Source organism: Chlamydotis macqueenii, chromosome 3, assembly GCF_036417535.1.
Source record: "Chlamydotis macqueenii isolate bChlMac1 chromosome 3, bChlMac1.mat, whole genome shotgun sequence".
NCBI lineage: Eukaryota > Metazoa > Chordata > Aves > Otidiformes > Otididae > Chlamydotis > Chlamydotis macqueenii.
In genome coordinates, this window is record NC_141558.1 from 116,616,528 (window position 1) to 116,738,423 (window position 121,896).

Genomic DNA, 121,896 nt, shown 5'->3' on the forward strand with positions numbered 1-121,896 from the left:
CGGGGCTCCTCCGGCAAGCGGCAAAAGGACGCCGGGCTCCTCCGGCGAGCGGCAAAAGGACGCGGGGCGCCTTCAGCCAGCGGCAAAAGGACGCGGGGCTCCTCCAGCGAGCGGCAAATGGACGCGGGGCTCCTCAAGGCGAGCGGCAAAAGGAGGCGGGGCTCCTCCGGCGAGGGGAATAAGGACGCGGGGCTCCTCCGGCGAGGGGAATAAGGACGCGGGGCTGCCTCGGAGCAAAAGAAGGCGGGGCTCCCTCGGAGCAAAAGGACGCGGGGCTCCTCCGGCGAGCGGCAAAAGGACGCGGGGCTCCTCCGGCGAGCGGCAAAAGGACGCGGGGCTCCTCCGGCGAGCGGCAAAAGGACGCGGGGCTCCTCCGGCGAGCGGCAAAAGGACGCGGGGCTCCTCCGGCGAGCGGCAAAAGGACGCGGGGCTCCTCCGGCGAGCGGCAAAAGGACGCGGGGCTCCTCCGGCGAGCGGCAAAAGGACGCGGGGCTCCTCCGGCGAGCGGCAAAAGGACGCGGGGCTCCTCCGGCGAGCGGCAAAAGGACGCGGGGCTCCTCCGGCGAGCGGCAAAAGGACGCGGGGCTCCTCCGGCGAGCGGCAAAAGGACGCGGGGCTCCTCCGGCGAGCGGCAAAAGGACGCGGGGCGCCTCCGGCGAGGGGAAAAAGGACGCGGGGCGCCTCCGGCGAGGGGAAAAAGGACGCGGGGCGCCTCCGGCGAGGGGAAAAAGGACGCGGGGCGCCTCCGGCGAGGGGAAAAAGGACGCGGGGCGCCTCCGGCGAGGGGAAAAAGGACGCGGGGCGCCTCCGGCGAGGGGAAAAAGGACGCGGGGCTCCTCCGGCGAGGGGAAAAAGGACGCGGGGCTCCTCCGGCGAGGGGAAAAAGGACGCGGGGCTCCTCCGGCGAGGGGAAAGAGGACGCGGGGCTCCTCCGGCGAGGGGAAAAAGGACGCGGGGCTCCTCCGGCGAGGGGAAAAAGGACGCGGGGCTCCTCCGGCGAGGGGAAAAAGGACGCGGGGCTCCTCCGGCGAGGGGAAAAAGGACGCGGGGCTCCTCCGGCGAGGGGAAAAAGGACGCGGGGCTCCTCCGGCGAGGGGAAAAAGGACGCGGGGCTCCTCCGGCGAGGGGAAAAAGGACGCGGGGCGCCTCCGGCGAGCGGCAAAAGGACGCGGGGCGCCTCCGGCGAGGGGCAAAAGGACGCCGGGCTCCTCCGGCCAGGGGAAAAAGGACGCCGGGCTCCTCCAGCCAGGGGAAAAAGGACACGGGGCTCCTCCGGCGAGCAGCAAAAGGACGCGGGACTCTTCGGCGTGGGGAAAAAGGACGCGGGGCTCCTCCGGCGAGGGGAAAAAGGACGCGGGGCTCCTCCGGCGAGGGGAAAAAGGACGCGGGGCTCCCTCCGGCGAGCGGCAAAAGGACGCGGGGCTCCTCCGGCGAGCGGCAAAAGGACGCGGGGCTCCACCGGCGAGGGGAAAAAGGACGCGGGGCTCCTCCGGCGAGCGATAAAGGACGCGGGGCTCCTCCGGCGACCGGAAAAAGGACACGGGGCGCCTTCAACCAGCGGCAAAAGGACGCGGGGCTCCTCCGGCAAGCGGCAAAAGGACGCCGGGCTCCTCCGGCGAGCGGCAAAAGGACGCGGGGCGCCTTCAGCCAGCGGCAAAAGGACGCGGGGCTCCTTCGGCGAGCGGCAAGTGGACGCGAGGCTCCTCAAGGCGAGCGGCAAAAGGAGGCGGGGCTCCTCCGGCGAGGGGAATAAGGACGCGGGGCTCCTCCGGCGAGGGGAAAAAGGACGCGGGGCTCCTCCGGCGAGGGGAAAAAGGACGCGGGGCTCCTCCGGCGAGGGGAAAAAGGACGCGGGGCTCCTCCGGCGAGGGGAAAAAGGACGCGGGGCTCCCTCGGAGCAAAAGGACGCGGGGCTCCTCCGGCGAGCGGCAAAAGGACGCGGGGCTCCTCCGGCGAGCGGCAAAAGGACGCGGGGCTCCTCCGGCGAGCGGCAAAAGGACGCGGGGCTCCTCCGGCGAGCGGCAAAAGGACGCGGGGCTCCTCCGGCGAGCGGCAAAAGGACGCGGGGCTCCTCCGGCGAGCGGCAAAAGGACGCGGGGCTCCTCCGGCGAGCGGCAAAAGGACGCGGGGCTCCTCCGGCGAGCGGCAAAAGGACGCGGGGCTCCTCCGGCGAGCGGCAAAAGGACGCGGGGCTCCTCCGGCGAGCGGCAAAAGGACGCGGGGCTCCTCCGGCGAGCGGCAAAAGGACGCGGGGCTCCTCCGGCGAGCGGCAAAAGGACGCGGGGCTCCTCCGGCGAGCGGCAAAAGGACGCGGGGCTCCTCCGGCGAGCGGCAAAAGGACGCGGGGCTCCTCCGGCGAGCGGCAAAAGGACGCGGGGCTCCTCCGGCGAGCGGCAAAAGGACGCGGGGCTCCTCCGGCGAGCGGCAAAAGGACGCGGGGCTCCTCCGGCGAGCGGCAAAAGGACGCGGAGCGCCTCCGGCGAGGGGAAAAAGGACGCGGGGCTCCTCCGGCGAGGGGAAAAAGGACGCGGGGCTCCTCGGGCGAGCAGCAAAAGGACGCAGGGCGCCTCCGGCGAGCGGCAAAAGGACGCGGGACACCTCCGGCGAGCGGAAAAAGGACGCGGGACACCTCCGGCGAGGGGAAAAAGGACGCGGGACACCTCCGGCGAGGGGAAAAAGGACGCGGGGCTCCTCCGGCGAGGGGAAAAAGGACGCGGGGCTCCTCCGGCGAGGGGAAAAAGGACGCGGGGCTGCCTCGGAGCAAAAGAAGGCGGGGCTCCCTCGGAGCAAAAGGACGCGGGACTCCCTCGGAGCAAAAGGACGCGGGACTCCTCCAGCGAGCGGCAAAAGGACGCGGGGCGCCTCCAGCCAGCGGCAAAAGGACGCGGGGCGCCTCCAGCCAGCGGCAAAAGGACGCGGGGCTCCTCCGGCGAGCGGCAAAAGGACGCGGGGCTCGTCCGGCGAGCGGCAAAAGGACGCGGGGCTCCTCCGGCGAGCGGCAAAAGGACGCGGGGCTCCTCCGGCGAGCGGCAAAAGGACGCGGGGCGCCTCCGGCGAGCGGCAAAAGGACGCGGAGCGCCTCCGGCGAGGGGAAAAAGGACGCGGGGCTCCTCCGGCGAGCGGCAAAAGGACGCAGGGCGCCTCCGGCGAGGGGAAAAAGGACGCGGGACACCTCCGGCGAGGGGAAAAAGGACGCGGGGCTCCTCCGGCGAGGGGAAAAAGGACGCGGGGCTCCTCCGGCGAGGGGAAAAAGGACGCGGGGCTCCTCCGGCGAGGGAAAAAAGGACGCGGGGCTCCTCCGGCGAGGGAAAAAAGGACGCGGGGCTCCTCCGGCGAGGGGAAAAAGGACGCGGGGCTCCTCCGGCGAGGGGAAAAAGGACGCGGGGCTGCCTCGGAGCAAAAGAAGGCGGGGCTCCCTCGGAGCAAAAGGACGCGGGACTCCCTCGGAGCAAAAGGACGCGGGACTCCCTCGGAGCAAAAGGACGCGGGACTCCCTCGGAGCAAAAGGACGCGGGACTCCTCCAGCGAGCGGCAAAAGGACGCGGGGCGCCTCCAGCCAGCGGCAAAAGGACGCGGGGCTCCTCCGGCGAGGGGAAAAAGGACGCGGGGCGCCTCCGGCGAGCGGCAAAAGGACGCGGGGCGCCTCCGGCGAGCGGCAAAAGGACGCGGGGCGCCTCCGGCGAGCGGCAAAAGGACGCGGGGCGCCTCCGGCGAGCGGCAAAAGGACGCGGGGCTCCTCCGGCGAGGGGAAAAAGGACGCGGGGCTCCTCCGGCGAGGGGAAAAAGGACGCGGGGCTCCTCCGGCGAGGGGAAAAAGGACGCGGGGCTCCTCCGGCGAGGGGAAAAAGGACGCGGGGCTCCTCCGGCGAGGGGAAAAAGGACGCGGGGCTCCTCCGGCGAGGGGAAAAAGGACGCGGGGCTCCTCCGGCGAGGGGAAAAAGGACGCGGGGCTCCTCCGGCGAGGGGAAAAAGGACGCGGGGCTCCTCCGGCGAGGGGAAAAAGGACGCGGGGCTCCTCCGGCGAGGGGAAAAAGGACGCGGGGCTCCTCCGGCGAGGGGAAAAAGGACGCGGGGCTCCTCCGGCGAGGGGAAAAAGGACGCGGGGCTCCTCCGGCGAGGGGAAAAAGGACGCGGGGCTCCTCCGGCGAGGGGAAAAAGGACGCGGGGCTCCTCCGGCGAGGGGAAAAAGGACGCGGGGCTCCTCCGGCGAGGGGAAAAAGGACGCGGGGCGCCTCCGGCGAGGGGCAAAAGGACGCCGGGCTCCTCCGGCGAGGGGAAAAAGGACGCGGGGCTCCTCCGGCGAGGGGAAAAAGGACGCGGGGCTCCTCCGGCGAGGGGAAAAAGGACGCGGGGCTCCTCCGGCGAGGGGAAAAAGGACGCGGGGCTCCTCCGGCGAGGGGAAAAAGGACGCGGGGCTCCTCCGGCGAGGGGAAAAAGGACGCGGGGCTCCTCCGGCGAGGGGAATAAGGACGCGGGGCTCCTCCGGCGAGGGGAAAAAGGACGCGGGGCTCCTCCGGCGAGCGGCAAAAGGACGCGGGGCTCCTCCGGCGAGCGGCAAAAGGACGCGGGGCGCCTCCGGCGAGCGGCAAAAGGACGCGGGGCGCCTCCGGCGAGCGGCAAAAGGACGCGGGGCGCCTCCGGCGAGCGGCAAAAGGACGCGGGGCGCCTCCGGCGAGGGGCAAAAGGACGCGGGGCTCCTCCAGCCAGGGGAAAAAGGACGCGGGTCACTTCCGGCGAGCAGCAAAAGGATGCGGGGCTCCTCCGGCGAGCAGCAAAAGGACGCGGGACTCTTCCGGCGTGGGGAAAAAGGACGCGGGGCTCCTCCGGCGAGGGGAAAAAGGACGCCGGGCTCCCTCCGGCGAGCGGCAAAAGGACGCGGGGCTCCTCCGGCGAGCGGAAAAAGGACGCGGGGCTCCACCGGCGAGGGGAAAAAGGACGCGGGGCTCCTCCGGCGAGGGGAAAAAGGACGCGGGGCTCCTCCGGCGACCGGAAAAAGGACACGGGGCGCCTTCAACCAGCGGCAAAAGGACGCGGGGCTCCTCCGGCGAGCGATAAAGGACGCCGGGCTCCTCCGGCGAGCGGCAAAAGGACGCGGGGCGCCTTCAGCCAGCGGCAAAAGGACGCGGGGCTCCTTCGGCGAGCGGCAAGTGGACGCGGGGCTCCTCAAGGCGAGCGGCAAAAGGAGGCGGGGCTCCTCCGGCGAGGGGAATAAGGACGCGGGGCTCCTCCGGCGAGGGGAATAAGGACGCGGGGCTCCTCCGGCAAGCGGCAAAAGGACGCGGGGCTCCTCCGGCGAGCGGCAAAAGGACGCGGGGCTCCTCCGGCGAGCGGCAAAAGGACGCGGGGCTGCCTCGGAGCAAAAGAAGGCGGGGCTCCCTCGGAGCAAAAGGACGCGGTGCTCCCTCAGAGCAAAAGGACGCGGAGTGCCTCCGGCGAGGGCCAAAAGGACGTGGGGCTCCTTCGGCGAGCGGAAAAAGGACGCGGGCCACCTCCGGCGAGGGGAAAAAGGACGCGGGGCTCCTCTGGCGAGGGGAAAAAGGACGCGGGGCTCCTCTGGCGAGGGGAAAAAGGACGCGGGCTCCTCCGGCGAGGGGAAAAAGGACGCGGGGCTGCCTCGAAGCAAAAGAAGGCGGGGCTCCCTCGGAGCAAAAGGACGCGGGGCTCTCTCAGAGCAAAAGGACGCGGGGCGCCTCCGGCGAGGGCCAAAAGGACGTGGGGCTCCTTCGGCGAGGGCCAAAAGGACGCAGGGCTCCTCCGGCGAGGGCCAAAATGACGCGGTGCGCCTCCGGCGAGGGCCAAAAGGACGCAGGGCTCCTCCGGCGAGGGCCAAAAGGACGCGGGGCTCCTCCGGCAAGCGGCAAAAGGACGCGGGGCTCCTCCGGCAAGCGGCAAAAGGACGCGGGGCGCCTCCGGCAAGCGGCAAAAGGACGCGGGGCGCCTCCGGCAAGCGGCAAAAGGACGCGGGGCTCCTCCGGCGAGGGGAAAAAAGACGCGGGGCTCCTCCGGCGAGGGGAAAAAGGACGCAGGGCTCCTCCGGCGAGGGGAAAAAGGACGCGGGGCTCCCTCGGAGCAAAAGGACGCGCTGCTCCCTCGGAGCAAAAGGACGCGCTGCTCCACCGGCGAGGGGAAAAAGGACGCGGGGCTCCTCCGGCGAGGGGAAAAAGGACGCGGGGCTCCTCCGGCGAGCGGCAAAAGGACGCGGGGCTCCTCCAGCGAGCGGCAAAAGGACGCGGGGCGCCTCCGGCGAGGGCATAAAAGGACGCGGCGCTCCCTCGGAGCAAAAGAAGGCGGGGCTCCCTCGGAGCAAAAGAAGGCGGGGCTCCCTCGGAGCAAAAGAAGGCGGGGCTCCTCCGGCGAGCGGCAAAAGGACGCGGGGCTCCTCCGGCGAGGGGAAAAAGGACGCGGGGCTCCTCCGGCGAGCGGCAAAAGGACGCGGGGCGCCTCCGGCGAGCGGCAAAAGGACGCGGGGCGCCTCCGGCGAGCGGCAAAAGGACGCGGGGCGCCTCCGGCGAGCGGCAAAAGGACGCGGGGCGCCTCCGGCGAGCGGCAAAAGGACGCGGGGCGCCTCCGGCGAGCGGCAAAAGGACGCGGGGCGCCTCCGGCGAGCGGCAAAAGGACGCGGGGCTCCTCCGGCAAGGGGAAAAAGGACGCGCGGCTCCTCCGGCGAGGGGAAAAAGGACGCGGGGCTTCCTCGGAGCAAAAGAAGGCGGGGCTCCCTCGGAGCAAAAGGACGCGCTGCTCCCTCGGAGCAAAAGGACGCGGGGCTCCTTCGGCGAGGGGAAAAAGGACGCGGGGCTCCTCCGGCGAGGGGAAAAAGGACGCGGGGCTCCTCCGGCGAGGGGAAAAAGGACGCGGGGCTCCTCCGGCGAGGGGAAAAAGGACGCGGGGCTCCTCCAGCGAGCGGCAAAAGGACGCGGGGCGCCTCCGGCGAGCGGCAAAATGACGCGGGGCGCCTCCGGCGAGGGGAAAAAGGACGCGGGGCTCCTCCGGCGAGGGGAAAAAGGACGCGGGGCTCCTCCGGCGAGGGGAAAAAGGACGCGGGGCTCCTCCGGCGAGGGGAAAAAGGACGCGGGGCTCCTCCGGCGAGGGGAAAAAGGACGCGGGGCTCCTCCGGCGAGGGGAAAAAGGACGCGGGGCTCCTCCGGCGAGGGGAAAAAGGACGCGGGGCTCCTCCGGCGAGGGGAAAAAGGACGCGGGGCTCCTCCGGCGAGGGGAAAAAGGACGCGGGGCTCCTCCGGCGAGGGGAAAAAGGACGCGGGGCTCCTCCGGCGAGGGGAAAAAGGACGCGGGGCTCCTCCGGCGAGGGGAAAAAGGACGCGGGGCTCCTCCGGCGAGGGGAAAAAGGACGCGGGGCTCCTCCGGCGAGGGGAAAAAGGACGCGGGGCTCCTCCGGCGAGGGGAAAAAGGACGCGGGGCTCCTCCGGCGAGCGGCAAAAGGACGCGGGGCGCCTCCGGCGAGCGGCAAAAGGACGCGGGGCGCCTCCGGCGAGCGGCAAAAGGACGCGGGGCTCCTCCGGCGAGCGGCAAAAGGACGCGGGGCTCCTCCGGCGAGCGGCAAAAGGACGCGGGGCTCCTCCGGCGAGCGGCAAAAGGACGCGGGGCTCCTCCGGCGAGCGGCAAAAGGACGCGGGGCTCCTCCGGCGAGCGGCAAAAGGACGCGGGGCTCCTCCGGCGAGGGGAAAAAGGACGCGGGGCTCCTCCGGCCAGCGGCAAAAGGACGCGGGGCTCCTCCGGCGAGGGGAAAAAGGACGCGGGGCTCCTCCGGCGAGCGGAAATAGGACGCGGGGCGCCTTCAGCCAGCGGCAAAAGGACGCGGGGCTCCTCCGGCGAGCGGCAAAAGGACGCGGGGCTCCTCCGGCGAGGGGAAAAAGGACGCGGGGCTCCTCCGGCGAGGGGAAAAAGGACGCGGGGCTCCTCCGGCGAGGGGAAAAAGGACGCGGGGCTCCTCCGGCGAGGGGAAAAAGGACGCGGGGCTCCTCCGGCGAGGGGAAAAAGGACGCGGGGCTCCTCCGGCGAGGGGAAAAAGGACGCGGGGCTCCTCCGGCGAGGGGAAAAAGGACGCGGGGCTCCTCCGGCGAGGGGAAAAAGGACGCGGGGCTCCTCCGGCGAGGGGAAAAAGGACGCGGGGCTCCTCCGGCGAGGGGAAAAAGGACGCGGGGCTCCTCCGGCGAGGGGAAAAAGGACGCGGGGCTCCCTCCGGCGAGCGGCAAAAGGACGCGGGGCTCCTCCGGCTAGCGGAAAAAGGACGCGGGGCTCCTCCGGCGAGGGGAAAAAGGACGCGGGGCTCCTCCGGCGAGGGGAAAAAGGACGCGGGGCTCCTCCGGCGACCGGAAAAAGGACACGGGGCGCCTTCAACCAGCGGCAAAAGGACACGGGGCTCCTCCGGCAAGCGGCAAAAGGACGCCGGGCTCCTCCGGCGAGCGGCAAAAGGACGCGGGGCGCCTTCAGCCAGCGGCAAAAGGACGCGGGGCTCCTCCAGCGAGCGGCAAATGGACGCGGGGCTCCTCAAGGCGAGGGGCAAAAGGAGGCGGGGCTCCTCCGGCGAGGGGAATAAGGACGCGGGGCTCCTCCGGCGAGGGGAAAAAGGACGCGGGGCTCCTCCGGCGAGGGGAAAAAGGACGCGGGGCTCCTCCGGCGAGGGGAAAAAGGACGCGGGGCTCCTCCGGCGAGGGGAAAAAGGACGCGGGGCTCCTCCGGCGAGGGGAAAAAGGACGCGGGGCTCCTCCGGCGAGCGGAAAAAGGACGCGGGGCTCCTCCGGCGAGGGGAAAAAGGACGCGGGGCTCCTCCGGCGAGGGGAAAAAGGACGCGGGGCTCCTCCGGCGACCGGAAAAAGGACACGGGGCGCCTTCAACCAGCGGCAAAAGGACGCGGGGCTCCTCCGGCAAGCGGCAAAAGGACGCCGGGCTCCTCCGGCGAGCGGCAAAAGGACGCGGGGCGCCTTCAGCCAGCGGCAAAAGGACGCGGGGCTCCTCCAGCGAGCGGCAAATGGACGCGGGGCTCCTCAAGGCGAGCGGCAAAAGGAGGCGGGGCTCCTCCGGCGAGGGGAATAAGGACGCGGGGCTCCTCCGGCGAGGGGAATAAGGACGCGGGGCTGCCTCGGAGCAAAAGAAGGCGGGGCTCCCTCGGAGCAAAAGGACGCGGGGCTCCTCCGGCGAGCGGCAAAAGGACGCGGGGCTCCTCCGGCGAGCGGCAAAAGGACGCGGGGCTCCTCCGGCGAGCGGCAAAAGGACGCGGGGCTCCTCCGGCGAGCGGCAAAAGGACGCGGGGCTCCTCCGGCGAGCGGCAAAAGGACGCGGGGCTCCTCCGGCGAGCGGCAAAAGGACGCGGGGCTCCTCCGGCGAGCGGCAAAAGGACGCGGGGCTCCTCCGGCGAGCGGCAAAAGGACGCGGGGCTCCTCCGGCGAGCGGCAAAAGGACGCGGGGCTCCTCCGGCGAGCGGCAAAAGGACGCGGGGCTCCTCCGGCGAGCGGCAAAAGGACGCGGGGCTCCTCCGGCGAGCGGCAAAAGGACGCGGGGCGCCTCCGGCGAGGGGAAAAAGGACGCGGGGCGCCTCCGGCGAGGGGAAAAAGGACGCGGGGCGCCTCCGGCGAGGGGAAAAAGGACGCGGGGCGCCTCCGGCGAGGGGAAAAAGGACGCGGGGCGCCTCCGGCGAGGGGAAAAAGGACGCGGGGCGCCTCCGGCGAGGGGAAAAAGGACGCGGGGCTCCTCCGGCGAGGGGAAAAAGGACGCGGGGCTCCTCCGGCGAGGGGAAAAAGGACGCGGGGCTCCTCCGGCGAGGGGAAAGAGGACGCGGGGCTCCTCCGGCGAGGGGAAAAAGGACGCGGGGCTCCTCCGGCGAGGGGAAAAAGGACGCGGGGCTCCTCCGGCGAGGGGAAAAAGGACGCGGGGCTCCTCCGGCGAGGGGAAAAAGGACGCGGGGCTCCTCCGGCGAGGGGAAAAAGGACGCGGGGCTCCTCCGGCGAGGGGAAAAAGGACGCGGGGCTCCTCCGGCGAGGGGAAAAAGGACGCGGGGCTCCTCCGGCGAGGGGAAAAAGGACGCGGGGCGCCTCCGGCGAGCGGCAAAAGGACGCGGGGCGCCTCCGGCGAGGGGCAAAAGGACGCCGGGCTCCTCCGGCCAGGGGAAAAAGGACGCCGGGCTCCTCCAGCCAGGGGAAAAAGGACACGGGGCTCCTCCGGCGAGCAGCAAAAGGACGCGGGACTCTTCGGCGTGGGGAAAAAGGACGCGGGGCTCCTCCGGCGAGGGGAAAAAGGACGCGGGGCTCCTCCGGCGAGGGGAAAAAGGACGCGGGGCTCCCTCCGGCGAGCGGCAAAAGGACGCGGGGCTCCTCCGGCGAGCGGCAAAAGGACGCGGGGCTCCACCGGCGAGGGGAAAAAGGACGCGGGGCTCCTCCGGCGAGCGATAAAGGACGCGGGGCTCCTCCGGCGACCGGAAAAAGGACACGGGGCGCCTTCAACCAGCGGCAAAAGGACGCGGGGCTCCTCCGGCAAGCGGCAAAAGGACGCCGGGCTCCTCCGGCGAGCGGCAAAAGGACGCGGGGCGCCTTCAGCCAGCGGCAAAAGGACGCGGGGCTCCTTCGGCGAGCGGCAAGTGGACGCGAGGCTCCTCAAGGCGAGCGGCAAAAGGAGGCGGGGCTCCTCCGGCGAGGGGAATAAGGACGCGGGGCTCCTCCGGCGAGGGGAAAAAGGACGCGGGGCTCCTCCGGCGAGGGGAAAAAGGACGCGGGGCTCCTCCGGCGAGGGGAAAAAGGACGCGGGGCTCCTCCGGCGAGGGGAAAAAGGACGCGGGGCTCCCTCGGAGCAAAAGGACGCGGGGCTCCTCCGGCGAGCGGCAAAAGGACGCGGGGCTCCTCCGGCGAGCGGCAAAAGGACGCGGGGCTCCTCCGGCGAGCGGCAAAAGGACGCGGGGCTCCTCCGGCGAGCGGCAAAAGGACGCGGGGCTCCTCCGGCGAGCGGCAAAAGGACGCGGGGCTCCTCCGGCGAGCGGCAAAAGGACGCGGGGCTCCTCCGGCGAGCGGCAAAAGGACGCGGGGCTCCTCCGGCGAGCGGCAAAAGGACGCGGGGCTCCTCCGGCGAGCGGCAAAAGGACGCGGGGCTCCTCCGGCGAGCGGCAAAAGGACGCGGGGCTCCTCCGGCGAGCGGCAAAAGGACGCGGGGCTCCTCCGGCGAGCGGCAAAAGGACGCGGGGCTCCTCCGGCGAGCGGCAAAAGGACGCGGGGCTCCTCCGGCGAGCGGCAAAAGGACGCGGGGCTCCTCCGGCGAGCGGCAAAAGGACGCGGGGCTCCTCCGGCGAGCGGCAAAAGGACGCGGGGCTCCTCCGGCGAGCGGCAAAAGGACGCGGGGCTCCTCCGGCGAGCGGCAAAAGGACGCGGGGCTCCTCCGGCGAGCGGCAAAAGGACGCGGGGCTCCTCCGGCGAGCGGCAAAAGGACGCGGAGCGCCTCCGGCGAGGGGAAAAAGGACGCGGGGCTCCTCCGGCGAGGGGAAAAAGGACGCGGGGCTCCTCGGGCGAGCAGCAAAAGGACGCAGGGCGCCTCCGGCGAGCGGCAAAAGGACGCGGGACACCTCCGGCGAGCGGAAAAAGGACGCGGGACACCTCCGGCGAGGGGAAAAAGGACGCGGGACACCTCCGGCGAGGGGAAAAAGGACGCGGGGCTCCTCCGGCGAGGGGAAAAAGGACGCGGGGCTCCTCCGGCGAGGGGAAAAAGGACGCGGGGCTGCCTCGGAGCAAAAGAAGGCGGGGCTCCCTCGGAGCAAAAGGACGCGGGACTCCCTCGGAGCAAAAGGACGCGGGACTCCTCCAGCGAGCGGCAAAAGGACGCGGGGCGCCTCCAGCCAGCGGCAAAAGGACGCGGGGCGCCTCCAGCCAGCGGCAAAAGGACGCGGGGCTCCTCCGGCGAGCGGCAAAAGGACGCGGGGCTCGTCCGGCGAGCGGCAAAAGGACGCGGGGCTCCTCCGGCGAGCGGCAAAAGGACGCGGGGCTCCTCCGGCGAGCGGCAAAAGGACGCGGGGCGCCTCCGGCGAGCGGCAAAAGGACGCGGAGCGCCTCCGGCGAGGGGAAAAAGGACGCGGGGCTCCTCCGGCGAGCGGCAAAAGGACGCAGGGCGCCTCCGGCGAGGGGAAAAAGGACGCGGGACACCTCCGGCGAGGGGAAAAAGGACGCGGGGCTCCTCCGGCGAGGGGAAAAAGGACGCGGGGCTCCTCCGGCGAGGGGAAAAAGGACGCGGGGCTCCTCCGGCGAGGGAAAAAAGGACGCGGGGCTCCTCCGGCGAGGGAAAAAAGGACGCGGGGCTCCTCCGGCGAGGGGAAAAAGGACGCGGGGCTCCTCCGGCGAGGGGAAAAAGGACGCGGGGCTGCCTCGGAGCAAAAGAAGGCGGGGCTCCCTCGGAGCAAAAGGACGCGGGACTCCCTCGGAGCAAAAGGACGCGGGACTCCCTCGGAGCAAAAGGACGCGGGACTCCCTCGGAGCAAAAGGACGCGGGACTCCTCCAGCGAGCGGCAAAAGGACGCGGGGCGCCTCCAGCCAGCGGCAAAAGGACGCGGGGCTCCTCCGGCGAGGGGAAAAAGGACGCGGGGCGCCTCCGGCGAGCGGCAAAAGGACGCGGGGCGCCTCCGGCGAGCGGCAAAAGGACGCGGGGCGCCTCCGGCGAGCGGCAAAAGGACGCGGGGCGCCTCCGGCGAGCGGCAAAAGGACGCGGGGCTCCTCCGGCGAGGGGAAAAAGGACGCGGGGCTCCTCCGGCGAGGGGAAAAAGGACGCGGGGCTCCTCCGGCGAGGGGAAAAAGGACGCGGGGCTCCTCCGGCGAGGGGAAAAAGGACGCGGGGCTCCTCCGGCGAGGGGAAAAAGGACGCGGGGCTCCTCCGGCGAGGGGAAAAAGGACGCGGGGCTCCTCCGGCGAGGGGAAAAAGGACGCGGGGCTCCTCCGGCGAGGGGAAAAAGGACGCGGGGCTCCTCCGGCGAGGGGAAAAAGGACGCGGGGCTCCTCCGGCGAGGGGAAAAAGGACGCGGGGCTCCTCCGGCGAGGGGAAAAAGGACGCGGGGCTCCTCCGGCGAGGGGAAAAAGGACGCGGGGCTCCTCCGGCGAGGGGAAAAAGGACGCGGGGCTCCTCCGGCGAGGGGAAAAAGGACGCGGGGCTCCTCCGGCGAGGGGAAAAAGGACGCGGGGCTCCTCCGGCGAGGGGAAAAAGGACGCGGGGCGCCTCCGGCGAGGGGCAAAAGGACGCCGGGCTCCTCCGGCGAGGGGAAAAAGGACGCGGGGCTCCTCCGGCGAGGGGAAAAAGGACGCGGGGCTCCTCCGGCGAGGGGAAAAAGGACGCGGGGCTCCTCCGGCGAGGGGAAAAAGGACGCGGGGCTCCTCCGGCGAGGGGAAAAAGGACGCGGGGCTCCTCCGGCGAGGGGAAAAAGGACGCGGGGCTCCTCCGGCGAGGGGAATAAGGACGCGGGGCTCCTCCGGCGAGGGGAAAAAGGACGCGGGGCTCCTCCGGCGAGCGGCAAAAGGACGCGGGGCTCCTCCGGCGAGCGGCAAAAGGACGCGGGGCGCCTCCGGCGAGCGGCAAAAGGACGCGGGGCGCCTCCGGCGAGCGGCAAAAGGACGCGGGGCGCCTCCGGCGAGCGGCAAAAGGACGCGGGGCGCCTCCGGCGAGGGGCAAAAGGACGCGGGGCTCCTCCAGCCAGGGGAAAAAGGACGCGGGTCACTTCCGGCGAGCAGCAAAAGGATGCGGGGCTCCTCCGGCGAGCAGCAAAAGGACGCGGGACTCTTCCGGCGTGGGGAAAAAGGACGCGGGGCTCCTCCGGCGAGGGGAAAAAGGACGCCGGGCTCCCTCCGGCGAGCGGCAAAAGGACGCGGGGCTCCTCCGGCGAGCGGAAAAAGGACGCGGGGCTCCACCGGCGAGGGGAAAAAGGACGCGGGGCTCCTCCGGCGAGGGGAAAAAGGACGCGGGGCTCCTCCGGCGACCGGAAAAAGGACACGGGGCGCCTTCAACCAGCGGCAAAAGGACGCGGGGCTCCTCCGGCGAGCGATAAAGGACGCCGGGCTCCTCCGGCGAGCGGCAAAAGGACGCGGGGCGCCTTCAGCCAGCGGCAAAAGGACGCGGGGCTCCTTCGGCGAGCGGCAAGTGGACGCGGGGCTCCTCAAGGCGAGCGGCAAAAGGAGGCGGGGCTCCTCCGGCGAGGGGAATAAGGACGCGGGGCTCCTCCGGCGAGGGGAATAAGGACGCGGGGCTCCTCCGGCGAGGGGAATAAGGACGCGGGGCTCCCTCGGAGCAAAAGGACGCGGGGCTCCTCCGGCGAGCGGCAAAAGGACGCGGGGCTCCTCCGGCGAGCGGCAAAAGGACGCGGGGCTCCTCCGGCGAGCGGCAAAAGGACGCGGGGCTCCTCCGGCGAGCGGCAAAAGGACGCGGGGCTCCTCCGGCGAGCGGCAAAAGGACGCGGGGCTCCTCCGGCGAGCGGCAAAAGGACGCGGGGCTCCTCCGGCGAGCGGCAAAAGGACGCGGAGCGCCTCCGGCGAGCGGCAAAAGGACGCGGAGCGCCTCCGGCGAGGGGAAAAAGGACGCGGGGCTCCTCCGGCGAGCGGCAAAAGGACGCGGGGCGCCTCCGGCGAGCGGAAAAAGGACGCGGGGCGCCTCCGGCGAGCGGAAAAAGGACGCGGGGCGCCTCCGGCGAGGGGAAAAAGGACGCGGGGCTCCTCCGGCGAGGGGAAAAAGGACGCGGGGCTCCTCCGGCGAGGGGAAAAAGGACGCGGGGCTGCCTCGGAGCAAAAGAAGGCGGGGCTGCCTCGGAGCAAAAGAAGGCGGGGCTCCCTCGGAGCAAAAGGACGCGGGACTCCCTCGGAGCAAAAGGACGCGGGACTCCTCCGGCGAGCGGCAAAAGGACGCGGGGCGCCTCCAGCCAGCGGCAAAAGGACGCGGGGCTCCTCCGGCGAGCGGCAAAAGGACGCGGGGCTCCTCCGGCGAGCGGCAAAAGGACGCGGGGCTCCTCCGGCGAGCGGCAAAAGGACGCGGGGCGCCTCCGGCGAGCGGCAAAAGGACGCGGGGCGCCTCCGGCGAGCGGCAAAAGGACGCGGGGCGCCTCCGGCGAGCGGCAAAAGGACGCGGGGCGCCTCCGGCGAGCGGCAAAAGGACGCGGGGCGCCTCCGGCGAGGGGAAAAAGGACGCGGGGCTCCTCCGGCGAGGGGAAAAAGGACGCGGGGCTCCTCCGGCGAGGGGAAAAAGGACGCGGGGCTCCTCCGGCGAGGGGAAAAAGGACGCGGGGCTCCTCCGGCGAGGGGAAAAAGGACGCGGGGCTCCTCCGGCGAGGGGAAAAAGGACGCGGGGCTCCTCCGGCGAGGGGAAAAAGGACGCGGGGCTCCTCCGGCGAGGGGAAAAAGGACGCGGGGCTCCTCCGGCGAGGGGAAAAAGGACGCGGGGCTCCTCCGGCGAGGGGAAAAAGGACGCGGGGCTCCTCCGGCGAGCGGCAAAAGGACGCGGGGCTCCTCCGGCGAGCGGCAAAAGGACGCGGGGCGCCTCCGGCGAGCGGCAAAAGGACGCGGGGCGCCTCCGGCGAGGGGCAAAAGGACGCCGGGCTCCTCCGCCCAGGGGAAAAAGGACGCCGGGCTCCTCCGCCCAGGGGAAAAAGGACGCGGGGCTCCCTCGGAGGAAAAGGACGCGGGGCTCCTCCGGCGAGCGGCAAAAGGACGCGGGGCTCCTCCGGCGAGCGGCAAAAGGATGCGGGGCTCCTCCGGCGTGCGGAACAAGGACGCGGGGCGCCTCCGGCGAGCGGAACAAGGACGCGGGGCGCCTCCGGCGAGCGGAACAAGGACGCGGGGCTCCCTCGGAGCAAAAGGACGCGGGCCTCCTCCGGCGAGCGGCAAAAGGACGCAGGCCTCCTCCGGCGAGCGGCAAAAGGACGCGGGGCTCCTCCGGCGAGCGGCATATGGACGCCGGGCTCCTCCGGCGAGCGGCATATGGACGCCGGGCTCCCTCGGAGGAAAAGGACGCGGGGCTCCTCCGGCGAGGGGAAAAAGGACGCGGGGCTTCTCCGGCGAGGGGAAAAAGGACGCGGGGCTCCTCCGGCGAGGGGAAAAAGGACGCGGGGCTCCTCCGGCGAGGGGAAAAAGGACGCGGGGCTCCTCCGGCGAGGGGAAAAAGGACGCGGGGCTCCTCCGGCGAGGGGAAAAAGGACGCGGGGCTCCTCCGGCGAGGGGAAAAAGGACGCGGGGCTCCTCCGGCGAGGGGAAAAAGGACGCGGGGCTCCCACGGCGAGGGGAAAAAGGACGCGGGGCTCCCACGGCGAGCGGCAAAAGGACGCGGGGCTCCCACGGCGAGTGGCAAAAGGACGCGGGGCTTCCTTGGAGCAAAAATACGTGGGGCCCCCCCTGCGAGGAAAAAAGGACGCGGGGCTCCTCCAGCGAGGGGAAAAAGAACGTGGGGCTCCTCCGGCGAGCGGCAAAAGGACGCGGGGCGCCTCCGGCGAGCGGCAAAAGGACGCGGGGCTCGTCTGGCAGAACAAGCCGTGGGGCTTCTGCGGCCAGCTGCAGAAAAGGGTGCAGGGCTACACGTTAAAGGTGCAGCAAGCAGCTACACAATACCTACGGAGAGACACACGCAGCTACGTGTCAACGTACGTCTGTCGAGAATGAATATATATGCACAGCCCGACATATTCTATACACACCCTGTACATGCTCTATCGAGGAAGAGAAGCCTCAGCTGATTTCACCGCACCTCAGCCTCTCAACTGCTGGCACCTCAGGCTCCAAGCACCCGCGGTGACACCCCCGTCCCACGGCCCGGAGCACAGCCGGTGCCGCTGCCAGCGCCGCCACCTCCCGGCGGGGCCGGGCCCAGGCTCCGCACCTCTCGCCAGGCTGCCCGCCGCCCGCTCCCCGCAGGACAGCGGCTCTCTCCCCTCGCCACCACCTCGGGACACGGGCTCCGCTCCTCCCCGAAAACACCGCGCCCCTCCCTCCTGCTCCTCCTCCTCCGGGCCGCGCCGCTCCGGCCGCTGGCAGCTCCACGCGCAGCGCCCCGCTGCCGCCAACGCCCGCCCTCGCCTCGCGCCGCCCGGTACGGCCCGAAGCTTCCCGAAGCCGCGCGTGCACCCGGGGCCGGGGGGGAGCGGAGGGGAGGGAGCCCCGGGGAAAGGGGGCGCCGAGAGCCCCGGCCAGAGCCGAGAGCAGCCCGGCACAGCTTCCCGCCCGCCTGCAGCTCTGGCAGGAGCAGCGACAGAAAGCGGCGCCCAAGGCAGAGCCCGCCCCAGGGCCCGGCCCCGGCTGGAAAGCCCAGCAGAGCCGGGCCGGGCACACGAGCCCAGCGCAGGCAAGCCCAGCCCAGCCCAGCCCTGCCCTGCCCAGCCCAGCCCAGCCCAGCCCAGCCCAGCCCAGCCCAGCCCCGACGGCCCCTCGCCTCGGACCGCGCCCCGGCCCCGGCCCCGGCCAAACCCCGCCTGAAGCCCAACCTGGGCCAAGCCCCAACCCCGTGCCACAGACCTGCTCCGGCCGCTCCTGGGGAGGGCTCGCTGAGGCGGCTCTGCCCTGGCACAGCCCGGCTCCAGCCAGGCCCTGGGCCGGGCCGGGCCGGGCCCCGCAGCGAGGCCGTGGCGACCCCGCCCCGGGGCAGGGCGGGCGGAGGCTCCCCTGTGCCCACCCCAGCCTCTCTCCCCGGCCGCACAGCGCCACCCCATTGGCCGGCGGCTTCGACGCCTCTGGAAGCGGCCAATGGCGAGCGCCCTGCCACCCGTTGCTAGGCGACAGGCCCGGCAGCCCCAGCCGGGCCCTGGGCCTCCTGCCCTTCGGCAGCCCCGGGCCAGGCCGGGCTGAGCCACCCGGCACTGCTCGGCCCGACACAGCCCCGGCACGGGGGGAGCGGGAGGGCTCAGGGCTGCTGGGAGGGCTGAGGCCACGCACAGCTCGGCACAGGAATGGGGAGGCCCACTTGACACCTGCTTTGCTTCCCCCGCACCCCCCGAGAGGAGCTCTTCCATGTCAGTGCCCACAACGTTCACCTTCACTCCCTGCAGCAAAAACATCAAGGTACCTGGATGTGCACTCCAGAAGGCCTCCACACCCTCTCAGCTTGTTTTCCCCGTGAACAACCTGACAGAGTTTGGTCTCCACCACATTATTGACGCCTGATGGAAAACCGCCCCCAGAGTCGTGACTGGGCTGCTGTCCCCTGTTCTATCCCTGCTGCCACAGAGCCCCTTGCTGAGGATCACCGTTCAGTGAAGACACACACCAACCAGAGGCTTCTGGAACATCCGGCTAAGAAGGATCAGGGTTCTGGAAAACATGGTCTCTGAAGAAGGATCAATCGTAGGGTGTTCTTGTTGTTTAAGGTGAGGAAGAGAAGGCAGAAGAGAGCTTGAAAAAGCTAGGATCATGGAAACGTCTTCTGTGTTGGAAACATCTATTTGGTTTAGATGAGTTAAAGCTATTCTTGCATCAGCTTGAGGGGTTCTAATGTTATTTTTTTTTCTTTCAGAGGGAGACATACACGCACACCTTTCCTCTACAGCAAGAATGCCGTGTCCGGGTTCATGCCCGTGTTTTCCTCATAGCTTGCGTCGCAGAGTTGAGCGTGGAGGGGTGTTACCCTGCAAAGGTTTGGTGTGTTGTCACAGTCGGGGCTGTGAGGTCTGGAAGGCAACCAGCGCTTTGAGGTCTGGTGGGTGGCGGTGGGGTGGAAGCGGCTGTTGGGGGATCCGTCATTTGCATAGCCCCGCCCCCTCCTGCATTCTTTGGAATGTTTGGGTCCCCATGGCAGTTTTGGAATGTTTCCTCCCAGTTGGGCCAACGGTATTAGTCTTGTGACCTGTTTGGAGCTTACCTGAGCTCCTAGGCCAGACCTTGTGGTGAGTTATGGGTAAAACCAGACTGTGGTATCTGTCTGTCTGCAGGTCTGTCCGGTTCATTTGTTCTTTCACATTACATGGGCTTTTCTGGGTGCTGGTAGCATTATGTTGTTTGGTTTTTTTTTGCCATCTGCAGGCTTCCGTTGGCAAACAGAGAGTGTATCCAAACAGCAGGACTGCGGTCAAGAGTTGCGTGGGCCATGGCATCTCTGGCTGAAATCAGTGTAAGTGAATGTTCATGGCAAAGATGTAGAGTTCTGAATGAAGGGGAGGTTGCTGCTCAGCAGAGCTGGAAGCTTTGAAGAAGTGTGCTGATATTAATGCCCCATACTCTGATCACAGATAAAGCAAACCGTGTCCACATGTATTAGAGTCCCCTCTCACCTGCTGTTTAGCCAGATATCTGCTCTAGCCCCAGGTCCTTTTCAGCAGGAGAGGAGGAGTGTTATTTCTACTGTGGATATATGTCTAAATGGCAAGATTTCTTCACTGTCCAGGCTTCAAACCTTGTTTGAGGTTGTTCTCCCAAGGGAAAACAGAAGCAAATGTGGTCTTTTCTACAGATGAATTTGGCACCAGTATCCGTCTGCAGTCCACTCGTAATTTTTTCCCCTAAATGTCACCTCAAGGCTACCTGCATTGACGCATTGTCTTTAGTGAAACTCTCAATGCTTTTTACAGTACTGTCACAACAAGTGTTGCCTGGTAAGCCAGTGATTACAGTTACCTACACTGGATTCAGTGGGAGTGTGTAGGTGATCTGCACATCCCTGAGTAACCTTTGTCCTGGGAGAGGAGTCTGTCTTGGTTGGGATGCAATAACCCCTTTATTTTTGTAGGCGGGTGCCTTTGTGCTGGATCCCATGTGTGGGCTAGGAACAATACTGCTGGAAGCTGCCAAGGAGTGACCCACAGTCACAATAGGCAGGACCTTAGCAAGACAGCTTGTAGTTGCATCAAGAAAAGTCTGTACCACAGTTAGACCAAAGTTCATTACTGGAAAGCTGGAACCAAACTGATATTTCTAGAAAGTTTGGTTAAAAGTGTTTTAGTACAAACATTCCTCCACAGGAATGTGAAACTAAGTCCTACATACTTGTGCAGGTGGGTGCTGGCAGCCCTGTGTTCATACCACAGGGTTTGCGTGAGGCAGCCATGGACTTTTAAACCTGCCTGGACTTACCCTGGGATCAGACGTGTCAGTGTGATGGTACAGTCAGTTCTCAGTATTAGAGGCAGCGTGGCTGGCTGTAAGTAGCTGGGGTCTTGCTGTGACGACATAGCCTCAATATTTCTGTGAATTACAAGTGTCTTGAGCAGACCAAAACATGAAAGGAGTAAGGAGAGCACAGGCTTCCCCCATTCTTCTGGGTGCATAGCTGATGAAGTATGTGTATTTTTTGCCTTGCAATATTATTTCTTACTGATAAGAATATGTATAGCCTTATTTCTTACTTCAAAGCTGTGATTGGCCTTGGCTTCTAGGATAGTGGAAGGTACTTTGATGTCAAGATTTTCTAATAGTGAGCAAGTAACTCGTGCCTTTGTCACTGGTCAGAAGCTGTTATTTCTGCATGTTTTGAGAAGGACTGTAGGTAACTTGTCCTTCCTTTTGTAGATAAGATGTTATAAAATTGTTCTGCAACTGTTACTCCAAGGATGGTCCAAAATCATCTCCAGCAGGTTCTGGAAAGGCTGGCATAGAAGTACAGCAGGATTTCGGTGGGAAGGGACTGCTGTCCTGTCATCTGCTTGGAGCAGGGCTAACCCCAAAGCTGGGTCAGGTTGCTCAGGGCCTTGTCCAGTTAAGTTTTGAGCATCCTGAGGGCTGGAGACCCCATAGTGTTGTCCCTTCACATGCTGGCTACGCTCTGGCCAGCACAGCCTGTTGTTTGGCTGGCCGTCATCACCACAAGCGTGCAGTGCTGCCTCGTGGTCAAGAAAACTAGGCTGCAGAAGCTCTGGGGAGATACTTCCAGGACACCAGCTCCAACTGAATCCAAGTGATTGTGGCTGTAACCAGACTCTTGGGAGGAGAGAAAGAGGATGGAGAGAAATTTAACATGTGGTTCCTTGCCATTCATACATGTGCATCTGAACATCTGCAGTAAGTAAAATGTTTGCAGACTTAGCTCTTCTTTTGCATTTTGCTTGTAAAGATGTACTGTGTCTTGAGAAGAGGCAGTTAGTCTGGAACTATGCAGTCCTCTGTTAGGAGAGGCTTGCTCTCGTATCTTGCTCTCATAACAAACATACTGCCAGGAACAGGGAATCTACAAGCTAAACCACACTCTCATGCATTTGTCTCTTCCCAGTCTGTGTGGGGCTGGTGGCTTCATAACGCTTCTGTACTTATGTACAGAAGAAGCTGTTAATCTGGGTGCACGGCCTGCAAAAGAGCTGGCAGACAGTTTTGTAAGGTAAATGAGGGCATAGCTGCTGTTCATTTTTCCGATAGTCAGATAAAATGTTGCCTTTATTCTGCAGCATTGCTGTTGCCTTCAGAAAGCTTTGACGCTGTGATTTCGGATATTCCATTTGGGAAGAAGTTCAAGGTCACAGCAGATGACATACAGCTCCTACTGGATATTCTCCAGGAAATGGATAGGTACGTGTAGCCTTCGACACACTTGGGGTTTGGTGTGAGTGACAGGATGGTTTGCGATCCTAAGTGTTCAGTCAGCTTCACATTTGCTTTGTTCCAGACACTCTCAAGCTCTGTAGTCTGATCCTGTGCAGGCTGTGAAAGTCTGAGTCCTTAACTTGTCCCCTAAAGGGTGTTGTGGCTTGTGTTGTGCAAGCTGTGGAAGTGCTGGTGGCAGCACACACTGCCAAGGAATGAGCTGGTTGTGTGAGCCACACTCACAAATATTCTTTGCAAGGCACGATGGTGAAATATTTGTGAGCCACACTCACAAATGGTCTTTACAAGGCAGAAAGAAGAAAGAGGAGAGGATGACCTAGATAAACTTAAAGCATGGCCAGGCAAATGAAGCAGTCATCCTTTCTTGGTTGAGGTCTGCTTGTATAAAATCATAGGCATTCCTTTTGGGTTCACAATGCAGCTTTTACCTGCCTGCCTTGGCAGGAAGGATCTCACACCAGAAAATGGTGGTACTCATTTTCCTTTCTGTTAGTGTATACTGGAATATCCAGCTAGGCACCTGGTCTGCTTTTAGATGCCTCCTTTCAGCTTTCACCCTGTCATTTTATGGCAGGCTTGAGCCAAGCTGATAGAAGACTGCTTCTAACAGGCAGTTCAAGCCATCTGCCCCTTTATTTCTTTTCTTGGCTGCAAAGAAGCCGTTTTTGTAGCATTGGTCTTCAGTGGGTGTGGATCTCGTTCACTCAGTGCAGGAATGCAGTGCGAAGGTGGTGAAGAAAGTGAGGTAGCTCCACAGAATGACAGGGCAATCTTATGTCAGCTTGCGCTGACCATCCCTCCTTTTGGCCGTGCTTATCTTTTGGTCTGCTTTGCTCTGCTGGGCCATCCTAAGCAAAATATTTGCTTGGGAAGGTGGAGGTGAGGAAGAGACCATTACCATGAGAGCCCCAGTAGGACTGTTTGATCCACTTGCTGTGAACAGAGCCAGGAGAGTCTTTTTTTTCCCCCTTCTTTGAAAGTGTAATGTATGCTTATGTACAAAGGAAAATGGATTACAAATAATGGTTAATTTTCCTGTTTCTGGAGTTTGAAAGCTATTAAGGATCAGTGGAACACAGAAAGGACAGACTCAAAGTTTCCAAAGGGGCAGGGTAGCTTCAGAATTGCTCTTAGTGCCCTGGGAAGCTGTTCTTTGCAGACTGGTTGGAAGACTCACGTGACCCAAAAATGGGGTTTGAAGGTGATACTGCCCTTGATCCTTGGAAGAATGCCAAGAGTGAAAAAGCTGGGTCCATCTTCCCTGCTAACCCAATGGAAAGAACTCCTGAGGTTGGAAATGTCTGGGAGTCAGGACAGGGCCCAGTTCTCCCATTTAGGGAGAGTTTTGAAGGTAAGGAGTTTAAATTCCATTTGGAGATGTAGCTTACTGAGTTGAGCCATGTCCCTTAACGTGCTTAGGTGTTTTATCAAATGCAACTGGCATCTAAAGTGTCAGCAATGTGGGGTTCTGCACAGACAAATGAGTGCCAGGCAGGCTGAACACCTAACCTTTCTTTTTCCTGCAATTGCCAGAGTACTTTGTGTTGGAGGCACTCTTGTATTGCTGCTGAGCCAAGGTGTCCGTAAGCGCCTGGATGGCATTACCAAGTGTGCTGAAGATGAGTCTCTGTTCTGGTTTTGTTTAGTGAGGGGGGGCCTAAGGTGGTAGCCTCTGTAGGAACCTGCTAGAAGTCCAGGGTGAGAGCTGACAGTGTCAGTTATCTGAGCGGCATATGCCAGGCATGCGGGGCCAGGAACAAGGCAGTGCTACCTCCTGCTCCAGACCCTGCACCAAAGCCTTGTGCATGTGAACAGCTGTGGAAGAGCAAGCACCATTGTTCTGGTTTTGTTTAGTGAGCGGGGGCCTAAGGTGGCAGCTTCTGTAGGAAGCTGCTAGAAGTCGCTCCCCTTTGTTCAGTGGAATCTGCCGGGCCTAGGGCGCTGCTGGCCAAGACCGAGCCAATTGGTAGCAGAATGTCCTGTGATAAAGCCTCTGCGATAATGTATTTAAGAAGGGGAAAACAGAAAAAAAAAAAAGGAAGAGAAGATGTGAATAAGATGTAAAAAGGATCCTGAGAGGCGTCTGCCAGCCTGTCGTGAGGAATGGCTGCAGACGCCAAGGTCAGTTAAGAAGGAGGGGGAGGAGAAATGCGGCTCCTGGCCAAGATTCCCCTGCAGCCTGTGGTGAAGACCATGGTGGAGCAGGTTGCCCCCTGCAGCCCATAGAGGTCCATGGAGGGGCAGAGATCCACCTGCAGCCTGTGGAGGACCCCACACCAGAGCAGGTGGAGGCCTGAAGGCAGCTGTGGCCTGTGGAGGGCCCGCTGGGGCAGCTGTTCTGGAGGGACTGCACCCCGTGGAAGAGATGACGCACGCCGGAGCAGTTTCACGAAGGACTGTGGCCCATGGGAGGGGCCCCATGCTGGAGCAGAGGAGGCACGCGAGGCGTTCTTCCCCCGATGACGAAGTAGCGGCGTAAAACAACATGTGATGAACTGACCGTGACCCCCATTCCCTCTCCCCGCTGTGCCGCTCGGCAGGGAGGAGAAGGTAGTAGAGATAATGTTAAGCCTGGTAAGAGGGAGGGGTGGGAGGAGGTTATCTTGTTCCCTGTCTCATTCTCCTGCTAGTTTTAGAAATAAATGAATAGTTTTCCCCAAGTCGAGTCTGTTTTGGCCATGACGGTAACTTTAAGGATTTCTCCCCGTCCTTATCTCAAACCTTGAGCCTTTTTTCTTCTATCATCTCCCCCTATTCTCTCGGAGGGTGGGGGGAGTGAGAGAGGGTAGTCTGGTCCCGATCGGGGCTGAACTACGACAGTCTCCTAATGTGATTTCTGATGGCACAAGTGAAACCGCCACTGCAAAAGCCCTGAATGTCGATGGGAATTCTTCCTCCTTGGTGAATGTTGTTGAAGAATCTTTTCTCAGCCCCAGGCAGACCCATTTTGGGCCTCTGGTGCCAGATGGCATCTACGGAGTTAGTCCTGGGAAGACGGATGCTTTCATCTACAAGTACAAGAAGATCTCTTCTGCAGGGAATCAGCAGCTTTCTTGCACTGTGAACTTGAGTCCTGATACACTTGAAAAGTAGCTTCGCAGTGATCCAGCGGAACCCTGCTGATCTGAACCCTGTGCCATTTGTTGGCTCACCTCACTCTCTTTGGATGTCCTAAGGCGCTGCTTTTCTCTCGTGGTTTTTTAGGACAGGTGGAAGGTGCCTACTAGCGCTTCAGCTGTTTTTACTGTAAAATATTGTTGTGAGACAGAGTGCTCAAATCTTTGTTTAGGCAAAGCTTCTCAGTATTGGAAGGAGTTTCTTTGGGCAAAAGAGACTTCATTTGCGGAACTGTGAAAACAAATGTGGTGGTATTAAATGTAAATGGATTTTCACCTTCAGCAGTGTTTTTTAGGCAGCACATCTTGTCTGAAGAAGTCCCCAGCTCTTTTTGAGGGCTGGATGTGTGCTTTACCATACATGCCTTGCCGTCTGGTATTTTATTTTAAAGCTCATTTCTGATGAGTTTGAAATGTCACTATTGAGATCTCTTGGAGTGGAAAATAAACTATTTTCTGAGTTAATTCTTTGCAGTTGTTGTAGTTTTGTTTAGTGAGGGGGGCCTAAGGTGGTAGCTTCTGTAGGAACCTGCTAGAAGTCGCTCCTCTTTGTTCAGTGGACTCTGCCGGGCCTAGGGCGGACCTGCTGCTGGCCAAGGCCAAGCCGATTGGTAGCAGAATGTTCCGTGATAACGCCTCTGCGACAATGTATTTAAGAAGGGGAAAACAGAAAAAAAAAAAAAAAAAGAAGGAAAAGAAGATGTGAAGAAGCTGAGCGGGGGCAGAGAGGAGGAGGCGCGAACCTTGTGGACCTTGCAGGCCTCACCCTCTGGCCTCCCGCTGGGTGGCCAACTGGGCCCAACTCGGCCCAGCCTGGCTGCAAGAAGTGGAGAGGAGATGTGATGAGAAGAGAACCTGAGGAGCGTCTGCCTGCCTGTTGTGAAGAATTTCTTGTGAGAGGAACGGCTGCAGATGCCAAGGTCAGTTAAGAAGGAGGGGGAGGAGTAATGCAGCTCCTGGCCAGAATCCCCCTGCAGCCCATGGTGCAGCCCATGGTGGAGCAGGTTGTCCCCCTGCAGCCCATGGAGGAGCAGAGATCCACCTGCAGCCCACGGAGGACCCCATGTGGGGGCAGGCAGATACCTGAAGGAGGCTGTGGCCCATGGAGGGCCTGCTGGGACAGCTGTTCTAGAGGGACTGCACCCTGTGGAAGAAATTACCCACGCCGGAGCAGTTCCACAAAGGACTGTGGCCCGTGGGAGGGACCCCACGCTGGAGCAGAGGAGGAATGCGAGGAGTTCTTCCACCAACGACAAAGCAGCGGTGTAAAACATCACGTGATGAGCTGACCATAACCCCCATTCCCTCTTCCCCCCTGTGCCGCTTGGGGAGGGAAGGTGGTAGAGATAATGTTAAGCCTGGTAAGAGGGAGGGGTGGGGGGAGGTTATCTTGTTCTCTGTCTCATCATCCTGCTTTGGTTTTTAGTAATAAATGAATAGTTTTCCCCAAGTTGAGTGTGTTTTGCCTGTAACAATAACTTTAAGGATTTTCTCCCTGTCCTTATCTCAAACCTTGAGTCGTTTTTCTTATATTATCTCTCCCTGTTCTCTTGGAGGGTGGGGGGAGTGAGACAGAGACTGTGTAGTCTGGTCCCAATTGGGGCTGATCTACGACAGCAGCATTTGCATGTGTCTAGCTGGTATGCTTTAGGTTTTTAGGGTGAAGAGACTTATTTCTTTGAAAAGTAGTGCTTTTCCTCAATTGATAATGTTACTCCAAGGACACAGTGTGGAAGATGGAAAAACTTGCCAAGTGGATGAACATCTAGAAGTGACTTGTGCCTGCAAAGAAGCATATGGAAAAATTCTCCTGCGAAGAGTGAGGTCTTGGCAGTTATTTTGGTCTGTGGAAAGGATACCTGGGGCAGAATAGTCTAATTGAAGGCTTTCCCCTGGCTGCTGAGCTGACAGGGAAGTATTTTTATAGAGAATGACTGCAGATTGCTTTCCAATGCTATTTTGGACAAGCATTTACAACTTGGCAAACTGGGATGGACTCGTGCATTGTGTTCCTCTGCCGTGATTGGTATGGAGATAACAATTAATAGTGTGTCTGTGTTTGTTTGGGCTTTATTTACTTATTTCTTTCTCTTTTGTTGAAGTTTGTTGTGTGTAGCCTGTTGGAAGCATTACTTATCAGTGTGCTTTCCATGGCAGAGACTCTATCTACTCTGGAGATTTTGGAATTTGAAGTAAGAGCCTGTGGTGCGGACCAAACTACGGAGACTCGAAGAGAATGAGGATGTGGGCCAGACTGACACAATTCTGCTGCTCTGAGTTCTGCTGTTTAGCTGTTACCTGGAAACGTGCTAGTGCACTGCAAGTATGGATTTTTGGCTTAAGCTAATATTTTTATCATTATCTTCTATCAAGTTCAGCTTTCAAAAAGATAGATAAGATGATAACGAATGCATCACAAGAAAGGCAGCCGGTCACTTGTTCATGCCCTTGGCTCTCTACAAGTTATGCACAGTCAACAGTAATGTGTCTTTTCTGACTAGCACCAGTGCAAGTTTGTTGCAGGAGATGAGGCTTCATCTGGGTTGCTTAGTTCTTAATATATGCTGGGGACATGCACACTGGACATGACACTGTTTTTAGTGAGGGTCTGAAAGAGAGATGATGTCTGGCTTTTGGAAAATTTTTTTCAGCGAAGCTTTGGTGCCACGATAGATAGGTTAAATGTTAATATTACAGAGTTCTCATTAGAAGTTTAAGTAAACAGAGGGCTTAAAATGTGTTCCCTTGTCCAGAGATGTCTCTCTTCTCAAGACTGCTAAAATTAGTGGTGAAATGGAGTTACTACTTTGTCAGGCAGTTGATATATCTGTAACAAAACACAGACAGACGATCTGGTAGTAGTGGTTTTTTGGAGTTGAGTATTCTTGAGTGGTGGGTATCACACTTTCATTTGCATGGTTTTATTTTTTGTGTCTCAGTGAACTTACTTGTCAAGTAATTTAGCTTCATCTAAAGCCTAGTTGAGAGACTGACTGCAAAATTGCTTTTCTGATTGCAGTTATGTGTGAGGAAAACTTGAATCTCCCCTTCTGTTTCTGTCAAATTTTTTTTCATGCAAAATGACACCTGCTAGAAAGGGTGAAAACTCGTTCTACTGTCATACAAGTGATGCCTGTCTTTTGTGTTTCTGTATTTCACTGCTGCAGAGTGTAGAGCGGTGTAGCAAACTTTAATGGTGTAGAGCGGTCAGCAAACTGTAAAAGAATAGAGGTGGTTTTCTTGGTTGTGAAAAAGAGACACTGTCCTGTCCTGCTCAATTTCAGGAACTATTTCTCAAGTTAAATGAGGTGGTTGCTTAATTTTCTTTGCTCTATATTTACTTCATCTCCCATTCAGAAAGACTTCTCTGTGTCTTGGTATGAAATTGCCATTCTAATTGTCCCTGTTCCCAGGCCCTCTGTAATTTATGTTGTTCTTTCAGAGTTTGTGTTACAAGTGCTGCACGTGGTATTCTGGTGGAGACCATATTAATGATTGGTCTTGTTTGCCCTCATCCTCATACCTTTGGTTTTGGTGGTACCTGCACATCGATTTGAAGTATATCCTGAGATGATTGTATATCTATTTATTTTGTTCATAAGATTAGCTTATATCACAGTGTATCTTGGGGGGAAAAATATCATTGCTTTGGTTTAGTAAAGGTTGAACTTCATTTGCCATCTGACAGGTCATTCATGTAGTGTGGGTGCACTCTTCAAAGATTTTCAGCATCTTACAAAGGAAAAGCCCTCATTTACTTTCGTCTTTACTGAAATTGTGCTAGTCAGTGAGATTGTTGTTCCTGCAAAGGTATCTGTTATACCTTGTCTGCCTTATTTCAGTTCTTTTCATCATTTCTGGCTTCAGCCAGTTAACCAATGAAGACACAAAACTCCGTAGGGGCCGCTTTGCTTGAGGTCTCATTTTTAGAAAAGAAAAAGCCTGATTTTCTGCTCCTCAGCCCTTTGGCATGGGCATTGGTTTTGGGGAGGGAAGTCACCAAAAGTGGCCGTGTATCTACCAGATCAGCTGCTTCCTGCTGAAACTCTCAGATTCTGTGGGTATCTGTAGGGAACACCTGGTGACCATCACTGCTTTCAGCTGTCATCTGCATGTGGAAGTCTCTGGTTTCTGCTAGCACTCCTGTGTTTTGCTGGAGGAGAACATATCGAGAACAGATGAATCATAGAATCATAGAATGGTTAGGGTTGGAAGGGACCTTCAAAGGTCATCTAGTCCAACCCCCCTGCAAGGAGCAGGGACATCCCTGACTAGATCAGGTTGCTCAGAGCCTCATCCAGCCTGGCCTTGAACGCTTCCAGAGATGGGGCCTCCACCACCTTTCTGGGCAACCTGTTCCAGTGTTCTAAGGAGCCTGAGGAGTCACCCGTTGTGCAGAGTCCTACACAAAGATCTCTTCTCTCTGCGTGTGTGCCCTTGCTCCTTTTTCCTAGGGTGGTCCAGTAGGGCATCAGTTCTTCTACAGCTTTGTTGCTTCTGAAATACAGAAACTGTATCTTTTAGTTGTGTGCTTTTGAATATACATTTTAGTCTTCCTTTCTTCTTGACTGACCTTACAGCTGTGGAAGCTCCTTTTGACTTTGCTAGGAATAAATGTTTATGTTTTGAAGGATCACTTTTTCAGCTTTAATTGTCTTTTGAAGCTTCTTAGGCAGGCAGAGAGGGGTGGATGTTTTGCCATCCCCTTTTTACTGTACTAAGTAAATACTACAGGGTTTAGTTTCTGTGACTGTGGTTTCCTTAACCAAGAATCCATGCCTTGCGTAGGGATTCTGGTTTGCCTTCATTTCAGATATTTTTGTTTAACATCACTTTGATCCAAGCAGTGCTTTCTAAAGTTGTGGCTGTGTCATGTTTTGGTATCACGCCTCCTACCAGAATGTGGAACCTAATTATTTTTATCATAGTTCAATTCCTGTTAACAACAGCTGTGACTTTGTAGGATGGGCTGAACTGATGTAACAGCTTACTGTTACCTGTGAGGGGCAATTCCCTGCCCTGCTCCTGGCTGTCTTGACGCTTACCACATGTTAGCTCTGGCGCTCAGCATGATGCCTGGGCCGGTGTGATTTGCTAACCTGGCAGAAAACTAGCCCAAAAAAGGGAGACAAGTGTGTTTCTGCTGGCTTGGAGACTGTGTGTTTGAGAGAGGCTGAAGGTGAGGACTGTAGGACTGGAATGAAGGGGGTTGGTAAGCTGCTTGGGTGCATTTTTCCTGAAGAGTGGAGCTGATTTGGGTCAGGAAGCCTTTCTGTGCCCTGGGACCAGAAGTAGCAACTTGTTCAGAGATCACTCGTCTGCATTTTGTTAAACTATCCACATAGGAAGTAGTCAAAATCAGAAGTGCCCTGTTTTTCGTGTCTTAGACTTTGCTTCTTGGCCTAGTTTTTGTGGCAGCATTATACACTTTCTATTACCAGCTTCTGTTTGAGGGACACATATGAACTTTGGAGAGAGATTTACCTCCTTGGACCTTGGATTTTATGTCTAGACTGATTCAGCTGCACAGACCTCTCCTTCTTATGAATCCGCTGTTGTGGCCGATATTAAGGATAGTGCTAAATACTAGCCTTCCTCCTCCTGTTCTTTTCAGACACACAGCATGAACTTCTCTTGCTCAGCTGGTGTTTCCCAACAGAGCCCCTCTGAGTACTGCCCTGTTGGGGGTGATGAATATCAGAAGCCGTGGGACTGAGAAATAAGGGACTTTCTAAAAGAAGGAAAGCAAGATCGAGGACAGCTGGTGATGGGAAAAAGATAAGGGACACCTGGTGGTGGTTAGAGGATCTATGGGTATAAAAGCATGGAAACGGTAAGAATAGTTGGCTCTTTGCCTAGTATATGGTATGGTCTGAGATTATGCTCCAACAACTGGTGCCTGAACAGGTGGAACTGAACCATTCTGTTACTAGACAACTACAGGTTTGAAGCCTGCACAGCTAATTCATTATCTCAATTAAGGGAGGTAAGCAACTGGGAACAAAGGGAAGCATAGCATCAAAGGCTCAAAAGTTATTACCAGTGTGGTATGTAATGTCTGAAGCCTTAGAGAATAATGTGCAGAAGGGGGTTGTGACAGCACCTGTTATCCTGTCTGCTCCTCCATTTGAGACTGATAGTGAGTTGGAAAATTCCTTTGATCCAGGGCTGAAAAAGAAGCTGTGTTTTTTCCCACTCTGCCCTGATAATTTGCAAAAAGGTGGCTCCTCAGTTAATTTAATAGCTCCGGTGATGACCACAGAATTGGTCGATTGGTGGAAAGAGGTTTGGAAGCAAGCTGCTACGGAAGGGGACATAGACTTGTTGAAGGCTCTGGCCATGCCTGTGATACTGCAGCCCAATGGCCCCCCTCAGTGGGAAGAGTTTCAATTTGGGCTAGTGAAAGAAATATGATGTAGTGTAAAGGAGGAGGGACTGAATTTGCTATATACGAGGGGGTTAATTCAATCAATCTTTAATACAACTTTGATGCTACCTGATGATTGTCTTACGTTAGTGGAAATTATCCTTACCTCCACCCGATGAATGCTGTGGCAGCAATTGTGGAAAGACCACTGTGAACGAGCATCACTTGAGAATTTGAACCTGCAGCCGGGTGACCCTTTGTATGGTGTTGGGACTGATGCACTAATGGGAGAGGGTGCATTTGTGCTACATGACACGCAGCTACGAATCATCCGTGAGGCTTTATTACAGAGTCAGAATGCTGCTTTACGGGCCCTTTTAATCCTCCCTGATGGGAGTGGTAGTGTGACAAAATCCTTTGCAACCATAAAGCAAGAGGCTACAGAGCCCTATATGAAGTTCGTAGCTCATTTAAATGAGGCTTTAGAACGCCAGGTAGATCATGCAGAAGCTCGATCTGTATTGTTAAAACACTTAGCAGTTGCTAATGCAAACCAAGATTGTAAAAGGCTATTATGTGCTTTACTGGCAGCAAATCCTGGTGCCTCAATAGCTCAAATGATAGAGGTGTGTAATGTGGTAGGGACGCACAAATGGCAAATGCAGACGATGGCTCAAGCGTTTGCTGCTTGTCAACTGGGGGCATCCCAACCTCGAAGACGTTATAGCTGCGGGCAGCCGGAGCATTTGCAAAGGGACTGCCCTAGAAGTCCCAAAATATACTCCCCATGTAAGAAGGGGAGATATTATGTGGAATACCGTAACTCAAAATTTGATAAGAATGGCAAAGAATTGCCAGGATCCCACAATCAGGGAAACCGCAAGCTGAGTGCCACAGGGAGGTGTGTTCAGACAACAAATGCTCCCCGGAACACTCCTCAGAAGCCGCATGTGTGGATGGGCATAAGCGAGTCACAACCCTTGAGTCAGGCACCCGAGGAAGCGCAGGGCTGGCAGCACAGGTGCGGTGAGGAGGTGCAGGCAGAGCTGCGGCAGGGCTGGGTCGCAGCTGGTAGGGAGGTGGTCGTGGCGGCAGAGCATCACTGAGGAATACTCTCTTCAAAAGTGGAAAGAGCCCATTCTACAATGATGAATGCTGACATGGATGCTGTTGAGGCTGAGAATTGGGTGGAATTAGAAGAGAAAGCATGGCTTATTAATCAAGTTTTGGAACTGCAGCACACACTTGAAGATCTCTCAGCATGAGTAGATGCTGTTAAGGAAGAAAACTAGAAACTCAAATCAGAAAACCAAGCTCTTGGACAGTATATAGAAAATCTGATGTCAGCGTCTAGTGTTTTCCAAACAACTGACACAAAAAGCAAAAGGAAGTAAGGGTTGACTCACAGATTATGTCATTGTATTGCTGCTGCCTTTTTTTGTTTTAATTGACATAGGCTACATGAGCTGAAATACCTTAGTTTCATCTACTGTACATGATGCCATCCGAGGGCGAGCTCCAGTGATGGCTAAGAATCTGGAAAGAGGTAATTGGGAAGGACCATTCCCTCTTATAACGTGGGGAAAAGGATATGCTTGTGTCTCTACAGGAGCAATAAACAAGTGGATCCCTGCATGATGGGTACGACCAGCGCTCCAAGCTGCCTTGCATTCATTGGAGTGTTAACAAGCTGTGTGGCAGCTCCATGGACATCAGTCACAGAAAGAAGATCTATTTTTTAACTAATCAGGAGCTAATGTTACCAGAGGAGTAATGACTGTAACTATATATTGCAATGATACTGTGTGGTGTAATCATGTGAGCACTAACATATCAAAATCCAGCAATACTCCAATGGGCCCCTACTTTACAAAACGGGACCGCTGTTAGCCTGAGCACATACTTGACAGGCCTTGTTGCATGCGCTGGCCACGCGTGCAGCAATGTCTAGTATTATTAACACAAAGTTATGATTGTTAGGATTTTGATGGGTTTTGCTGCATGACTGGAATGGTTACGTTTGTGGAATGGATTCAGTTACTCTTGGAAAGAACTGTTATTGGTCATGGCATGTATTCTCCCTTGTATTTTACGATATCTCTGTACTGTGAAAACAAGAAGGGGGAATTGTTGGGGGTGATGAAGCCATGGGATTGAGAAATAAGGGACTTTCTAAAAGAAGGAAAGCAAGATCGAGGACAGCTGGTGGTGGGGAAAAGGTAAGGGACACTTGGTGGTTAGAGGATCTATGGGTATAAAAGCACAGAAACAGTACCAATAGTTGGCTCTCTGCCTAGCATGTGGTAGGGTCTGAGACTGTGCTCCAACAACTGGACTACACTCCAACACTGATGCACTAACAGTGCCCTACTCCGTTGCTCTTTCCTTCTCTCTTAAAGAGTCATAAAGCCTTTCCAGTTGTGAGGCATTTTGGTTAATGAATTTTTGTATAATGGAATGACAACACAACCTGAATTTTTCTAGCTTTTATTTCTAGTTGGTGGCAGTTTTTTTTATATAACATTTTGATCTGATCCTCTGCTGTTGTTGCAGAGATGCTAGTGATTATTTCCTGTTTAATTAGGTAGTGCTTCTCCAGATTGACTTAGCGGTTGGTGGGGTTTTTTTAAACTACTCCTTAGATACGGCAATCTAGGTTTCTGGAAGAGTATCATTATTCTGGCTGCTGATAGAATGAGGATCCTTGTATAGTTTTTCAGAGCAGACATTGTATAAATGCTGTACACCTATAATAATGTGCCTGCTTGGAGATGCAGGCATTGTAGGCTGATCTTTGCTTCTGGAAGACCTGTGTAATGCCTTCCCATTGTCCTAGTTCACTTGTGTAAATAAGCAGGTGAATTGCACACCGTTTTTGATTTCTAGATAGATCATGTTGCATGGCAGAGCAGGGGCTACATTCTGTGAAGTGGCATGTGAAGGAATTAGTTGCAGGCTCTTGCTCACAGAAACGGGGATGGGAGGAAAAGCTCTTGGCTGTTGCTGTTACCTCATCACCAGAAAGGCTGGGATTTAGAGCACTTAAGGTGCAAGTGGAAGCAAAAAAATGAATGTGTGTTTTCTGACATGAGCCTCTGAAATTTTTGGTTGCATTTGCCAACTCCAAAATTTTGAAACTGTTCTTCAACCAGCTACTCGTTATTAATGCTCCAATCTTAAAACCCATACGTAATTGGCAATTTTAGTGTGACTATACTAAATGAAAGTATAAGGCAGTGTCCTCAACATACAGACATACTGTATGATATATATGCAAGCACCCTCAAATTAAGAGTGGGAGCAGCTCCAAGAAATGTGTTGAAAAGCCTGTGGTACCTCACTCTTTCTCAGTCTCTCATTCCTGTGAGCTTAGGGAAGGAATTGTTTCACAGCTGATGATTTCAAAGGTATTTGATGAGATCTCATAAAACCTGTCAGGGTCACCTAATCCTCATCTGTTGCAAGGAACCCTTGTGTACCTACAGTCAGGATAATATCTTTTTTAATACCCAGATTAACAAAGGCAATTAATATTCTTACTTGTGACAGCACTTTCAATGCTAATAACCCAAATGGAATAGGATGCAAAGATAACTTATTCAGCTTGTCGACTTCAAGTCGTGTTTTCTTAAGTAACAATTCATACCCTTAAGCAGTTGGTAGCCTGCTGTTCCTGAGGGCATTGGTGACCTGCATTAAATCAGATGATGCTCCTCCCTTCTGGCTTTTCATGAGCCCCAGCTCCTACCAGTCCAGAGAATGGCCTGCTGGCCAAAGAGTCCCACTGGTGCTGGTGTTAAAGAAAGGAATCAATGTGTAAGCTGAAGGTGCAAAGACAAAATGTTTGTTCTTTCCTGCCCAGTTTTTCAATGCCCTGTTCTGAAAAGAAGAAATCTCTTTGCGTTGGGAGGGGGCCAAATCACCCACAAGGTGTGGAGAGTGCAGGTCTGGCAGGGCTGCTTGCTTCTCAGAGTCCATTCCTTTTGCTGGGATTTTGCATGTCCTGCTCCAGATATATCTATCGATTTATCTATAGATTTGTCTGTCTGCTATTGATAGGTTGTTTTTGGCATCATCCTCACATAGGACTTTGTGACCAGTATCCTTGTATGTTTTTATCAGATTTGTTCTGAAATTGTCACTAGCGCCTACCTACCTTCTATCTTGCTTTAGCTGCCGTAGCACTCTGCAGAGCATAGTGACCTATGGAGCCATCGTCAGAGGAGAAAATTCCTGACAGTTGGACACAGTATTGTTAAAAATAAGTAAAATTGAAAAAGAATTTACCAAACATTATTTTGCTAGTCTACCAATGTTCCTGAAGCCTCTGAATTTTTTCCAGCATGGCTTGCACATCCCAGCTACATGCAGGGTGCCTGACTTGAGAATCTCCTCACTTCTATTCACTACAGCTGTGTCTCACTGATTACCTTTCTAGTACAAGTTGCCCCAAACAGGTCTTTAAGCAGACTCCCTGGTGAGCTTGGGTCTTTGCTTAAAGCTTCACTAATTTTTCTTCTTAATCTTAGAGGCTGAAAACTGCTGACCTTTGATTCATGAACATCTTGCCTCTGTGTTTGTTTCTTGCTATGAAAAGCATGTGTTAGGAAAAGAGAAAAGGAATAAAAATCCTAGCTCATGCTTTGGTGGTGCCACTTTCTCCTGTGTTGCCTTCATTCTCTGGTACAGATAAAAGGAACTCTTATTTTTGCTGTTCTTAATGTCTTCAGCATCTTTCTTCCACCATACGGTGAGGAGCCAGACCTGTAGGGTGGGCAAACAATGACTTACAGGGAAGGCTGCCAGAGAAAATTTTTTTAATTGTTCTTTCCACAGTCTATCAAGTTTGGACTACTTCTTGACCTCTGTAGGATTCTCTCAGGTCTCAGGATCTGCCTGCAAATTGTTTACAAATGCCAGTACTCCCAGCATTGCAGAAGGGAACAGCGGGTGGTTTGAGGCTGGCTGTGCTGGGAACAACCTGGGTAGATCTCTAGACATAGAAATACAGACTGCATTTATTTCCAGACTTTATTGCCAACTGTTTTTTACAGTCTTAGACCTGTTTTTTCCCCCTCCACTTGTGGTTCCCCAACCAGCTCTCGAGCTGCCCTGTTAAGAATCAATACTGTAAGGTGCGTCTTGTGGCCAGTGAATAAAAGGTGTGAGCCCTTGAGCCCCTAAAGTGACTTAAATGAGACCATTAGCCACTGTAAAGGTGGGCACCTGTCTGCATCGCTAAATTCTGTAATTCTGGCCTTTTTTTATTTGAAAGTGGATGAAGAAAAAAGCAAAAGCAGGACTGGTCTCACCTTCTGTGCCCTGTGTAGGGAGTAGAGCGGGCACAGCATTGAGTGCAGGGGTGGTCCAGCACAGTGCAGTTCCGGGTGCCAAGACTCTTCTAGGGAGAAGAGAGGCTGTAACTGAGCACCCTTCAGGAGCTGCTGCTTTGGTGCTGGGGAGCAGCTTTGCTGCCTTCTCCCCGTAGCTGGGTGCAGGGGCGCGGAAGTATCCTGAAAGCACTGGGCAATGACTTCTCGATTTTCAGTTAGTAGTCAAATCCAGCAGTTCTAGAAAATAAATCATTATTATTCTGTATGTTGCTTCTTAATGGCTTTTAAAAAAACGTACCTTGGTTGCTCGGTAGAACGTAGGCCTTAGCGTGACAGAGCCCAGCACAAAATGTAGTTAAGCTGCTGAGTAATTGCTGCTGAAGTTGGCCAAGGAGCTGCTGTGTGCACGAGGGGAATGCTTTCCAGCTCCATTGCTGGCTTGTTTTTTTCGCGCCCTTGCAGCAAGGGGAGGATGCTGTCACTGGTGGAGAGTAAGGGCCGGGGGCATGTAGTGAAAGGAGCAGGAAGCCCTACATCACTCTGGTGGGAGTCTTGGAAGCAGTTGCGTATGCTGCAGGGTGCTCCCTGGGCCCTGCTTGTCAGCTGTGAGATCTGTGTGGGTTATAACTGCTTTGCAGTCAGTGGCTCAGCGATCGGTTTGTGATGGGTTTTAATATGAAAGTACTGCACCGTCAAGGACTTGCGTAATTTAGGGCTGTTGTGTGTCAGCGCAAGGCTCCTGGAGCATACTTAAAGCTTCAGATCTTGGTACAAATTAGCTGCCTTGTGTGGTTTTCTTGAGGTAGCTTGCTTTGGTGTTAGAAACTAAACAGAGGATGAGAAGTTTTGTTGTTAAAGTGCTTCCTGCAAATGCATACTGGAGAAGAGCGTGCTAGCTAGAGATTTCTTGGTGTTTGTTTCACTGTCGTTAAGCACAGACATGGATTATTTTAAATAAGTGTTTTGGATATAACAGAACTCAATGAGGATGCTTATCTAATGAAAATATATGCTGTAAGCCCAATAAAAAATAAATGCATGGTGTATTTTAAAAAAAAAGAATTCTAACCTTGCATGAAACGTGAATATACAAGGTGTTTTAATGTATTGACTCCTGGAGTAGTTTTTCTTTAACACAAAGAAACCCCAGTGGTGGTTTCACTGTTTTAGAGCCTTGTGTGTCTCTGCTGCTCTTTGACTCAGTGTTGTCAGAGAATGCTGAGTTGAGAATGCAGAGCTGATTGCTGTGTTCTGCTCTCTAAATATTCTTTTGGTTGGTTTGTTTTTGTAGGCTTGAAATATCACCACGGGTGAAGTAGCAGCAATTAAAGTACTAAAACTAGAACCAGGTAAGTGTTTCTTAACTGAAACAGGCCATGGAAATTAAGTATTTTCATGCTTAAGATACAATTGTACAAAACCAGTTGAGTCCACTGATTGAAGGAAGGGATAACTGTTGCCTTTTAGCGAAACAGACTGTTGTAAAAAATAACAAGCATGACAGCAAGGTGTGAGAGGAAGAATGTAACTGGTCAACAGTTAAGGGAAAGCTGATGTAAAATTTCAGTGAGTTGTGTTTTTTTTAAGTACTGTGATTTCAACCCATGTGTTACAAACCCCTGTGTAGAACAAAAGCAATGAGGAAGCCAGCAAGGCAGAAAAGAACTCACCCGGAGAGAGGGTAGGTTCGTGTTTATTGGATTACCTTGTCTAGTTCTGTTGTTTTGGCTTTTTATGTCAGTTCCCATTGCTGGAGAACATGGCTGTACATGATGTGGGTTAACACTCCAGCTAAGACGAGCAGCTGTGCTGTGTCTCTCTGTGGAACCATCAGGAGAAAACCGGGGAGGAGACTTGTGTAGTGGGGAAAGAACTGCAGGACTTTGCAGAGTCAGATGATGCCAGGCTTTAAAATAGGCAGTATTTTAGTATTTCTGTTGACTCCTAAAGCACTCGGCTGATACTGCTGAAAAGCTTTTTGTTGCAGCAGAGAGCCATCATGGAGAATTTCAGCTGGAGCTGCTGCAGTCTGGTATGCGTCTGACTCAAGTTTGGCCTCTTCCTATTACAAATGGGGTCAAGCAACCTTCACCTCAGGTGGAGCTGTCAAGTCCCACCTCTCCTGGCCCCAAGCAGGTAGAAGATGCAAGAATACCCAAAAGGAACGTGAAGCCTCTGCCGCAAAGAGCAGTACAACTTCTCAGAGCCTTTTTTTTTTTTTTAAGGTTTTTATTACATAGCAGGATAGGTGTAAAATTATGACAACAATAGGTTCACAGAATCCAGGATTAAAAAGTCCCATCTTTGAATCTCAAGCAATCTAGGATAAAACACTTGTCAGGATGCCTTAAAAAGAATTACACCTAATATACTATAACACTCATATAGTATAACTAATAATTATAACACTCTAGGGCACTTCACTATGAACCTGTCCTTAAAATTAACACAGCACTACTCCTCCTCAAGCAAGGAAAACCCCCAAAATGGGGGAATGGAGTGCTCCAAACGCTTCAAATCATGGAATGGTTTGTGTTGGAAGGGACCTTTAAAGGTCTCTAGTCCAAACCCCCCTGCAAGGAGCAGGGACATCCCTGACCAGATCAGGTTGCTCAGAGCCTCATCCAACCTGGCCTTGAATGTTCCCGGGGATGGGGCATCCACCACCTCTCTGGGCAACCCGTTCCAGTGTTCCACCACCCTCAGTGTGAAAAATTCCTTCCTTCTCTAGTCTAAATCTACCTCCTTCTAGTTTAAAACCATCACCCCTCACCCTGTCACAACAGGCCCTGATAAAAAGTTTCTCCCCATCTTTCTTAGAAGCCCCCCGTTAGGTCCTGGAAGGCCGCTTAAGTTCTTCCTGGAGCCAGGCTGAGCACCACCAACTCTCAGCCTGTCCTCATAGGAGAGGTGCTCCAGCCCTCTGATTATCTTGGTGGCCTTCCTCCGGACTCACTCCAAGAGATCCATTTTCTTCTTAGATTGGAGGCTCCAGAGCTGGACACAGTACAGTGGGACAGGTGGGGTCTCACCAGGGCAGAGTAGAGGGGGAGAATCACCTCCCTCGACCTGCTGGCCATGCTGCCTTTGATGCAGCCCAGGATGCGGTTGGCCTTCTGGGCGGCAAGGGCGCGTTGCTGGCTCATGTTGAGCTTCTCATTCAACAGCACCCTCAAGTCCCTCTCCACAGGGCTGCTGTCTGATCCATTCTCCACCCAGTTGTATTTGTGCCTGCAATCACTCTGACCCCTGTGCAGGACCTTGCACTTGGCCTGGTTGAACTTCATGAGGTATAAATGGTGAATGGCTCCCCAAAAAAAATCTAACAAGTGAAGGGCTCCCAAAAATCCAAAGGATGAAGTACTTCAAGAAACGCCAGGTATGTGACACTCCAGAAAACAGCAAAACCATAAAGGTGTCTCCCATCAAAAAAAAAAAAAAAAAAAACCAAACCAAAAAAACAAACAAAAAAAAACCCCAAACCCACAACAACACATGCATTTAAAAAAAAAAAAAAAACAAACAAAAAACGCCAAACACCATGGAGCATTCCAAACAAGCCCCAGGGTGCAGAGCTTCAAAAAAAAAAAAGAAGACAGCTTCGAGTGCTCCCATCAGGCCCCAGGGTGAAAAGCTCCTAAACCAAAAGTGATGGAGGCCTGTGAAAAAGCCACAGCACTGAGGTCTCCTAAAAAACACTAGGATGAAGTGCTCTAAAATATCCATAAAACGCCCGTGCTGGAGAGCTCCCAAAAAAGCTCAGGTGCAGTGCACCCAAACAGCACTGAAATCGATAGATCCAAAAGATCAAGGAGATGGATAACACTAAAAAGCTCCAGCGTGGAGAGCTCATATAAAAGCAAACAGGGCAGAGCTCCCTCCAAAAACTAAAGAAGCTCTCCCCTCAAAAAAACCAGGCAGTGATTTAGTCCTATGGAGTGGCAAAGCACTCCTTAAAGGCAGGGTGCGGGAAGGAACTCGTCAAAGTGTGACTCACTTTGATGGCGCACGGTGATGCACGCCTCGAAGGACTGGCTCCCCCGACGGGCGGCGAGGCAGGGCTCCTCGTGCGCAGCGCGATGCGGGCTCGTCCGGCGGGCAGCAAAAGGACGCGGGGCCGGGCACACGAGCCCAGCGCAGGCAAGCCCAGCCCTGCCCAGCCCAGCCCAGCCCAGCCCAGCCCAGCCCAGCCCGGCGCAGCCCCCACGGCCCCTCGCCTCGGACCGCGCCCCGGCCCCGGCCAAACCCCGCCTGAAGCCCAACCTGGGCCAAGCCCCAACCCCGTGCCACAGACCTGCTCCGGCCGCTCCTGGGGAGGGCTCGCTGAGGCGGCTCTGCCCTGGCACAGCCCGGCTCCAGCCAGGCCCTGGGCCGGGCCGGGCCGGGCCCCGCAGCGAGGCCGTGGCGACCCCGCCCCGGGGCAGGGCGGGCGGAGGCTCCCCTGTGCCCACCCCAGCCTCTCTCCCCGGCCGCACAGCGCCACCCCATTGGCCGGCGGCTTCGACGCCTCTGGAAGCGGCCAATGGCGAGCGCCCTGCCACCCGTTGCTAGGCGACAGGCCCGGCAGCCCCAGCCGGGCCCTGGGCCTCCTGCCCTTCGGCAGCCCCGGGCCAGGCCGGGCTGAGCCACCCGGCACTGCTCGGCCCGACACAGCCCCGGCACGGGGGGAGCGGGAGGGCTCAGGGCTGCTGGGAGGGCTGAGGCCACGCACAGCTCGGCACAGGAATGGGGAGGCCCACTTGACACCTGCTTTGCTTCCCCCGCACCCCCCGAGAGGAGCTCTTCCATGTCAGTGCCCACAACGTTCACCTTCACTCCCTGCAGCAAAAACATCAAGGTACCTGGATGTGCACTCCAGAAGGCCTCCACACCCTCTCAGCTTGTTTTCCCCGTGAACAAACTGACAGAGTTTGGTCTCCACCACATTATTGACGCCTGATGGAAAACCGCCCCCAGAGTCGTGACTGGGCTGCTGTCCCCTGTTCTATCCCTGCTGCCACAGAGCCCCTTGCTGAGGATCACCGCTCAGTGAAGACACACACCAGCCAGAGGCGTCTGGAACATCCGGCTAAGAAGGATCAGGGTTCTGGAAAACATGGTCTCTGAAGAAGGATCAATCGTAGGGTGAAGGGAGTTGTTGTTTAAGGTGAGGAAGAGGAGGCACAAGAGAGCTGTGTAAGGGCCTTTAGATATGTAAAAGGAGGCTGTAAAGAAACAGGGATTTGACTTCTCCCCATGCAGCGTGTTGAGGACAAGGAGGAATGGGCTTGAAATGAAGCAAAGGAAATGCAATTGAGGTGTTATGGAAGGATTCAGAGGCAGTTTGAAAGAGATCTGCGGTATCATGAGTGAAGAGAAGGAACTTAATGCGAGCAGCAGAAAGCTTTTGATGAAATTATCAGTTTGCAGATAGAAAGGAAACATAGGGTCGTGGTTCTTCACACCTCATGCAGTTGAGCTGTGGAATGGACTACAGATGTCGTAGGTGCCAAGGGCAGGCAGACATCCTGTACATTTAAAAGGTTGGATTGGATCCCATGCAGTGTGTGAATTACATACAGTGTCACTGTAGTTACAGTGATTAGTTCTGTAATTACTGAAGTAATGAGTTTCTGAGCTCTTCACTTTCCACAGTAATTAAATCTGGACTGCCTAACTGGCAGCCGTGAAAATCTTTCTGAAAGTTGGCCGGAAAGTCTGGTGACACAGGAGGTTCTTTTTTGGAAGACTTGTGTGAAGGACCCTGAGGCTAGGCTTACCCTAAACTGAGTCCTGTTGCTCTCCTGGGGGATCCCCCATGGTCCCCAGCATTTTCAGACAAATTCAGAAGCACAAGTGAATGGAAAATAGGTGCCTTAGCATTTCATATTAGATTTTCAGAAGAACCCTTCCCAGATGGAGAGGGTGCCATTTGGAGCAAATGCAGCAGCGTGCGCTGTGACTCTACTCTAATGGAAGCTGGCGGAAGGAGGAAGGGAGGTGGTACTGAACTCAGTATTGCACGTAGGAGCGAGCACATAGCGCAGCTCTTACTGAATAATGACAAATGGCATGCGAAGCCATCTCTGACACATGCTGTCAGACATCTGTGGCAGCAGCCCAATTCATCTTAGCCCTGTCTTATGAAAATCAATGGGGGCCCTCTAAGGTGACAGCTGAAGAAAAGCACTTCTTATTTACTCATTTGAAGTACAGTGTTTCAAAACACTTCTTTTTTTTTCGGGGGGGGAAGAAGTACAAAATTCACCAGTCAGAACTAATAAGCATAGATTAGGAGGAATTTGATGCAGAGACTACCTGGTGGAGTGCTATACTCTGCCTTTTGGAGGCAAGTGGATGGTCAGAATGTGCCTTTTAGGATTTCAGTTGCTTCTATCCTCAGCTCCCTTTGGTGTAAACATGTACATGTGCAGATAAAATTGCTCACAGGAGCAGGAAACCCATTTTTCTAAAAGCGCTCTGAGGCCACATTTGTTAACGATCAGCTCCTGCAGGTTTTGGAGTATTGTTGTCTTGGTATTATCTTGCTTGTAAAACTTGCATTGTGTCTATCTGAAAGGCTGAGGAAGTGCTTCCTCCTACACAAAGCACTTTTTGGATGAAGTGAAGGCTCAAGACTCTGTCATCTTTGCCACAACCATCAGAAGACAAGAAAACGAAGGAAAAATCCTCAGATCTTTGTAGCCTTTATTGAATGGGGGGTGCAGGGAGCCTGTCTGGCATGGAAAATTTCTTCAAGGCAAAGGTGTGATGCCTTGGGAGGAGAACAGGAGAAAGCCAGTGTACCAAATACTCTTTCATTTCATCTGGGGCATCAGTTCTCACAGCAGGTGCCTTGGATAGACACCAGCAGGTAACACCCTCTTTCTCCCTTCATGCTTCCTTGACACGGTGTCACCTTTTGTACCACCTTCCCAAGGGAAGGGGAATCTGGAAGGAAGAGCGAGTCTGTGGTGATAGTCTGGAAAAGGCACAAACCTATTACCTTAGTGACAGTGATCTCTAGAAACGGATACGCAGGTGTACGTGTAAGTGTCGTGCTGGCAGTGCACATGCAAGAACATGCAACACATTTCACACACAGTGGGTTTCACTTCTCTCAAGCTTCCCTGGGTTTCTTATAGAAGAAAGCGCTTAGCATTCTTTACTAAAAGAAACCAAAGACCTTGTTGAAGACCAGCTTAACATTGTCTCCACTACTTCTTCAGGACTGCAGCCTTTTAGGTTCCACTGTTAGTAAGCACATTTACAAGCTGCAGGTGAGGCTGAGGGCTACAAAAGAGCTTTCTTCTTAGCCTTTGAAAGTGCCTAATTGGAAGGGATTTCAGAAAAGTACTTAGTCTCAGGAGCATGAACTACTACAGCTCTGTCTCTTCCGGTGTACAGCTCCACAAGCTTTTACTAGCCAACATCTGGCCAGGAATCCTTGTCCTTGGAAGTTCAGTCCCAATGGAGAGAGCAGTTTGGCTCTGTCTTGGAGAAAGATGCAGTAAATCCATAAATTCATTGGAGCTCACAGGGAGCCCAGAAGGGAGAGGGAAAAGTTTTATATTGATCTGAAGTGGTCAATAAAGAGCTGTGTTTTTTCTATGCTCACAGAATAGGGCAATAACTTCACAGTCCACAGCTGTGAAGAGCCAAGCGAGAGATACCCGTCTGGTATCACTTGGCTTTTGCTGTGAACTCAGAGAGAGAGAAAGAGAGAGAGAGCAGCTCTTCTAGAAGAGGACAGAGCGGTTAAAAGAGGTGTGTTACAGTAAGCTGGATGACAGAGGTGGGCAAAGTAGCCTGCCCTTCTTTGGGACTAACAGGAATAAAGCAAAGCTTTCTGCTGGAGGGAGGAAAGAGCAGAAGCCCTCGCCCAAGGTGTGGGGGGTTCTCTAGGAACAGAAATGCAAGAGGCTGATTTCAGGGGGCTGTGGGTAGCTGTCAGGGTAAATTAGCAACAGAGGAAAGACAAGTTCAAAACCGAAATACCAAGAAGACTGAATACTTAACCCCAAGGGGTACTGACAACATGGGTCAGAGACCCATGTAAAAAGTAAAGAAGAAAAAAAAGGAAAAATCAAAAGTTGGAGGAGGATCAACCCTACAGACTTTTTCTTATGTTCATAGTTATAAGGTGAAAGTCAGTCTTTTCCAGCCATTCTCAAGCAAGCTGTCGTCCACCTCAAATCAGATCTTTTTCAAATCTCTACCAGCTACACAAACTCCGGGCTCAAAAATGCCATATGGAAATCCAGCAGATCCCAATTTGTTATGAAGATGATGGTCAAATATTCAAGCTGTAGCAGTGTCTTTTCATCAGACAGGTGGAGTATTTGACAGTGCAAACATTCTTCAGAAAGTGTAGGCTTTAGCTTTAAGCAACCAGACGATCAAAACCCAACATTTGTTTTGTGTCTACCGCTAGAAAGAAGGAAAGACCTTGGTACAGACACTGTTCCCCAAGGAGACATTTAGATTCCTAAAATCTTCAGGCTCATTCCCAGAACTAAATCCCTCGAAGTTCCTTAAGCTTAAAGTGTGATGCTCCTGTATTTGTTATACTTCCTTTACTTCCTCTCGCACATTTCAGGAATAAACATCTATGAGATTTTACTCTGCTGGAAATCGCGTGTCATGCATTTCACCTTCCTCTTCTGCTAAGATGATGAAGTTAACTTTCAAAGAGTGGGATTCAAATAGACTTTTTTTTTCTGATTTGACGGGTTTTGTTAAAAAGCTGGTCTATAAGGGGAAAGTCAACTGCTACAGACCAATTCTAAGACAACTTCTCTGGTACTGAGTGCCACCAAGAGAACCAGGTCACAAGTTTGCAGTGGTGTGGCCACTCCCAACAGTTCTGATAGTTGCTTTTAGTCACATGCTGCTTTCCAATCAACAGAGGAGGACATGAAACAAGATTGGAGAAGCCATACCTTCAAGAAATTATATTTTAATAACAAGCAAAGAAGAGCTTCTTCAAAGCTTACTCAGCTGTGCTGAACCAAACTGAGCACTGGTGCCCCTGTCTCTCAGAACACGGTTGCTTGTTCCTCACACACACACTGCTGCCAGTCCCGTGGTCCCAGAAACAGGACAGCTACGTAAGTTCGGCTCTCAATGTTACCAATGTTACAGAGACAGCCAGACCCCTCTGAAGTTGTCTCTCTGCAGCTCTATGCCTACACTCCCTCACCTCGCCTTTCCTCTTTCACTTTGCTACCTGTTTCCTGACAGGTTTCTGTGTCTGACAATTTGGTAACATTTTAGACATATGTATAGGTATGCCATGTTGTGGCACATGTCATCTCACTAAAGAAGCAGGAAATTAGGTACATGTAGCAAAAACACTTTCCAGCTTTTGAAGAGGTCAGGAGTCGCCTGCATTGTACTTCTGGCAGGAGGTGGTCAGCATGGATTCTGCATTTCACTGAGAAAAGGTAATCAGAAACAAAAACTGTAGAATTATTCGCTTAAATTGTCTTGCTTCAATGGACTGCTTGGGGAAAAAAAATAAAGGGAGCTTAAGGTCTCAAAAAATGCTATCCATCATAACCCTTCAGCGCCTCACCAACACTGGGCCTCTGTGCTCACCTAGCCAGGTGAGCAGCTCACCTATCATAACACTTTCTCTCATTCTTGCCAGAGCCCAGTTCCAAAATTGCAAACATCCAGTGACTGCTCCCACATGAAAAATGCCAGCACTGAAAGCTATTGCTGGCCCTCACCTTACACTGGCAGCACCTTCACAGCCCCATCAACACTGGGGTTCTGTGCTTGCTGTACCACCTAACCCTCACCTACTCCTTCAGGCCTCTTTGAGCACCCCTGGAGCCTGTCTGGCACGTCCTGCCAAGGCTGCCCAGGGACTTTGCAGGTGCTCATTGTCCTTGCAATGCTTATAGCAAGTCCTAGTGATGACTGGTTTTCAGAGAGGTTTGATACTCCAAACCAACTGGGCTCAGGCACATGCCAAACGATTCTTCTCTTTCTGGTCACATTCTTGTCCATGTGGTACAAAGTACGATGAGGAGGTCCCTAAAGTGGGGGCCATCCTCCTCACTTAATCTGCTTATTAAAAGTAATTGTGCAATTTTTCTGATTTTGCAGCCTCCTCCAGCCACCTGCTCTGCTGCTTCCTCTGTAAGGAAAAGTTTTCACACTGTCTCCCTTTCTTGCACTTGATGCCCCTAATGCCCTCGTGTTGCTTGGATTCAGGGCAGGGGTTTATTCCCTTCCCCCCTGCAGAGCTCTCCCCATTTCCTCCTGCCTGCTAGCTTGCTGCAAAACAAACCTATTGTGCTCCCAGACAGAAGGATCCGTACCAACAGTGTAGATGCCACCGTTACTCCAAAGCAGCTGGCTCATGTATCCTCACCACCATGCTTAGTGCCGCCCAGGGCACCCCATTCCCTGGGTGGGGACACTAGATGCTGCAGTCACAGAGAGCAAAGCAACAATAACTGAATGTACCGCCTGTTGCAGCTGTGAGGAGGCTGGATGGAGTCTCTGGGTGAGAGCTGACGGTGTCAGTTATCCAAGCGGCATATGCCAGGCATGCGGGGCCAGGAACAAGGCAGTGCTACCTCCTGCTCCAGACCCTGCACCAAAGCCTTGTGCATGTGAACAGCTGTGGAAGAGCAAGCACCATTGTTCTGGTTTTGTTTAGTGAGCGGGGGCCTAAGGTGGCAGCTTCTGTAGGAAGCTGCTAGAAGTCGCTCCCCTTTGTTCAGTGGACTCGGCCAGGCCTAGGGCGGACCTGCTGCTGGCCAATTGGTAGCAGAATGTCCTGTGATAAAGCCTCTGCGATAATGTATTTAAGAAGGGGAAAACAGAAGAAAAAAGAATAGGGAGAGAAGATGTGAAGCTGAGCGGGGGCAGAGAGGGGGAGGCGCGAACCTTGTGGGCCTCGCAGGCCTCACCCTCTGGCCTCCCGCCGGGCAGCTGACTGGGCCCAACTCGGCCCAGCCTGACTGCAAGAAGTGGAGAGGAGATGAGAAGTGAATAAGATGTAAAAAGGATCCTGAGAGGCATCTGCCAGCCTGTCGTGAGGAACGGCTGCAGACGCCAAGGTCAGTGAAGAAGGAGGGGGAGGAGTAACGCGGCTCCTGGCCAAGATTCCCCTGCAGCCTGTGGTGATGACCATGGTGGAGCAGGTTGTCCCCCTGCAGCCCATGGAGGTCCACGGAGGGCCAGAGATCCACCTGCAGCCCGTGGAGGACCCCACACCAGAGCAGGTAGAGGCCTGAAGGAGGCTGTGGCCCGTGGAGGGCCCGCTGGGGCAGCTGTTCTAGAGGGACTGCACCCCATGGAAGAGATGACCCACGCCGGAGCAGTTTCACGAAGGACTGTGTCCTGTGGGAGGGACTCCACGAAGGAGCAGGGGAGGAATGCGAGGAGTTCTTCCCCCGACCATGAAGCAGCGGCATAAAACAATGCGTGATGAACTGACCGCGACCCCCATTCCCTTTTCCCCCCTGTGCTGCTCAGGGTGGGGAGGAAGGTAGTAGAGATAATGTTAAGCCCGGGAAGAGGGAGGGGTGGGGGGAGGTTCTCTTGTTCCCTGTCTCATTCTCCTGCTAGTTTTAGAAATAAATGAGTATTTTTCCCCAAGTCGAGTCTGTTTTGCCCGTGACGGTAACTTTAAGGATTTCTCCCCATCCTTATCTCAAACCTTGAGACATTTTTCCTTATATTATCTCTCCCTGTTCTTTTGGAGGGTGGGGGGAGTGAGAGAGAAACTGCTTAGTCTGCTCCCGATCAGGGCTGAACTACGACAACCATACATAGGGCCTGGCTGAAATGAGCACTTCTTCCATGGGTCACTGGTCCACAGCAGTGCGCATTGCCACATTGCTCCTTTTATTTTCCTGGTCTTTTTATTTTCATGTCTTTGGCCTTAATTTCCAGAGATGTGTGGTTTTACTGGTTATCCAAGTAAGCGTTATATTATGGAGAGGGGAATGACTCACTCCCATGGACTCCAGACTGAAAAAAAAAAAAAAAAGGAAGCCAAATCTCTTTTTAGGTCATTTTTGCTACCTTGGCATATCCAATCTTCTTTCTGAGATGATGGAAATGGTTTGCCCTGCAATTCAACTGCCCTCATCTTAGGATGCATCTCTGTCTGTGAAACATTTCTCAGCCCTGCTGTTTTGCCAGTAGCTGGCATGTCCTGGCTTGCCCTGGCTACCAGCTGCCCTTGTGCCTGCTGCTCTGGGCAGCTCATGTGGGTGGGGGACAAGCTGACTTACTGTGACAATAAAGATGAGAGGCTGCCCAGCCGGATGGGTACAGCTCATCCCTATTGCCCTCAGATGTAAGCTGGTGCCACCCACCACCGCCCAAGGACTTGCCCTGCGTGCTCAGCTTGTGTAGAGACAGCTCTGCTCAAAATGTCTCAGGGCTGCCCACATCTCCTGAAAACCTCCTGTGTGGCTTCCATCAGCCACCAAGTAACCCCCGTCACAGGGTTTTGGCCACACCTGTGCCATTCACAGCTGTGCTGTATTCACCTGTCAGCAGGAAGGAGGGAGGGGAGAAGGAAGAGCAGGAAGAAGGGGAGAGAAGGAGGAAGAGAGAGAGAGGGAGGGAGGGAAGTAGGCTGCATTTGGCAGCTACCTCTGGCAGCTAGACCCAGAGTAGCTGACATTCACCGTGGGAGAGGCTCGCAATGTCCTCAGCAACTTCCACCACCTCTTTGCCTAGTGGCCTGGACGTCCTGACAACTTTCCCAGATGTGCTCTTCATTCCTGAAATCGTGAGTGCTGGCTTTTCCCTGGGGAGGGCAGATGCTACTTGTGTGGCATCCAGCACGCTTCATGCTGCAGGTGTCTGTGGGATGAGACCTGACACAAAGTGTGTGGTTCAGGAGCCATGTGGGTCTGGGGGCAGCCCCTGATGCCCAGCCCACCCTCAAAGAAAACCCACAAGCCCTGAGCTGGGGGCTCTGAAGCTCTCCTTTAGTCTGCAGAGCATTTCTGTGGTGTGTCTGAAAACCTTTTGTAATTTCCTGCCTAAGAAAGTTGAAGGGATTGCTGGTGGGTTTAAACTAGGTTGCCAAATTGAGCTAATTAGTTAATTGGAAGATAATTTTAGCAACTGATATGAGCAGAGGATAAACCGCTTGCTTAAAGCCCAGGGTAAAGGCTAGCTGAGGTAATTTTTTTTTGCAGCAGCAGCAAAGAGCCTAGGCTGCTCAGTTGCAGTGTTCTTGAGCTGGAGGTACAGAGTGCTGGACCTGGGTGTGTGGGCAACAGTAGGTGAGCAAAGGGTAAACAAACACCTTGTAACTTCTTCCCGTATGGTAATTTCATTGAGCAGGAGAAGATAATAATCTTAATGGTTTTGGCAGAGGTGATTAAATGCAGTTGCTGTGAGTACTAACTAAAAGATGGAAAGTTTCAACTAGAACCTTTTTCATGTGTCTTCTGTCCCCGCCCATGAAACCCACTTTTGTCACGATTTGAGAGGCTTTCTCAAAGCCTGAGCACTTTCATGTGGCATTGAGGGGTTTGGCTGAGTATTGTAGGATGGCAATTCTGATTATTTCATGCTAAAAACTTCAGCATTGCCATGTGGGACCAAATCTTTCCTTGTCACCCAAATCAGTCCATGCTCCTGGGATTTACAGCATTTACTTCATTCTCCTAGTGATAGCAGTCAAGCAAAGAGGAATTCAGTTAAAGAAGGCATTACTGATATGTGGAGAAAGGCTTTGCTTCAGCTCCTCCCAACATGCTCTGGAGATTTGGTCTCTGTGCCCAAGCCCTGAGAGCAAGGTGCAGGTTTCCTGCAGCTGCATGAAGGAGAGTGCACAGTCCCTGTGGAGGTTCTGGCTGGGCAGACCCTTACCCACCACCCTGGCTACTGGGTAGCGTTAGTCGTCACGCGGAGTGTGCAGCTGGCCTCGGCATGGTTATGGTACCGACTGTGCCTTGAACTGTTTGTAATTCCTGTCTCCAGGGGATTTTGGCAAGGCAGCTTGCTTAATGAGACAAAAATAGGCACCCTATCCTTTGGTTTGGGTAAGATCTGGAAATGTGCATCCTACAGGCTCAGGAACCACCTAGGAAAGAGGAATGCTGCATAACCGGATTTCTCCACCTCCGGAGGTATAAGACTCAAGGTTGTGCAGTTATATTATCTCTGCTGTGTACAAAGGAGGTGGCTCCCTTGAATCACGGCATTCAGAAGGATAAAGAGTTTCTCAGTCCTTAGTAGAATCTGAGGTTGCCTGCCTGCCTGTGGTTAAGATGGTAACCACAAAAAAAAATTTGTCATTTCAAATCCTAAGACAGTTGTGAAAATGCTAGAAGGTTCTGCCTGCAGCTCAGATGATTGCCACTTCTGGATGTGCTGATTAAGAACTACCATTTTTATTCTGTGAGGCTGGGTTTAATTCTTGTAATCTATTTTATTTGAAGAGCTTTCTGCATATATAAGTTTTTCTTAGATTGCTGTTCCCAACCTGCTGTGGGTTGTTACTGAAAGCCTCTTGACCCTTTCCTCATTTTTATGAGCCTACTGAACAGTAGCACCATAAAACCAAAGTCAGCAATCAAACTATGTCAAACATACTCGCCTGAGTGAGAAATCACATCCTGCAAAAAGGGGAGATGGGGGAGTCGTAAGAAATTAGAAGTTGTACATCTTTCCCTAACCTCATATCTCATCCCAGTTGTGTTGGTTTTTAATGGAGCAACTGTAAGGTTTTCTCCAGCATCCTTAGCTGCAATGCACTCATGGTGTCACCACATGAGTTATTACAGAGACCGGATTAGTTTTCAAGTGTCAGTCTTTGGTTGTTACAAGAGGCACCAAAACAGCAGCACCTTGGAAGACCTATTTTCACTCAGATATTTGCAAGGTCTCAACCATATCATTGATTTAACGTATCGATCTATGGTTTGCATAATGCAACCAATGATTCCTACAAATGTGGGATGACACAAATGATGTCACATTTTCTGAATATTATAAATCAGAAACATTTTTTCCCCTTGCAAAATGCCTCTAAGGAAATGGCAATGTTGGCAAAGGCTGGCCTGGGATACACTGGTGATAAGAATGATCTTAGAGTCAGTGAGGCTCTTGTATCTCTGGAGATTTGCCTGGAAATCCAAGACCAGCCAGTGATGGGGGATAGGTGCCCACAGCAGCACCAATCTCCACACAATGTGGGTACAGCTGAGGAGCTCCTCATTACAGGATGCTGCATAGACTAAAATTTGCACAGGTTCAAGAAAAAAAACTGAGCTGATATGTGGCAAGGGAAAGCTGCTGAGTGCATTTTAGTGCAAAGACACCACTTGCAGCTCTGCAGCATTAGACAACATGCTCTCATCCTCTTGTGCAGGAATCTGCTGGTGGAGAAAAGATGGAGCCTAGATGCAGAATCATAGAATGGTTTGGGTTGGAAGGGACCTTCAAAGGTCATCTAGCCCAACCCCCCTGCAAGGAGCAGGGACATCTTCAACCAGATCAGGTTGCTCAGAGCCTCATCCAACCTGGCCTTGAATATTTCCAGGGATGGGGCATCCACCACCTCCTTGGGCAACCTGTTCCAGTGTTCTACCACCCTCAATTAGAAGTGATACATCTTCCCCCAACCTCATATCTCATCCCAATTGTGTTGGTATTAATGGAGCAACTGTAAGGTTTTCTCCAGGATCTTTAGCTGCAACACACTCATGGTGCAACACATGAGTTATTACAGGGACTGGACTAGTTTTCAAGTGTCAGTAGCTGTCCTTGTGTTCCCCACTCCATCAGAAAACCCATAGCAAACTCCCAGGGCTGGCTGAGAAGAATGGGGTCTCACCTGCTACTGGACCAGCAACTGGTACCCAAATAGTTGGAGCAGCAATACAAATCCTCCTTCCCAGGAGGAGCTGGGAGCCTCAATCTTTTTTACCCTGCCTCAGAGAGTAAAATTGTCTGTATTACCTCTCTTCAACCTGTTCTCTCTCCTTTCAGGGTGACATTTGCAGGTGGCCTTCATTAAGGCCATGTCTGTGCTGTTTGTGCAGGTGAGCTGGGTTTGACACCACTCCTTTCAGAGCTCTGCCTCGCTGGGTGTGAAGCAAACATGTCCTTCTGAAATAAGCCTCCCTGTTTATCAAAACCAGCCTTCAGAAATGTCTGAACCAGCCTCCTGAGCACACTGATGTGAGGAGGGCATGAACGGCAGTGACACCAGGATGCTACAGCGAGGCTTTTTTTGGTGAAGATCAGAGGCAGATGCTCCCAGCTAAATACCCCATTTCAGGTGTAGGCTGGGAAGAACTCAAAGGCATCCCTGGGCTATTGCCATGTGCAGTGCTAGTGCCAGAAGCATGCATGGCTTTTGGCTCTGCTGTGGATAAGCCCATTTATCCCATGCTCACCTTCTCAACCATTTTCACTTGCAGACCTTTGGGGGCCTTGTCTGGATCCTGGTGGCATCCTCAAAGGTCCCACTACCCATCTTGCAAGGCTGGGTTATGTTTGTCTCTGTGTTCTGCTTCATCATGTCCACCACCCTCCTCTGCCTCTACATCTTCGGGGTGCATAGGGGCAGCAGCTCCTGGATTGCCTTGGTAAGTGAATGTGACAAACCTCAGGGCCTCTCTCCTCCCTGGTACCACTGGTAAACAATTGTCTCCTTTGCTGCTACTGCACTCCAAATCGCAGGCTGGGGCTTGCTTGTGCGGGTTCCTTTTTTCCCCCCCTTCGCAGTGTGCTCCCTTCTTGGAAAAGACTGCATGATCCTTGTTTCTTAGGATGTCATCTGCCAGGAGACAGCAGCTCTGTTCTACCTCAGTGCTGCTGTGTTGGAAGCTGCCTTCACATACGGTGCTAGCTTGTTGTCTGTTGACCCTCTGGGAAGGACCATCTACCAGGAGAACATTGCTGCTGTGGTGAGTGCCTGGCAAGCAGGGAAAGGAAAGTGAGGAGGTGATGGTGGAGCAGCCTCAAGGGCAAATCTTTACTTGCACCAACCATTCAGGGAGGGGGGAGAGAAACTAGTCACAGTCCTACTAGGCATGAACGTCTCCAAACACGCAAGAGTCAATAGATATATAATGCATTACGAGGTGTTTGCTCAGTGCAGGAAGTCACACCATATAATAAAAAGTTAACTGGCTGATGTGTTTTTCCATTGTAGGTATTTGCATTCTTAGCTACCCTGATGTACGTGATCCATAAGATCTGCTCGCTTCTGCGATGGAAATCATCCTAAGAGCCTTCCCTTGCAAGTGTGTCTTGTGGTCACCTCATGAACACAAAAGTTGTTCAATGATTGTAGTCTCCAGGCTGGGTTTGGGTTTTGTTTTTTAACATATATACTATAAAAAGCAGCTTTTTATGTGGGACCATGGCAATGAAGACCAAGCGCCTACCAGAGAAAGTTACACCCTGGCACAGTCTGTTTCCCTTCAGTCTCTTCTGGGTTGGGTACAGTTTGATGCTCATAATCTGGGTCTGAACAGAAAAACATTCATCTTTGAAAAGACTAATATAGTTGGGTTCAGAGTGCTAAAATCTCCCTGAACCTTTATGCCTCCAGGGCTGTTATTGCTAACAGGGGAAGCCTGAACAACCAGCACTGGGGAGTGTAAGTATGAAACCAGGTCATTTTAATTGCTGCTCATCCCTGTAAGCCTGTTTCCCTCCCTAAACCTGCTGTGCCAAAAGAACATTTTCTTGCAGTTTCTGGAAATGCCATCTCTGACTTGTGATGAGAAATGGGGACAATATTTAACTTGCTTCAGGGGCATTATGAGTTATTGCAACCCCTGAAGGGTATTGCTGAATTATGAGGCACAACTATAATGCCAGGAATTATTGCTGTCTTTAATTTCCCTACAAAATACAAAATAGAAGGTGTGCAGTAGACTGTAGGACAATTGTATGGATGATTAAAATAACATCTTGAATAAGGAGAAGCAATCAACTCTTGTCTTTGATACATGTACACCAGCACTATGTCGCTAATAAAGATGAGTTTGCTGTGATTTTGCAAATAGATTTCTGTTATTTTTCCTTTGCTGTACACAGGTACACAGCCCTGTACAGCCTCAGGAGCACTGTACTGTAACAGGGCAATGCTTAAGGGGGAGGCACAGACTTGGGCAGGAATGAGAGGGCTTTTCTGGCAAGGGGAGCCTGTGGGGCTCTGTAGCCAGGGTCAGGGGCTAAACCAACTCGGGTTAATCTGTCTCGGTTATGATGTTAATCTGAATGCTTAAGTGACTCCAGAATGTTAACTGGAGTGAGTGTGCTGGTTTTGACTGGGATTGGGTTCATTTTCTTCACAGTAGCTAGGCTTGAGAGTTGTGCTGGAAACAGTGTTAATAATACAGGGATGTTTCAGGTATTGCTGAGCAGTGCTCACACAGGCAAGGCCTTTTCTGCTCCTCACCCCACCCCACCAGTGAGTAGTTTGGGGGTGCACAAGGAGCTGGGAGGGGATACAGCTGGGACAGCTGACCCCAACTGACCAAAGGGATATTCCATACTGTATCACGTCATGCCCAGCAGTAAAAGCTGGGGGAAAAAAGGAGGAAGACGGGATGTTTGGAGTATTGGTATTTCTCTTCCCAAGGAACAGTCACATGTGATGGAGCCCTGCTTTCCTGGAGATGGCTGAACACCTGCCTGCCAATGGGAAACTGTGTGTGTATGGCTTTACCTATCAAACTGCCTTTGTCTCAACCCATGAGTTTTCTCATTTTTACCTTTCTGATTCTCTCCCCCATCCCAGTGGGGAGAGTGAGCAAGCAGCTGTGTGGTGCTTAGTTGCTGGCTGGGGTTAAACCATGACAGTGAGTTAATTAAAATGGGGTTTAGACCCAAGAAGGAGTGTTTTCACATGTTAGAGGTGCCTAATAAAAAATGATACCAAATTAGCCCTTCCAGCTTGTGGAGCAAAAAATGCTTCCATTTTGAGTCTGAAGTTTCTGGATAATAACAAGGACTGGAGAAGAAAAGAAAATAAAAGTTGACTTGGAGGCACCCATGTTGATTCAGATCTAGGAGGAACTTTTGAGCTGTGACCATGGGTTTGGACTGAAGCTTTTTAATAGCAATGGGAGGAAAACACCTGATCTTCTTTTCTTGTTTTTTCCTTGCTGAAAACCAGACTGACCTGTTTTGCTTGTGTTAGTGTGACAAAAGCCAGCTGTTTGCAACAGACATAGAAAAAAAGAAACCCTTTTCAGAGCAGGAAAGGAACTTGCAGCCAGTTTGGACAATGGCATTTGGTTCTGAAGGTTTAACATGCACCTGTTGAAACTGGTTTCAACATCACGTCATCATGGGGTGGTGTGTGTGTGGGGGAGGGTTGGTGCCCAATTTGTCCTATTTCTATTAACACCCCGGAATTTAGCATTGAAACACAAAGGTGCCTTTCTGTTTGAGTCTGCTTACAAAGGCAGACATTTGTGGTTGTACCTTGGGCCCTGGGATGCAATATCTCTGTCCACCTTCTGCACCCAGGTGTGGCCAAGCACCTTTGTGCTAAGCAGTCCTGTCTGTCCCCTCACATCCACGTCCCTGTGCCTTGTGGCCATCACATCTGCAGCCTTTGTCTTGGCAGGGCTCCCATCTCACCTCCTCAATTCTTTCTGCTTTGCTTTTCCTTCTCCCTTTCCTGCCACACACCAGTTTACACCAGTCTGCACTAGTTCACCTGCTTGTCCCTTTCCTTCTGACGTCACCTCATTTACTGAGATACCTCCCTCCTAGCATTAGCATAACTTTGCTTTAAACCAGCACTGGAAAAAAACAGCCAGGTGCTGCTGGCACGGGAGTGCTCACCAGCCCCAGTGGAGTTGGGGAGCGGGCTGAGACAAGGTTGTGGACACGGCATTAGTAAGGAGGCCCTGTGGCCCCAGTGTAACCTGGATCAAGTCTGCCTGGGGAGGGCTGGGCAGAGAAAAGAGCCACCACGGAGTCAAGAGCATCCAAATGAACCAATACAAAGCAGTGCTGAAACCTTCCCAGTGTGGTCCCAACTTCAGTCCCACGCAGATGAACAGCTTGCAGGTGAACGAGTGTCCCTGTTTGGCACAGGGCTGCGAGGTCCCGCTATAGGACAATGACACAGTGAGATGTGGCTTTGTTGCACCAGGCTGCTGAGTTGAACCTGTCAGGTGCCACATGATTTGCAGCAGTATGCATGGTGGAAAGAAGAGGGGGAAAAAAAAAAAAAAAAAAAGCACCCTGAGGTCTTCCTTTCCCATCATGCTCAGTCCCCTCCTACCATCTCAATACAGCCATGAAGACTCACGTCCCCTGGAAGCTGGGCAGTCTAAGGTAGCTACCTGGAAAATGGCACACTCCAATGCTTCTGAAGGGAAAAATGCTGCCCAGAGAATCTCCCAGGACCTACAAACTAGCTGCTATATGTGCACCAGGTCTCGTCCCCACAGAGCCATGAGAACAGCTTTGGCCTGAGAATCTACTGTCACCCCAATGGAAACATGGAGCATGATGAACACTGCAGGCTAGATTCTTCTCCCATGGAGATACTTGTTTGGGGTTAATTGCTTATTAGCATGGCTCCCCATGCTAGAATGAGAGACAGGTAGCTCTGCTGAGTGCTGCTTGCACACGGTTGACCCTTGCAGTTTGTTATTAGAAGACACCTGCAGTCCTTGCCTGCAGAGCTGCTCCCAGCCTGGCCCAATATATGGGGCTGCTTCATCCCAGGCTCTGCATCTGCTCAGACATTTCTGGATCCCCCCAGATTGGCATCTCATCTCCAACAGCATACTCCTCATCTCTGGGACCCCTTGCAGATGTAGCAGCCCGTTTAAAAGGCCACAAATCAGCCTTTTTTTCAGAGCACTTACAAGTCCTATCACACTGTTAAAAGCAGTGGGCCTATTGCATCCCTGCAGCCACCACCAGATTTCAACTGGTAGGGTAACTGGAGTTTCCATCTCTGCTGTTCTCCTCCAGCTTCCTCAGCAAAACAAAGAGGTCTGCAGGCATCTACTCTAGAGAGCAGACAATACATCAGCTCCTGTGATAAAAACAAGATTACAGACATATCATTCATTAACTATGCCCAGATTGTAATCTTGGTTGCTCCTGCTTAATTAAATAGCTTCTTAACCGCAATGGTAGCTGTTCCCCAAATATTTGTATATTGGATACCTTGCCTCCAGTGAAGCAATGAGTTAAAAACACTTCCATCTTCTCCTGAATTACAGGAGAATAATTTGCTTTGTCTGAAAGCAAAGAAACTTAATATACAAATTATGGCCAGCTCCATGGAAAATGCAGGAGTTTCTAATGTTTCTCATTTTACAGTCAGCTTATCTGCAAGTGATGTGCAAACTGTACACTGGGTAAAACATCTATACAAGCATCTATATTAATATGAGCAGACTTGTGAAAATGGAAAACCCACAAAAGATGACTTCTATGGAGGGATCAAAGTTCCACGCACGTCTGTGGCAGAGTCCGATTCATGGCTGGCTTGGTCTGCTTCCCCCTCTCCTGACACAAATATCGTCCTTTCCCCACCTTTGATCTTTGCATCGAGACCAGGGCCGCCTCCTGCTCCTTAATCTCCCTTCTGCTAACAGATTCAAGCACTGAAACTCCATTTGGTTTGAGAACAGGGATGGAAATACCTTATTGCTGATTCATGCAAGTGCTACAGTAGTTTGATATGCTGCTTACAAGAAAGTTTGTAAACTGAACACTTTGCATCCTGTTGAAGGTGGATTTATGTAGAGCTGGCAAACAGGAATAGTTTTCAGCCAACTGCTCAGCAGGCATGGCCTCTGAATCAGAATTTTCATTACCAAAATAAGATAAAACTCAATTAAATTCACTGTGCCTCTTGTATATATGTGACCGCTGTCTTTAGAAATCTGCATTGAAATCAATGCAAAATATTGCTCCTAAATGTCTTTAGCATCAGAACTTCAAATGTAAATTCCCAGGCTGCTCTTGAAGTCAAAGAGGTGGTACAATCATCTTTTGGCATACAGAGAAATGCCATGACAAGCACTCACAGACTGGGAGGCACAGAAGTTAACTCCTGAATAGGTTTACAGCCTGGATTGCCCTAATACTTTGTGATAAAACATTGTTTGGGTTCAGTTTCACTGTCTCTTTTGCCATGCCCAAGACAAAAACATGGAGTTGCCAGGTAAAGCATTGTGTCCTAGCACACGGATGCAGAGGATGTTTATCTTCTGGTAAGAACGTGAGTGATGGATTCTCCAACCAGTGAGCTAATCTAGCATCTAGCACATACCTCTCTGTGCTTCAGTTGGAGATCTGCTACATGAACAGGTCTATTCCATCTCCAGTCAGAGGCTGGTGTGTATCATGGACTTCTTCCTTCTTTAATCCTCTGACAGCTGTAGCACTTTATGAGTTCCGGGTAGGGTCCAAGACTCTAGCGTGCTCAGTACCAAACTGTCAGAAAATGAAGTTAAGTCTTATCTCAGCACATATGCAGAGGAGACTACTGAAGAAAGGCTGGACTGCAGGTTTTGGACAGGATTTCCAATGCCAGTCAAAACACTGCACTATCCCACAGGAGACTGCGAGGTGGCTGTCCTCAGATATTTGGGCACGCCCCTACTTGCATGAATAGTGTTTGGACAACTCCAGCTGTTGCCCACCATCACTTTGCCTACTTTCCCCCCCACCAGAAGACACCCAGCTTCTACCTCCTGATTTCACAGTTCCCTCAGCCCTAGGGAGGGAGATGGAGAGTGCACACATTAACTCGCACTACTGCTGCTTGCTTCAAGATCTCCCAGACACTGGCACTCTGCAAAAAAGACTCCAACAAACCCACACTGAACTCATTCTGAGGATTCTTTATTACTTTCACAATCTTATCTTTTCAGTAGTTTCCCAAGAACTTGCAAAAGAAACATGGGATCTGTTAAACATCGCCGTCAGGAATCAAGTAAATGCTTGAAGTCAAAGTCATGTTCACTGGCTGTTTCCGTCTGAACATCCCTAGTCAAACAGTGGTCAGAAGAATCACGAGAAAGCAAACGGTGTTATCGAATGGTAGCAATGGAGCAGCAATATGAATGGCATGACAGCCTACTGGTGCCCTCCTCTGAAATGTAAGCCTAGACAACCTGTCCATTTGGGCTGGGCTTTCCCAGTGGCATCTCTGAGCAGAAGAGACAGAGGGACTGAAGCTTTTACCATATTGTCCGTCTGACATTCGCCCAGGGAGATTTCTTCATTCCCTGGGCTTCTTTCACCTCACTCCACTCCAGCTTTATATCTGGAACCTCATCTTCAGGCTCGGGATCCTCGCGGACAATCCCCTCAGGCAGTGCCACAACGATGGGCAGAGGGCCCTGCTCCTCCCGAAACTCCACTACATAGAGACTCTTCTGGTTCGCTAACTGTTGGTGAGTCTCCTGGGAGTAAGAAAGAGAAAACACAATCAAAACAATGATGCACAATGTTGGTTTACTTCAGGTCAAACTCTACATGGTATATGGGGTAGGAAAAAAGAAAGCAATTTACTAATAAACAGTTTAAACACTGTGTAAATTAAATGACTTGTCAGGCTCATCCTCATGGGTTTCAAATGAGCTAATTGCATAAGCAGCACGAATTCAGGTATCTAGACTGCAGATATACTAGTATTACAATGTCATCCACTTGCTTCTGGAAAGAATCTGGCCAGAAAAGGCATATCCTGCTAATAAGGATGCATGTTGGCATGTAAGTAACGTACAGTAGTGGTTTTTTATCTTCATATGGAGATGCTTCGTCATTGCTTTGACAACAGTAAAGTGCTTATGACTGCCCTAACAGGTAATACTAGCTAATATGATCATATGAATTTAACTTTATTTTCAGCTATACCTCTTCCTCGCATACAAGTTGTTCTGTTAACACTCAGATTTTACAGAATAAATGTCTACTGGGAACAGGAAATTCTTCCCATTCAGAGTAGTCAAGAAAATACATCAAGTGCCCATCTCTCAAAGCAGTAATCCATACAGCAGGCCTGTCTTCTATTCTTCTATCTATTCTATGGAAGACTTCTCAGAGACAATGCATTGAAAATGCTGAGGAATTATTCACATGCTGACTTTGTTTGCTCTTTGGAAAACTACTTCATTTTATGCTTAGTATATAAACTGTTTGACTACAAACTATTACTATATCAATCCCGTTCTGTCCCCTGATCTAATGTATAGAACCACTGAGAGTGCAATCTACCTGTTGTGTCAAGCCTTTAAAGAGAGCTCTGGTAATGTTAATCAAGTTTTTGGATCCAGAAACCTTGGCGTACATGTCTTTAATGCCAATTAGTTTGCAGATCGTGATGATAGCTCGGTGACAACGAAGACCATATCCTGGGGAAAAAAAAAATAAACTAGCATTACGTGGTTATTTTTAAGCATACAACTTAGCTAAGGAAGAAGAGAGAACTAAGTACTCTTCTTAGTCATTTTTGTTACCTCACATGTTAGAACACATATCTTAAAAATGGCAAAATCACGCTGAGCACTTCATTTTTTAAATATTAAATATACTTTAATCAACATATTGCAAAACCAAATGAAAATGTCACCACCTATAAATTCAAAACATGAACCCATAAAAAATGCAACCTGAAGGATTGTTTAATACCACAAGTTTGGGTAGTATTCCTTGGAAGTAACATTGGCAGCTTTAGAATAATCTTTCACAAACATATTCCACCACCCTGGGAACATCCACCAAACAAAAGGCAATTTCTTTCTCCCACTGAGCAGAAAAATAACTCTAGTACTTCCCAAAACCGAAAGTAGTACTTAAAAAAATTATCAGAGAAGCAATGCAACAAGTTTACTTAAAAGAGTATTAAAAAGAAGCCATTACAAGGAGAGAGGAGCTAAATGCAACTGGATCCTGACCAAGACTGTCTCTTCTAAGAAACAATACCTACATAGCTTCAAAACCCCTTTCTCTGCAATTTCAGGTGACCAACTGCTGAATGACAGCTTCAGTAACTCCTAACGATGGTAAATCTGACTTTAAAGTCCTGGTTAACAAACATGATCGAGGGATTTAAACTGGTCTTCTCTGGCAAAGTTACTGCTCAAAACAACTGGTGTGCTCAAGCACTGCTGTCCTCCGGGCTTCCTTCCAGAAGGACCCTGCAGTAGAAGCAATGTCAGTGTCTCATTCCCAGGGAGATTGCTGCTGAATGAGAGGCCTACAGTGCCTTCCTAAAGCCTGAAATTGTGCTCAAGACCTCTATCAGACACAGAGCAGGAAGAGAAATTGGGGAGGGAAGGAAAAGGGAAGTCCAAGTAAGTCTGTCAGCAATAATGCTCCAAGACAAAAGTCTAAACACAGAGCTGCTGGGAAAGAGGGTGAGTGCCTGCTGCCACTGGTATCTCTTGCTGCTCACAGGCCTTTGTGTACCCAAGTAAACTCTACCACATTTTTGTTTTATTCACCTCCTGTTAAGCAAAGCTTTGAGGACTAGAGCACCTCTCCAGGCTAAGAGAGCTGGGACTGTTCAGCCTGGAGAAGAGAAGGCTCCAGGGAGACCTCATAGCAGCCTTCCAGTGCAGGAAAGACAGGGAAAAACTCTTCAGTAGGGCCTGTTGTGATAGGACGAGGGGTAATGGTTTTAAAATAGAGGGAGATAGATTTAGATTAGATATTAGGAAAATTTTTTTTTTACGCTGAGGGTGGTAGAACACTGGAACAGGTTGCCCAGAGAGGTGGTGGATGCCCCATCCCTGGAAACATTCAAGGCCAGGTTGGATGAGGCTCTGAGCAACCTGATCTGGTTGAAGATGTCCCTGCTCCTTGCAGGGGGGTTGGGCTAGATGACCTTTGAAGGTCCGTTCCAACCCTAACTCTTTGATGATTCTATGAAACTAGAACAGCCACTAGCCACGAAAAAGTTATGCTTGTCCTCTTCAGGTTGCAAAAGCTAGCAGAATACTCTATACTATCAAGAGAGTAAGACAGCACAGATGACTGAGGTACTGTGTAGAGACATAATTTTCTTTCTCCTGGCCCAGCAACTGGCATGAATTACACTTTGTTATTACATCAGTGGCACATGAAAGACAGGGAATGGAAATAAAGGAGGTAACAGACTCCTTGGAGCTAAAACTACATTGGAAAGACAGCAAAATACTCTACATTTCTAGAAAAATGTATTCTGTTAAGCAAGCTTAAAGAATGTATGAATGTTGTGACAATAATTTGCTTTCAACTTACTGTTCAAAGCAATAAGATCACTGAAAAAAGTTTGTGTGTTTCTGTGAAACCGCAGGACAAATCACAAAAGCTTGTGACTGTAACAACTTGAAATTTGTAGATGAGTGGAGAGACAAACATATTTCAAAATCCACAAACGCAAGTGAGGTTCGCATGTCATCTGCATACATCTCCATCACAGAGTGTCAGATTGGCTCTAATGTATAATTATTGTACATTAGCATTAATTGCAAATGGTTTCTTAGACTTGCCAGATTTTAATGGAGGATTTATTTGCGGAGTCTAATTTTGCTCTCTCATTCCCCAGGGAGTTTTGTTTCATGTGGCCTAGCTCTATTAATCTTTCAAAATTGGTTTGTGATAGTTCTAATGTATCTTACTTAAAAGCTGAAAAGCCAGGTTATTGATTAGTCCACTCTGTGGGACAGTCTTGCTGCTGAGTAAACGAGGGAAAAAAAAAAAAAACACTATTCCAGTGCTGCATGTTTTATTGTGCCAATGTGATGCTTTTTCTTTTAATCTATAATCAGAAAAGAAACTACAGCCAGCCAAATCCATTTGTCCTTCCATTTGAAAAATCACTGTTTTCTACGCTATAAGGCAAAGTCAAGTTTTAGACAGAATTACAAATGAATGACCTCTGAAAGGCAGTTTGTCAAAGTTTCATTTTCAGTGACTTAAAGCATTTAATTTCTGGTGGTTTTATTCTTGCTTTTCTCCTATCTTATCTCAATCAGGCTTCTGCAGATTGCTAATACCCAAAAAGTAGAGGCCAGAAAACTAGACCATCGGTCACTGAACAAAATTTATTCCCAACACAAAAACAAAAAATCCCAACTGCAAATTCTAGCTGTGGAGAAAAAGTTGGGCTCAGACATTTTTGTCTTGCCTGTGGCACTCACCCTGCCTTACCGCAGTTAAATTCAATTAGGCCTATGTAAGAGAACAGGGTCATCTAAATCTAACAAATTTTCTCACATTGAAAAAGATACAATTGTAATCAAAATAAGTATTTAAAATGTATCCTTCCTGTAAACTAACACAATCCATTATAGGCAAGCTACATTAGATTTCGTGCGTAGCTAATGCAAGAGTTCAGAAATAGAATATCCACTGTAAAACCACACTAAGGGACTAATGTGAGTTAAGTTCGCATTCAGAAGTTCACATAACACTACTTTTTTAACTTGGATTTTTCACTTGTTTAATATGCCATCTTGACTATACGATGGGGGATTTCTCCACTTCGTAGGGTTAGGAATAAATACAAGAAAGGAACGTTTAAGTATAGCAGTGACTTCACCTTTTCTACTAAAACACTAAGCTTTGTTGTGATCATTTATTGAGACAGCTGCCTGAGTCCCACGAACAGGAACTGGAAATAAACTGCCAGCTGTAATTATGCAAAGTAAGAGGCTTCAGCATACACAAATATAAAGTTGTAATGCCATCAGCAAACAGAAGGAATTCTTTATACTTTAAGTGAAGACATTCTACATATGCCATAGTCTAATGTGAATACTACGAATAATTGTAATTTCTTATACCTATTAATTACAGCTACAGGGTATGAGTGCTGGGCTTCACAGCCATGTAAGTGTATTTGACAAACTGTTTTGCACTTCCCCTTATTAACCTCTATTAGGAACTCATTTACACTACTTACTGATGTAGCTATGTGGCTAGTAGAGTAGTCTCATGACTACTGCAATTGTAAAGTCAAGTCAGAGATGAAGATTAAGAGCTGCCCACACTCCAAAAGGAAGCATATTCTCCAGCACAGATGAGCAATACCCCCGGGTAGTTTCCATTCAGCTGGCATGTCCTAGAAACAGGAGTGATCTGGAGTGGTGCCAGACACAAAGTCCAGAGCCTGCCTCAAGTTAAATCTTATTCTGTAGCATGTCCACAAGTCATTTAATTCTTCTAAAAGTAGAGCCAGCTCCCACTGCTGGGAGCTAATCCTTCCTTAGAGCATAACACAAAAGCACATCAAGGGCTAAGGTAAAATCAAGAAGAGCTTTATCTACACCATCCTTAAAAAATCAATTTTGCATAGACGTGTAAGGTTACAGCTTGTTTTCAGGTCATGAGCACATAATGAAGTGTCTCTCACATACACACTTCATCTACAAAATTTTACACACTGATTTATCACTTGATTATCTTGGTAAGGCCAATGATGCCTGCTGCCCAGAGCACAATGGACATAAGAACCATTTCCTCTTAGACAACATCAAATCTGTTTCACAAAATGCATGATCTAGTTCCACCAGTTATAAGATAGGTAAAATATTCATTAAGTGGAAAAGTGGGTTTTGGAGGATACTTGCATTTATGTGAATGTGTTGTGTAACTGAAATGGCTGGCAAAAGGCAAAGCACTGGCCAAAACTGGCAGCAACAAGCTACCAAGGCTAAGGTGCTAATGTGACAGAACTGGACTTGTATTCTGACACAGTTCGGTATGACACTCTCACAAATAAACTATGGAAATAAGAAGCAGGCAGAACCATCATTAAAGTATGTATCCCCATTACCAGCAGTCTGCTGTCAGGCCAAGAGCATTTTCCAGATAGAATCCTGCTGTGAATTTGTTATGGCTTTAATATCTGCAATTATCTTCGCTGACAACTTGGATGGAGGAACAGAGAATGAAAAAAATCAGTTGAGGATATCATCTTGGGAAAGGCTGCAAGCATACTAGAGGTCAGAAAAATAAGTCAATGTAGGTCTGACAAACTGAAGACACAGTTTGAAACCAAAACAGTGAAATTCAACAAAGACAGATGCAGAGTGCTTTACTGAGAAATCAAAAGCACAAGTACAAAATAGAAGAGACTTGACTAAATAGCACAGAAAAAGGATCTGGGGATTATAATGAACCACAAAAAGACCCCCAGAGATCAACAGAATTATCCTGCTGCAACACATTTGAAGCCTAGAACAAATAGCATGCTATATATGTTTTTCCAAGCACTACCAATCAGTGGTGTTCACATGTGTCAAATGTTGCTCAATGAAGTTAAATGCTTTAAGAGCCACAGAGACCAAGTACAGCAGAACAGCAAGTGCAGCTTCTGGGGAAGGTGAAGAACGGAAGGCAGTGACTGCTGGCACCAAGAGCATGGCTCCAGCTCCACCTGAAGTCTTGCCACTATGAAACAGGTTCACTGCCCTCAAGGCTAAGGAAGAGTCAGATGTGCTTCCAAGCAAAGCATCTGGGTCATCTGACCCTGAACAATGCAAGGCCACTGGGAGGAAGCAGTGACTGATCATAACGGGCAGCTCCCTCTTGCGGGGAAGAGGCACCCATCTGCTGATCTGACCTGCCATCTAGAGAAGTTTGCTGCTTGCCAGGGGCCTGGATCCCAGATGCTGTGGAGGCTGCTGAAGCTTGTCATACCCTCTATTACCCCTTGCTCTTCTTTCATGAGTGCACCAATGATACTGCCAGGAGCAAGCTGGAGAGTATCAAAAGCAACTAAAGAGCTCCAGGGGCAATAGTCAGGGGCAAGGGGGCCTAGGTAGCATTCTCTTCAACCCTGCTGAGAAACAGAAAGGGTGTAAGGAGAAGGGCACTGATAATGCAAGTCAACAAGTGGTTGCGGACATGGTGTCAGCAACAGGTTTTTGGTTTGTATGACAATGGGACCTTGTTTGAGGACCAACGTGTGCTTGGAAGAGATGGGAACCACCTTGCTAAGCAGACCAAAGGTATCTTTGGCAGCAAGATGGCTGACCTGGTGAGCATAGCTTTAAACTAGGAAAGACAAGGAAGGGAGAGTTAGCAGCAGTTCTCTGAGAGGGTGACAGACCAGCTCGACTGACAAAGGGTCTGGAGTGATGTGAACAAAAGCGAAAGCAAAAATAATCAAAAAAGCGACCTCCAGCATTTGCAGATAAGCAAGGAAATGTCTGCAAGGCACTGTTAGTGGAAAAGTGCGTTCTGGGAAATCGGCATGCTAAGGTGCCTCCCTGAAGTGCCTGTACACTAATGCCTGCAGCATGGAGAGTAAACATCGGGAATAGAGATATCTGTGTGCAGTTGGTATTGTTGAAATCACAGAGACAGCGGATGGCTAACATGAATGGAATGCTACAGTGGAGGGATACAGACTCTTTAGAAAGGACAAGTTCAGAAGACGAGGAGATGGAGTTGCCGTTTATGTGAGAAAATAGCTGAATCCATGGAGGTCTGCTCTACTCTGGGGATGGCTGATGAGCCAACTGAGTGCTTACGGGTAAGGATTAAAAAGCAGACCAGTATGGGTGACACTGTAGGGCATGTCTGCCTGCTAACGGACACCTGATCAGGAAGAACAAGTGGATGAGGCCTTCTACAGACAGCTAGAAGGAGCCTCACATTCACAGGCACTGGTCTACATTGAGGACTTAAACTGCCCCAATAGATACTGGAGAAAAAATACAGAAGGGCATAAGCAACCCAGGAGAAACGTGGAGGGCATTGACAACAACTTCCTGGCTCAAGTGAGAGAGAAGCCAACAAGGAAAGGCGCTCTGTGCGGCCTCATGCTCACAAACAAGGAAGGGCTTGTTAGGAATGTGAAGGCTGAAGGCAGCCTTGGCTCTTCAAGAATCTGTTTGGAAGAGTCCTGTGGAATAATACTGAGAGAATGAAGAACTGCCCACTGTAGCAGAAGAGCAGGTTTGAGACCATGTAAGGAACTTGAAGGTGACACAAGTCCATGGGACCCAACGAGATGCGTCTGTGCATCCTGAGGGATCTGGTGGATGAACTTGCCAAGCCACTGTCCATCATATTTGAGAAGTCGTGGCAGTCTGGTGAGGTTCCTGGTGACTGGAAAATGAGTAACATAAGCCCCATTTTTAAAAAGGGAAACAAGGAAGACCTGGGCAACTACAGGCCCATCAGTCTCACCTCTGTGCCTGGCAAGGTCATGGAGCAGATTCTTCTGGAAACCATGCTAAGGCACGTGGAAAATAAGGAGGTGACTGGTGACAGCCAACACAGCTTCACTAAGGGCAAATTGTGCCTGACCAATTTGGAGGCCTTCTCTGACAGGGTTACAGCATCAGTGGACAAGGGACGGCCAACTAATGTCATCTACCTGGACTTGAGCACAGCATTTGACACTGTGCCACACAACATCTTTCTCTCTAAACTGGAGAGACGTGCATTTGACAGATGGACCACTCAGTGGATAAGGAATTGGCTGGATGGCTGCACTCAGACAGTGGTCGTCAACAGCTTGATGTCCAGGTGGAGACCGGTGACGAGTGGCGTCCCTCAGGAGTCAGCATTGGGCCCGGCCCTGTTTTAACATCTTTGTTGGCGACATGGACAGTGGCATAGAGTGCACCCTCAGCAAATCTGTGGATGACACCAAGTTGCGTGGTGCGGTTGACACGCTGGAGGGAAGGGATGCCATCCGGAGGGACCTTGACAGGCTGGAGAGGTGGGCCCATGCAAACCTCGTGAAGTTCAACCAGGCCAAGTGCAAGGTCCTGCACGTGGGTCGTGGCAATCTCAATAACAAATATAGGCTGGGTGGAGAATGGATTGAGAGCAGCCCTGAGGTGAAGGACCTGGGGGTACTGGTGGATGAGAAGTTCAACTTGAGCTGGCAATATGCGCTTGCAGCCCAGAAAGCCAACCGCATCCTGGGTTGCATCAAGAAGAGCGTGGCCAGCAGGTCGAGGGAGGTGATTCTCCTCCTCTACTCCGCTCTTGTGAGAACCCACCTGGAGTACTGCGTCCAGTTCTAGAGCCTCCAGCATAAGAAAGACATGGACCTGTTGCAGAGGGTCCAGAGGAGGCCCACAAAGATGATAAGAGGGCTGGAGCACCTCTCCTGTGAGGACAGACTTAGAGAGTTTGGGCTGCTCAGCCTGGAGAAGAGAAGGCTCCAGGGAGACCTCACTGTGGCCTTCCAGTTCCTAAAGGGGGCTTATAAGAAAGATGGGGAGAAACTATTTTAGCAGGGTCTGTTGTGATAGGACTAGCGGTAATTGTTTTAAAATAGAAGGATGCAGATTCAGACTTGATATAAGGAAAAAATTTTTTACACTGAGGGTGGTGGAACACTGGAACAGGTTGCCCAGAGAAGTGGTTGATGCTCCATCCCTGTAAACATTCAAGGCCAGGTCGGACGGGGCTCTGAGCAACCTGATCTGGTTGGAGATGTCCCTGCTCCTTGCAGGGGCGTTGGACTATGTGACCTTTAAAGGTCCCTTCCAATCCAAACTATTCTATAAAGCCCTGGAAGGAAGAGGAGCCAAAGAAAGCTGGTCGTATTCAAGGATCACCTCCTCTAAGCTCAGGCATGGTCCATCCCAACAAGCAGGAAGTCACACAAAAAGGCCAGAAGGCCTGCATGGATGAACAAGATGCTCCTGGCAATACTCAAAGACAAAAAGAAGATGGAAGCAGTGACACGTAACCTGAGAAGAATACAGAGACACTGTCCAGTCACGCAGAGATGTAGTCAGCCCTGTGGCTGTCTGTGTCCTTGTGTCCCTGGGATGCATACTCAGCTTCGCTACTGGTTCAACCTGCAAATGGGAAAGCGATAGCTGCATCCCGCAGTTTGGGCAGAGGCCCTGGGACCCTGCACACCAGTCTGGGCTCCAGTGGCTGGGCAGGAGAGTCCTAGGCTGAAGCAGCTGCACATCTAACATCACTTAACAGTAGCATTGTGGAAGAACAGAACTGTGAGCTACCAGGCAGGGACTCACTATTAGTCACATCTAACCTACGGGAGTCTGAAGAAGCATTTGCCTGTACTACAACTGGGATCAAAGTGAAGAACAGCTTGCAAAGATGGAGAAAGGAAAACACTGCTACTGTGTAACAATGAGATGGTCTTTGTGCTGGTATGGTGGAAAAAAATCAAGCCAGGGTAGAAAATCTCTCCAGTTTGCACATGGGGAGCTCTTGATTTTAGGGAAAATAAAGCAGTAATGGTCTTGAGGCAGAAGCAGGGCTGGGCGCTGTCCTGGAGGAGGACAGTTGAAGGAGGGTATCTGTCCATGCTATCCCAGTATGGGTTTAGGAGGGACAGGCACTCTGATTCCTATTTGAAGCACTCCCGCTACTGCACACTAAACAACCTCTGACTCTTGTCTTGAAAATAGCAATTAAAAATCACTGAAAAATAATGGAACGAGCCTATCAGTTCTCCAAAGCATGCACTGGACATACAGTGGGAAGAAAAACCTGCAGGGTTCTTCTAAAGGCCTTTGCCTCCAACATCTGTGCTATTAGATTAGACTTCTCCACAGCTAGGTAATTTAGAGCAGAAGAAACAACACTAAGGAAGTGTGGAAAAAAACAGGAAGGGAGCTCCACCAATGTAAGAGGGTCAAATCCCAATTTACAATAACAGAGTCATGTCATCAACAGTAGGTATTTCTAATAAAAAGTCATTTATCATCTTCAACATTTAAAACATGGTAGACCAGCACCAAATGATCCGTCTCTGAAGTAAACAGATATTGCACAAATATAACATCAAATAAATACCAGTCAGTAACTAGTAAAACTCCAAAATTTCCAGGCAGCTTTAATTACCTTTGTTTTGCTTCTTCATGCGGATGGTTGTGCTTTTAAATCTCACTGCAATATCATGGTAAACTGGAGGGGAGAAAAAAAATGCATTACAGCTGAATTCTTACTTCTAGAAAAGCTTTAGCTCAGCACATTTAAGTACTCTTCTTTTAAGTACTGTGAACAGGAAGTTCGTTTTACTCTCCTGAGTTTTTTAAAGAGAAGGGTTAATTCAGGGAAATTTCTGGAGTAGATTAGGAATATTTACACATCTGTGAATACTATGTTACTATTGTATACAAAATCAAGCTTTACTTGAAAAAAAAAAAAAAAAAAAAAAAGAAGTGTCTATATGTCTCCAATGATTCTCACTTAGCTTTGAAGCAAGCTCACGTGATACAATTTAACCTTCTTTCTCAGACTCAGATTTTTCTAACAACTCAGCTTTTAACCTAAGATTTGTTCAGAAGCTTCAGTGTTCTTGGATTTTCCATACAGAATACTTACCATTCCAGTTTTCCTGCTTCTCTCTGCTTTAAAAGAAACCCCAAAATCGTATCCCCTGGTGGGGATCTGATTCATCTGATTCAGTGGCTCAGTCTCTGCATAGTGGATTCTAGCACTGCAGTCAAGATGGCTTAAAGAGGACCTCTACACTAAGTAGAATGGAAAGCACAGTGGAAACATCACTAGTTTTTAACCAAATCCCTAATCTGTTGGTGTGAAATAATAACAACTCATGAGGATAACTGCAGTTTGTATTTATAAGCTGAAGCTTTATTATACTAAATATTTATCTACACAATGACTTGGTTAAATATTCATACTTCAGTAAGGTACTATCTTTCAAATTTTTTTCTGAAAGATAACTGAATTTTTGGTATACTGGTACCACATCTGATGTCAGAGAGGACTACTATGGTATTAAATTGAATTAACAGAAAGCTACCATGAAACATTGGACTGACTTCTCCAGCCCACGCTCTCCCCAGCTCCTGGGCTTTGTGAACATATGTGGATTGAGTCAATAGGAACATACAAAGGGGAAAAGCACAGAGGAGTTCACTGTAGAGATGCCCAGACAGAATTTGACTTCCTTAACTCAAACTGTGCCAGCAGAGATCTAATCTTGCTACTACCCTCTCCCTCTGCAGCCATTTTTAAAGAGCCTGAAATGCTATGCCTGAAGTATCCAAATTTTAAACACGGCAAAGGCAGGAGAGTAGAAGGGAGATAAATCTCTCAATATTTTAACCACACATCTTGTATTATGTAATCTTGACTTTTCTTTGTGGACCTTCCTACAGCTGTTGATACAAACCTGAGTGAAAGTAAAGAGTAAACCACATATTCATTCCAGGTATTGGTGATTTATTTTACACAAGGATTGGCTGACTATGTACTCTGACACTACCACTTTCTAGGTAAAACAGTCTAGGGCTAAGACTTCATATGGCATGCCGAAGAAACCAATGCAGGAAGAATAATAATACAATGTATCAAATCAGAATGGTTTTAGGTAACACCTTTTTATGCTTTGTAACTAGTTGCAACCAGTTCTTGTTGCTATATTCAGTACTTTTTAAAGTTAAAGAAGGAGTCTAGAAAAATTGTAATACTTACTTGTGTGGTTCTGATACAGCTCTATAAAATGTAAGCAGCGTATTGCTTTATTCTTTGCCTAGGGAATAAAAGCAGAAAACATTTTTCCTTGACTTTTTCTGCAAAGTGTTTGAAATTTACCACTGTTCAGTTAATTAGACAGAAAAAAATCAAGAAAGAAAAGGTTGGAAAACAGGTTTGTTAAATCTAAACAATTTACTTTTTGGAAATGAAAATGTTCTCTTTAAAGAACTGCTTTCTCCTAGCAGACTTAATATTTATAAATACTTCTCAATCTAGTAACAACTTTATCAAACTTTGAGCATGTTAGCATTGCTACTTTGAAAGCTTAGTTTAGCATTACAACACAAGTCTAAAGGAGCCTTAATAAGGTATTTATGCATGTATCAGAGAAAAATTCTTAGACACTATCTGTACCAGCAGATTGTATGCTATATAGATACTGTAAACAAGTGAGCAAGGAGGGATAGGTATAGGCCATAGAAAAGGGATTAGAAAGAAAATAGAGTGCATTAACAGAATCTCATTGCAGGGCAACCTCATCATCCATGTCCAAAGAAGAGCAACGAAGGTGGAGAAGGGTCTAGAGAAGAAGACTTATGAGGGAACTGCGGTTGTTTAGTCTGGAGAAAAAGAGGCTCGGGAAGACCTTATCACTCTCTACAACTACCTGAAAAGGAGGTTGTAGTAAGGTAGGTGTTGGTCTCTTCTCCCAAGTAACAAGGTAAGAGGAAATGACCTCAAGTTGCACCAGGTTTAGATCGGATATTAGGAAAAATTTCTTCACTGAAAGGGTTGTCAAGAAGTGGAACTGGTTGTCTAGGGAAGTGGTTGAGTCACCATCCCTGGAGGCATTTAAAAGACATGCAGATGTGGTGCTTAGGGACACGGTTTAGTGGTAGATTTGGCAGTGTTAGGTTAATAGCTGGACTCAATGATCTTAAAGGTCTTTTCCAACCTAAAAGATTCTATGATTCGATGATTATTTGTATCAAGATGGACAGATCATGTACACAGACTTACTTCTTTGCATAGACTGGCACAAAACATTATTTTTTAAAAAGTGTAGGTATGAATTATTTGTATGTGTCATTAAGCAACAGATAATAAAATCAACATACTTTCCGTAAAGCATTCATCCTGTCACCTGCTTTCCCCATTGCAAAACCTGCAGGACAGAACAGAGTAATTTTATTACTGAGAAATATGTGAGATAGGAACTTCAGAAAGCAAAGGGGAAAAACCAGATAACTTCACAGCCACATTTAGTACCTGTTATTCCCACTCCATCACAGAGATCACAATCAGAAGATGGTCCAGAGAAAACCACAGAAACCATAGCAAGTAACAGTTTAGGAGTTATGAATACCTAACAATTGGATGCCAATAGCTTGTCGTTGAATGAAAACAAATAAGGCTTAAGTTATTTATTTTATGTATTTGTCCAAACTTGTTCCAAACAATTGGATAGCAGTGACTGCTTCAACCAAAAAAAGTACAATCTTCTGCTTAAAAACAAATAAGAGAAGTAAAAAGATGAAAGCAAGCTGATGCACATTTATGAACTATGTCTGCACAAAGAGTATCTCCAGGACTCTAGGAGCAAAGAAGGAGACCGGGTTTCTACTAGTGAAATAGAGTATATGAAAATCAGGTTTAACAGAATAGTGCATTTGCAAAAATGCATGCCTGTAGAACAGAGACTGACAGTTTATAAACTGCTACCTCATTCTCTTTGAACCCTCACACCTACTCCTATTTACCAGGTGAACTGTGGTAGCGATGAAGAGATTTCACAGCAGTCTTTGAATATTTGCACTCAGCTCAGAGCAGGGCATCAACTGATTGTATGGAATGAATAAGAGGATGACAGCCGTTTTTACAAACTCTGTAGTCCAACAACGTCAAGGTAGGTTGACTTAAAATAATTTAACTTGAAATAAGCAGATCTAGCTTTTATGGTTCTTTGATGTTTCTGTTGTGTCAGCTGGGGCTGCGGGTTACCTGTATCCAAAAGCCTAATCAAAAAATCAATGGAATTGGACTCACTGGCCAACATTGACTCACTAATTTCATGCAGACAGTACAGGAGAAATGAGCTGGAAGAGACTTAGGGAAGAAATACTATTCTGACTGTTGTGCTGCTACAAGCAAAGAGGATATGACCGCAAGCCTGGAGGGTGCTGTAGAAGAAGCAGACAGTCAAGGGTAATGTCTGCTATCAGCTACCCCTTGAAACAGCTTTCCCTGTGCAAGCACCATGCACCCAGAGGTCTCTGTCACTTTCTAACTCCCGCACAAGAAAATGCAAGGAAACTGTGCTGTTCTTTTAAACACACACACAGAGCACAATAGCAGTGTATTAATGCCATGAAGTCACACAACAGATTAGAAAATGCCAAATATTAGGTCATCTGGGCAAGCTTAATTAAATCATTCAGCACATATGGATTAAAGTGATGTTTAATGAAAAAACTTTTCAAATAAGAGGAAGGAAATTTTTTTTCAGAGTGCTGTGTCTTTATGCTGGAGAACTACACCTTCCTCTATATAAATCTTCTTCCCCTCTAAACTGTAATTAAAATTCAGCTTGAAGAACACATCCAGACTTGAGTCTTTTACATAAATGAAGTTCTGCAAAACTGTACTTGACTGGAAATACAATTGTCTTATTAAAGCTCCCATATACATCCCATCATCAGAGATATCTATTCAGCTTATAATAAAAGGAGACTATTTACATCCAAAAGGTGGATGCTCTGCATATATATTGAAAGCAGGATTTTCTTTATTACAGTCATATAGCAATGCAAATGCAATTTTCTGCACTCTGTCACCAACACAATACATGCCATATTCTTCCCTCCTGACAGAGGTAGGAATCCTCTATTAATTGGATTATGTAATTTGGATTATTTACTATTATCTATTACTACACAGCTATTAACTTTCTATTTTTTTTAGCTAATTCTTCTTTCAATTCCACACAGCTGTCTTATTTCTAAGTCCATTTGAGGTCTAAAGGGAATTTCAGTGTACATCCATTTGTATTCACAAGAGAATGCATGAAAACTATCTCCTTATGGAGAAAAACTTAGCATATTCAAGGGTGCTTCTTAAATAAAACTTAGCCTGCAACAACAAAAAAAGAGTCTTTAACTCCTGATATTTGAAAACTGAATGAAAGACAAACACTATTTCCTCAATAACAGAACTGGAAACCTGCAAGAAACTCATTGCTGTACAAGACGGCTGCATAGTTCCTTTACGGGTGCCTTTACAATTGAGTGGTATTAGCATTATCCTTTATAATTCTGCTTTGGAATCTAATTCATTCCAAAAGTTGGCTACCAAAAGATTAGCATGTACTGTCAAATGAAGGATGCTCAATAATTTTTGTAACTGACAAAGAGAAAGATCCTTAAGAGAAAATACACTTTTCTGATAATATCTGCTAGCCTTTACAGATTTTTCAAAAATACAGTGACAGATTTCTTTTTTGTTGAGTTTGTTTGTTCTGGGTTGTTTTGTTTGTTCGTTTGTTTGGGGTTTTTTTTGTGGTGGATGCCCCTTCCCTGGAAACATTCAAGGCCAGATTGGAAGGGGCTCTGGGCAACCTGATCTGGTTGGAGATGTTGCTCCTCTGCTCCTTGCAGAGGGGCTGGACTGGATGGCCTTTAAAGGTCCCTTCCAACCCTAGCTATTCTATGATTTATACTAATTTTACCTACAAATACTAACACTAGCTAGAAAATAACCCAGGAAAATGCACGACCAGTCATGCCACCATTTGCTGCAAAGTGGTCACTGCTGTTAGAGCAAACGAAAATAAAACCCCCAGAACCCCAACAACATGAAAGTGATTTTCCAAATCAGAAAGACAAATCCACATCCATTGACTCCTACTTTCTTATGTTTCTCTCTGCTCTACTAACCATGGGGGCCCAGATCAATTTTAGCCAAGCACAGGCACCTCTGTGGATAGCACTCTCAGCTGAGTTTTCTTCCACCATCAGCCCAAGAGGATGAATACTTCCTGAGGCATTTCAGCCCACCTGCAATGGTGCCTGATTCTCTTCTTTGACTTAAGAGTAAACAAGTACACTCTGTAGCTGAGTGTCTAAGGCTGGGTGAAACAAACGCAGATATGCATGGCTGAATACTTTCAGGCTTTGATTTTTTTTTTTAAACATAAACAGTATCTACAGTAAAAAGAAACAGTGTGTACAGGAAAGCATAGATGATCTCTTCTGGTAGGATCTACCAGTGATTAACTCTATCACTCCTGAGTTAAATAAAAAATATTTTTTTACCATTGGATAATACGTGCTACAAACCTAATCACATATTACTGCTTTTCTCAATTTATTTTGTTATACAAAACAAAGCACCCAAATGAATACACACAAAATTTGATTATCAAACTTACTTTTATAGATGAAACTCAAAATTGTCATAAGTATTTCAATATTGCCCAGTGGGAAAAAAAAGGGTGTAAATTTCCTCTTTTTAAAAAAAAAAATATAAAAAGTCCCTTTAAATTGCCATGCCTCCCAAAGTCCTGTTACAAACAATGATTACTTTGGCATCTTTTCCATACAGTAAACACACATACCTGCAGCCCCTTTACCATTTCCAATAGCCACTAAGGCACGTATCGATTTTTTTCTGCCTTCCTTTGCATTCATACAAAACACATTTTTCACCTGAAGAAAAAAAACAAAAAAAACCACAAAGCATGTTATTATAGCACAGTCCAATGGTATTTTCTTAAAAGAGAGAGTCAGTTTACGAAAAAGGAATTAGAGGTCTGTGATGAAACCTTACAATATAGACCGTCTTTGTCAAGGGGTATCATCTGCAGTGGGACTCTGGCTTAGAACAGAACCATGAAGTAGTTTGAGTTGGAAGTGACATTTGAAGGTCATCTAGTCCAACCCCTCCTGCAAAGAGCAAGGACATCTTCAACCAGATCAGGTTGCTCAGAGCCCCGTCCAACCTGGCCTTGAATGTTTCCAGGGATGGGGCATCCACCACCTCTCTGGGCAACCTGTTCCAGTGTTCTACCACCCTCAGTGTAAAAAGTTTCTTCTTAATATCTAGTCTAAATCCACCTCCTTATACTTTAAAACCATTACCCCTTGCCCAATGCTGACTCCTGAGGAATGTCACTCATCACCAGTCTACACTTGGATATTGAGCCATTGATGACCACTCTCCGAGAGTGTGGCCATCCAGCCAATTCCTTATCCACTGAGTGATCCATCTGTCAAATGCATGTCTCTCCAGTTTAGAGAGAAAGATATTGTGTGGCACAGTGTCAAATAGTTTGCACAAGTCCAGGTAGATTACGTTAGTTGGTCGTCCCTTGTCCAGCAATGCTGTAACCCCATCATAGAAAGCCTCCAAATTGGTCAGGCACAATTTGCCCTTAGTGAAGCCGTGTTGGCTGTCAGCAGTCACCTCCTTATTTTCCACGTGCCTTAGCATGGTTTCCAGGAGAATCTGCTCCATGACCTTGCCAGGCATAGAGGTGAGGCTGACTGGCCTGTAGTTTCTCGGGTCTTCCTTGTTTCCCTTCATGGCATTAAATACATAAAGGTTGTTAAAAGTCCATGCTCAGACACAGAAGAAGTTACTTCAGTACAGTTTCACTAAAATATTCTCTCTGTTGTGTTTAGCTGCACAACATATAATGCTCTAATGCCGCCAGCTTCATGTGTGATTTCAATCACGATGAAAAGAACATTGAGAAAAAACTGAAAGTTATATTAATATATCACTGGCCCCCTCACATTTTAATGTATTTTAGAAGCACTTTTAGGAATTGCTCAAGACGTGTTCTTGCTTTACATGGGTTAAATCTTAGGATTCAAATCTACTTGCAGACTGTAGAAGGCAGTCTCGTTACTGAGATGACAGCTGCTAAAACGAAGACTTCATTAAGAGAGAGGAAGAAGAAAATGGTATTTCATTCCTGGACCTAGAAATGTTTACAGAAACTCTGCAAGAAATTCAAGCAGAGATGCAAGAAAGCTAGTTAGTTTGGAGTGGGAGGACACAAGAACAATTGAGGAGACAAGTGGGCTTATGGTTAGCATTATGGAAATCTAAATTTGCTTTTGTCTCAGCTACAGACTCCTCTATGTGCCTACAAGCAAGTCACTGCTTTATAGTCTCCTACCTTAAATGGTCTAATATATAATCTCAAATCCTTTGTCCATCTAGCTCCTTATTCTAGTTTCCTTGGTTTTGTTTATATATTAAAATAGATGTTTATTTAAATATTGACACATATGTTTATGTTTAGTCTATATAACATATATAATATACAAACTATATATTAAATGTTCAACTATAATATATAGTATATACACATAAAATAACATCAGATATTAACAATATAAGCAATATCAATTCTGTCTCAGAATTACTAGTCAAAAGATACAATTTACTTCATGGTTCATTTCTCCTCTTCCTCTCAAATGCATCAGTACCTACTTTCTAGAAGCCTCAATATAATTTCCATAAATTATAATAATAGTTAAATTAAGCATACATTGTTAATACATGTATTAAGCAGTGCTCCCCTCTCTTCTCTATATGTAATTCTTCAGTAAGCTGGTCTGGTTGTAGTGTTATACATCTGAAAGTAGATCATTATAATAACACTTGGTCATGGCTTAAATATTCTTACTGAAATTCACAAAAAAAAACCCCAAACCCTCCAAAAAATTCCACTGACATCACTAGGCACAGATTAGGAACAAGTGCTTCTGAAAAATACCACCTTGCTTTCATTAAAATAAAGATGCAGTTAAAATCAAGATGCACATACATTCTAGAGAGCACTTCAAGGAAATACCAGCTTTACTAATTCTTTATTCCAAGCTCTTTTTCTTTCTGCAATTGTATTGCTTACAAGAACAAGCTGAAAATCCAAGCTCCCTAAGATGAAAGGACCTGTGGAAGTAGGCTGTTTACAGAAAATGCGAAATAATGACAAAAGAAAGAAAAGAGAGTGAAGTAGAGCGATACGTCTAGGAATACAAAGAGCATACTACTTTCGCTTTGCACAAACTTTTGTCTTACATTGCCAATTTGAGTAAGTAATTGTACAAAAAAAAAAAAGTTGGCATGCGTATTGTAAAAAATAGAGGACCTGATGTTTGTAGAATCTACTCAAAAATTATTCTTCTCCCTTTCCAGAAGGTGGCAATAAAGACATACGCAATGAGCTTCTTCAGAGGCCTTCCTAAAACTGCACTCGTCAGCTGTTTCTGGGCAGCTCTGAAGAAAAATGTGTTTAGTCACCCATCACAATCAGTGCTATTACATCTCTCCTGAAACTCTGTGAAGGCTTTTCAAGCTTGATAACATGCACAGGCAGCCATGACTGCTGCAACAACAGTGTCCTTAGATTCTCCCATCACAGCCCCATGCCTCCTTACATCAGAGAAAGCAGTGCTCCTCTGGAGCGTGCTCAGCAATGCTTCCCTTCCATCTTGGAAACAAAGCATGCAGACAAAAGCCTATAATTAAACTACATTGGAATTAATTAATACAAAATGAACAACATGCCGCTTTTAAAGCGGCATGACCTCTGAAAAGTGACTGAAACTAAGACACAATTACCCCTATTTACTAGATTGACACTCAAGCCAGATTTAAAGCCAATTTTTTAAATGTGAAAACAGATGTATGCTCTGCCTTAATCACAGTATGCCTCAAATTGACTGTCTCCTTGTATCTGTTACCGAGTGGTGATAATGCAAATTCAGCTTTCTTTGGAGAGCCAAGGGAAGAGCAGCATCTCTCAAACACAAAACAAAACCACCCGAAACATTTATTAAGAGGAGAAATGCCAAGCAATCATTTCAAAGGCAGAGTTGAAAGTGTATAAATAGGCTACAGTCAGAGACAGGCTGCCAAAGGTTAATGTGATTTCAAGTACTTATCACCTATTGCACGTTATTAGAAGAAGGTAAAAACCCAACACCTCCCTAGAGGTTTTGTTCTTGTAAAAGCAGACAGGCCAAACTGATTGCCCTTGGAAATCACTCCTTTCTAGAAATCATATTCTAGTCATGATTTTTAGGAACCTGCCAAGTCTAGGCCACACTCTTCACTCTTGACACTGCTATTCTTTTGCTGCTGTTACAGAGAGGAGAGTGTCTGCACTGGATGATTCCCTCACAGCATAAGGTCCTCTGGTCCCAATAAGGTACCAGCGGACCTTATGCTGTGAGGGAAAACTTTCATTTTATCTTGTCTCAAGGTGAGACAAGATAAAAGGAAAGTAAGGCACAGTGCTGAAAGAAAAGCACTTCAATGCAAGTGAGCCTAGAGAGGCTCAGGGACATAGCTAAAAGGCTTAGGAAGCCAGTTACCCAAAAGAATCGAGTAATAAACTTGTTAAGAAAAATCAAGCCCATGTTAGCTAGGTCATGTCCCTTATCAGCCTTTTCTTCTCTGCAAAAAGCACCAAGAGCAGAATAGATTTGTACTACAGTGACAGAACATCTCCCAGTTGTAACTTAAACCTACCACACCTAAAAATCAGAAATTCAACAAGCTAGCTGAAGGGCAGAACTAGTATTGCTGACAATTGAGAAGGATGTCATATAGTTTCCCTAAAATCGTGCAAATGGTGGGCAGTGGCAAGGGCAGTGCTTCAGGAGAAGGCAAATTAGTTGGTCTTCTGCTGTGACCTTCTCGAGAATAGTTAGCTAGCGAATATAATCAGTCCATACTAATGTTTAATATAAGTGTTAGGGAGGGCCAAATGCAGTAGCCCAACAGAGGTGAGGCTGCCATAGCTCCAAGATCCCAGCTCCAACAAGTAGCAAGGGATGTCAGGAGTGGCCACCACCTCCCGCAGCTCCAGGCCCAGGACTTTGTCCCGCCTGGCCACTGGAGCCCAGTCCAGCCAGGCTGAGGGATGTGGCTGCAGGTTCAAGAAGTGGCAAAGCTGAGTATTTATCCCAGAGACTCACATACAGGACACTGACGTGTCCAGTTACAGTCTATCCCAGACAAGGCACTGCCTCAAACAGCACCTACACATAGGACTTGTATAGACAGCCATGTACCCTTCCTCCTCTTCAACTGGAGACTGAAGTTCACTAGTGCAGGTCTGTACACACCTTTTTCTAGACTCATGAGCACATGAACATTTGCAGATCCCCCAAGTACTAACATAGCCCCTCTGTTAATCTGATACCACTACCCAGGCCCTCTTTACTTGCTTAATGGATCTTCTACTTGCCAGCTGGTCCAGCCTGGTCCTCACTAGCAAACATACAGCACTCACACACTCATCTCAAAGGCACTCCAAATTCGCAGGTCCCCCTGAATACAAGCAATTGGTCTGCTTGCCTGACTGGATGCCCAGAACTCAAGCTTGCTACTAGCCAGCTAGTCCAGCTTGAAGTTTGTGAGTAAATTACACCTCCTCCCTAAACAAACATCAGGTTTGGGGAAGATACAGACCCTCACCTCTCTGCTGCCTCCACAGCAGCTGCCATCAAGCACACAGGCTTTGACCTGTGGTCCTGCCCCAGGCACCAGCACTGAACCTCTGACTTGCTTCACTCACCCTGGTCCCTCCCAGTAACTGATTCTCAGGACCAGCGGCGAAGATCCTCACCTGCTCCAGTAGCTCGCACTGAGACTTCACTCACTCTGGTTGCTGACACCACAAGTCAGGAGTGCCCACACCCCCAGTTTGATTGCAGTTGCTGGCACCAATTTCACTCCCACTGGTCCTCTCATGTAGCTGGCACTCCAGGCTCAAATTCTGTAGGACTCTCCCTAGATCCAGAGATCTATGGCCCCTCCAAATACTGACACTACGATGCTCACTTATTCCATTAGCTGACATCACAGGCCACAGGGCACCCACATGCCTCGTCTGACTCCAGCTGCTGGGCCAGTGTCCACTCAATGCCAGTCCCACCAAGAAGTCCTTGCACTTAGTCCCTGCAGACCTCACAAAGACAAGTGACAAAGAGTGAGATAAAAAAAGAGAGATAATCAGGTGCACGGCTCAGTCAGACAAGCATACAGAATGGCCCCACCTTAAATGCAGCCTGCCCCTTTTATACACCTGCTTTCTGTGTATTCCTCCTTTGTTCCTCTCCGACCCCTTCTGCAGCAGATTCACTTCACTAGTTTGCACAGTTCCAGCGACACCTCTCCAACATTCTGCATCCTCAGGTTTGCATCCTTATAAGTTGCAAAGTACTGGTCTGCCTGCAACATTTTGATAGCCCACCAATGGGCTCTTTTATAACTCTCCAGGAAAAAACAACATAGCTCAAACGTCCTACTTACACAGCGTGTGTCTAAATGTGGCTTCATACTACAGCTCACATCTGAGTACAGATCCTTTGGATTAACCCCACAATAATGCTGCTCAAAGTCACACTACATCTGAAATGGCTTTGTTGTTTTTTTTTTTTTTTTCAAAGGATGATCCATAATCATGCTGAATTATAACTCACTTAAAAGCTTCCGAATGTTCCAAATGCCAACTATTTCATAATACAGGTTGACAGGTAAAAGAAAGAAAAATATTTAACAAAGAGAACTAGTTGAAGGTAGCATCCCTAAACTCTATTTTAAAGGCAGGCCAAAACTCTTGAGAACTCCAAGAATAACAGAAATAAATTCTAGTGCAGAGCTCTGACCTCTCATTCTTTCCTGTGACAGGTTGCTTCAGGTGCCACCTTAAAAACTGTCTGAAATTTTCATTGTCAGTCTAAAGACACTGTCAGTATCATCCAGGGAAAACAGAAAACTTCTCTGTAGTTCTAAAACCAAAATCTAGAGCTCCAATACCCCGAAAGTACTTCTGAGCAAACATCTCATTTGAAGCAAATTATTACTTGGAGAGCATCCTGTGTACCATATAATTTTTCAGTCAAGGATGTCAAACAATGGATCTCAGACACTACAATTTCATGCAGCATTTCATTTTCACAAGCCTTTTTTATTGCACTCTTTGCAAAAACAATAGCTAGAAAACAATTTCCAACGATTTATAGAAAGAAACAAAGGTTTTAGACTGCCTATTAAGGAATATTCTTTTTGCAACAAGTAGCAAGTCTACCAAGATTAATTCTATGGTCTTAAAACAAACATAGAATCACAGAATGGTTAGGGTCGGAAGGGACCTTCAAAGGTCATCTAGTCCAACCCCCCTGCAAGGAGCAGGGACATCCCCAACCAGATCAGGTTGCTCAGAGCTCTCTCCAACCCGGCCTTGAATGGGCATCCACCACCTATCTTGGCAAACTGTTCCAGTGTTCCACCATCCTCACTGTAAGAAATTTCTTCCTAATATCTAGTCTGAATTGGCTTCCTTCTATTTTAAAACCACTACCCCTTCTCCTATCACAACAGGCACTGCTAAATAGCTTCATCTTTCTTATACACCCCCTTTAGGTCACTATAAGGTCTCCCTGGAGCCTTCTCTTCTGCAGGCTGAACGGCCCCAACTCTCTCAGCCTGTCCTCATAGGAGAGGTGTTCCAGCCCTCTGATCACCTTCATGGCTCTCCTCTGGACTCGCTCCAACAGATCAATTTTCTTCTTACGTTGAAGGCTCCAGAGCTGGACACAGTACTGCACGTGGGGTCTCACAAGAGTAGAGCAGATGGGGAGAATCACCTCCCTTGACCTGCTGGCCATGCTTCTTTTAATGCAGCCCAGGATGTGGTTGGCTTTCTGTGCTGCAAGCGCACATAATGAAGAACAAATTACTATAGAGTGATACAGTTGTAACTCTCTTCTGTGTTCATATTCTTGACAGATAACTCTCTACAGTTGCATGTACTTTTGTGACAATATATTTAGAAATACTTAAGACAAGTTTTTCACATCATTTTGACACAACAAACCTTTGTTTTTCTGACTTTATCCCTGCTTTCCACAAGCCAACATAAAGCTCCTGCTCCTAAGGCAAGTCAACTCTCTGTGGCTTAGTAAAGAAAGCCTAATGGTTCCTAGTGTCACCCTCCCTAACAGTCTGAGAACAGAATAAGAGTCCCCAAGCAACCAGCCTTCTCTACTGCCCCACTGACATTTGCCAAGGGCTGGATTCAGATGATTAAATAAGTACAGGTGACATTCAACTGCAAGAATATAAACCTTGAAACTTCTGCTAATCTTTTCCAGCTAGGAATAGTGACTGTTCACTCTACTCCTGCTCAGATTTTGGCTAACACACAGCTCATGCTAAGGTCTGATGTATTCTGGGAGCAGCTCCATTAGGTCAAAGTGAGGGCAACATGTTGGCAAACGCAATGGCCAGGAAGGGCTAAAGGTCATTAAGCAGCCACTGCCACCTGCAGCTTTCTGTCCCCTGCAGCCATCATCCTTGCATACTGATTGTCTGGCAGTTTCTTCAGAATCCTCTAACTCATGGCAATGGTACAGACCAAACTTCCAAGCTGGATGGTATGCATATGTCAGCTTAACCAAAAAGATTTTTAAGTGGATCTGACAGCAGCTGAACTGCTGAGGCTTCCATGCTTCCTGGTGTGACAGAGGGGATGCCTGCACTGTGACAGAGGAGGATGGACGAGCACTCTTACTGTTGGTTTGGCAACTATTTTGCTCACAAATGCACAAGTTACAAATTGTGAGTTATGAGTTAAGAATTAGAGAACTTTTGAGTTAGAAACCTCATGAATTAAGTGATGAACTAGTGAATTCACCTGTTAGACTAGTCAGTACAAAGGGGATTGAGTGCTTGTTTGATGTGCGTGCTTGTTTTCCTTCCTACTAAGTTCATAAAATAATGTTTAAATTACAGAGTATGTTGCCCTGTAAATCTGAGCAATCTAAACGAACTGTGACAAGCACACCTAAGACTACTTTGCACATGGGCAGCACAACCCACATCAGACGCAAGTTGTGCAGACCCTGATCAGAAAACTGTTTTTTCCAACTGCTCTCTTCAGTCTGGCCTCTCCAAAGTACCATACAACAGCTGAGGCAAATGCTGCATCCAAACAGGTCTCAGACAATCAAAACAACCATGCCTGAATCCAGCTGAATGTCTGAAGAAAACAGTGGAAGAACAAGCAAATGATCAAACTCACTTGACAGAAACTGACAGCTTTAAGAAATTACAGGTTTTGCATGAAGTCTTGGCACATCAGGACTCAGATATGAACTGCCAATACTATGATACAACTCTGTGAACAATACCCAATCTCAAGTCAATTAAATTAAGATAAAATCTGTAAAGAATATTACCGGAGCTAACATGCAAAAAAAAAACCAGAGAGAAGATTTAGGTGAGAGCCTAGAATTTGGCTTCATTAACTGCACATTATCTTGATTCTAAGATAAAAGTATTTTTTTCTCAAAGGCTTTCTGTAGAGTTCATTACTCAATTCCTGGGAAAATACAATCTGTATGCTTTTCAGAATATCTACTCAATGCAATTTCCTTTGATTGATTCTATCTAAGGAAGTTAGTTAGAAGGTAGTAACTTTTACTATGCAAGTGCTGAAAAAGATCTCTTATCGTCTCTTCTTGCCTCCCTTCCCACACTCTCAGAAAGCAAAAGCAAAAATCATACAAACACCTAAAAGAAAATGGTCCACATACAGTTTTGCCTACAATTTAAGAAAGAATGAGAGATAACCCTGAACTAAAATAGCAACATAAAATGATTTTCTATTTCAAGGACCAAAAAAAGATAATACCAACATCCCAGTACTCAGTTCACGACATATGAAGCTCTTTATATAAACCAAAGCACCACTGTACTTTTATCTGCAGAGAGCAGCTTTTGCTTTAAGGACAGTATAAGTGTCTTTATGTTGCTGCCTTTTGCACCATTTCTCTGCACAAATTGAGTGTATTGCCTGACCTGAACTTCTTCAGCAAGTCTATACCTTACTGAAATATAACACTCAAACACAAATAAACTTTTTTATTTTTTTGTTTAAAAATGACAGTATCATATCCTAGCCATCTGGTTGAAAAAAGGAACTATTCTGACACTGGAAAGGTTGCACTGACCCAGTTAAAATGGCACCATGCTTGCACAAAATTCTTCAAGTACAGTTATCTTTATTAGAAACAGGTAACGGAAACAAAAAAGTATGAACATAAAGGTATATGATCAAAAGGTGCATTTGCACAACTGGCAGAGGGCAACTTCAGTGTTGGACAAAAAGCCTGAAATCTCTCTTTTGAAAAGGGCATTATTTATAACTTTTATCTTCTCCCCTAGAAAGCTCCCCTTTGTGAAAGATTCAAAATGCCTCTAACCTCACGTTACATGCTTTCAGGCCTTATTGAATACTAGGTCTCACTTTCTAATTTTGATTGCACTACAAGGCAAATATTATCATAACACAGCATATCATGTAGGCTACTTTTTTTACTCTGTTACCATGTTGATTTTGGAGAAAAATAGAAGAAAAATTCATCTGAGGATGGATGATACGAGAAATGAAGCCTCCCAGTTAAAATAAGAATGGGATACATAACTACAGCTATAAATTTTAATTACCACTATTATTACATCATGTTAAACAACAGTAAATACTACCATCAGTTCTATTAACAGAAATTCTTCTTATGTATAATATATGAGCAAACTAGGGAATGTGCCTTCAGGTCGGCAGGGAAAGAAAGAAATAGGTAGTTCAAGTCACCTACTTTAAGTAACCCAATAGTCTGTAGGAAAGAGGAAAAAAAAACACAGTAAGCAGTCCCTGCTGCTGTTCGTTAATGCTCGTTCAAGCCAGTCTTTTCTCTATGATAATTTTAGCTCCAGTTCACATGAAAACATGACCTTGTCTGCACTCTACTCTACAAGCAGGGAAAAATCAAGTTAGCTTTTCTGTTTCTACATTGTAAGAACACACTTTAAGAAACAATTCCTCTCTTTTAGGAAGGGAGCACAGCCTTTTTACTAGCATAATCACAACAGAAAAGAGCTTTTGTATATTTGTTCATAGGACAGTCCTTTAAAAACGGCTTTCAGTTTCTTGCTGCAAAGTATAATTTCCTAGCAAACATTATTTTAATCTCCTGTACTGTTGTGAAGATAAAGATAATGGAAAAAACACACAGAAATAGCATAATGTATGCCATCTATTTAAACTAAGAATACTAAAAAAGATCTGTTTATTTCAAAATTCATACTTGTTACCAGAAAATTACAGGACTCTATCATCTTGGGCTCACTGCTGGCTTTGAATGAAGTTTTTGCTGCTGTTGTTATTTTTCTGCAAAAAACACTCCTCTAGGTCACATCTGTGGCAATCTCATAACAGCAGAGTTCCAGCCTGCTTCTAAAAGCTTTTTTATTATTCAGATACAAAAAGCAGTGACACACACTTCTACAGCACATGGAACCATTGCATAGCAACTTATTTTGTTGTTTAATCTAATTAATTTGACTGTAAATAATTATGCCAGCACAGAATGGCCAACTTTAGTAAATATCTAGTGTAGTATCCAAACTGACAGACAGTTGTGACATGTCACAGTAACAAAACGACAGCCAGTTTTCTGCAATGTGCCCCTTCAAGTAACTGAAAGCACCGCCAACTGCAGAGCTCATTAAGAAAAATAACTTCTTTTGTGAGCGGTGCCTGTGCAACCTAAATATGAAGATGCCTTCAAATTTATTTTTGAATTTGAAGATGCCTTCAAACATAGACACAGCTAAAGGCTAAGTGATCCAAACGGTCTTTGCTACATCAGAGTCAAAGCCCAGAGCACCTAGTCCATTCCGAAACTTCCTTTACTTAAACGAGCTTTAACAAATTGTGTGGGTTTTCCAAAATCCACCACTACAATCTGCTGTGTGTATAGCTACTCCTGATCTAAGGAACTTAAAAAAAATAGATAAGGCTTTTCTGATTCTTCAGCACCTCAAATGAAACTGCATACATGTGATTTGAAACCTGAGAATAACAGATTAATTTTGCATGTTAAAATAAGAATGCATAAAAAGTGTATGGTGCAATTGAGAACACTTTGTTAATGCTCATGTAAAAGTTCATTTTTGTTGCATCTATCATTCTCAACATAATCTCTAAAATATTATTAAATGAGAGTTTGGTATGTAAATCGATCAGATGAGCCACTTACATATGACCACATGATCATCAGCTTTTTTTCCAACAGTACCATCCTTTAAAAGCTGTTTTGGGGAAGTCTAGGCACATGCACACAAGCACATGCAATAAGGTATAGAAGCATGCAACCCATTTATTATTGCAACAAACCACCAATGGTAAGTTAGCTACTCATTTTATTTTCTATCATCTCTAGGCACCAATGACAAATCTGCCAAGAATATATTAGAGATACTTGAGAAAACAGTCTGTTAGATATACGTGACATACAGAGCATTAAATATGAACTGCCAGCAAAGGTCAAATCCTTTGATAAATGTTATCTTAAGATTTAGACAGAATACACTCATTAATGGAAAAGATATCCCTCATTAAACTAACTTTAATTTGATTTGGTCTTGGGCATACTAGTACCACTTCACACATTCTGTTGAAGACTCTGAAAAGTGAAAGCTCATCTTAAACAGCAACTCAGTTTTAAAATAAATAATAATCATATCATAGAATCATAGAATGGTTAGGGTCGGAAGGGACCTTCAAAGGTCATGTAGTCCAACCCCCTGCAAGAAGCAGGGACATCTTTAACCAGATCAGGTTGCTCAGAGCCTCATCCGCCCTGGCCTTGAACGTTTTCAGGGATGGGGCATCCACCAGCTCTCTGGGCAACCTGTTCCGGTGTTCCACCACCGTCTTTGTAAAAAATTTTTTCCTAATGTCTAATCTGAATCTACCTCCATTTTGAAACCATTACCCCTAGTCCTGTCACAACAGGCCCTACTGAAGAGTCTCTCCCTGTCTTTCCTGTACGCTCCCTTGAGGTACTGGAAGGCTGTTATAAGGTCTCCCTGGAGCCTCCTCTTCTGCAGGCTGAACAGCCCCAACTCTCTCAGCCTGTCCTCATAGGAAAGGTGCTCCAGCCCTTTTATCATCTTCGTGGCCCTCCTCTGGACCCTCTGCAACTGGTCCATGTCCTTCTTACGTTGGGGGCTCCAGAATTGCATGCAGTACTGTAGGTGGGGTCTCACCAGGGCAGAGTAGAGGGGGAGAATCACCTCCCTCGACCTGCTGGCCACGTTCCTCTTGATGCAGCCCAGGATGTGGTTGGCCTTCTGGGCTGCAACAGTGCATTGCCAGCTCATGTTGAGCTTCTCGTCCACCATCACTCCCAAGTCCCTCTCCTCAGGGCTGCTCTCAACCTATTCTCCGCCCAGCCTGAATTTGTGCCTGGGATTGCCCCAAAATGTCTCTTGAGACATGGACTTAGCAGTGAGCTAACATGACTTCACACCAACCAAGGGGCTGCATACAAATGCTTACACATTGGAAAGTTACCGTATGTTTGAAAAAGGCGACGCCACGAAATGTAAGAGATTAAATATTTTTAAATCTCTGTCGCTTCTTAACTCACCACAATAAAATTATTCTAAAATGATTCACAGACTTCATGGAATCATAGAATCATTCAGGTTTGAAAAGTCCTTTAAGATCATTGAGTCCAACCGTTAACCTTACACTGCCAAGTTCACCACTAAACCATGTCATCTACATGTCTTTTAAATACCTATAGGAAAGGTGACTCAACCACTTCCCTGGACAGCCTGTTCCACTGCTCCAAAACTTGTTCAGTGAAGAAATCTTTCCTAATATCCAATCTAAACCTTCCCTGGCACAAGTTAAGGTCACTTCTCTCGTTCTTTTGCTTGTATTTGGGAGAAGAGATCTACACCCACCTTGCTACAACCGCCTTTCAGGTACTTGTAGAGAGCAATAACCAGAGCCTGGTTTTCTTCAGACTAAACAATCCCAGTTCCCTCAGCCATAGGACTTGTTCTCTAGACCCTTCACCAGCATCGTTGCTCTTCTCTGGACACACTCCTGCATCTCAGTGTCCTTCTTGTACTGAGGGGCCCAAAACTGAACACAGTGTTTGAGGTGTGGCCTCATCAGTGTTGAGTACAGGGGAATGATCCCTTCCCTACTCCTGCTGGCCACACTATTGCTGATACAAATCAGGATGCTACTGGCCTTCTTGGCCACCTGGGCACACTGCTGGCTCATATTCAGCCAGTTGTTGACCAACAGCACCTGATCCTTTTCCACGAGGCAGCTTTCCAGCCACTCTTCCCCAAGTCTGTAGCATTGCATGGGGTTGTTGTGACTCAGGTGCAGGACCTGGCCCTTAGATTTGTTGTAATATTTCATCAAATACCTAGGACATGCAGAATGCATTTCAACATATGCGCTGTTCTTTAAAATATTCCAGACTTCCATTAAGAAGTCCTAGTCAGCCAGTCACAGAGTTCAAGAGTACAGAGAACCACTCTATGAAGTCCAACCAGGAGTTAGTTCATGAGATAAGCACATGGGAGTCAACTTTATTCCTTGCAAATAAATAGAGTAGGATTTACAACATATATTAGAACTTATTTACTAAAAACTAGACACAAGGAAAATATTAGAATGCAGATTTTTTTTCCAGTGATTACTTTTGATTGATAGATATATTTAAAGTGAGATGATGCAATATAATCTTTTTAGAAGCGAGAGTGGAAACAAGACTTGCATTAGTCCAGTCATAACCCTCATCCTTACTCTGTCAAGAAGCACAACAACAAAGTGGATATAAAACTAGAAATGGGAAATTCTGGTGTCATGTTTTTCCCAAAAGATGCAGATATCATAGGTTAAGACATCTAGGACAAAAGAGTATTTTATGTCTTGAGAGGCACACAAAATGGGACCTTCATCCCACTCAGTCTCTGCCCTATGCTGCTGTTCCTCCTGCTCCCCCTCTCTAATTATTTATTTATTTTACAAGCCAAATTATACAACTTCCTACTTGTAGTTTTGTCTCAGAAATAACCCTAACACTTTACTACACTCTTCATTATGGTTGTATGTGAACTATTAAAGCTTTATCTGTAGGCATTTGCCATTTCAGAATTACTCAAAATCACCTTTGAATTAGATAATACTTGCTCAACAGAGAAGATAATCTGGCATTCTTTTCACTGGGGCCTTATGTCACGCAGTTGAAACAGAATATCAGACTAATTCCTGTTGCTGTAAGACTGACTTAGCAAAGACTGGGTAAATAACTGCAAGCTCAACATAAAATAGTGATAATTATTTAGAGTCCTTGAAAAGATCTGTAATGCTTACCTCAATGACTCTTGTTTCAAAATCTTCGTAAGTTTCTGTTGGGAGAAAAATAGGGTATTACATTTCCTTGTATTATTTACTTATCAGCACAGCTCCTTGTAGGTGGTATAATTTTAAAAGTACACAATTTTTAGGCAATTGTAATTTATAAATTAATCTCAGCAGTAAGTAGAAAACATAAAAATAATTTGAACAAACATACCTAAAGTAAGCTTTATTAGTTGCTTCCTTTTAAAAAGGTCTCAGATATGTTTTTTTACTTCAATCCATTAATTCTCTTTTAGAATAAGGTCAGCGAAAAAACAGCATATAGCTCTTATCTATAAAGCATATGTTTTTTTCCATTTCTTCAGTAAAATCAACATACATGAAGAAGAGTAGCTTAAAAAAAAAAATCCAGTTAAAATGATAACTTCCCAGAAAGTGTAATACTATTCCTGTTATAATTACAACACTGCACTAGTTACAATTAAGAGATTACAGTGGTTAAGTAGATTCATCGTGCTCTATCAGGGACACCAACCTCCAGCTGCAATCAATATCTCATATTTTTAACTACCACACATGCAGAGAAGCAAGATGGAAGCAGACTCCAAAGACTATCCAACCTCAATAACCAGAGTAGCACAAAGGAAGAAAAAGAATAATTTTTGAAAATTATAAAGCAGGATATAAATATTTAACTACTTTGAGCATCACACAGAAAACAAAGCTGATACAAAAACTGAGACATCCTCAGAATCTGTTAAATATTTTGATCACAAGTTAAGCTATACATGCTCTCCAAATTAAATCTGAAACTTTCTTTTGGAAATCACTGCAATTCACCACTTACATTGAAGCATTTTTGTTAAATTGTATCTGATATTCTTCCGAACTCTTTCCAACTGCAGAAATGCTATAAAAAATAACTATCCACAGTGTATTATGAAAACCGAACGTTTTGGCTTTTCACTGGCTGGCAGTGTAAACTGCTTTCTTCCTTAAATACTGCTCTAAAACTATAAATGAACCCCAAATCCCATATACACTGAGAAAAGGCTGTAAATTGTTAAAAAATAAAAGGGTAAATCACCAAGTGGGTCACTTCCATCGTGGCCAAACTACTACCCAATATTGTTCAGAATATTTTGAATCCTGTATTAGGGATTCAGAGTCAAGAGATTCAAAGAAATTGCAAGTATTTCTTGATACATATTTCTGTGAAATTCCAGAAAGAGGTAGGAGATAAAACAAAACAATACACTGCCACTTCAAATAATCAAGAATCACCCAGCTAGACTTTTTTTTTTCCTCTTTGAATTTCAAATTCTGCCTGAAAAAATGTCTTTGCAAAGACAATTACAGCATCATTTATTTTGTCTAGTAACAGTTACGGTGTTCCACACTGTAGAATAAAGACTGCTTCTATGTCAAATCTCTGTTCAAGTCTTTTCATCATAGCAGTAATGAAACACTGAACACAGAGCTCTTGTTCAGGTGAACATTACGTATTCAGCTCTAAGTGGTGAACATATTCTTTTCACTGCACTGGGATAACATATTCTTGGACAAACAGAGCTCTGAAAACATGAACAAGCTGGAGTCTGCAATAAGCCTGAAACAACAGTGCTAGAAACCATCAATGGTCTGTCTTAGTTCATCTTACTATTAAAGCCTACAGAAAGACAACAATAAACATACAACCATCATCAAGTGCTTCACAAGAAAACTCAGCTGAATATAAGTAACAACTCATTTTCATATTTTATTAGTTGAAAAAGATTAGGCTTCTAAATGTTAAACAAAGGTACTACAGAATTTCTAATGGTCTGAATAACAGCATTGTAAAAAAATTAAGGTGATCTCTCCACTCTATGTATAAGACCTCCAGTTTCACTATAATATTTAACTAGGCAGCAAACAAATAAATAAATAACTTATATCAGCTACATTGAAACTACATCATCTTTAACCATATTTCACTATATGAACTAGAAAAAAACCCTTGATTTATCCCACAGGATCCTTTAAGAAACTATAAGAAACATGACTATATTTCAGACTCAAGACAGCTAATGTTGAAGAGAGAAAAATATTTCCATACTTCAAGACTCCTGTAACAGTCTACAGCACAATACTGTACTCCAATATATTATAACATCATACAGTCTGTAATGTAATATAATAATCTAACTGATTTAACAAATTTCACTTGCATTAACACAACTTGTTCTTTGATTTTGCTGCTTTGCTTCATGTATGGGCATACAAGAGAGAAGCAGAAAAATGATTTTCAATCACAGGAAAAGTCTAGATCTCACCTTCTCTGAGACCCTTATCAGAAAGGCTAAGTTAAGATTAAGACAGATACTCTGTTTTCTTACCTCCATTAGGACCTGGGTCAGGAGGATCCAGAAGGACACCTCCCCAACACTTTCCACTCCATCCGCCCTCCCTCTTAACTTTTATTTTTCTTTTCTTCTCCCATGTATCTCTCTGCTGAACTATTTCAGACTGAATTCTGTCTCGTTCTTCTTTTTTTCGTTGGGTAACTGTCTGGACTCTCCCACTTTGTATCACAGGAGTATTAAGACCAGGCCAGAGGAAACCAGAACGTCCTTAAAAATAACAGAGAAAAATTACGTTTTATGCCAAATTAGGACTGAAATTTTGCATAGTGGAAAAATGCAATAAAATAGAAGGTTCTCACATATTTCAAGAGCAGTTTATGATGCAGAATTTACATTTAAAAAACAAGAATAACATTAAACAACCAGATCAGGCTTCTTTTCAAAAGACAAAAATATCTCAAGTAGTTCTGACACCACAGAAATTAACAATGATTTGTCAATTTATTAAATCAAGAAATAGTATACATGAAAAGATCAAGACATGTTTTCAGCCCCTTATTGTCAATCTACCTTCACCAATCTCCTGGCCTTTATTTAGATTCTTCCTTAGCTTTTTCTTCCTTCTCTTTCCTCTTCCTTTCTTTACTCCCACACCAGTCTCTGCCAAAGCTCCTTTCCATAGCTCATCAGCTGTCGCTGAAATAAAAAAAAAAAAAAAAAAACTTTTCATAAGTAACGTACAAGTACAGCTTATATCAGAAACTGAAGACGAACAAAAAAAACCTTGAAATGTTAACCCTTGCCTGATCTTTGTTGGAATTTAAACTGCAGGATTACTGCCTTGGTAAGAAATTTATTTCCTACTATGTGTATATGTATCTGATGCATAGATGTGCCTCTCCGTCTGCCGGTTGCAATCAGATAGGCACAGTCAGGTGCAGGGGTTTTAAAAGGATTGTCAAAATAAATTTAAAGGCAAACATTCCTTACCAGTAACCAATAAGCTATTAATTCCCACATCATTAAAAGAAAATCATTCACGAGTAACTCAGAGCAGCAATACCTACTTGTAAGCACTTATCCAAGGACAAATATCAATGACAATCAAATTGAATCACTCCTAAAAATATCCAAAGGTTAGCCTGCTTTAAAAACCCCACAAAAGATGAGAACTTAACCAACAACATAAATCTGCTGCCATAATCATGTTCTGACAAAATATATAGTCATCCTGATTGCCTGTATAAATGCAAAGGAATGCAAGGAGGAAGGAATGTAAGACATTTAAAACAGCCTCATGACAGAGCTCAGGCTTTGGTCAGGCCCCCTAACTCAAGTCGCTCTGTACAGGACCTCCATTGTCTCAAGATGTTTCACCCAACACACGACAGCACTACTTAGGAAGCATGCAATTAGTAGCTAACTTCAAACTACTACTTGCCCAACTGATGGAAATACAGGATATCCTCATAACATACAAAAAAACCCCAAACTACACCAAAATGAAACTGATGATGTGAAGAAGACAGCACAGACATATTTCATCCTGTTAGTCCAGGACAAGAGGGTCATCACCATGGAACACACAAGTGTCACCATTGTCATATTTGCAGATTAACGCTACCGTCTTTCACCCAGGGGCAATGTTACTACAGCAGTTGAAATCTCTTGTCTTCTCTGCTTAGAAACTGAATTTGTTTATTGAAAGTACACAAAAAAGTCAGTAAACACTTTTAACCAAGGGAATTAAAATAACTATGCTCAAATTGCTACAATTTCCCAACAGCAATTCATGCTTGTTAGATCAGTGCATGGGAGAGATCCTGTTCCACAGACTGGCAAACGCATTGGAACTAGGGAAGCTCTGCTATGCTGACAGCACAGTAAGGGACAGGAGCTATCCAGAATTTCTAAAGCTACCACTAAATGCCCAGATTTCTTTTTGTACTGAATAAGTTTGTATATAGTGTCAAGGTGGCTGTTCCAAAGGTACAGTGTCCATCTTTTCAGTCATAATTCCTTTTCAAAGTGGGATGCATAACTGTGATTCTTTCTAGCGAAGTACAATCCTGAATCAAGTAATCAAAGCTCAGTACACTGGAAAGAAAGCATCCAAGGAAAGACTCACAACACTACAAGTCCAAGAAGCTACAAAATAGTATTCCTTCAAGATGGGCAAGAGCAGAATAGCCTAGAAAGTCACTACGTACTCAAATAACATGTTGTACATATAGTACAAAGTATGTAACACAGACTTCATCTGTATTACAGATAAGTGGAAATTGTTTATTATATACAAGTAGGAATGCATACAATAGCAACGTTTATCATACCACTTCTGTGCTGTGAGGCAAGAACTGTACTTGCTCCTAGGCAGGCTTTAGTCCCTGTAAAAAAGACATTTCTATCTGAAATTACACTCTGTTTTCCAGCCATTCAAGTGAACCCTAATGGTTTACAGCTAAAAAAATCCCACAAAGAGTAACTATATCAAATGGCTGTCAGCTACTAAAAAAATTTCCAGCTGATTACCACAAACTGATCTATGTAGCTACGTGCTAAGTGCAAAAAATGAAAAAAATAATAAAATCTTCAGCTGCATAGAACTAATCAAAGAGAAAAACTTCATTGCTGACTCAGCATGTTACTTTCAATAAAAGCCAAACAGTGATAAGTACTAGACTGTCTAGTGAATATTACCCTAAGGTAACACTGCATGAAAGTTCAGTATAGAAAAAGATTGTTGGCAAATAGGTAATGCATGGTGGAGCTTTTCATGTTCTAAAGTGGACTACAGGACTGTTGCATGAGTTGGAAGTTTGACAATCAATCATGTTAAGCTTCTTAGCTTATTCAGAAAACATTGTGTAACTAGAAATTTTCTTTTCTTTTCTTTTTTTTCATGATAATCCTGCTAGCCTGGAAACAGGGAATTACAATAAAAGTATTTACATTTTTCTTTGCAAGGTTATTTTTAAGCTGGAACAGTTCCTCAGCCTACTACATCTTGTGTGGCCTCACAGGGTCATAACAGCTACAAAGGAGGCTGCCGAAGGGCAGCAACAAGCAGCGGAGAGACAAGAACAGGGAGCTCTTGAGCTGGTGATACGCTCAAAAAACCCCCAGCACTTTGAGCTGTAGTCTATCTGTATGATAAGATCACTTAATCCCAAGAGAGGAAAGTAACAAAAGTCACAGAGTAAGGAGATTGTTTTGTACCAAAGGAGACCAGTCAATGCCAAGAGATCCAGCAAGATGAGGTCAGATTGAGTCAAGTTTTGGCCTCAAGCACCACACAAATTCTGACAAAATTAGAACCAGAGAAAAACAGCACATTTAGTACCAAAGTGCCATTTGTCTAATCAGTTCATAATAAAATCATCATGTGTTTGGAAAGCAGTTGAATTTAATGAAACACTTCAGAAGCCTGCAGGCCATGGAGCTGAGAATTCTTTATAAGATGGCAGATATCACACTGATTTTAAGACAAAGTGACAAGAACGGAACATGGAGGGGATAGGCTGCAGTCAAGATTATAATGGCAGAGACATTGCTTACAACAGACAGACAACACAGCAATGAATAAAAATCTGATCATAAGAAAAGTCAGTCTGACTTGGCAGCAAAGCACCAAGATGATTGGAGAGCATATACACAGGTAGGAGAAAGGTCTTGTAGTGGAGGAGATAACCCCAACAGAAATGAGGATCACTGTACTGCTTCTCACATTTGCAGAAATGCTCTGAAATGAAGTCATTACAGTAGGTACGCAGTCTCTTAGTGATTTGTGGCCTTACCTTTATTTTGCCTTTGTAGAATGGGAGGTTGCATGCATTCCTCCAGAGCTAAAATAGATACAGTCAAAAAAGCCACCACACACTTCTAGTCAGTTACCAAAAAGCACATAGCTCCTAACTGAAGAAAAAAAAAAGATGTGTCATATATAAGATCTTATTTTATAGCCTAGAAAAAAAAAACACTAATGAATTTTGCTGAAAGCATGCAAGCTGTGCGCTGACAACTGCTAATAGTAAGTTAGTATGACACCACTCCATTTTGCTTAATCTACACAAAAGATGTTTGTAAGATTTTGAAAAGGATTTGCTTTTGTGTCTTTTTACACTATCCCTGAATTTCAGGGATCAGACAGCCCTATTGCTCACTTCAGAGGAAAATTAATATTAGACCACATCTCAGTAACTCACAAGTATTACCAAAAAGACTTGCTGTAAACTATATCACAAAACAGTTTCCTACATCCTGAGAAAATGAGATTAAAAGAAGATTTATTTGCCTCCTGTAAGATGAGTTCCCAGCTTGCTTAGAATATAAACTATAAAGAAAGACAAATAGAAGCAAGTTGGAAAACTGAAGGGAGTAAAAGGAGAAGAAATGATCAACTTTGTAAAACAGCTAAGTAGGCTCACTTCTTCCACTCAAAAGTAATTTTTTCTTAAGTTTTTTGATGGCAAATAGTCTTGTGGCAGCACAGCAGCAGATATTCAAAGGTATTAATATTAATCACATAAGTAAAAGATAAAGGAACATTTACAACAAATACGCTTCTTTCCATATACTGTTTCCCACTAATGCCATTTTATCAATGCATCTGTATTACCTTAAGGAACTTAGTAATTTGGAAAAAACACTTCACACACATGAAACATGAAAGACGATCTGCAAAGGGAATGTGCTACTTATGTATTCTATTAGAAACTGCAGGATAAATTACACAGTCTAGACTCAGCTGCTTAATGATCACAAGACTACATTTTTTTTCTCGGAGGCAGGTCACAGGCTTAACAACCAGCTCTAGGAACTAAGCCTCACAAACCTCACTACACTCAAGTGCAGACTGCATTTCCTTGACCTTGTCTTCTCTGACGAACACACACTTACCTACCTACAGAAAAAGAATGCATTCTTGTCACATCATTTATAAGGGTTCCAAAGCAGCCAAACATATTCACATAAGAAAAAAGTCACCTAGAGCCATAAATTAAAAAACAAACAAACAAACAAAACCATGTTGCAAGTCACTGAAGGTTGTGAAGTTTTTCTAAGGAAGCATCCCTATATGCTCATCCAATTCTTACTTTCTTCCCATAGCATCAGCTGCTGTGGGAGACAGAATTCTCACTTACATAGCCATTCATTCTGATGAGGCAAGGTTTTTCTGATGTTCTAGAAGTTTATTTTTAACTTACTCCTCTAAGACACTACTGTCTTCATACTCAGTATCTGTTGTTTCTGAAATACGTTTCTGAAAGAACAGTATGGACTCCACAAATTCTTTTAAAAAACACGTGTTCTTATCACCTCACCATAACTGGAAGCTCTGAGGATTGATTAAGAATAGGCCAAGCACTAAACAGGTATAAAAAGCAAATGATGGGTCTGCCCTCAGAGCTGGTCTCCAGGTACAGCTGAAATAGGATGAGAATAGAGAAAACAAAATGTTACTTATTTGTACAACTTTGCCTTTAGGAGGGTCCAGCTGTAGAACAAGACATCATTGTCTAAGATGTTAAAAACAAACCCATACGCACTCTTCTATTCTCTGCCATGTTTGTACTTTCAAAAGTCTACTGTTACGGCTAACATTTTAAGGATGTGCATCTCTGATAAGAACTATGCAACTGTATATTAGACAGCAAAATGGCTGTTCACATCCCAGACAGCTTATAAACAAATTCTTTACTACTGAGAATTGCATTTCAGTAATCGTCCTGAACAGGCAAAGAGAAAGAGGTCGTTCTGTCAGTGTTCATGAACAATTAGTATTAAGTCATCCTTCTAAAGAAGGATGTGCTTAGAGTCCAGAAAGATAGTGAAGTTAATCCTTCTAACACCTCGATTGTTATTTTTCATAACAGATCACAACAACATTTTGGTATTCTTTCACAAATTTAACCAAAACTAATTATCAAGGCTCCAAAGACAAAGACAACTATGGTCAGATGCTTCCTCCATTTGTAGAATGGAGGACAGCAATGACTAAAATGCTGTTCAGAAATCTTATCAAAACTCTCAAGCTTCTGGTAAGGAAGGGGGCTTACAAGAAAGATGGGACAGACTTTTTAGTAGGGTCTGTAGTGACAGGACAAGGGGTAACGGTTTTAAACTAACAGAGGGTAGATTTAGACTAGATATAAGGAAAAAATTTTTTACGCTGAGGGTGGTGGAACACTGGCACAGGTTGCCTGGAGAGGTGGTAGATGCCGAATCCCTGGAAACATTCACGGCCAGGTTGGATGGGGCTCTGAGCAACCCGATCTGGTTGGAGATGTCCCCATTGACGGAAGGTTGGACTAGATGACATCTAAAGGTTTCTTCCAACCCAAACCATTCTATGATTCTGTAACTTTAATGTTAGTTTCCTATCCTCTGCAAGACTATAAACATTTTTTTTTTCACAAATTCCATTCCAAAAAACCACTGCCCAAAACCACCTTTCCAGCCCCCTAGATTCCTAGGAGGTTGGCACAGAGCAGGATACATGAACTACCCTAACCATCTAGGATTGGCAATGAACTGCAACTTAAATCACTTAGGTCAGGAAAATGAGTGCTAAACTGTATTTTTAAATCTCAGCCTTCCGATGTTCTACCTTCTCTCTCCACAGTCTTATGAAACATGCTTAATAACAGTATCCTTAACTCCACCGCACTTAGGCAAAAACATACACAGAGCATCTGTCTTAAGAGCAAAACCTACAACTCATTTCAGTGGCTGAACATGAATCAAATATGAAGCAAATGATTTAGATGTCACTTTTAATTGCCCATATTAACATTTCATTTCAAGCACAATACTTATTAGTAGCTGGAGGCATTCTCACAATTACATGAAATACCTTATTCCAGAACAAAAGAAGTGAGCCATCAAAAACAAAGATAGAGTCTGATTTTATATCCCTTCTTCATCTTCAATTGAACGCATACATTGTTCAAAAACTATCAACTCAGTCCATACCACCAGTTTTTCCTGACAAGCTAGGTTTCTAATATAGCATTTTCCTGTTAGTTTTAAAAGCTGAATCTTTAATTCTAAGACTCACTCAACCTGTTTAAAGATACTTATGGAAACTATTTAACTCCTTTAACAGGTTGACTCCTCTCCTCCATAATTCAAAAGGGAATGTAGTGCAGATGATAATACAAATAGACTTATTTATGAGAGGAAAACGGAACAATGGCATGCTAATATTGGATTGATTATGTATAATATGCAAGATTCTAAAGCAGTTTTGTCAAAATCAGTGTGTTCATCCCAAATTAGAACTGCTCTTGCTACTTCCTTTATCTTCAAACTGCAACTGCCTGCCATAATGTGACATCAGAGTTTCTTGACTCCCTGTCTAATTCCAGTCTGCAAGCAAAAAAACGTGGATCCATACTAAATGAGATATAGTGCTGGATTACTCTCAAGTTTCCTAAGTGATCATGCTCAAAATATCATTTTCCTCAATGGCAAAAGAGAGCCCTTGCATCCTAAATGAAGGTGTATGACACATATCTGATACTCAGTTCTGCTGAAAGACAATAAGAAAATAAAAAACTCCCCTCCTCCAAGTGATGCCTTAAAAAAAAAAAAAAAAAAAAAAAAAAAAAAAAAAAAAGGGCTGCTTTATCAAAATACATGTTCCTCTTCACAACTCTGCCTCAACCCTCTTAAGATGTCATCTTCTGAAGGGCCTTTATTCAAAGGAAGGCAAGAGACCAGCATGGCTGAGTCAAGACCTGCTGGTCAAAATAAAGGGCAAGAAGGAAATGCACAGGCAGCGGAAGCAGGGACAAGTATCCTGGGAAAAGTATAGGAACACTGCCCCATTGTGGAAGGATGAAGTCAGGAATGCCAAGGTGCAGCTGGAGCTGAACTTGGCAGGGGATGCAAAGAATAATAAGAAAGGCTTCCATAGGTATGTCAGCCAGAAAAGGCAGGTCAAAGAAAGCACACTCATCCTGATGAACAAGACTGGCAAACTGATAACCACGGACAAGAAGGCTGAGGTACTCAACAACTTTTTTGCCTCAGTCTTCACTGGTAACCCCTCTTCCCACACCTCTTGAGTGGATGGACTGCAAGACATGGAATAGGGGAGCAAAGTCCCTCCCACTGGAAGAAAACATTGGGTTCGTGGCCACCTGAGGAACCTGAACATACGTAGGTCTATGGGACCTGACAAGATGCATCCCAGAGTCCTGAGAGAATTGCCATGCCACTCTTCCATGATATTTGAAAAGTCATGGCAGTCAGGTGAAGCCCCTGGTGTGTGGAAAAAGGGAACATTGCACTCATTTTTAAAAAAGGGTACAAAGGAGAACCCTGGACGTACTGACCCGCCAGCCTCACTTCGGTGCCTAGGAAGATCATGGAACAGATCCTCCTAGAAGCTATACGATGGCACATGGAGGACAGGGATGTGATTTAACACAGCCAGTACAGCTTCACCAAGGGCAAGTCCTGCCTGACAAACCTAGTGGCCTTCTATAATAGAGTGATTACATCAGCGGACAAGGGAAGACCTAAGGATGTCATCGATCTGTAATTCTGTAAAGCCTTTGATGCAGCCCACCACAACATTTTTCTCTCTAAACTAAAAAGATATAGATTTGATGTGTGTACTGTTTGGTGGATGAGACATTGGTTGGATGGTGGCATCCAGAGGGCAGTGGTCAACAGCTCAATATCCAGATGGAGATCAGTGACAAGTGGTGTCCCTTGGGGGTCCGTACTGGGACAAGTACTGTTTAGTATCTTCATCCACAACATAAACAGTGGGATTGAGTTTGCAGCAAGTTTGCAAGCGACGTCAAGCTGAGTGGTGTGGCTGACACAGCTGAGGGATGGGATGCCATCCAGAGGGATCTGCACAAGCTGAAGAAGTGGGCCCATGTGAACCTCATGAGGTTCAACCAGGCCAAATGCAAGGTCCTGCACATGGGTCAGGGCAACCCCCAGTATCAATACAGGATGGGGGATGAAGGGATTGAGGGCAGCCCTGCTGAGAAAGACCTGAAGGTACTAGTGGAGGAAAAGCTGGACATGAGCGAGCAACGTGCACTCATGGCTCAGAAAGCCAACCACATCCTGGGCTGCATCAAAAGAAGCCTGGCCAGCAGGTCGAGAGAGGTGATTCTCCCCCTCTACTCCACTCCGGTGAGACCACAGCTGGAGTACTGCATTCAGCTCTGGAGCCGTCAGCACAGGAAAGACATGGACCTGTTGGAGTTGGTCCAGAGGAGGGTCACAAAAATGATCAGAGGGCCAGAACACCTCTCCTATGAAGAAATGCTGAGAGAGTCAGGTTGTTCAGCCTGGAGAAGAGAAGACTCTGGGGAGACCTTATTGCAGCCTTTCAGTACCTAAAGGGGGTTTATAAGAAAGATAGGGAGAAACTCTTTAGCAGAGTCTGTTGTGACAGGACAAGGGGTAATGGTTTTAAATTAAAAGAAGGCAGATTTAGACAAAATATACGGAAGAACTTTTTTACAATGAGAGTGGTAAAACACTGGAACGGGTTGAAGATTGCAGGAGGTTGGACTAGATGATCTTTAAAGGTCCCTTCCAATCCAAACTATTCTGATTCTATGAAACCCAGGAGTAGTGAAGAATATAAAGCATTCAGTCTAGACAGCCCACTACTAAGTCACTCAAAATCAATTTGGATAGCAGGTGGTATCTGACCGCAGAACTGCAAGAACCTGGACGTTGACAATGTCTGAGAAGACAAGCACTACTGCAAGATACTATAAAGAGGGAACTTGAGGCCATGTAAGAGATTAGTATCATGGGATAGATAGAAGATGGTTTTATATAAATCTCACAGACAAAAAATTAGAACTGCACATATATGAAATGTTTCCACTGAGAAGTTAAGGTCATTTCTACTTCTCACTGCTAGCTGAATTTCCACAATAGTGAAACAGGAAAAACCTCACATACTAACAAACTTTCTAGCTTCTCTTTGTTTTTTTATAATATAAGGCTGAAGATCTAGCGGCTACAAGCTTACTCACTGAAGTTTAATACTATAATTAAAAAATGTGAAAGTTCTCCTTATGTAGATTGCAGAAAAAAAAATGGTTTAGGTGTGTTTGCAAATTTGTTGGGAGCCATCTCTATAATCTATTACTCCCATAGGACAGTATGGGACAGGTTTGGGCAACTTCCCCAAAACTAGAAAAAAAAATCTATTGCATTACAACAATAGAACAAAACCTCTGGAGCTGGAAAATATTATTCTGAAAGATGCATTCATACTGCTATACAGACAGTGAATAACTCCACTTAACTGCAAACCTTGAGCACTCTTTCACAGGGCACTTGGCATTAGAATTTCACATTTTTTAAAACTGGCTATTTAGCACAATGTCAGCAGGAAGCTGCAGACATGGGATTTTCAGGTTAGTCACAATTCAAATCCTGAATAAATACAGCTACAAACCTAGACATTAACAGACTAAAAACTTCTTAGCTTAAACAAAGAACCAAAACTGATGTAAATTATGCTGACAAATATCTGAGAAACTGTATTTTTTTCTTCGTAACATCTTATTAAAAAATTCAAGACCTTAACTTAGCTAATAGATGCTGTTGTAAATGCTACTATCTTTTGAAGTTGCTTTGATTATTAAAGTTTCATTTGCAGCTTTTTTTTTTTTTTCCAAATAAGAAGTATTACAAAGCTGGCCTCAGTGTCATCAGATGGATATGGAGAGCAGAGACTTCAACGAGGTCTGCAAACTAAACTCCATTGGCCTGGTTCATTTCCTCAAAACAAAATAAAAACCAGAGGTCAAGTGCCTTCACAGAAGTTACACTGCGCAGTAACAAATCAAAACCCAATAAAATAGTATTCTCATTAAATAAAATTAACTGTAAGGCATTTAATATTCACGTCACTTTTTCTGACTAAAACCAGTTAACCAACTATTCTTCAAATACAGATGCACACACAGGCATCCTCCTTATAAAAGGGGGAAAAAAAAAAAGCAGTTGTATATTTGGAGCTCTTTACATCCTTAATGCTGGAAAATCAAAACGCTTCTTTTATGTTACTACTGACAATGACAAGTGGTAACTCAGTAATTGTTTAAATAATTTTTCTTTAGGGGTGAACACTCCAGTTAAAAAATGAAAAAAAAAAAAAAAAAAATCATTTTTCATTCTGATTCTCAAGTTAGGCACACCAGAAAAAAAAAAAAAGAACAATTTAATGCAAAGAAAACTCACATGGTACTACAAAAAAATAATATAAAATGTAATTACGGAGCAGGCCTTCAGGAACCGATGTTTCCAATAAAGAACACAAATAGAGAGATTTATACTGAGTACAATTGTTTCCAGTAACCAAAGTCTCTAGAGACAAAATGTGTTACTGTGAGTATAATCCTATATCACTGGTCTAAATGATTCTCCCTTGATTGTTACAATCTATTTCTGTAACCCCAGAAATATCATCATATTCCTTATTCTGTATTGTAACCTAAGAGGAAACATCATCTAGCAACAGAGAAATTAAATTGTTCTTCTCATTTGCTCCCAAGGGTAGCTAATGGAATTAATACTGTGAGTAGGAAAGCATAATTTTTATACAGTCCCAGAATCAAATAGAAGTTCTTTATTCTCACATACACTCAGATACACGATGGATGTTGAGAAAATTATGCTTGTCGGTTTGGATGACTGAGGTCAAAGATAACTCTTATGGCTGGGAGACAGCCAAATTGTTTCAGTATCCATGACACACCTGGGTGCTTCTGCTGCCTTCAGGAATGACACCCCATATATTTCAACCCAATTCTGTGGCTAACAAAGTTAAATGGTCGGTATCTCACATTTTCCTCATCTACAGGTCAGACAGATACATACTTCTTCCACTAAACACACAGCACTTTTAATCAATGTTTCTCAAACAACTGAAGCTTAAGCATAAAGTCTGGACTGATGGGATTTCCCAGTCTGTGTGCCTGCGCATAAGAGCATGTAAATGTACTGAGAGGCAGGGAAAACAGATCTGCCCTATCCTCTCAGACAAAAGCTGGACTGAAACAGGCACATGCAAGACATTATCTGCAAATACCAGTTCTACTGAGACACATTGAAAAAGGAGGCAAGACTCTTCAGAGGAAGGTATTTTTTAAACATGATCTGAAAAACTTCAAGCCCTTCCACATCTCTAAATAGACATGTAAAATTGTTAAGTAAATGGAAACTGAACTGCTTCCCAGAGCGGGGAGGATGGAAACAGGAGGGAGGGACAGAAGCTAAGCCTGGAATAACAAGACCATTTTAAATTACTTCATTACAAACTCACTGAAACATGTCATTGGACAAGAATAAACCTCTGCCTGTTTCTGTTAGAGCTGCAGGAGACAACTAGCTGGCTAATTGGCACAGACCAACTAGGATAATTGCAATTCCTCCTATTTAAATTAATTCCTTCTATCTAAATGAGTTAAACTGTGTTTAATAGTTAAGCTGAAGGTACAGATGACCCTACTAACAAGAGCATGTTAACATTTTTTAAAGTATGATGGAAGAGAAGTAAATCTTCACTAATGAGATAAAAAAGTATAGTCACCTTTCTCACTCACAAAGGACTGTCATTTGGTTGACACTCTACTTGAAAATTGTTTCACACAAAATGGTCATATCTGCATTTTTAATGTTACCACTTCTGAAGCAACTGCACTGCTAGAGGATATGAGTGATTTATATTGTTAATATCTACTTAATTTCAATTTTGGAGATTTTATTTTTTACTTCCGTAACAGAAACTCTTTTAGAATAACTGTACTTTGAAACACAAACCCCTCAGTCTTCTGAATCTGAAGCTACTGTCTTTGCTGAATACACAAAGGAGATACACTTAAGTTCTTCCAAGTTGCTACATCTTATTAATTAAGCCAATAGTCTTAGGTAGTTTGTCTAAATACAAGTTGTTTAAAATTTTATTCAGTCAAACAATGGAGATGCCATCGCAACAAATATTTTTAATTAACTCATCTAACAAGACAGCTGGCAAAATTTCTGGTGAAACAGACCTCATCTAGACTTTGCGAATATGAACATAAACATAATTAACGAAACACCTAACCTACAAATTGTAACCACACTCCAATCACTTTGCAGTGCTATATTTTAAATTTAAGATAAACAAAATAACAACAGTGCTTAGCTTCTTACATATTATTATCTTGCGATTGCTTCGGTGCCTAAGAAACAGTTCTAAATGAAATTTTCCTGCAGCTGGCATCCTTAGAAAACCTTTCGCATGCAGAGCCTCTGGTTTACGCTGAAGCCTTTTGAGTCCTCTAATGTCAGCAGTTTTGAAATCAGTCAACGGTCAAAATTTTCCAACTAAGACAAACAGATAGCCAGCACGACTGCTTAAACCCCACTTCTGTAGCAAATTTAAAGAAAGCAAATACAGTATTCTGCCACTCAGATGTTGAGAATAACAGGAATAGACCACAAATTCTGAAAGTCTAGTTTTACAGAGCTCTTATATTCTATGGCTTATAAAAAGTCAGAGAACTTTGACTCTCAAACTGCTGCGGCTAACTCCTCCAGAGATTATGTTCCTACCATTCCTTCTCTTCCCATATGGGATAGGATAAGGAACTGCAAAATAGCTCTAATGGCCCCTCAGCTATCTCAGTTCACAGTGCCAAGTGTGAAGTTAAGCAACCACCATTTCTCAAATATGTTACGCATGTGTGTAATTCCTTTCCGGACCAGAGGAAAATACTGCAGTTGGCCAGACAACTAGCAGGACATTATCAACAGTTTTTGTTTAACACATTATTGCATTTCAGTTATTTCATTTTTGAGACAGCACAGCTTGAACAGAATGTCTTGCCTGTGGCTCTAAAATAATTTGGAAAATAAACATACAATTTATATTCTCAATGAAGGACTAAGAAACAGAGGGGAAGATATCTCCCTTTTCCATCCAATTACATATATTAGAGATTAACATAAATCAAACCGTTGCTTACTATTAAAAAATAATAAACTGTCCTTGTGCATGCACTTCTGTCAATAGCTGCAGTTACAACTATAATCTTAAGAGATTTGTAACTAGAGTAGATACAAAAAGTTACTATACATAGATTTTCATGACTGTATCTCTCCAAAGCAAAATTTTCTTTCCTTCTTCTGCTTACTACAGATAATAATTTTAATCCAACTCGAGACTTACTTGTATTGAAGAAACTGCTTTTTCTGCATTGCCCGACTGTCACATTCCAGGGGGCAGAGATGGAACACCGTGTCTGGAAAGCCCACGCCAGACTAGAATACGAACAGCAACTCTCTTTCACTGGCAAAGAAGCAAATCCTAAGAATGAAGACAGAAAGGTGTTTATATACAGGACATTTTCTTCTTTAAATCAGCATTTCTTGCAAATATACACACAAGAAGAAAAAAACAGTAATATTTACTCATACAGCTTAGTTTCCAAAGGGAATCAGACTTGAACTTTCTGTCTTGAAGAGAGGGGAATATTGCAATAGAACATGTCACAAAGAGAAAGTTACTGCTGATAGAGTGAGAATGCACCCTCCAAAAGTAGAAGTATTGTCCTAGCAGCAAAACATGCAATAACGTTCCTGGGCACAAAAGTTATAAATAAATACATCATAAAATAGTATTTGTGCTCTGAAAACCAAATCTGAAATCAGCCCAATAATACTGCTCCTTATCTTCATTAACGATCCGGATGGTGGGGCAGAGGGTACCCTTAGCAAGTTTGTTGATGACACAAAACTGGGAGGACTGGCTGATACACCAGAGGGTAGTGCTGCCATCCAGAGGGACATTGACAGGCTGAAGAAATGGGCTGGCCAGAACCTTGAAAAAGTCAACACAGGCAAGTGCAAATTCCTGCACCTGGGGAGGAACCACATGCACCAATACATCCTGGGGGCCAAAGAGGTGGAAAGCAGCTTGGTAGAAAAGGGTCCGGGTAGTCCCAGTGGCCACCAAGTTGTCCACGAGCCAGCAACGCGTCCTTGCAGCAAAAAAGGCCAACAGCATCCTGGGCTGCATTAGGAGGACTGTTGCCAGCGGTTTGAGGGAGGTGATCCTTCCCCTCTACTCAGCACAACCGAGACATGCCTGAAGCACTGTGTCCAGTTCTGGGCTCCCCAGTACAAGAGAGATGTGGCCATCCTGGAGAATCGTACGTAAGAAAAAGGTTCTTCACTGAGAGGGTGCTCAGTCGCTGGAACAGGCTCCCCACAGAAGAGGCTGAGGCACCAAGCCTGTCAGAGTTCAAGGAGCATCTGGACAATGCTCCTAACATGATTTAGTATTAAGTAGTCCTGTGAGAAGCAGGGAGTTGGACTTGATGATCCTTATGGGTCTCCTCTGACTTCAGATACGCTATGATTCTACGAGAAAGTCCAGCAAAGAGACAAAGATGATAAGGGACTGGAGCATTCCTCATAGGATGAGAGTCTGAGAGAGCTGGGACTGCTTAGCTTGGAGAAAAGCAGGCTCACGAGGGATCTTATCTATTTGCATAAATACCTGAGGGGAGAGTATAAAGACAACTGAGCCAGGCTCTTCTCATTGGTGCCCAATGACAGAACAAGAGGCAATGGGTGTAAATTTAAAACCACAATATTCCATCTGAACATAAGAAAACATTTTTTTTTCTTTTTTCTTTTTTTTTTTTTTACTCTGAACTGAACATGGTCCTGGATAATCTACTCTAGTGGACTTGCAGGGAAGGTAAAGTAGATGGTCTCCAGATGCTTCCACCCTCAACTATTCTGTGATTCTGCGAATTCATGAACTTGACTCCCTGTGGCCTCCTGAAAGGAGAATGTACCTCCAGAAGTACCTTCCCCATGCCTCTCCAGATCTGATTATTACAAAGGCAGCTGTTTACACATGCTCTTACAATCTCCAGAACAGATTACTTCAATACAGCATACATAGTGTTGCATTTTCTGCTCAGCTAATGCAGAAAGCTTACAACTCTAATAGCCAAAGAAAACATGTTATAACTGCTAAGGCTCAGGTGCCTGCTTACAACAATGAAAGCAAGATAAGACCTTCATTTACTGACAAGCACAGAGGTGTTCTTCAGAAGTAAGGAATCTGTATTTTTCCTGCTTACCTAAACAATCAATCCAAACGGTGAGCACATTCAGCAAACTAAAGAGGGCTACACTTCTTGAAATAAATTATTCAACATGCTTTTTAGAAAATGAGAATAATAAAAAAGGTAAAAATCTACTTCTTCCTAAACTACATTTAACTTCAATCTCTTCAGCTAGATTTTAAAAGCAGAAAATAAGCATGACTTTTGTCACGTTTTGTTAACATCCAGTATCAATAAAACAACAATCCATTTTTGGAAGTCAGGACAATAGTTCCTTCTAGGCAAAAAACCAATCAGTTCCACTAACTGGGGTAATGTAGCAGGAAGTTCTAAAAAGTTCCTCTCAAAGTAGTCTCAAAATGTAAATGTATCATCATTTATTCCCATGAAAAGTTAAAGTTTACAATAAAACTCTATCATGAAAACTCTGTGAAAAAAACTATTAATTTTCACAAAATAAAAAGCAGTCTAGAAACAAAAAAGCAAAAAGTAGGAACAGAGGATTCTTAAATGTCTGGCTAAATTCACAGAGAATGTAGAACGTATCACTGAGTCATGGTATGAGACACGTGCAAACAATATGCTAGTCACTACTCAAACACTTAACTCCAAAGTGCTACTAAACTAGCAGTCATTCCTAATACGAACTACATAGACAATACTGGTGATAACCTATAAGCATACACAATTTTTGAGCTGTTTTGTGCTTTTAAGTTTGTCATTAAATGCATATTAATGTACAAGATTAAATCAACAGTTCATCTGAGAATAATTTTCGCAAAAACTACATGAGGTATTAATCTAATTTTTGGAATGGCATGCAATTTGTTATTTTTAAAAAAATAACAATGTATTTACAACTAATATAAAATTGCTCTGTGTGGCAGTACTTAAAATTTTCCTTGTTGCACCCTTTAATTGCCCACAGCTGCAAACTGCTTCAAAATAACTTGCAAAATCTAACCCCATCTTCTTCACACACTTACAAATTTTGGCATGCCTCAAACACAACGCGAAGTGGCACACTTTTCCCCACTTCTCATACTTCCTATTGGCCTATAAATGATCTTTTCACATAAAGAGCACATCTACTGATAATTTCCTTGAACAATTTTCTTTTAATACAAAGACTTAATAACTCCTAGTTCTTAACATATTTTTGAGAAAAATTAGAAAAAAAAATCTGGACATTTATGAACAGATACATTGGTTCAGGCTAATGGCCTAAGTAGCTCAGTACTCCGTCTCCAGTAAGCACTATGAACAGCTGCTTGGGGTAGAGTAAAAAGTGAGCGAACACGTACAATACTGTCCTCCTCCGTATTTTCTCAGTCTCTGACAGTACAGGTGATTTTCTCAGAACCACGTAGACATCTTGCATTCACAACTTACTCCTAGGTAAGGAGTCCCACACATCTACTACTCACCACATAATGAACTAGATGCTGCTTTATTATTATTATTATTATTTTCAGCCTGTCTTTTACTAGCCCCATGGCCCAGTTGTCAGACTGAAAGAATAAATCAACTCCTATCCACTCCACTTGTGATCTAGCAGGCTTCTCTCACACCTCCCTGGGAAGCCTTTTCCAGATTCGAGAAGTCCCAGCCTAGTCGGTCATTGCTATAATATTTCTAGTGACCCTTTTCCCCTTTCTTATTAGTCTTCTCCAGTTTTAATTTAGTCTTTTGGAAATGAAGGGATTTAGAACTTCATCACTTTATATCTACACAGTAATTAAGACACCATTTTTATTGCCCAGTCACTCAATCTTCAGTAACTTTCTGGTCAATCTTTGTTTTCTATGTTAAATAACTCAGTACCATCACCAAAATCAATTATCTTGCAGCTCAACCCCTTTTCCAGTGAGCTTATGAACACGCTAACCAGTTCAGATGTTTATGGAACTCCCCTGGTGATCTCCCTCTGACAAAAGAGCTCTAACACCCAACACTCTTCCCTACCTTTCAGCAAATTATTTAAACGCACCAGGACCTACTCTCATATCCCACATCTGCTGAACTTCTTAAAAGTCTGTGGGGAGGGACTCTGCTAAAAGCTATTTGGAAATCATGCATGCAGTGCATTAACTGGATCACTGTTATCATACTGAGTCTCTCAGAAGAAACAACAACCACATCCAACTCTAAGAGATTTGTAAGGCTGAGTTTTCCACTACTAGAGGCACGCATAATCTTTTTATCTACATTTATCCTGCAAGCTTTTCTAGAAAGATTGGTGCCACATTTGTCACCTTCCGCTCTTCAGGTACCAAAGCAATTTCAAAGGGGATGTTACACACTCTTACTAGTAATCAATCTTTTTCACCCTGGACTTCTCTTAGAATTATTTTGTGAATAGTTTCTGATCCTGCTAATGATCATCCTGTAGATTTGTCCCATAACCTCTTTCACAGTTATTTCAACTTCAGAAATATTCGCTAACTCTCACCACTATCACCATCAAGGGGTACCATATGGATATCTCCTGTTTCTTTTTCCAGTGAATAACAATACAATAAAATTAATCTAGCTTTCCTCCCTTGCCATGCTCCTCTTATATCCTGTTTGTTAAACTGGCTTTACATGCACTCAGAGTTATCTACTGGAGCAACATTTTACTATCTAAAACAAGACTGGTCAACATTCAGAACACCGGGAACACTAATAGTCTGGGTGTCCTGGTTTCAGCAGGGATGGAGTTAATTTTCTTCTCAGTAGCCGGTGTGTTTTGGATTTCGTGTGTGAAGAATGTTGATAAAAACATTCTGATGATACAAGTTGTTGTTAATGAGACCAAGGACACTGTCTGGCTTTCCAAGTCTCGTTAAGGTCTCGTTAACGTGCAGATGCGGGAAGCTGGGCGAAAGACAGACAGAATAATTGATCCAAACTGGCCAAAGAGAGTATTGCATGCCATAAACGTCATGCACAGTATATAAGTGGGGGTTGCCCATGGGAGGGGGTATTCCTTTTCTGTTCGGACATTCTTGTCGGGTATCCGTTCGGGCACCCTTGGCATCCTTTTCTTCTCTCTTGCTTGCTGGCATCGTTCCCTCTACCTTGCTAGCTTGCTCTCCCCCCACTTTGCTTGCTGCTTGGTGTTGTTCCTGTGATTGCTGGTCAGGACGGGCTGCGTTGGTCATTCGGACATCGGGTGGTGAGAAATTGTACATTGTTCATTTTGTATATTTTGTATATATTAATATCCTTATATCCTGTTAGCTTTGTAGTTTCTAGTATTTTTAGTAAACTGTTTTTATCTCAACCCATGAATTTTCCTTTCTTCCCAATTTCTCTCCCCCGTCCCACTGGGGAGGGGGAGGGTGAACAAGAAACTGTGTGGTGATCCGGGCTAAACCACCACACTGGGCCAGGCTCAAATGTACATTAAAACATTACAGTGAGAAAGTAATTGCTTTGCTTGAATTGGTCATCTGCACTTCTAGCAGCGGAGGTGCTGGTTTCTTTCACAATTCTGTAATACAAAAGCGTATTCTAAATTTTCCGCTTAAGAAACAATAGATTCATTTGGAAAACAAAACGTAGGAATATTAGACAGTTTACTTCATTATCAAAAATATTTGCAATGCAATTGGCTTTTGGTTGTTTGTTTTACTCCTACTTTCCTCAGCAAAAAAATTTCCATATTCTAAAAACCATGTCCTTCTGAAATTGTGATGGAAATCTGAAAAGTCTATACAGAACAAATAAACTCAAGACAAAATGACAACAATAAGAAGAATCAAGAGACAGTGGAATCAGACAAACAACTGCTGCAGAAATAAAATTCTGACAAAACGGCTGGGGCACAGAAGAGGAGAAAAAGTCAAATGTCAAAAAAAGGGGAGAAGCCAAATAAACACCAGTATGATAGAAAAAGGTCAGACAACCTTCAACTGATGTCAAGAAGTCTGGTGATCCAAAGTTATTTTTAAAGAAGTACAACATCCGAATACGACAATTTACAACAGAAGTTGTTAAAGCCCAGGGTGAGATCCTGGCTTCACTGCAACCAGTGACAAATCTCCTGTTTTCTTTAAGGATTTAATATTTTATGAAGTGGGAACATTTTATACTTTTAAGACTGGCAGAGAGAGAATACCAGTTCAGGGCTGGCAATCAAAACTGTATGCCTGGGAAAGCCCAGGGGCTGTGTTGTCCATATTTTGGACACTGGAAGATGAGACTGTTCTGGTCTCTGAATTGCAGCAGGACAAAACCAAAAGCGGGAAGACACAGCAAAAAAAAACCCCCAGCAACCCAAACCCACACAATTCCCAAAGTCTGAAACACTGAGTGCTGGTATTTAATAAAGTATACCCACACACTTCTGTACACATACTGCTACCAAAGGAATAGACACTTTGAAAAAAAGAGTAAAGAATAAAAATATTTCTGGAATGTAAACAGTTTGAAATGTCACATCTCAACAAAACAGCATTTTGAAATATAAGTATGTACCATTAATATTGTCATATCTTCTACTCCCTATATATCCTCCAAACACCAATGATGGGATTTTTATTTAAAATCTAAAATGTTTCTTACAGTAAGCTATTCAAAACTGTATCATGTGTAAAATTAAGACAAGTCACAAGTGCGGGACTGATGTCCTGCCACCAGCAAAAGACACATCAACCAAGCAGAAAAAAAGCAGCATGCTTACTATATTTAAGTCGTGCTCCACACTAACAAAAAATTAACTCCTCAGTGATACTAACTTCCTTGCTACAAACATTACAACTAAAACCCTGAGGTGACTTTTAAGTGTTGTCTTTTGCTGGCTAAACACTAAATTTTATACAAGTATAAATATATATATATTCAGCAATAAAAAAATCACATAGCAAAACCATTATAAAACCATTTCATTCTTCTCACACATAACACAATAGAAGAATGAATCTCAAGATGAGGGAAAAGTAAACCTAAGGAGTAAACAGTCTTATTTCTGCAAACTTTAAATCCCAAGCGGTTTTCTTTCTAACACTCACCCTAGGTCATATACAGGTCTACTACTTTACTGTACCCATTTAATTATAACTTTCCTAACCTTTACTTCAGCTACCTACTGGTTTAACACGGCACCTTTAGAAGACTCATGCACAGGGTGCAGCATGTCACCACACACAATGCTCAAAATTGGCATGCATTGCCATTTGCTTTTCAAATCACCTAATTAACATTCAGCAAGCAGGCTGAACATCCACGTATTTATTTACTTTACTAGGGAATGCAGTGTTCAGCAAGCCTGAGCACTGATTTTATTTTTTTAAACAATTGACAACAATTTAATAATCCCTTCTACTCCTGCAATTATTTTCCACTGGAATTAAATAGAGAAAACTGTCCTTATTCAGTTCTGTACCTGAGAGAAAGAAGCACTGCATGAAGTTGGTTTCAGCAGTGAGAACTGCACTGTAAAAAAAAACTTTTTAAAAGAGCAATCAAGATGCTTATTGTGTGGTTCTAATTAGAACTCTGGAAAAATTGCCCGAGTATAGTTCCAGGCATACACATGGAAGGCTCTAGGCTGAAATAATCACAACATTCTCACAAGGTATACGTACAAAAAAATAGAGATGTTCTGATCAAATTCCAAATTGCAGTTCTGAAGATACCAAGCGCTATTAACTTAGCCTCTAATGGGCAATGAAGTTTGGGGGTTTTTTGCCTGGTTTTTCTGTTTAACACTTTGCTCGCTGCTTTTTATTCAAATGTTCATTCTGTTACAAACAGAAGTAATGTATTCGTAAAAACAATCACAATAGGGAATACACTTCAGAATCGTTACTATTTTTTCATATAATCTCTTAAGTACTCAAGAAAGGCCCATGTAGTAATGAAATCCTTGCACTGATACAACCCACTTTTTAAAAAACCCTCCAGCTACCTTGGAGAAATCTGGATGTGAACAACTTAATTTCTTAAGCTAAAAACCTCGCATTTAAAAATCATAGCACATGGAAAAGATCACTATCTACCTGGATAGCATGGAACACAAAGCAATCAAATCAGAAAGTGTTAGAGGGTCACACCTGAAAAGACACAGATTATTTTAATAAATTATTTAGAAGCAGTTGCAGCCTTTTACTTTTCTTGGTCTACTTGCAAGAAATATTCTTTTTTTAGGATATACTCTGTGACTAGACAGTGAGCATGTTTCCCTCCACCAAGGAAACAGCACTGGCCTGCTTTCAAACTCCCTGAATGCTGATTTTAATCGCAGTTTGGCTACAGAACGGGCATCACTTTGTTATATGTTGCCCTGAGGAAAGAAACCAGAAATTCGTTTAACTGCTCAGTTTTATTTTTTTAGATGTGGAAGCAAGGAAGTTCTTAGAGGACTGCAGAAGCTAAAAAGAGCTAGAGAATTTTATTTTGCCTTTGAAGAAAAGAAAGAAGGGATATCCTCTGCTGAAAGCAAAAAAAACCATGCCCATCTTCCAGGTGTTCTAATACCACACTTGAATATACTTCTACCAATGTAATCTGGCCTTTCTTCCAAAGAGAAGAAGAGAAGTTTTTCCTCCTCCTGCCAGTTGCTACTCCGGAGAACCCATCAAACACTACTGGGATTCACAGCTCCAAGGCCAGTGTGAGCACAAGGGGAAAATACTGCCCCAAAGGCTCTGCAACAATGCCAGAGCAGCTTGGGTGAAAGGGGACAGAGCTGCTGAAAGGCAGGCAGCAAAGTTGCAAATGGAGAGTACTTACAATACGAAAGGCTAAGGTAGCCACGGCACTGTAATAACTACACCTATACCACCGAAAGTTAGCATTCAAACCTTAGTAGTATTCACTGCTTAAAAACACTGTATAATGAAAAGACTGTATAATGAAAAGACTTCAATTTTCTCTTACGAGAAGCATGCAGATAAAAAAAATTCTGTACAAAAATTAACTGCATAATTCAGGAAACGCCACCCAGCAGAAGTTTTCAGTTATACAGTATTATTTTCCATATATCAAAACATAATTTTCCCAATTTTCTAAACCACAACTTTTGAAGGACAGACCCAAAGTAAGCTCTGAACCTTAGTGGAAAAAATATACACGTTCTCCTTTCCTCCTTTAACCTCTACTGGGAAAAATAATACATTTGAGTTTTGAAAAGTAATTCCAGAGGATTAAAAACCTGAAAGAAATGGCTACTGAAAAATTAGAGAAGTCTAGAAAACAATCTTGGATCCCTATCTATTAAAAATGTCCAAAAAGACATAAAAAGATAAAGGTAGAAAGAATGTGAAGAGAATAGTGTTTGAATTAAAAAGCAAACCACCTCACTGTGTTATCTTAAGGCATCTATTACTGCCCAAGTTACTTTGATGGCAAAATAGGTTTCCAAAGGCACAGCTGGCCTGCCCCAAATGCTGTAATGATGAGTGAGATCTGCACGCCTAAAGCCTGTATATGATTTGAAGTACAAGTTTACTGCATGTGAAGAAAGAGAGAAACTGTTAAGTAGTGACAACAGTAACCTTGTCCACCAATGACAATATAAGTGTAAAGCTAGTAATTTTACAAGGCATTTACCACACTTCCTGCCATTAAGAAGAATAACATATGCAAAAGCAACAATTCCCCCTCTATTCCGCTCTGGTGAGACCCCACCAGGAGTACTGTGTCCAGTTCTGGAGCCCCCAACACAAGAAGGACATGGACCAGTTGGAGAAGGTCCAGAGGAGGGCCACGAAGATGATAAAAGGGCTGGAGCACCTCTCCTATGAGGACAGGCTGAAAGAGTTGGGGCTGTTCAGCCTGGAGAACAGGAGGCTCCGGGGAGACCTTATAGCGGTCTTCCAGTACCTCAAGGGGGCCTACAAGAAAGATGGGGAGAGGCTGTTCAGTAGGGCCTGTTGCGATAGAACTAGGGGTAATGGTTTTAAAATAGAGGGGGGTAGATTTAGATTAGATATTAGGAATTTTTTTTTTACAATGAGGGTTGTAGAACACTGGAACAGGTTGCCCAGAGAGGTGGTGGAGGCCCCATCCCTGGAAACGTTCAAGGCCAGGCTGGATGAGGCTCTGAGCAACCTGATCTAGTTGGGGATGTCCCTGCTCCTTGCAGGGGGGTTGGACTAGATGACCTTTGAAGGTCCCTTCCAACCCAAACAGTTCTAAGATTCTTAATTCTAACTAGGTTCACACTACCTAGCAAAATACAAGTTGGTGGGTTTTTTTTTTTTTAAACCCACATTTGTATAGAAAGTCCCATTAAAATTGCTTAGATATAAAGCAGAATTCCCATTCCCCAGGTGGAGGGAATGCGGCAAGGACACAGCAAACCTGCCTCTACGCGCACACACCGGCCCCACCACCCCCGCCTCCGCCCGGGGAGCCGCTCGGGGCCCTGCCTCCCGTGGCGGCTGCCTGGACCGGACTGTCGCCTCGCGAGACGGGCCCACGGACGATTACCGCCTCCTCTCCCCGAGGAGGCGCCCCCGGGACCATGCTCTCCCCAGTCACCTCGCCACGCCGCTCGCAAGACACCAGAGCTGCACGCCCGGCCCAGCGCTACCACCGCCGCCGCCATACTGGCTCCTCCCCCCACTCCCGGCCACCGTACTTAGCTGCCCCGCGCACTGCTTGATGAGAAAAAGCGAAGGCAGCGAGCGAAAGGCCTGGGGTGGGGGAATAGGATGGAGTGACGAAAATCAACGGCTGGCACTCCGCTGAAGCCTTACTGAAACGCTCCCACCGCCTCGGCTCCTTCCCGCGAGCGGCTGCACAGTTACGGATCCGACAGGCAAGCTGCCGAACAGCCCCGCAGCAGGGCCCCGCCGCAGGACCCCAACGGCGGGAAGTAGCTGGGGGCCGGGCCATGGCGGTAGGCCCGGGCCCCAGGGCGGCGCTTCTCCTCGGAGCTCGAACGGCTTTCCTAGGAGTTCCAGCCGCTTTCCCGGCGGTTCCGTTCCCCTTGCACGCACGGCTGAGGCGCAGCGGGCTGTGCGGCCCTCCCCGCGGGTGAGGGCTGGGTTGGAGGAGGTGTGCTTGCTGTTCCGTGGGTGCTGATGGCCATTTGATCCAAAGGGGCTCCAGCAGAAGCAGTTTCCTGTGCAGGTGAACTTTGCCTGTGCCTTGGAAGGCTCCCCTGTGCCTGACAGTAATACCGGCTCCTCGGCGCTGTGTCGCTCCTCGGAAGCGCAGCAGCTTAAGCCCCTTTCAGAACTGCTCGAGACCCTAACCTCACGCACAGCAAGTGTAACAGCAAGACCTGGCAGTTCAGCGCGCTGCACACGCCTTGTACCCTTTGGTGCAGTCCCCTTCGGGCAGAAGCACCTTCTGCTCACTTGCACGCTACCTACCACTGTGGCTATGAGGCATTAGTATACCAAGAATGAAAAGGCAGAATACTAGGATTCTTGCTTTTTTCAGAACCGTTTTAGAGGCAGGGGGAATTGTGCTGGAAATTATTCACAGCAGCGTTTTTCCCTCTTATTTTCCTCTTTCCTGTGTGGCAAAGGCAGTGGAGTTGTTGGTCTGACTGCCATCTTCTGCAATACAGGCATTTTCATATACTGCATCACCATTCTTCTTCCTTATAGACTAGTTCCAATATTTAAGACTACAGTAATAACAAATGGCTTGATGATTTGCATTAGTGAGCAGAGGCATACAACCTGTGATGTGTTCAGTGTTTGTCATACGTTCAATATGCAACGCTGTGATTGCTTTGTACCTTATGGAAGAAAAATACACTGAGAAGCTGTAAAGAAGAATTTCCTGTAGTGTGGTGACAAACCCGCTGCTGGCAGAAAATTGATGCAAGATATAATCTTTTAAACTGGATTGTTATCTTATCTTCAGGCACTTTAAATAGGTGCATTTTCACAGCATTAAGATACCCCATATTTCAGAACGTAACCTGACAGTGTCACTAAGGATAAAACCAATTATCTCATAAGTTCCTGCAGATCTGTTCACTGCAGTAGTTATTTCCAGTTCTTCCTTTTGGAAGTAATCGTGTCACAGAGAGAATTAAACTTATTTTTTATTTTTTATTTTTCAATTTATGCGCTGGGTGATCTAATGGAAATGCCATTTTCTATGCATTGTTTACTGGAGAGAAAGAATTTGCCTTGTACAAATTTGTTACATAGAAAAAATTTGCAGCCAGTGAAATGCTGTTTAGCAACTGTGCCTTGTCGCACTGCTACAGCTGGGCAAATGCCAGCAGCGTAGAGGTTGAGTGTGTTTTGTCTTCTGTCAATGGGAATGGGTTTATGCACTAGCCAGCCTCTCAATATGCTGCACAGCCTACAAAAGCACTACTGGTCCTTCAGCTTCAAGATCCAACTCAAAGAGGACAAATTTCCTCCTTTGTGAGGATTGTTTTTTACCATTATTTTCCTCCCACCCCCTCTAAAAATAGACTTATATTTCCAGAAAAGACTTTCCAAAAGGCTAAATCATCTTGGAGCAAAACCTTCCAAGTCTGAAAAGTAACAAAGTTACTCGGAATGGTTTTGGGGTTTGGGGCTTCACTTAGACCTTCTTAAAAAAAATGTGGTTCCATTAGCACTGAACTATTATTATTTTACCTGGTTGAACCCCAAGTTCCCTCCCGAGAACTGGAAATAGCATGCTAAGTCTCCCCATGTGCCCTGAGCTCCACAGACTGCTAAGTAGCCTGGAAAAGTCTTTGTGTTAGGGCTTGGATCCCAGAAAAGCACCAAGTGCTAGTGCTCAGTTGCTGTGCAAGAAGTTGGTGTGGGCGATGCCACGAGAAGCTAGAGAGAAAGCAGGTGACCTGAGCCGCCAGCAGCACTTGGTTAGCACCAGCACGGTGCTGTTGTGGCAGGCAGGAAGGGGTGTACGTGTGGTGGGGAAAAAGAGCCAAAGGAGTGATCAGCCCGAAAGGGGAACAACTGATTGTTAAAACACCGTGGTGCAGCCACCATTCTCCCTGTGGCGAGAAGCTAAAGTGGGAAAAGCCCCACACTACAGGTATCCAGCAAGCAGCCTGGTGCTTTTAGTATTCCACTACATTCCTGTGAGCCACATCTGGTCTGTCCAGCACTGGAATACGTTCAGCAAAGCGATGTGATCAGCTATTTCTTTGTTATCTCAGGGTAGAGAAAAATCCCATCATATTTGATAACCTACCAGAACAATTACAATAAGCCTACTGCCTGGGCATGCTGTCATTTACATTTTGGAGCAAATCTTATTTGCTCCTTTTTTTTTTTTTCACCAGTGATAACTGTTTTACTTCACAGTAAAATAGATTTGAACCAATATTAGTCATTGATGTGTGAACGGTGCTGCCACTGGGAGGGACAGCAATGCAGGCTGATAATGGACCATTCAAAGGCAGGCTGCCTGCTCCAGTGAAGGATGAATGTCAGCAAAAAAAAAATTCAGAGGAGGTGTGATTTTGATGAGGGTTTTCCAGTCTTTGAATAATAGCGAAGTCTCAATCTATCTCATTTGTTTCAGCAAGACTGATAATTTTTAACAACTGATAACATAAACATTTTTTTTTTTTTGCCTGGCTCATTGCCTGTAAATCTCTGTTGTTTAAAGTTACTTCCTAATGTATGCTTTCCCATTGTAAAAACAATGTCAACTAAATGCATTACACCACTTTGGCTCCTCCTTGGTAGGAACTTCAGATGTGCAAGAAGAAACATCTCTAAAGAAGAGGAGCTCTGAGACCTAGTAGAGTCAGAAGGACTTAACTGACTTTGGGTCAGCTTCAGCAGGGAAGAGGCTGGTGTCTTGAACAGTTTCTGAAAAACAGGTTTCTAAAATAGCAGAACTGGCTGTTTGGCATAGGTGATGACTAACTTGTTTAAGGATGGAGTGTAGAAAGACCAGAGGGGCCTTGAATAGATAAAAGGAATGATGTCAAGAAAGGAAAAAAATGTTCACTGATCCCCCTACATCCTAGGAAGTCTGTCCTCAAAGACTTCATGTCCTCAAAGTGAACTCTTGTATTATAATGGGAAAACCACACCTCTAGTGCTAAAATTGTCCCCTCCTCAGATGGAGACCCCTACTCACTGAGCATGCGTAGTAACTTTAAGAAGTATTTATCTTTAACCTAATGTAGGAAAAGAACTAACCAATTGCAGTTAGTAGGAGTGACTGAAAGGTGGAACTGTTATTTTCAGTTGCATAAATATGTAACGTAGTTGTGACCAGGTGTGCTAGATTTGTGGATATACGACCTAGCACCCATCTCTGCCCAGAAATGAAATAAACAAATATCTCAACTCTGTGTGTGATTGGCTCTCTGCACACTGGGTAAAGAACATAGGCATTCTGCTGTCCCAGGGAGAATCAGTCAGACCTTGCTCCCAGGGCTCAAGGTGAGGTGAGACAGCACAGGCAGTTGTAAGTGGTCTTATAATGTGGAAGCCTCAGGAGTATTTAGCTGTTTAGCAACTAATGCTAAGCAATGCATTTTTAAAAAGGAGTTGGAAGATCCTCCAGGTATGGTGGAAACAGCTGCGTGCTAGGGAACAGTAAACCCCACCCCAGACAGAGGAGATAGATACGTGTTTTTGTACC

At 47.1% G+C, this 121,896-nt stretch overlaps 2 protein-coding genes, 1 long non-coding RNA gene and 1 pseudogene across 5 annotated transcripts; 3 read left to right on the plus strand and 1 right to left on the minus strand.

Moving 5' to 3' along the window:
• Positions 1-31,896: 31,896 nt before the first annotated feature.
• On the plus strand, positions 31,897-32,344 carry LOC147601447 (short coiled-coil protein pseudogene; annotated as a pseudogene).
• Positions 32,345-48,895: 16,551 nt separating this feature from the next.
• On the plus strand, positions 48,896-53,492 carry MAL (mal, T cell differentiation protein (MAL blood group)). 3 transcript variants are annotated; one of them, XM_010123289.2, is made up of 4 exons: positions 48,896-49,028; positions 52,681-52,848; positions 53,032-53,169; positions 53,418-53,492. In XM_010123289.2, exons 1-4 carry the CDS (start codon positions 48,942-48,944, stop codon positions 53,490-53,492), a joined length of 468 nt encoding a protein of 155 aa, XP_010121591.1. In that variant the 5' UTR covers positions 48,896-48,941. The 3 variants fall into 3 exon arrangements, with proteins under 3 accessions (XP_010121591.1, XP_010121592.1, XP_010121593.1); XM_010123290.1 differs by lacking the exon at positions 53,032-53,169 and having other exon boundaries at positions 48,942-49,028; XM_010123291.1 differs by lacking the exons at positions 52,681-52,848; positions 53,032-53,169 and having other exon boundaries at positions 48,942-49,028.
• Positions 53,493-59,083: 5,591 nt separating this feature from the next.
• MRPS5 (mitochondrial ribosomal protein S5) lies at positions 59,084-118,001 on the minus strand. Its single transcript, XM_086745640.1, has 11 exons — positions 117,847-118,001; positions 107,463-107,600; positions 93,821-93,946; positions 93,284-93,517; positions 90,918-90,952; positions 76,257-76,347; positions 72,763-72,809; positions 71,642-71,699; positions 70,043-70,105; positions 60,482-60,618; positions 59,084-59,667 (listed from the first exon to the last, which is right to left on the minus strand). Exons 1-11 carry the CDS (start codon positions 117,911-117,913, stop codon positions 59,443-59,445), a joined length of 1,221 nt encoding a protein of 406 aa, XP_086601766.1. The 5' UTR covers positions 117,914-118,001; the 3' UTR covers positions 59,084-59,442.
• A 128-nt stretch (positions 118,002-118,129) lies between these two features.
• On the plus strand, positions 118,130-121,598 carry LOC147601448 (uncharacterized). The gene is made up of 2 exons (XR_015258268.1): positions 118,130-118,344; positions 120,987-121,598. It is a non-coding gene; the product is annotated as an uncharacterized LOC147601448 (long non-coding RNA).
• The last annotated feature ends 298 nt before the right edge of the window (positions 121,599-121,896 follow it).

Coding starts and splice junctions, on each gene's coding strand:
- MAL (XM_010123289.2), top strand. CDS start 48,942: ATGTCCTCAGCAACTTCCACCACCTCTTTGCCTAGTGGCCTGGACGTC. Junction 49,029..52,680: donor TGCTCTTCATTCCTGAAATC/GTGAGTGCTGGC, acceptor TTTCACTTGCAG/ACCTTTGGGGGCCTTGTCTG. Junction 53,170..53,417: donor AGGAGAACATTGCTGCTGTG/GTGAGTGCCTGG, acceptor TTTCCATTGTAG/GTATTTGCATTCTTAGCTAC.
- MRPS5 (XM_086745640.1), bottom strand. CDS start 117,913: ATGGCGGCGGCGGTGGTAGCGCTGGGCCGGGCGTGCAGCTCTGGTGTC. Junction 90,953..93,283: donor TGACCCAGGTCCTAATGGAG/GTAAGAAAACAG, acceptor TTCTCCCAACAG/AAACTTACGAAGATTTTGAA. Junction 71,700..72,762: donor GGATGAATGCTTTACGGAAA/GTATGTTGATTT, acceptor TTTATTCCCTAG/GCAAAGAATAAAGCAATACG.